The 144,179-nt window shown below is 44.3% G+C and overlaps 1 protein-coding gene across 1 annotated transcript; it reads left to right on the top strand.

The window, feature by feature from the left end:
- Positions 1-59,279: 59,279 nt before the first annotated feature.
- Positions 59,280-107,052, top strand: PTCHD1 (patched domain containing 1). The gene is made up of 3 exons (XM_075775047.1): positions 59,280-60,294; positions 73,421-74,081; positions 91,686-107,052. The coding sequence occupies exons 1-3, from the start codon at positions 59,866-59,868 to the stop codon at positions 93,338-93,340; spliced, it is 2,745 nt and encodes a 914-aa protein (XP_075631162.1). The 5' UTR covers positions 59,280-59,865; the 3' UTR covers positions 93,341-107,052.
- The last annotated feature ends 37,127 nt before the right edge of the window (positions 107,053-144,179 follow it).

Below are 144,179 nucleotides of genomic sequence, written 5' to 3'. Positions count from 1 at the left end.
CCATCCACACTCGCACCAAGACTGGGAATTAAGCTGGCCGTAGCACAAGGTTAATGACAGAGTTGCACCTGTTGACACACAAGCAAGGGCCAGCCATAATCTGGTCTGCATGGATAAGTAAGTGGTTTATAGGGAGAAAAAAAACCCCTCTAAACCACAGAAAACAAGAAATTGAAACCAAGTGTGGCGCAAAGTTGTTTTGTTTTAGATAAAATGACACATACACAGTTTTTGAACCATAGGATTTATGTGCTTTCTTAGTGATTAATATTTAAAAAGATTGTTTGGCACCGGACATTCAGTACATGTCTTGCAAGGACTTGGCACAGAGAAGAGGTAAGTAATCAGAAATGTGCCAAAGACTTGTCAAGGAAAAAAACTTATGCTCAATACTAATCAAGCTCAACTCTGTGCCAGTCCTCCCACTCATCCTTTCATAGGAGAGCTAAGTCTTTCAGCGTGAGTCTGCCCATGCTGCTTCAGAGAAAACCAACACCTTTCACAGTCAGTTGACAAAAATGAAAGTTTGGGGGGCTGAAAACAGCAAAAAAAATACAACTCACCTTCTGCTCTGCAGCAAGGATTGCTGCTGGGTACAGAGTCCTGTCTGTTCTGCTCAGACTAAAAGACTTAATTTGCAAGTCTGCAGCACTAAGAGATGAATTTCAGCATGCCCCCCACCCAGCATGTTTCGGTCCCCAGTGTCGGTACCGCTGCAGCTCAACAGCAGCCACCATCTTTTTCTGCTACGGACAAATTCATGCTAGAGGCTGTAGCACAGACACCAAACTCATTAGCGTTGTCCCTGTGCACATGAGAGATGCAGCTCCAGAGTCATCTCTTCCCTTGGCCCCTCTCGCGTGTGGCGTGCTAACGGGCTGCCCGGGCATACAGCCCATTCCCAGCAGCAGCGTGGGGCAGGGACTCACGGATAGGTTTTGCCTGACTTGCCGGGGTAAGGTGCTGTGCCCAAGTTGTGTTTTCCTACTCTTTTTTAGAGGAAAGCTTCGCACAGGACAGCCGCAGCCACCACCGCCTGGAGCCAAGGTCCTGCCTGCTTGCAGGGAGGCGAGCGCCGGCTGAGCTCACGCGCATCCCTCCTCCTGCCCATCGCTCACGAATTGCACTCGTCACCTCCCTTAACAGAGGAGAAATCAAGCCGCTGTCTGCTGTAAAAACATTTCCTCTTCTCCTCCGCCTTTCCTCCCAGGGGCTGAGGGTGCATCGGCAATATTAACGAGCACGACTCACGACAGCCCTGCAGACCCCGGCGCGCACGTCGCAGGATGGAGATAGGGAGGTTAATCAGCTTACTGGGGGGCATGGGAAGTCCTTGTCGGAGCCACCGGTGCTGTTAGTACCCCCATCATTTATTTACATGGCAACAACCATTTTCTGGATGACTTGCATCCAGGAATTAAAACAGGGAGGGCTATTCACACCACCTGATTTTTTGCACCTAAATTAGAAGACTAGTCTCCCAAAGGGCCTAAATTAAGTGCTTTGAATCATCTCTGGAGTAATATCTCTATCTCCAGTGACTACAGAGAGACCCTAGAGACACAAGTCTCTGAATGTAGGTGATAGTAGTTAGCTGGTGTGTACCCCTGTTTCCTGTACAGTTTATGTAGCCTGCTTTCGTTTAGGCTTAAAAATAGGATGCATCAAAAATCTTCTGAGGATCAAAACGAATTTGCCCAATTTGCAATTGCATGTACACAGAAAGTTTCACTGACTTCAGGAGCATGGTCTGAAAATATTTTTAAAGATATCAAAACATTTGCTAATGTCACATGCACTATACACACACAGGATACACATGTGTTTAAACATCTGCAAGGTCAGAAGCACATTTGTTTGGGAATCTGAACCAAATCCACTTTTAAAATTTTGCCATTTTAAAATACATATATATTGAACACTACACTGAGATAAGAGCTTTTAAAAAAAAAAAAAAAAAAAAAAACAAAGCAGCAGCCGGGTTCCCCCAGAAGTCATGTTCTCTCCTACCTGCTGCAGTTAAATGGTATTCCAGAGTTGCACTCATCACTCTTAATATTATCAAAGATGCTGCATGCACAGTGAACGTTAAGAAACTGGGCTACCTGGCTCCTGTGCCACTGAAACACAGGCAAAAAGACACGCACAATTAGTGTCACTCTGGCAAAAAGCATTATAAAAAGAAAATTAATCTCCCAGCTTCCAAAGCACATGGCAAAAATTACAAGAGAAAATAGATATATTTTGAGGGTAGTCATTTTCTTGCCTTTTTTTTTTTTTTTTTTTTTTTCTGTTGCGATACTTCTTCTTTCTCTCTCTAGCCCACATTTCAAAATGCTAAAAAAAATAACACTTCCACATCATTTCTACAGCGTTCATTTCCTGCCAGGGAAAGTCAATCAGCAAACATCGTCGTCACAGTGCCAATCATCAGCCCAAAGTCGACTGTTTTTCCAAACTGAGTAGAGCAGGTCCCTCATGCCGGCCGTGGGAGATAACACACAGCTTTACAGCCAGTAGGCACCTCAGGGAGGTGGGTAGGAAGGGGCCAGTGCAGCGGAGGTGCACGCCCTAACTATTTGCTTTAGAGCAGCATAGTTTAGAAACAATAGAAATCTTCTGGCTCTAATCCTCAGCTTGAAAAATATTAAGGTCAAAAAAAACCCTGAAGGAGCAGCTAACATTTAAATATTGCAATTGTTCAGGGACATTAGCAGGAAAAGGAAACGTAGCCACCGTTGCTGGCACATCTGATTTTATCTCTCTCTTCCCTCCTAGCAAGGGTTCCCACACGTACTCAGAAGTCCTGCACACCAGAGTGACCCTTGGTCCTTCTCTTGCTGAAGTCTGCAGTAGGGGCACACCAATGTACTTCAGAAGACACTTCAAGATCCCTCAGTCCCAGGACTGGCAGGGGTGAGATCAGATTGCTGAGCTCCAGTGACACTGTTTTGCTTTCTCCATCTACTTGATGGAGAAAGTGTGGTCAGGCTACTACAGAGAAAAGGAGAGCTGGACGCCAGCTTGCAGTGCTGTAGAACTTGGTGTGTCCTTCTGCTCCAGCAAGGAAATTCTGCAGGATGCAACGTCATATTCAGAATTGTTCCCTTCCCCATTGACAGATGAATAGGCCAGCAGATGGCCATGAGAAGAACAGTCCTCTCTTGGTGGTGGCTTCAGGTGTAAACCATAACCTTAGAAACAAACCTTTGTTCAAAGGCAAAGGTAGAACAGTACAGAATTAAAAACTTTTTATCACAACTTTAATTTCAATGTAACTTTCAGCCTTAAGATCTGAACAATAACTTTTATCACTTTTAGATTCTCCCTGCTTTTTCCCTCTAAAATAAAAATCTTTGTAAATTATTATTGTTGTTGTTATTAATCACACTTTCCACAGTGGGACCTACAGCACCAAGGATTAATGAGCATGTAGCCAAGCATTAATGTAGATAAATGGGACCTACCTACCTCTGTTTTGAGCACTTACCTCCTCATGGCCCATGCTGGAACAAAAAGGTCAAAGAATGTATATTTCTGTGTATCCCTACAGCACTAACCTAAAAGCCAACCCTACCAAATGCCTTCAGAGTAGCAGGACCCCAGGGAGTTTACAGTCTAGGTAGGTAAGAAAGACAGAAACAGGAGAAGGGAAGTGGTGGGGCATTGTGTGATACGTGGGGGAAGAAAAAGGCGTATCAGTCTGGAAAGTGGGACGATTTAAAGGAGAACAGGAAAACACTGGAGAGAGAGACAAAAAGGTGCTGGTGGGGACAGCACGAAGCGGAGGCAGTAAGAAGGGCCGGCAGAGAATGAAGATAGGTGACACAACTTCTCAGGCATGGAGGGAGCCAATGCATCCACACAGGATAAAAGAGCTGTCACAGCTGCACAAAATGCTTTGGCTCTTCCCTGGCCCAAGAGCCTCCAGTGCTGTCCTCAACAGCTGGGCACTGTCCCACCATGCACCAAGAGACGTCGGTGGCGCTGCCCCCTCAGTGCACTGCCAGGCGCTGGTGGCACTAGGCCAGCAAAGCGACGCTCCAGACATGGCACGAGATATACCTCCCTAGGGATCCTTCTCCTTAGCTCCTGGATCTCAGGGCCAGAAGAGGCACTTGGAGCAACTATGCTTGGCCCATTCATAACACAAGCCACAGTGTCACCCAGCTACCCCTGCACAGAGCCAACCAACACATCTTCGATTCTCATTCAGAAAGGCATTCGGACTGACTATGAAGATATCAAGGGATGGTGAATCCATCATTCCCTTCAGTCATTGATTCCTCTAGCTAATCCTCTTTACTGGGGAAAAAAAAAAATTGGGCTTCACATCTGAGTTCCTTATAATCTGTCACCTTCAGCAATATGAAATTGCACTCCTGAAAGCTAGGCATTCAGAATGGTTCTGTGACAAAAAGTCTTGCAAAAAAGATACATTCTCTTGGACAAGCAGCAAGCATTTTGACATCTGATCAGCTACCCACATCTAAAGAACATTAATTTGAATGATATGGGCATATTCTTTTGGGTCAACTTTTCTGCCAACATTGTGCAACTGTGTTATGTACCTCACATTCCAAAAGAGACAGTGCTGCTTCATCACAGAACTTCACAGAGGGAGCCAGGACTGCCCAGGCAGTCAAAGATGTGTCCTCACACACAAAAAGGCAAGAGGCTTGGTTCAAATCTTCTCTTTGTAGGAATTTCAAGAGAAAAAGAATGGGGTTTTTTCCGTGTAGAGCCAAGAATGCCATTTTCTGCCCAGTTGCCTTGTTTCATGGAACATCAAGTAAATCTGCCCATTTAGTAGACATACTCAGGCAATAACAACCAGTATGTGAACAGAAAAGGACTGCTTATTTTGCTTTAAAGGATCATAAATCAAATTCGTCCTTATGCATAAATGTTGTGCAACAAAGCTTATAAGAGTTCGGGCCAGCAGGAATTTCAAGGAAATTATTGTATTTTAAAAAGTCAACCACCATGCTTGAACACGGCAGCAATGAAAACTCATGCAAAAAAACCTACCCAAACACAGAAAAATGTTTTATTGTTAACTGTCTAGTAAAGATATCTTGGCGTATCAAACATCAATGGAGTTTTTAAAAACATTAATATTTCCATTTCAAATATTCTAAGAATAACCATATACCTAATGCTTTGCTAAGACTCCTTGGTCTATGCTTTTCAGTAGCCTTTCTGTACATCATTAAGAGTAATTAAAAAATTAAAATCATTCTATGGCAATAATCTAATGCTTTAAAAGAGTTTCCATCTGTTCTCACTACTGGAGGGAAGATCAACATTCAGCCATCAGCCTAACACCACAATTCCATATGGGAGATGAGAGACCAGACATGATCTGCAGACCAGAGCATGCAGGATTTGTGGCTAGGAGAAAGAAGTGCAACGTGTGTGTTTTTCAAATGTATTTCACTGGAGGGAGTTTATAAAAAGAATTAGTGATAGTCAGAACCTAAACTTTATCTCCCTAAAGGGCATCGACTCTTGTTCATAGAAGAAGAGATGCTTTCAGCTTAATCACAGAGTTAAGTAAATAACTATAATTTTGGCCAGGCAGAAAACCAAAGATTTGCAAGAATTTGAATTATATTTGAAATTGACTTTAAATGAAGATGTCTCTAGAAATAATGCTGGGTACTATCTTCCACCTGGAACTAAAAGTGAAATTGGCTTCTCTACACAGAAGGTGCCCTCCACATTACAATAAATTGTATTAATCCATTAGCAGAAATGTGAAGCTCAGCTGATAGTTATCAACTGGCTTTGCAAAAATACTGGCCATTCCTCATTAAATTTATGTAAGAGATCTAACTAGCGAAGTCCATTCCAAGATGTCTGATGATCTTTCACTTAATGTAACAATGTTCTTGCAGAACAAGACTGACTTTGCTGAAAATGGACCATGATTTCCAGGCTCCACAGTTTCATACCAGACAGAACGGGCTCATGGCATCTCATCAGTGCAGGCAAAACCGCAGTACACCACCCCAGGGAAGAAGGATGCACCACGAGCTTACTCCTACCATGGAAAGTCTAGGAGGAAAGAAGTGGCTGTAAGCCAGGTAGAGGGTCCTGAGAGCTGCAGCTGGTGGATCACGGGGGAGCAACACTGTTCAGTGTCAATACGGATGCTGCTGGGAGGTAAAATCTGCCCTCGCACTCCCACGGGCCCTGTCTGCAGCACCAGCAGCAATGGCAGCCAGGCTGGCCAACAGACAACCCGAAGCCATGGGCTTCCTGGCACGCAGAGTAGTCTACTGAAGTCGTCAACTTTCTAGACCTACATCTGGGCTTGGTAGTAAAGCTGGAACAGAGGAAGATGGGTCAGACTCTTCTTCATTTCTATCATGCCAGAATAGCTGCATCTGCAGAAGTCGGTTCAAAGCACTTGAGGCATGTTCCTGGCTCTGCTGAACACAGTGGTGGATTTCGCAATCGTTCCAGCAGTGCCGGTATTTAGAAAAACATCCAGCAAAGGGGTGTACAAAACATCATTGGCTTGTTGGTGAAAGAGGGATGAGCAAGGAAGATTGTTTTGGTTTTCTCCAACCCACTCTGCTTTATTTTTAATAGCTAAATTTATGCAAACAACCCAGAGAAATATGTATCAAACAACTCAGATGAAGGGATATTTTTAAAATGAAATAGCATTTAGATAAAATTTTGCCAGTTCTGCTGGGAAAAAACAAAAAAAAAAAGCAAGTCTGTTCTAATTCTGCATGATCCTCACACTGAATTTACCATAAGGGCTATACAGATATCCAGATTAATTCTGAGGGGTTTTACGTCGGGGTAATGCTATTTATGGAACACTCTCGGTGAACACAAGGAAGGAGAAACCTTAATCTGTTCCCCCTAGAAACCAGAGTGCTGCCCTGATGAGGCAGGACTAGACTGCCTGTTGTATAACAGTATGTATAATGGATGAGAGTTTCAGGGGGTGGATGTTCAGGTGCCAAAAACTGATGCACACAGAATCATTAGTCACTTCTGAAAAGTCTTTGGCAGGATCCCTAACTATATGGAACCAATCCATAGCTATACAGCTCGCAAGCGGGATGCTACAGACTTAATGGTCTGTTCTTGAGCAGATATATGGTTTGTTTTTGTTGAGTTATTGAGTTTGTTGATGGCTTCTTGGAGAAGAATGGGATTGAATGAAAAAGGGAAGGTGATTCACAGAAAAATGTCTTAGTGGACCAAAACACACCTCTTCTGCTCTATGTTGCTGGCTGCCACTATCAGCTCCCACTACAGACAGCTTGGAAAGGTATTTCCTTCCCTTCTTTTTTCCTCTCACCTTACAACTGCATGAGTGTGTGCCCTTCCTCATGATGACAGCTGAAAGCCTGAAAGCATTTTAGGAGTAATAGGATAAGAAGAGCGAATGAGGAGTAAGTCTGATCCTAGTTCTGTCAGAGCAGTTCAGGTTGAGAACTATTGCAGATACATCACACCAGAAGAGAAGAGGTGGCAGCACTGAGCCTTTAACTGATCTGTTCTCTGTTGGCACCAGACATTGGTCACTAGGACGAAATGGGTAGGAAATGAATGAAGAGTTTGAAATGGGCATGGCTAACATGTCCTCCTCAATCATTGGCAGTCTCTTCTCTCTCATCAACAACTTACTAGTTGCAGTCAATACCACCTCCCTTCTTTTACCTGTTTACTGGAAAAGATTAAAAAAAGGAAGTGCCTGTTTTTCTTTCCTGCCACTTACTTTTAGAGTCATCCATGAGGCTCAGCTCCAAAACAACAACAAAAAAAAAAAAATGCCCAAACATAATAGGCAGCAGAGAGCAAAGACGCATACAAGAACAGCTCCTTCAACCACTCAGCATTTTGGCTCCATTAAACAAGACACCCTCCTGGCATTCAGGCCAGAGGGACTGGGGCAATAATATTGTCTCAAAGCTGAGACACCACTATACGTCATGGCAGACACCTCGCTGAGCCAAGAGGAGACACTGGAGACACACTGACAGGAATACTTAAAGCAGAATGGCAAGCTCAGAGCCAACAGGGATTTACCCGCTGTGTGGAGCTAGCAAGAGGGTGCATCATAGACATAGACTGGTTTGGGTTGGAAGGGACCTCAAAGATCATCTAGTTCCAAACCCCCTGCCACAGGCAGGGACACCCTCCACTAGACCAGGATGCCCAAAGCCCCATCCAACCTGGCCTTGAACACTTCCAGGGAGGGGGCATCCACAACCTCTCTGGGCAACCTGTTCCAGTGCCTCACCACCCTCACAGTAAAAAATTTCTTCCTAATAGCTAATGTAAATCTCCCCTCTTTCAGCTTAAAGCCATTCCCCCTTGTTCTATCACTCCACGCCCTTGTAAACAGTCCCTCTCCAGCTTTCCTGTAGGCCCCTTCAGGTACTGAAAGGCTGCAATCAGGTCTCCCTGGAGCCTTCTGTTCTCCAGGCTGAACAACCCCAAATCTCTCAGCCTGTCTTCATCAGGTGAGCAGAAAGCTGCCTATGACAGGTGTCTCACCTGAGCTGACAGCAGTGCCTGCCTGCATGCTGCAGAGCAAGGCAGGGGAAGTGCTTTGAAGGACTCAAGCCATGCCTGATCCCCATAACATAACACCACTACTTTCACAGTCAGCCTTTTCAGCATAAGCACAGGTCCCCTTGAGATGACTCTGCAGTGCCTTCATCCAGCTCTGAGGTGTCCAGCAGCAAACTTAAGCAGCCCTAGTACCTACACTCTGCAGTTGGATCTCAACCCCATAAATGTCCTCTACCACATACTCAGACCTCTGATCTTTGAAGTGTTTGTCCCTGTGCTGTGCACTGGTGGATCTGAGCAACAAGAGAAGCTTGACATGCCATAGAGAGCAGGAGTGAAGAGGCAAGCTGTGGAAATATCCATAAGGAGGGATATTCTAAATCCTTGATCTTTGTTCATTGTGAACTTCTCAGTGCCATTTCAGAAGTCGTTTCTCTACGTACAAACATCATTTTCTAGATAAGTAGTCCAAAACTAAGTTTATCATCTCTCTACATTCATCTGTACATGTATAGATAAAGCCATTTCATCACAGCACACAAAATGTGCTGTGTTTGCATGGCCCAGTTTGCAGTCAACACAAAATCGATTCAGCCAAATTCCGACAAAAAGACCAGCCTCTTCGTTTGGTTCCCACTTACCACAGGTAAAGGAAATCCAAGGGGATTTGCAGAAAGCAGCCATGTGCACTGACACTAAGTCACAGCGTTAACAAACTACAGAAAGGCTCTGCCCAGATGTCCCTAGGGGTGCCTCCTCCCTCACTCCAGGGTGAATTTGGAGATGACATGATCAGCTCCAGGTCCTCTAACAGAGCAGACCTTGCAAGGCTGTCAGACTTCACATACCTTTCATGATTTGTGCATTTGACAGGCACGTCACCTCTCCGCAAGGCTCAGAAACAATCATCTCAGGCACTGACAAGGGAATGAAAACCATTTGGCTTAGGTACCAAATTGCCAGTCAGGAGAACACGACTTCAGTATTCACCTCTTTCCCAGGCAGCTCTTGGTATTTTGCAATTTGCAAGCATTACCAGAGGGCTTTTCACACCTGCCTGGGAACAGAAGTCAGGGTTTCATCATGGCCGGTCGAATCTAATGCCCTCTGTCACAATGACTTTCAGAGTGAAAGTATCCAGCCTGTGGTTCGCTCTGCTATATAAAATCAATGCTTCACCCACAGCCTGCTTGACAAATCAAGAGGAATTGGGCCAATATCTAATGCTGTTTTAAAAGTCCTCTGGAACTAGTAATAGGTCAATTGGTAGTGGTTGCTTCTGCCTACAGGTTACTTATTCCAGGACTGCAAAATAGAGCTGTGCTAATGATCCACTTTTAAATAGCACTTACTGAAAGGCTGGATACCTCAGCTTATTAAAAAAACCAAACAACCCCCCAGAAAAAAACCCACAACTCAAAACCGACTATTTACAAGCAGAGCTAAGCACCTCTTATACCAGAATACTGCCAGGAAGTCAACCAGCTTAACAATTACAAATCACTGATTTAAATCCCACATAGTGTATGTATGTTTAAAGCCCTAACATTAAACTAGTTTTATCAGCCTAAGTCTATGCATGTCTTCCCTATTTCCATCAGGACACTCAGCACTAACCAATAATCTAGAAGGGCCAAGACACGAGGGGGGAAGGGATGGATAAAGCATTACCTGGCTTACTTGAAGCACAGCAGCCATTGAGATTGGGGCATGCCAAGAAGCAGAACCTGGGAGCATCTCAGCTGTATAAAGACATTCAGTGAGGCTGACAGCTTTCTACCTGCACTAAAGCACACAGGCTTCTCACCTGAAGTTCATTGATCTGTGCAAATTACTTGCCAAATGTGAGCTAACTCAGGTGTAATTTGCATAATTCGTGACATGAAGCTGAGGGTAACATAGCAGCTATGTATTTACTACTCCCAGGGGTTGACAAAGTGCTAATATCAGTGCATACCCTGTCCACTATATGTATCTCACCCAGAAGACAGCTCCAAAATTACACAGCAGTGCCACTCAGCAGCGTGTTTTCTGCACGCGACGTGTGTGTGCTCACCGCAGGCAGGTGGGGAGCCTGCAGCCATGCCCCCTCGTATTGGAGGTACTGAGCTCAGGTCAAAACAGCATTAAAAGTGCAGCCTGACATGGCCATGCAAAGTCCAGCATAAGCATGTGATGGCTGAAGCCTGCCTAGCATCTTCCTGCATGGCCCTATACCATGGGCCAAACCCAAAATTGCCTACAAGATTCTAGTGTGTTTTAGTCAAAATGTAACAGATAAAATGATCATCTGGCTCTTTTCAACTAAAGCCACAGTCACCAAACCCCGGGGGAGGCTATCAGCCCACCTAAATGTCTATCAGATCAAAACAAACATAATTTGCATCTTTACACTGATGGTGTCTGCTTGAGGACATTCAATTACTTGATAAGCCCAAGTGTGAAAAGGATTGATGTTCCCATTTTCCCCAATTACTCATAAATCTATCTGTCTCTCCATATCATACACATTTTTGAAGAGCACATTAAGGACCTTATCAATACTTTTCCACTGTCCAGAAAACCTTTGAGAAGGTTTCTCCCACCTGTAAGCAAAGAACACAGTGGAGAAAATATATGCATGAATCCGTCAAAGCCAGCTCTGTGGCAAATGTTTTCTGTTCTGAAATGGAACAAAATTATTTTGTAAACTCTCCATGAAAAGCTATTCTGGGGGAAAAAAAAAGGAAACATTTTTCATTCCCACATGGCAACAGGAAAAACTGTCTCCATCTCTATGGGATTGCCCAGGTCTAAGCCATTCTTCTGAGGAGTCCCAGGCTCCGTGCTCTGGGGCTGGGCTCCTTGATCCCAAAGGGATCCTGCAGGCATCTGGCTCCCACCCCTTCAGGGAGGGATTCTGGAAACACCAAGGACCCAGGAATAGTGTGCAGAGCTACTGCAGACATCCAAGTCACCTTGCTGGAGATAATAATCCAGAAAAGAACCTCAGAAATGACTGGAGCTATGAAAAAATAAATATGAAAAACTTTTCTTGCAGTGAAAGGCATCTTTATATGTGTAGTTCATCTAAAAGAAGGTTAAAAGGTGACTTGATCACAGTTTACAAGGGGCTGCACTGAGACACAGATGCATCTCATGTCTCTTTTTTTTTTTTTTCCCAGCTATTAAAGAGCCAACACTGGGAAGCCGAAGCTAGACAGATTCAGATTAGAAATGAGGTGTGAATTTTTAACAGAGCAGGTAATTAATCATTGAAACAGCTTACTCAGGGATGTGGAGTATTCTTCATCACTTGCAATCTTTAAATAGACGCTGGGTTTCTTTTTAAAGTAAGACATGTCAGGTCCCAAACAAGAGTCAGGGTCTGCTGTAGGATTATTGGCCAAGCCTTTTTGCTCTGCCCCTACTGCATGGCACAGGCTTAGTAACCACAATGCACTATCCAGGCTTTAAAATCTCTGGAGGATATTCATACCGTCCAACCTTAGATATGCCTAGCCTCCCTCTACAGCCGAAGGAGGCAGTGAATCTTCTCCCGAGGGTAACATACAGCAGGGGCCAAACTTGCACGCTCTGGACCGCCACTTTGCACAGCTAAGGTCATTTGTAACCAAGTTTAAACTCCAGCAAACTGAACATAAGCTCATAATCAGAAAAATAGCAAGCCACTCATATGTCACAGCCTTCCCCTCCCTGCCCCACTCCCTCCTTGGAGGTGCAGAGAAGTGCCGGAGGAAGGCAGCGAGCCGGAGCAGCAGCAGCACCCCCCTACGCCCTCTCCCTCCAGCCTCAAGCTGTCTCACGTAGCACCAGAGAGCCACCAGGAAAGTCCTACTGAGCCTGCACTCTGCTCCTCACCCACCTGTGGGCCAGGATCCCCTCAGTGGTGGGGAAGCACATCCATTTTAGTGGCCTCAGCTGTAGAGTTAAACAAGACATTGCTGCTTTCCAGTTGCTTCTGCTATAGGAGAGAGGAGTTTATTTCACACAAAGGCAGAGTTTACCAGGAATATTTGATGGAATAGCAAGAACCAATTGAATCCCAAATAAGCTTAGAAGAAAGGACAGATGACCTCTTTCAGGTACCACTGTGGAAAGTAGCCTCACGTGGCTTCAGTGGTGAGACTTCCTACAAATCCTTCACGTCTTTAAAGAACAGTAATTCTTTACACATCTATACAAATATTTGCCTTTTTCTGTGCTGTTAACACTTGCTGTTGCCAACAGATAGTGCCAATTTCTGTTTGAAATGCAAGGAATGAACCACCATAATTTTGGACATATTTGCAAAAAAAACCCAAAACCAAACTCAAAAAATAAATCCCTCTCCAGAAGAAAAACAACAGACTTAAAAATTTTACTCAACCAGAAAACAATTCATAGTCAGATTCACGACCAGATCTCTGGGAAATCTGCTTTAGCAAATCACATCCTGAAGTAAGAGCCAATGTTTCTTAGCAGAAACACAAAACATTCTAGGTATCAAGTCTGTCATCCATAGTTCTATCACAAAGACCACCGTGACTGGTGTCAGACTAATCACCTTGCTTGTACACAAAGGTTACAGCAGACTAATTTTTATAATTACACACGAAGTGTTGAAAAATTAGCTGTCTGGCAATTACAAGATAGAAAGAACTGCAGCTTATTCTACAGGAACTAACTCCAAGAAGCACACATGTTCATTTGATGATATGATCCTTCACTGTTTCCTCTACATAGTTTTGGAAAATTGCATCACTGGGTTATAAGCTGTTTGCTTTATCAGGCTTTCCAAAATATTTTTGATTTCAGCTTGGTAGCTGCAACATCCACCCTTGTCATGAATGTTTAGGATTGATATATACCCAGGACATTAGTTTATCATAACAGAAAAAAAAAATATACACACACATATAAATGTGTGTGTGTGTGTATATACACACATATGTATTTTATACATAGGTATTTATTTCTAGATAAAATGTTTCCACTAATATTTTGACAGAGATGTGACCTTTCCCATTACTGAATAGCATTACATTTTGACTACTAATGAATAGCAGAACTTAGATGTTAACACACGGAATAGGCAGGCATTACTTATGTGCTGCTCATCTGAGATGCCTATTTATGAATCTTGACATTTCTCTGAAGTCAGCCGCTCAAGGAAGCAGCTATGGCCACTTGGACGGCTTAGAAAAATGCAGCCTAACCTAACAAAATCGAACAAATTTTTGATGACTCACTGTCTGACACATCAGTGGCAGCCATCGCAAGATCAGCTGGGAAGGAGGACTTGCCCATCTCTTCAATGACCACATATATGAACTGGAATCACAGTTATGTTCATTGATATATGGAGCTAGAGTGGCTTGAGAAGGATACCCAGGAAAATAATTATATACAATGCAACATTTGCTGACACTTTCCAATCCGCTTGGCAGCATGATGCTCAAGGAGCACAGAAACAGCCAACGTTCAACCATGCCCTTTAAGCAGTTTGCCTGTGGAGACGGTGCATGACTCACAAAGCAGGGTATTCTCAGCTGAGACAGCAGCTTCTGAGTCAGCAGCGAGCAGCCAAATGTCTGCTAGTAAAGGTGACAAAAAGGTCAGACTGATAACTTTGAGTGAAGGAGGAGCTGGTAACAAGTTGAGCTCACTACCTTGGGCAGCACACTTTGGGTAGAGATGCTGCAAGACGTCCTCCTGGTGCTGCAACTAATCAGTAAAGCAGTAGGTGCATTTTGGACTGATTTATTAGTCCTTGTGGATACATCTTTCCAAAAACAAGCTGTTCTCTGGAAGAAGAGGATGACACATGGGGCACTGCCACACAGAAACTATCCTGTGGGTTCTTCTTAAAGAACAAGAATTAAATAGCAAAGCCGTTCTTGCCATTTATGGACTTAAAGCAAAATATGTCCCTGCCAACACTCACCTGTCCCTTCTCAAAAAATTATACTTGCAAGTCAAAGTATATGCCAGTGTAAAAGGAAACTCATGAGTCAGATGTTGAATCAGCCCCTCAAATCCGGCAGGGAGGGGGCCAGAGCAAGCCCCAGTGCCGGCTGCTGTCACCACAGAAAGACGGGTACCTTGCAAAGACAGAGTCAGCGGGACACAGTGGTAGCTCTTAGACAAGGTCCTGGGGTTCCACATGTTTCTCTACAGCACTGCCAGTCAGAGAGGACAAAAGTTTCACAAGTAAACATGGTAGCTGGCCATTGAGAAAGGTCCCCCTTTTCTTGCATTGCCCTGTAAGCCAAGAATGATGAAAATAGGAAATGAAGACTGAAAAGATTAAAATAAATTTAAAGAAATCACACTCAAGAGGATACTTGCCTTTCTGAGTTCCCCTGTACTTGGTCAGGGGTTCAGAGCGTGACATGCACACCTTAGAAAGAAGCAGCTACAAAAACTCATCACCACTTTATGTGCTGTGATTACGTTCTACAACGGCATTTTACTTACCTGTTACCTGTAACCAGAAAGAAGACCCCAAGAAAATATTTAGTGTATGAGAAAAGTATTACATACACATAGTGCGAAGAAGTACTGCAAGGATGCCATGAATTGTACAATAGCTAAAGTTTCCTTTTCTTTGCCCAGGTTATAGATTCAGTCAGGGGTACTGTGCTTACTTGACACTGGTAGGGGAAAAAGTAAATGTTTAATTTGCTCTGGTAAAGGTGGAATGAAAGCTCTCTAGGATGAAAAGACTCACGTATGAGAGGACTACCATCCATCAGTTCAAAACTGATCCATTTTTTCCAGTCTCTAAATATAGGTCTGTAAGAGAGCAAATAACTGAATCAGACCATCACGACTCTGGAAACAGAAGAGATTCAGCTGTACTGTGCCCCTCCTATGCCCTGAAGCCAAAAGTACTCCCTGCATGCCTGGGGGGCAGTGCAAGGGCATAGCAGGGCGTCTGAAGGTGCAAAGCCCACTGGAATAGCAATGGAGAACTGCTTAAAGTGCAGAGAGACAACCTTGGTGCAATCACAACCCTGCTGCTTTTTGGGCATGGCCACTGCTACCAGCTGTCTCACAAACTGACTGGGCAGCTTCTCAGAGAGCACTAATGGGCACGGGCCAAACCAGCCAGGGAATGTGCTGGTATTTAGGCAGCATGGGCAATCAGAGAGCCAGCACTTAAAGATGCTGTGTGTTATTCTGCAGCATATTTTCAGCCAATGTAGCCAGGTTTGCACCATTCCTTGGCTGAGGGATCACATCCCGTCCCTGAACCACAGCCTGTCTAGGAAGGGAAACGAAAAGATCTCAGCTCCCCTCTCCTCCTAACTCTTCACATTTGGGTTGTACCTGTCATCACTATCCTAGCCCAGGACAGGTTGCTTCCTCTCCTCGAGGTCTGTTAGTCTCGTTCCATGCTTACTTGCAGAGATGAAGGGCGCTACAGAAAATCAGAGCAGATGCTACAGAGCTATCAGACAGCAGGAATCCCCATCTGACTGCAATACAACCCTTTTAGTTCCTTGAACCATTTTGCAGAGATTTAGGAAGAAGGGAGTTCCCTGCAGCATAGGATATTTTCATTATGCAGCACAATCAGTGCTGTGATGAGATGCTCTTTTCTCACCAAACAGGGTTCCCATGAATCCCTGAGAGGGCATGCAGGCTCACAGCCTTGCGCAAGACTAATGGGATTGGCAGATCTGGGCTTGGATTTCTCTTGGTCAGGTATCCCAAGCTTTGTGAATAAACATCACAGTGCAGATGACAAATGGACATTGTTCACCACCTCAGGCAGGTGTTCTCCTGGCCTGCAGGGAAGGGTCCTCTCTCAGGCAGTGAGGAGGTTCATGATTGACCCTCCCTGCCAGGGCGGTGGGCATGCAGAGCTTGAACACCCACAACCCACCCCGTTACACATCACACAACCAGAGTAAAAGAGGGAAAGGGGAGGAAGCATTTTGCTGCTCAGAGATCTGTTAGGCTTCTGAACATCACAGGGGGCAGGCGTGGTTGAAGGGAGAAACCTGACTGTAAGCCTGAACACCCTGGTTTCCATTGTTTTTTCTAATCTTTAACAGCATTTGATCATACAGAAAGCTATTTCACAGTTTCTCCATGCTATTACTGTGGTATGTGTAACCTGCAACCATCGGGAGTAATACATCCCACTTGCTCACGCAGCAGGACCACTCATGAAAGCAAAGTGAATTTGATTCTTGAGCTCATGGTCCAGATGCTGCAGCCAACGCTGGCTCTCGCTCCTCTTTCTGATACAGGCCACAGTAGAGGACTTCTTTCTGCAAAGCAACATCAGGATGTCAAGTAAAATCAATAAAAGCAAGGGGAAAAAATGCCTTTGGCTTTGTAGGGCTTTTTAAACATAGTGGCACTTCAGAGCTTGGAAAAAAGCGCAATGCTGGAGAAAGCCCCAGGAGAGCAGAGAGCAGAACCTAGGAGTCACCTAGGAGGTCTCAGTTCTCCCTCTCTCTTGCCATTTTTGCTGACTTTATCCAAGGTAGGTCAAGTTACACGTTTCGGTGGCTTTTCTGCAGCTTATCAGCTGTTTCAGTGGAATGAGGATCCAACAAGTACTAGTGCAAGCTGTAGCACTATTTATGCTTCAAATCTGTGCCAAACATGAGAGACATGCAGCAGAATGACAGCTATTGCACCAGAAATCATCATTTGTATTTTCGTATTCATGCACTTGTGTTTTTCCATGACCAAGCAGTAGAAAATGAAAGTTTTTGTGGCACTCAGGCTTTACAACGGCATCAGGCACTGAATGCCCTTCAGAAGCCGGTAACGTTGTATTTACAAGGACTACGCTCTAGAGAGGTTTCAAAATGTAAATACTATCCCACTGGGCCAAAGTCTTGTAGCTGCAATATCTTAGGATGACTAATTTTTGGCAAATCTAAGTCAGGGTTCCTGACGAAGGGCTTGAGACAAACCCCAGAGGTGGACAGGCCCACGAGAGATGTGTTCCTTTCCAGGCTGTCCTGCTCTGGAGTAATAAGCCAGATCAGCATTTCAGGCTTTTTGCTGTGGACTCAGGAGCCCCAGAGCCCAGGGAGGCAAGTGCTAACTAGAGTCGCAGGCAGCCTTTGGGTGACAGCAATAAATCTGGCCAGGATGTCACCTACTCTGAGCAGCTGACAGTACAACTGAATTTCACTCATTTTAGAAGCACTGGGTTTCTGAAACATTAATTTGTCAGAATTTCTGGTGCACAGGATATTTTGAAACTGTCCTAGTACTGCCCAGATCCTACTACAACTGTTCTTCAGAAACATGATCCAGAAATCACAGTCTTCCAGTTCCATACTCCTTGTCCAATTCAAACCGATTCCATACTCCTTGTCCAACAACTTCCTCCCAGAAAACCCCAAAAGAGTCTTTCTAGCCAATGCAGCCTTCAAACCCCAAGCCCAACCATGCTTCATGGACAGGTCTTTCAGGTGTAAATTAAGTTTAGAAAACTATTTGCCCCCAAACATTGTTTTTTTTTTTTTCCTTCTCCATATTCTCCCCCATATACTTTGTCTCCTGAACTCCATTCCATCTATGCTTGAGCTTGGCAAAATTTTGAAATATTATATGATTTAATGGGAAGTAAAGTCATTTAATGGGAAGTAAAGTCATTTAATGGTCCAACAAGCAAAACCCCTAAATCACAGATATTATGTGACGTTATGTAAACAAAACACTTCTATTCAAGACTATGCTTCTGTTTTACTACAGACTTTCAAAAATCTTAATAAGGAAATAGAGTATTTCATTTGATCTGAGGGATGTTAGGAGTTTGACCTTTTTTCGACCAAGTGCTTTGGTCACCCACACTGACAAAGTGATTACACTTAGCCACATATCGATTTCAAAGCACATATAAGCCCCTGCAAACTGCACAGAGGGCCACAGTCTTCATGCAGTTGACTGTTATCCTACTCTACTGCAGAACTCTGGTTATCATTTGCTGTTCCTTTTTCTCCAGATTATGCCCTTTGGGTTTGCTTTTCTCTGACTAGTTGAATCTCTTGTTCATCCCAAAAATTTACAGAATGTCTATTTCACATGGATAAGAGTGAAAAAAATCTGTTGTTCAATACATCGCACCAACAGAAAAAACAATTATTCCCACTCTTCTTCTCCAAATACCTTTCTCAACTCTTTCCCACAGTCAGGCAAACTTAAGACTCAAAGGGATCCTTCTGTCAATATCTCTATTGCGAGGAATCAGTACAAGAGGAGAATGCTCAAAGGCACTAATACAATAGGAAAGCTATCGTGCAAGCCCTGAGCCACAGAGACAGTGCACAGTATTTGCATTACCATTTCAAGAAGATTTTTCAAATCATAGACCTTGAAATTTACTATTTGCAAATGAAATTGTTTTTCACCATCCTGGGAATAGAGGTCAAGAAAAAAGCTAATGATGGCCTTACAAATTATACACACAAAATAGGCATCCCTCACACGCAAAGCTGCTCTCAAGAGATCATTTCATTAACAGCTGCACAGTCTGAATTTTTTGGTCCTGATATCCAGACAGGAACCCAAACAGCCACCGTGAGTCACGCAGATGCCTCAGGCTCACGTTATCCTCAGTGAATCCCAGCTGCCCTCCGGGGCTATTCAGAGGGCTCCTCACTGAGCTACTCCTCGTGTTGTCCCTGACATTTCCAATCCCATTTCACCGTGCTTCTCCTTCAAAGGCCAGATGAACTGGGAGGCTGTTCAGTCTTACGGAGCTGCGGCTTCAGATTCAGCCAGAGGAGGAGAAAAGGGGGGAGCTGAGAAGAACCCCCCGGTGTAATTCACTGGGAATTACGCTCAGCTTTGGGGTCCTGGTCTGAAATGGCCTTCACAACCACTTTGTATAAACTGTAACGCCGAAATGTGTCAGAGCCACTGCTTGGGCATGACATGGGTATTTGTGGCTCTATGCTGCCAGCACAGCCAAACAGGCACTAGTGCACCCAAAAGCTACGACTGGAGCACCAACCCCAGAGCCTCTGGAAAATGGCTGTGCCGTGGAAATGGATCACCAGAAGCACCCTAAGAAAATGTGTTCAGTGGAAGAGAAGCTTTCTCAATTTAAAGCAAAACCCACTTGCCCACTGAAATAACTCTTACGCCCCGAACATGCCTTGCTGCTTTACCACCAGCCTCACCCTGCATGGCCTCTCCAGCAGCCCTGCTGGCATTCTTTCCTTCAGTTAGAGTTAGATCTACTAGAGTTAGCTGGCTAACTCTGAAAAGAGTAAAACTAAAGTTATGCTATTGTAATGAGGGACTAGAAAAGACACAGTCATTTTATTGTGCCACAACTGCTAATAGCACATTTTGTAGAAAAAGGTGTACTGCTCTGTGGAGCAATAAGCTCTGTGGCTTTCTAATCATTATCAGAACTCAGCTCCTCAGCAAAACAGCAGTCATCCATACGCACATCCTCCTCACTGGCTCAAAAATTAGGCCAGGGACCCTTTTGTCCCCCTTTCTCACTCTTCAGTTCCCAGAAGCCAGACAAACAAAGCATGCGGGCACTCGATTCCTCCTTCAAGCAGCTTTACACCATTCACCTCGACCAAGGCAGGCCTACATTACCCCTCTGAGAGGGAAGGTATCCAGGCTACAATTTTCCTATCGTACAGCCTGGTTTGCTGACCTTCTCGGATTAGCTCCTCCACTGTTCATCTGAACAACAGGGGGAAGCAATTATTCCGGGCGAAGGCCTCTGATTCACAGCCGCCTGCCACCCATGCCGTGGCAAAGTCTGGGCTCGGCAGGTCAGGCTGAGAAGGAGGAACGCGGTGGGGACCATCCTGGGACGTATCGCCTTGCCATCCCCTCTGTCCATCCAGCCACCAGGTCTTCTGCCGCACACTCAAGGTGAGTGATGTTATGGACCAAAACACCACAACTGACAACTGAAATTTCCTTTTCCTCTCCTACCTGCTGTCAGAGGTGAGGAGAGAGTTTGATATTTGGGTGTTAAGTTTCCACCGGTCACTACTTAAACTTATCTCAGAAGGAGTCATCATCCAACAGATGACCAGGTGCTGTTTATGCTCGTGATGTTAAAGTATCAAATCTTGAAAAAACCCATGTGCAAGGACAAACCCTAGTGGAACATGTTTAACAACTCAACGAGGCACTACAAGGTCTCTCTTTTTGGCACCTAATGCTCAGGAAAGTGGCTCCTAATTTCACACCAGCTTTCCAGAGGCAAGCCAGCTCCTGCCACTCTTGACTTGTCATTGCAGGTGGTGCCAATAAATCAGAGTAAGGGGACAGAAAAGTAAGAACTGAAGGAGGAAAATGCAGAAAACACGGTAGGAAGGGACAGCATGTTTTCACACATGGGAACTGCATGGCTGTAAATCTTCCAGGTCAATGAATTAAGAGATGCCTGTTACCTTCTCCATTGGAGTTTACTCAACATGGTCCTGTAGCCTTTGCTGGTGAGGATTATCTCTGTGACTCCCCATCATTTCCTGGAAGACAGAATCAGACCCACAGGCTGCACCTATCAGTGCTCAAGCTTCATTACGCAGAATAAGATCCAAACAGGCATCTCAATTAATCACACTCATGTATTAGTAAGTAATTCATTAATTCAATAAATTGCTCCAGGCCATACCATAATCAGTCATGTCAGAGATTGTAAGAAAAATCACAAACCAAAGTGTTAAACATGGGCCCATCCTTGCTGATTCATCATCTGTAGTAATCACTCATGGCAGAACAGGTATACTTTACATACTTCAAGACAGGTGGCATGGAAAATTAATCATCTTAATTGTGCGGATTTCCTCTATCAGATCTGTTGATTCAGCAATATAAGATCTAAGCTGCAGAAAATTCAGAAGCAGGCCACCTCAGAAAAAAATAAACATTTTTGTAATCTCCTCACTGATAGCCAGTAAACACTCTGCTTGATAAATGGGGACTTACTTGTACATTAACATGTAATTCCTCATCCCCTAACCCTCTGGCACAGGGCTGAGAAGGTGCCGTAGAGACCAAGAGAAGCCACAGCCACAGCTGGAGCTGTGAGAGCACACACCGAGCAAACTCCTTCTGCAACGCCAGTGGGCTGCCCAGAATATCGCCATCATCCTGATTTCTATTGTCTGTTCCCAAAGAGGCCACTGTACCACAAAGGAAAGTCCAATCAATAGGTTTCACTCGTTTGACCCTATCCACCTAGTAATGATTTTATGGCAAGGAAGAAGCTCTACATCACAGAACCCAAAGAACCGAGCTGGAAGGGACCTCAGCCCCCAATGTCCAATTAACCACCCCCACCTCATCGTTAACAGGTGCTTATCCAATTTCTGCTTACAGATCTCCACTAATATCATCCTCAGACAACGTATCCCGGTCTTTCACTTTGTCTATGTTTCTCTTTGCTCCCTTGCTTTCTGCAGCAGCCTTTTGTGTCTCTGAAGTTCGCTGCCCTCTTCCCGGTCCAGTTTCACTTCTATACTCAATATGATTCAAATGGTGTGATGGTTTTGCTATATTTCCCTTACCTATGCAGGAAAAAAAAAATGCAGACTTAGATAGAACAAGACTGCCTGTAGATTAATACTGGTGTCATTAGGTTGGTTAAGATATAGGCAAAATTAAGTTAAAGCTAGAAGGGAAAGAGAGAGAGAGAGAGAGAGAGCGCTTTAAAAAAATTGCCCTAAATATGGCAGAAGAAAAAACTCATTCCTATTGACAGATCACTTCCATTTTTTTTAAGTCCAGAAGAGAGAGGTCAAGCTACAATGCAAGGAAGAAAATAAGCTGATTTCTCCTCTTTCTGCAAATGAATTAAGTTTTAAGCTTTACAGCATAGTTATGAAAGGCCAGAAGAAGTTACATTTGTGAGCAGAAATTGAAAGAGCTTGCTGAGAAACTGCTAACAACAGGCCTTGCTCTCAGAAGTGTGCCTACATGCTCTGCCTGCTCATACATCAATTCCAGACTTTTCTGGCCCTTCATTGCAAGAGATGCTTTCAGCTGTCAGAAGCAGCATGAGATCACCTAAGTCCTAATCCTGGAAAGAGCTGCAAACCCCTCGTCAGCTGCACAGAAGCCCCAACTGCTGCTGAAAGCATTCGGAAACTGGGGAGAGTTACATCTCTGCAAGAGTGAGTCCTCAAAAACAAAAAAGGTCATGGGGAAAAGTATTTTTATGTGTTAGGTTGTGGGTAAGTCCAGTAGATATCAGACATTTTCCTGCCCCTGCCTGTCATATGACCACTTTCTTCAAACTGAGAGCCATTACGCTAAGGGTGAGATTCAACACACAAAGCTGTCTAAGAGTCTAGTCTAAACTCAGCGGGTTTTGTCCCTGTGTAGTCAACCGAGATAGATGGACGCATTCCAGAGGGCAACGCATTTTGTCCTGAAACAGATGACGGAAATACATGAAATGGCTCCCCAAAGGCCTGGTTTAGATTATGCATCTAGCTTTGCAATGGTTTAGATTTAGCAATAACAATTATCTGAAAAAAAATATTTTAATTATTTTCCAAGCAAAGACCTGGCTTTATTTGAAGTTCGACACTCAGTGCTTTGAGCAGGGGTTAAAGTAACTGAGGAGCGCCATGTACCACACAGGTTAGGGTGATTCTAACGTCAGGGATGTAAGGTGGTCGCATACTGACGCAGCCCATGAGATGCCACTGCTTGACACCATGGATATATCCAGATCCTGGTTATGGCACACTGTTTCCCTGACGACCACGTAGACATGAGCTTCCTGACCTAGGAAAGAAGGTGCATTTGAGATTTTCTTTGCCAACATAACCGCAAGTCAGGACTTTTTCTTCACACTTCAAAAGCACCAATGCAGGCTTTCTCATTTGGGGAACAAAGTCCAACTGGCCTGTCACTGAGATGCAATATGCCAGATTTCTGTCTATCTTCTGACTTGCCAATCAGGTAGAAAAGGGACCTAACTCCCATCTCTTCCACCTGCAATGTGTCCATGCCATGAGTTTCCCTGACACCTATGCCAACATTTGTAGGTGCAAATTTACTGATAAACTGCTGCCTGCCTTTCACATCCTCTATCACTACCAAGCGCTAGGGCTGTCCCTATAGTAAAGGTGGAGATCCTCTTGCTGCTGCACAGCCCATGTCATCAACACAGTAAATTACAGGAATATTTCAAACATTCATTCTGAGGTTGGTAGAACAGAACTATCCTTTTGTGGGATCATTCTCTTGATAAAAAAAGCTGTCGACTCTGGAGTCACCTGAGGACTACACGCAGAAATCCCTCGTAAATCACTGCATTCAAGCTAGAAACCCTCATCTCCACTTGTGCACTGCCACAGAGGTTAGACTCATCAAGGAGGACAGACCAAGAACAGGGCTGATGAAAAGCTGCCCTGGGTACAGTGAGAAAAGCATGTCTGGCCTTCCTTTTCCCATCCCCGGTGTTTTCCACTGGTGTGGTTACTCAGTGACTGGGCAGCGGCTGTGGACGCAGACTGCCCTGCTGCAACCAGACCGATAGGCAGAGGCTGCTTGCATTTGCCGTCAAAGCCTTCTTTCTTCTTTTTCATTAATACTGCTTATTCAGCGCTCTGCCCAAATGACATCTGGCTGACACCTGCACACTGAAAAAGCACAGAATGAACTGCTTTTGGAAATTCCATTATCACCAAAATGGTGACAAATGACTCAGGACTTGCAGGAAATTCTACTGTCAGAAAAAAACATTCTACAAATAGGCTAATGACTTCTATTAGAAACCTGTGATTTTAAGACTCAGAACTTATAATAAATAGTATTCAAGACAAGTGTGTGCTAAATGGTCTCAGTATGATTATCTACAAGAAATTTTTTTGACAATATTTACAGCTATTAAGCATATTGAGACAAAATGGTCCCACAAGTGATTCTAGAGGATCAAATTTTTTTATAGATATTATATATGTATATTACAGCTGAAGAATCTAGTAATTTTAAATTCAGCTGGGTAAAAAGAGTTTGGAAGGAGCAGGTAAGTTGCAAACATCAACATTACAATGTAGTGTTTGAAAAAAATTCAGAATTGTTTTCAGTGTCTTCAGAATGAGCCTCCCTGGATCCAAAGCTATTTGATGTCAATGGGAAGGCTCCTCTAAGCAGTCTTTTGGAGGCTTAGAAACTCTTTACAGTCATCAGAATCAAAGGGAAAGTCTTGCCTTTGGACAGAAACAGCTTGGCAGAATACAAAAACCATGTAATAAAAATCAAAAGCGAGATGGTCTTTTCTGAACAGCAGGAATTTCCTTTTAACTTGTGTAGCCTTGGATTGGTGAGGAGAAGTGGAGCCTGTGGCCAGCAACGCAGTTCTGGGCTGGATGCAGATGAGCAAAAGCAAGAAGCTTCAGGTACGTGAAGCTGGGCCACAGGAATCGTTTGCTTTGTGGGTGTGTGTTTGTCTGCCTGTATTTGGTGTAAATACAGGTATTTTGTGATAACTCTAAATAAATTTAAAAAACAAACAAACAAACAAACAAAAAACCAGAGAAACATTGAGTTGCATGAAATGGTGGAAATTCTCACAAATGGTCCACTGAAACTAAACTGATGGGGTTTGCACAGCTCTAGGTAAAAGCTACAGTTGGGTTGCCAAAATACTGGGTTTACAAAATAGCAAATTTCTTAGCAATCCAGATAGCTTCCTCTCAAATAAACTGCTTCTAGGTAATTAAAAGGACAGAATAAAAAAAAACTTTCCTAGCGTAATTAGAGTTGTTCAAACTAATGGTCCAAGGAATTCCCAAATACTCAGATGCCCTCTTAATTGCAGCTGAGCAGCTATAATGGTAAAAAGCAGTTCCAGCTAACTAAGGGCTGGAGGGTAGACAAGCTGTAAGATTCATTTTTGCTGGAAAACCTGCCAAGGCCAAGCACTGAGGGGGACAGCTGCATTCAGCACCATTTCCCCATTCTGCAATAAGGTTGACAAATTAAATGACATTTAAAACAAGAAATCTTGCTTGAATATTTGTGCAAAAATATGCCACAATTTACTTCTGGAATGGAATATCCTGCTAAGACCAAGGAAATGGCTATATCAAGGGATAAAAAGCCCAAATATTTTAAAAGCAAAGGGCTGTATTCTCTGTTCACGTCCCTATTCTCATTAAATATGAAGGATGAAGACCAGGTCTTCCCAGAGTACAAACACATCGCATTCCTGACTTTAAGGAGATGGCTTCAGTAGGATACCGTCTACATTCGGTGTATGTTTAAACACATCAGTAAGCCCAAGGCTGCTTTTTCAAACAATTTTATTACCCAAGCAAACAGCAATAAAAGGGATTTGGGAAATAAACTTTCAAAGAAAGCCCTCATTAGTTTCTATATTTTGGGGCTAAAAACCAGACTGTCTACCAACGTAGGGTGTGAAAGAGGACTAGTTCTTCAAAAGGGCTTAGAAGCCAGCTCCTTGTTTCAACACTCAAAGCATTACCACAGGCAGTTCTGAAAAGGTGGCCCTGTGGATGCCAAACTGGTTTGAAAATACGGCACATCCGTGCACACTTTTTGACTATTACCTTTAGGTAATAAGACCAGATACTCTTTTCATAATATTCACATGTTCTTATGGTTAAACTATATTCACAAACATGATCTGTGACCATCTTTCAGCTGGTACATAAGTGCTAAAAATTGCACATGTCAAAGTAGACAGGTGAAACGTTTCAGGGCTTGCTACTGTAGATTAGTACTCAGTAAATTTGACATGAAACACCTACTTCAGCTTATCCTGAGGTTTTCATGCCCAGTGGCTTTGTAGGCGGGGTGGTGGGGAGGGGTGTAGTTTGAGGTGGAAGAACCAGCCTGACACACTGGATCAAGTCCAATGGAGGGCCACCACGATGGTCAAGGGGTCGCAGCACAGGACTTTTGAGGGAAGGCTGGGAGAGGTGGGGTTGTTCAGCCTGGGAAGGGAGGCTCAGAGAGGGTGTACTCATTGTCCACTGCTGGTGGCTACAGAGAAGACAGAGCCAGGCTTTTCTCAGGGGTGCACAGCAAAAGGACAAAAGGCAATGGGTACAAGTTACAGCAATTAGACATATGGGGAACACTTCTTCATGAGAGCGGTCAGACACTGGAACCAGTGCCCAGAAGGCTGATGGTATCTCCAGCCCTGGTGATATTCAAAACTCATCCGGACAAGGCCATGAGCAACCTAGTCTTAATTTTGAATTTGGCCCTTTTTGAGCAGGGGGAGGGGGGTGAGATCAGACAATCTCCAAAAGTCCCTTTCAGCCTACATAATTCTATGATTGTATGATTCCCTCTATATAAGGATTTAAATGCACATAAATTTTTGGCAGATTTTGTCAAGGCATTTTCTGGTGACATTTGCATATGGATGTTCTCATTTGCATATACAGAAATTCCTGGATCTTAAGCAGTATGCAGGTTCTAAAATATCTTTTTTCTATTTTAACTTTTCTCTATCATCAAAATGAGAAATAATAGCAGGCAAAAACCATTTCCTTTTATTGATACCAAGAAACGGAACGATATTTTTGCTCAAAATAAGAGTATCTTTTCCTCCAAAACCACTACATCTGAATATATGTTCATACATGACTATACCTCTAAAATTACAGAAGAGAAAAACATAAGCAAGCATTATGCTAGGCAATTCAAGAAAGTAATTAAAAATAAATCTTTTTGCTTCCCCAGATGGATTATAATAAACCAGTAACTCAGTTTCATGTATCTTGACCTCAGGATGCATTAACTTGTTCAGAACAGTGGTACTCTTCTAAGTATCTCAGGTTCGACATATCTCATTTCTCTTTTTCTCTAAACATACACAGAGAAAACCCATTAAATGTTCTGGATTTAGCAAACACATTTGGAGATTTTTTCTTCTGTTTCCTATGAACTCTTTGCCCAAACTGAGAAGTATTTCTCAGTGGCTCAGACAGCAAACACTATAGAGATTTTTGAAAGCCTAAGAAAGTAAGAAGACAGCAGTCCTGTCTCTGACCGACGGTCCAGCGATGCTGGAATCCTGCCTTCAGCAGCAGCCAGAAGCAGGCATCTAAATCGGAGTACTGGGGAGGCATATAAGCTGCTTTACTTACCCTGAATACTCCTCCAGCCTCCACCAATTTGCAGCTCAGGGACTTTCTGAGCCTGAGGGGCTTTCTGTGTAGTCAGTAACTTCCATAGATTGGTGAGTGCTAATGGCCAGCTCAGTCCATCATTCTTATGTTTGAAGTCAGGACTGTTGATTTCCGATATGCACCATTTTAGATTAAATTTCCTTTTTTCCTATTTTACTGCCCAGTTCCTCAGCGATGCAATATCTTTCTGCAGTTCTGCACAATCAGCTTTCATCTTTACTACTCTGAAGAATTTAGTATCATCAGTACAAGTTTGTCAATAGTCTATATTCATCCAATTTTAAGAGAGGATTATTCATAACTGAATTCATAACTTCAGAGGTTGAATTGCACAGGTCTCAGCCCAAAGCATTTTGGACCTTTATTAGTACCCTCTCTCCCCTGGGAGAACTGACTATTTTTTCCCTATTTTACCTATCTTTTAAACAAGTACCTACCCTTATGAGGGCCTTCCCTCTTATCCTTGGCTGCCTAGTTTCCTAAAAGGACCTTTTTGGGGGTACTCAACAAAAGGAGGTGCTGAGCTCCGCTCCCTGGTATCCAGTGAGGGGATGCATGGGAATGGCTCAAAGCTGCGTCAGGGCAGGTTCAGACTGGACATGAGGAAGCATTTCTTTTTACCAAGAGGGTGGTCAAACACTGGAACAGGCTTCCTAGAGAGATGGTCAATGCCCCAAGCCTGTCAGTGTTGGGCATTTGGACAAAGCCCTTGATAACACGCTTTAACTTTTGCTCAGCCCTAAAGCTATCTGGCAGTTGGACTAGAAGATCATTGTAGGCTCCTTCCAACTGAACTATTCTATTCTAAATTCTATTCCATTCTATTTTAAACTTTGTCAAGACTTGGAAATTTATGTGGATGGTATCAACCAGGTCTCCTGCAGCTACATGAAAAGACGACCAATAGGAGGCACACCTTCCCACTACAAAAGACATAGTGACTCTTTCTCCATACATGATATTCATCCTTCGTTCCACAGATTCTACTCCATTACTGTTTCAACAGATCTGCCCGGTATAGATGTCTGTCTCTCATTAGATTTTCCCTAGTCCTCTTAAAAATCAGCACCCTATTTACTTCCTTACAAACAGCAGAAAACAAGGAAAACCTGCAAGACTTTTACACCACAGCTAGTAGCTCAGCTGCGTTATCCCCACGTTCCTCTGGGATGCTGGGGTGAATACCATCTCATCTCAGTGACTCGCTGATGTTCACTTTGTCTCTTTGTTCCAAAGCAATCACCAATACTGATCTAAATTCCACTTGCACTGAAGTCAGTGTGGGTTTTAATACTGATGCCAAAAAGACTAGAGTTAGTTAGGTCAATATTTTTTCTGTACAGAATTTTGCATATTTTCCTCATTTTGTTCTAATCCATTTTGTCACAATCAGTCACACATTTTTGGTGACTCAAAAGTTCAAAGTTGAGCTAGGTGCACATTGTATTCTAAAGCTGTTTAAATGTCTCAGTCCTATTTGTAAGAAAGAGAACAGTTATGAATATGATGTCTTTAGATGAGCTACATCATTTTCATAGGCATAAATATTTTCTAAATTAAAGTATCCATTCAAGCAGACACTCCATACTTAAACAGTGATGAAGTCCCAGCTGCGTAGTCCTGCCCTTGTCTTAAGGCACTCGGTTACCTGCAGTCCTACATACATTTAGGATTGTTTGGTCAATCAATATAATAGAATGCCCCAACATCTCAGAAACGCTGGTGTGGGTGAACACCAGTGAATTACAGTTCATACAGTGCCGTCATCCTCTGTAAGTATTTAGCACAAAAGCACGTGAAAGAAAAAAAATTCTGAAATAATGTTTCATCCATTGGTGCAATCTTCTCTCCCAGTTAGCACATTTCAGCCGGCACAGAGTAACTTATAGTGTCATGGTAACACGTTCATGGATTCACTTCCCTTAGCAAGAGCTCAGCTGCAGACCATGGAACAGTTACCAATGGACCTGTAGAATCCTGATCTATATTTTTCCACAGCGGGAAAAAAATGGGTTCACTGTTCAAAGGCTGAAAGTTTTTGTACAGCAATATGAAAATTTAAGTAGATCCATTATATATCCCTATGGATTTAGAGAGGATGCACTTCCTTGCCTCTGGAATAATTCTTGGACTCAAAAAATGTCTCTTGATCTAATCCATCTTCCTGGCAACAAGGCCAGCCCTTTCTCATCGCCTTAATGTTGTCAATTACTTTCGGTTAATGCCAGATCCTTCTCATTAATGTCAAGAAAACATAAGCTCCTCTTTTTCCCTGAATTCCCCTCACAGAGGCAGGTTTTGCCTGTAGAGGGACACGTGCCCAATGCTGTCTGTGGGAACCGCTATGTGAGGCTGTATCCACACTGGCTGCCTAACGCTCATGCTGCTTAAGACCCGAGCGGATGAAGAAAAGAAGTTTCATCACTGTTTGCCCTTTTTCTAGCTCAAGGTAGGGATTAGGGATGGTGAACTTTTTTCCACTGTAAACTAACAGGCATTATAATCCTATCAGCATTTGTATTTTTGCACTGGTACCTGCCTTCATTGAGCACTACCTCAGACAATACACCAAAAGCCAGCATTCACCCAGCGCGGCGCATGTGTCTGTGCAGGGACCTGCCCGCGCCTCTGCCCAGCTGTGGCGTCCCTGCAGATCCATCCTGGCAGCCCGTCACTTCACCCAAACCCACTCCCTCGCCTCACACCGCCTCCGACATCTCTCCCAGCTGCAAATCCTTCCCACTACTCATCAGCAAGCCTCGTGCCAGCTTTGTCAGAAGCTTTTCTACACAGATGTGTGACAGAGAAGCCCCTGATGCTGGGAGGGTGGGGACAGCACATTTATTGCTTTTGCAGGGCGAAGGGAAAACTCACATTATTAAAGTTCGGTTTTCACTGTTGATCGGGAGGGGGAAAAAACAGGACTAAGAGAAATGGCTTTACAAAATGTTTAAGCTGCCCACCCACAGCATGTACTCAGCATGTGTATTCAGGTCAGCACACTATTTCCTATGAGTCACGTTCAGCTGTGCCTTAGCTGCGTATTTTAGTCAGAGTGATCTTAGCTGAAGCCAGTGCTGTGAGGAAGCTGGTGGTGCCCAAATTTGTTCTAGTATCCTGGAATTTGCTCCTTTGAGTGTTGTGACTCAGTGTAATCCTACAGAATTAAACTGTTTCTGTGTACTGCTCCCACTGGGCTAATGAAATAGTTAAGATCCCCATCCGTGCTACAGAATAGCAACACAATTGTTAAAGAATTAATAATACAATATCAAGGTGGGTGACATAGCTCAGATTCAGCTACACCAGCATTAACTAGCTGCATATTTTGCTGAGGGAAAAAGCCAAGGCTTCTTTTCCTAATGCAGTTCTCTTGCCTGCTTCAAGTTCCTTATTACGCTTATCTCAGCTAGCAGCATGACTACCATTTTTGACTATTTACAAACGTGGGACAGCTGCCTGACTGGAGAAACAGTCACAGAGCCACTCACAGGAGAGACTGCTCTGCCCACAAAGGTGTTACTGCTTGCCCACGCTTGCTCTGACGCCGCTAGCATCTCTCAACCTCCGGTGGTTCACTGAGGGCTGTGGCTTGGGTGCCACCCGTGATCTCCCCAGTCTCCCTTAGCAGGGTATCTAACACCTATGTTGTTTTATCTTCAAGAGAAACAGAGGCTCCAACTCCAAAACCACCCAGTGAAAACCCCATGTTCTCACCCCCCCTCTCTAGCCTACCTTGTCCTGGTCCCATGAGCACTATAGCGCATGATTTGCTGAAAATTAGCTGCTTACATGAGTTTTCTGGGTCTCTAAGGCTTGTCCAACCCTTTGAAAACCCATGCTAAAGGGCTTCAGTACTCCCAGTGTTGCAGCAGCATGTTGCATTAACCCTTGCTTGTCATAGTTAAGAGACGTCTTTTTTTATTCCAGTTCCTAAGTACAGTCTGTAAAGCGTGTCAGGGTGATGGATGCCACAGCCCCAGGGGACGAGGAAGCACCACAGTTTATCCCACAAGCAGTGGAGGAGGGGAAGCGCCAGGACCAGCAGAGCCGAGGAGAAGACCAGACAATATACAAAATGGGAGGCTTTGTTCTCCTTGTGCCCAGAGAGCTTACGCCAGCCGCCGCAGGACCGAGTCCCTTAGCCAGCCTTGACTGCACACGCAGGCAGGAGCGGCAGAACGACTCCCCGCACCCAGCAACCACTTCACCAGAGGCAGAACGCATTACTGAGTTTGTATTAAATGGGTAGGCTTATCGCTTGGGATTACAATTAACGTTGGAAGGAGATCCAAGAAGTTGTAAAAGTTTAAAGGGATGCCTGTCATGTAATATTCTCTTCAACTTAAATTATATCAAAAATCTGGAGCATATGCTTAATAAGTAAGAGCAGAATTAATCCCCTAGCTGTCAGCACAACTGCTCTGAAATGGTGACTTACATCTAATTACATTTCTTTTTAAAGCCCAGTTGCAATCAGTTAGCTTCTGCCCTGGCTCACACTGAGAGGAACCACGGCTGTGATGTGAGATCACATATACAGCACTATGGGGGTATTTACATCAACTCACTCAGCTACCTAAAATAGGAGGCCAGTCTCCTTATATTTTCCATGGAGAGATGTGAGCTCCCCCAGAGGGTAAATCAGAGTTTAATTTGGGCATGCTGGATTGCCCACTGAAGGAGCCTGTCCTCAGTAGGGAGCCTGATGCTCTCACTTGTGTTAAAATAGTTAAAGCTGGGTAGAGTCAATACCTCCAAACTCAGAGACAGTGGTGCAAAAGGGATAGCACACAACCGACATCCACCAGCCCTTTGTGCCTGAGAAAGGGCATAGGAAAGTTTCTGTCTCTAATGCAACCCTGTTCCCAATAGCATGGTTCAGATCCATTTCCATTTGATCCTCGCTCCCAGCATCCCAGCTGCCACCACTAACTGGCCAGGCCGTACCACGGCAATGAAAGCTGGGTAAGAGACTTCACAGGCTTGGTTTGGGGGTTTTCAGGGAACCCCTGATACCTCCTAATGGGGGAGGTTATGCTAGGAGGAGCCACAAGAGAACATAAGCTCATACCTTTCTAGGGTATTTTTCATAAAGTTGTGTTTCCTAAGACACTATAAGATTGAGGCAATTTAACTATCTAAGAAAAGCCTTTCTGATTTGGGGGGGCGGGGGGTTTGCCTTTTTCTTCTAGATGAAAGGAATTTATTTTTCTGGCTTCTTGTGTATTTCCATATCAAGGCCTGTGGGATATAAGTGCATGAGTTTTATTAGCTCTGTTTCCTCAAATGCAGGTCAGTAGCAAAAGACCATATCCCTTCATGCTATTTGCTAGACTTAATATTGCAGGAAAGTAAGAGAATTTTAACCCAGGAAATGCTTCCCACATCAAGCTAGTATCACATTTTAGGCCTACAATTTCAGACTCGTTAGTACCAATCCTCAAAATGGAACTTACGGGAAAAAAAAAACCAAAAACCCAGTGTCAGACCAAAAAGCAATTATTAGTCACAATCAGTCTTTGTATTAAGGTGCATCAATGATACCCTTACCAGCTCAGCTTTCTCTTCATTCCAAGTGTTGTAAAACCACCTCGTGACTGACTTGGCCATTCTGTTGTTCTGCACACTCAGATTACCCCAGTGAAATGCATTTTTTCCCAATAAAGGTTGCTGAGGTCCACAGCAACTTTTGCCAGTGCATGAAGTAAAACTGGTGGGACCAGCCCCTCTCCTCCCACCCCCAGCCACACCAGACCACATTAGATATAATGTCTACATGGGGGAGCAACTCAAGTGATTCACATTGAAAAATCTATCTTGTGATTTTTGTCAAATATGTTTTTTATTAAACCCCCTCTAGACGCAGCTGATTGGTACTTCTAATAATGTATTCAGGTTTTCTCCCATCAATCACCAACCAAATTACTGTTGGTTTTGGGTTTGGGGTTTTTTTTCATTATTATTAAAAGATCAGCTCTACCATGCAGCACTAATTAGGGAGGAGGATTGATTGAAAAGGCAGCATTTCATTGAACAATCAGGATTCCCAGTTTTTGCCAGTTAAGGCAGGCTCCTGCCATTATTTTTACATAACCTAGCCCTTAGAGATAGAAGCAACATCCTGCAGAGAACAGAAATGACTTGCTTAGGAATACATCTATAAACCTGACAAGAATCAGCACCCAGAGACTGCTCCAACTCCTGTCCGCAGTCTTTAAAGTTTTCAGCTGAACTATAGCGAAAATGAGTTTCTGCAGTGCTGGATCCTAACCAGAGAGAAGAGTGGGTACTGCGGGTTTTCAGTCAGGAATCTTCAACAAAAAGCAACAACAAAAAAACCTCCCTTGCTTTTATGTGATAAAAGAGCTTGTAGGAACTCTCTGTGCGAGGAGGGTAAGAAAAGTGCTATTTTTCCTGGCACTGGGAGTGTAAATGAAAGTTTCCAGTAGGCAGCTTTGCTAATAGGAACTGATTTCATGTTAGGAGTAATTTCTGTGCCATCCTGGGAACACTACCTGGGAAGGAGTCACCCACTGCAGCTGACCCTGCGCCTAACCCAATGAGTGCCAACAGGTTAAGCTGTGGGGCTCAGACCGGGCACCGATACCCAGCACCTTCGCTTTCCCTCAAAAGTGAGGAAGCCAAAGTTGAAATCCAAACATCTGGCCAGAAATCACACAGCAGCAGTATCTTTGTAGCAGATTGAAGTAACCCTAGAAGAGATGTGCTCACTCCTTGGTATGTGCCATTAGAAATGGGCCCAAGATACAAAATCTTGATATCAATTTGGCCTGCCCAGTGGGTCAGGACCTAGATGCACCACCAGCTTGAGAAGAAGAAGTTAGACAAAATACATTCCTGGGCAGGATTTGTGTTCCCTTCAAGGTGTCTGGACTGGGAGCCGCGTGGGAGGAGGGCTGAGGCGTGAAGGTGTGATTTCCCTATGAAATGTCTCCTGCCAAACACAGAGGTGGCCAGAGGAGCTCTGCGCCAGCTACAGGAGCATCCAGCAGCCTCTTCTGAAGTGGAGGTAGACTGAAGGAGCAAGAAAAAACCAGATCTTTCTGGGAAATAAGGTGAGTTCATCTTGCATTATTTCATAAGGACCAAGGAGCTGAAGAGGTAGCCAGAATAGACCCATAACAGTCCTAACAGCACTCTGAAAACCCACTCAAAGGTCTCCTCCCTTGAGTCAGTGGGTCTTCACAAAGCAAGGGAAAAGCCTGGATACTTCTAGCAGCCTTATTCCAGGGTTTAGCCCAGGCACGATTGCACTGTGGTTCATTATTTGTTCAACAGCGCTGGAGGAAATTCTCTCTCTCTCAGACAGAAAGCAGGTAGCTGGGATCCAGGAGAGGACCAGAGATATTCTAAATATATAGGAAAAGGCTAAATAGAAGGACCAGTAAGTTTTGGCTGATACTAGCAGTTAAAAGGAGCAAGTATGCTGTCCTCTGTGTGTGTTCACTGCTAAAAACAACAGAAGTCCAATTTCCAACAGAGTTTGCATAACACTACCACAATACTTCACTATTAATAGAAGCAATTTGTATCTGGATTGATGGGAAAATACCACAGCACAGATGATAACATTGATCTAGAGAAATAGTGTGAAAATTAATTTCATCAGGGTCAAGGAAGAGCAGCTTTTCAAGCCTCTCCTTGTTTCTCCACTTCCTAAAAGCAGGTCCCCTCCATTGACCCTACCTCCTGTACAAGTCTTCTTCCCATCTCAAATCAAACCAAACCACACTTGGCTCTTGCTGGCTCAGGTCACCAGAGGAGAGTAGAGGGATGGAGGCACAAGGGTCCCAGCGTTCACATGTCCCTTAGGATGAGCTCTGTCTGTAGGTGGTGAGGAGGACAAGAAAGATTTATTCAGTTTTCTACCTTCAGAAGAATGTAAAAACCTGCTGAGACCACAATTTGCCGTCAGTTGACATTGCTCCCACTGTCTTCAATGCACTCTGGTTCAGACCTCCGGTGATTAACAGATTCTGCGCCATTTCTCTCCAAACCTCAACATCTTTCCCCCAAGGCAGGTAGTGCTCCCCAGGGCTGCTTCTTTCTCTTTCTCAAGGAATCCTGTCCCATTAGCTCCACCTCTCTGCAAGGCTCCTGAAGAAAGTTCTTTTCCATAAAACATTGGCCCCGGTAACTGCAAACGAAAGACAAATTCAGCAGATAAATGAGCTGAATATTATTTTATTGTAATTTAAACAATCATTTTTGAAGTGTGTAAGATTATATAGAACCTGTAATCAGAGCCAAGAGATGTCACTGAATAATACATGACATGCTATAAATTAAGGAAAGAATGATTATACGTAATAAAAAGAATAAGAAATTTCTTCTTGCAGGAAGGATAGGAACCACATTATTACTGAGCAGAGAGCGATAAAAATCACCACCTTATGAATAAAGCAATGGAAAAAGGAAATGCCAGAGAGAGTGGAAACGACCAAGGAAAGCTTGGCCAGGACTTAGTAAGCAAAGCCAGGGACTTATAACTCTTCCACACAGAGCAGTGCAGCAATGCTCACAAATAATTTATTCAACAACCGACGTATAAACTATTGATGAAAAATTTTTGCTTTTCAAAGGATTTTGCTTCCTACAACTTCTTGACGGATAAAAAAACCCCAGCATAATGGTGAGCCTAGTCTTGAATAGAAAGTGGAGTGTTAGCCAGCAAGAGAGCAAGCTCCCCAGTGCTAGTGTTATTAACCCCACACAAGGGGCCCTGGAACGATGCGCAAGCCACGCAGCGAGAGCAGCATGACTCATCAGGCCTGACACCGCGCTCCCGGACACCACTGCTCTACTGGCAAAGTTGTCTCATTCTGAGTCTGCTAATAGAGGTAAAAGCACCTTCGTTCCGTGGAAATTCAGGCCTCCGCTATCTCCTATATTGAACGGCCATATAATAAAAGAAATTGGCTATGTTCAACCATACGAGATATGCCAATGACTCAAGATATGATAATCAGTCACCCAGGTATGATAATACCAGGCACTCTAAGAAGGTGAATGGAGCAGCCCATTAGCAATAACTCTCGGAAGCTCCTAACTTGTAAAGACAGTCAAATCACTTTATCAGCATCTGTTCCTAATAAGCTTGCACCCCAAACAAAGCATGAGAGACTTTAACTTGTGCCCCCTATGCCAGATTTAATGATGCTTGAACAGAAGTTCACATAGAGTTGAACCACTTTTTTACCCAGCTTAGAGGAAAAAGCTGAAAAACATAAAGATATGCCATAGTGAGGACAGAGCAGCAACGTAACTGTGACTCCTGTCCGCTGGTCTGACCCTCCTTTGCCTTGCAGAATGGAAAACAACATGGTGCCCGTACTCCAGAAGGAAATGCCGCCACAAACATGAACGGCGGGCTTGGATCTGGCAGCACAGAGGGGTGCTTTCCACAAACTTGAATGACTACTCAGAGCACAAGGTGGTGGAAAATCAGACCTGTTGTGTCACTTCATTGGCTGGGCTTGAAAACATTCACTTGGAATCAGAAAAAAATAAGCTCCTGCTAAAGTGCTAAAGACAAATAAAACACAGTGCTTCCAGAGTAGATGTAAAGACAAAGACATGCTTTCAACTTAAGAATGCACAAACCGCAAAAATTACTCTCACATCAATTTAATTATCTTCTGATATCTACGCACTGTTATGACTCTCCTATCCCATAATATGCCAGCCCTTCCCAAATATTTCAGCCGAGGCTTTCAATTGCTTGCTTGCTTTGCAGCCAGCAGGAGAAAAAGCCTTATTAGTTTGCAGCTCGGGATGGGAGTAGGAGGCAAAAGGGCTGCAGTGCTCATTGAAGAAAAGCTAAGTCAGCAGCCTGAGCCTGGCATCGAGCTGGGCTCCCGGCTATTCTCCCTAGGTGGAGAAGCAAGTTCTCCAAATCCTCGAATATACATTGAAATAAGCAAAACAAGGAATTGTTTTTTTTCTTCAGTGCTGTGCCTTCAGAAGAGGGGAAAATGCCCTGTTTATCAGGAAAGAAATTATGTTACCACAGCTATTTAGCATGCAGGATTGATTTCTAAGTGAAACAATATGCAGTCTTAACATCATGTCTTGAGTCATTTTATGTACAATACATACATCTCCAAACCCTTCATCATTATAAAATATTAGTTCTTTCAACTTCTTCGGCTACCTTCCCCAATGGTTGCATATTCCTTTCTCCTTCCTCATTTTCTGCTTACAATGTAACGTGTCCAACAGATTATCTGCAAAGCGCCCTGCTCTCTTCCTCCCCACTGATGCTGGGGTACCCTTCCTGTAAACTGAAAAATTGGCATTTACATCTGCACCTTGCTTCAAACATTTGTCATGGTTCTAGTTTCTGCTGTGCTTTTCCTTGGTACCTGCAAGTTTGGGGTTAGTTTTCCGGCTGCTCTCACTTCCTCTGGTGTAAACCTTGAAGCAGACATTGCGAAACCCTTCCAGTTTGCACTGGTGTAAGGAGAGCAAAGGATAGCGTCCGGTGGGTGGAACTTCGGACAGAGTTTATTATTTTTTACAGAGTAGTCTAGACAGGATTTTTTCTGACCAAAAACAATCACATTCATTAGAAAATGTGATTCTATAAAGGTGATTTCCTACATCCAAACAGAAATTTCTGGCAAAAAAAATAAAAGCTTTTCTGCCTACTTCAAGTGCAGACTTGCAATCGTAAACCTTACGGTCACAAAGATGCATGAGCTCAAACAAGTGCCTTGCAAATTCTGCCTCTCTCTGAGGTGACTGAAAGTTTCATTTCAAAGATAAGAAGAAAAACTAGAAAATGTCTTTTCTGATTAGCTTTATTTACAAATCCTTTTTTTTTTTTAATGTTCCTGCTTTTTCATGGTTGGCTTGCAAACTAAGAATGTTGAGAATACTTTGCTGAGTAATACGTATTAATGCAAATACTAATTTATTTAAGCTTGTTTGAAAGACTCAGTGTCATATCATGCCTAAAGAGACTCATTAACCACTTCTTGAAATTTTTCATCTTTTTAAATATCCATGATCTTGATAACCCTCTCCTGGTTTTTCCATCTGTACTTGCTAAATATTTTGGATCAAATTCTGTTGATAAAACCTAGTAAATTTAAGTCACTACAAACCAAGTTTAATAGATGAATTATCCTTCTAAATACTATTCTGCGCTTACCTGATCTCTCTCAGCAGAGATTTCAAAATATTTTATAAGATCATATTGAATGATTGATAAATTAAGCCTAATAACACCCTGGGAGGTAGTACAGTTAGATAAACAGAAACGCAGAAAGGTTAATTGTCCAAGGTCACATAGGAAGTGATTTGCAAAACCAGGGCAAGCACCTGAGGAGTCCTAACTACGGCTCCTGCAATTTGTTCTGTGAAATACATCAAGCCTGATTTGCAATTGTCTTTATCTTTGTGTAATTATTTACTGCAGTGCAAGACAAGTGTAAAATGGGAGTAAAATTGGTGCCAAATCAAAATAGCACAGGTATGAAAGGATGAACAAGGGAGAAGGCAATAAAGAATCCCCATATTTCTCGTCCATCATGACCAACTGGTCTCTGGTTCATTAACTCCCTTGTTTACCTACCAACTTAAATGATAAATTTGATAGTGCTCTGTTGACAAAAGGGTTGGCTAGTTACCATTTCGCTGATGGATGACTCCGCAGCAAATGAAATCATTATAGGTGTACTCTAGGTGTCATATCACTTTTTTCCTTCTGTTTTTTCAGCAACGACATGTAGGTAGAATCAGAATTCAGATTTTTTTAGTGTGTTGTATCATATCAGGTGGCTAAAATCTGAGTCTTAAATTTAACAGAATTCTCTTAAATATAGGAGTATATCACATACAGATGTATCTGAACTCTCACGTCTTGTTTTACAGGCCTAACTTGATGGTTGTATCATGCCAGATAACATTAAATCCAATTGAATTTGAGCCAATTATAGAAAGAGTAAGGTAACATATTAAAATACTTCTCACTGAAATACAAAGTTACTAATTTTGCAAAATGCTTCTCATAACATTATCCTTCCCTGTTATCAGACACCTAACATTTTAGAACATGCTTCATCTCAGCAGTGACTAACAAGTATGTTAAAGTATAGGAGGGGTTAAGAAACAGTCACTACCCCCACTGTTTTGTGGATTCATCCCATGTAGAATTGGACTAGAAACTTTATATTGGAAAAAATTTTCAGTAGATAGTGCCAATCCCACATAAAATAGTGGTGGGGAGGGGAATACCTGATGTTACTTTTTATTTTCACTATCCACAAAAACTTTTTAAAGTATCTTGTTTTAGGTAGTCCCATTCAGATGTAAATATTTTGACACAAAATGCTTATGTTTCAAAGCAGTTTGGCCAGATTTCACTGTAATGGGACATTTCCCTGCTGTGAGCTACAGGTCCATGCACCACCTTTGCTTGGGCCAGTTTTCCTGAGCAGACTCATCTCCCCTGTTACAAAACAGCCTTCTCCCACTACATGCAAGACCTATATTTGGCTCCAACCGGGGCAAAATAATAATGGTAACATTTTCAATAGCCCACAAAACTTAGAAAAACTGTAATTCAGAAACTGGTTTATATGTCCATTTCATTGTTTCCCTATCAGAATTTTTTTTTTTAAGTTTTGATAATTCAATGTTTTTTTTCTTGGCTGGATAAAAGTTAATGTTAGGAAAAAACCCTCCAGTTCTAATCTTACATCTCCCAGACACGAAATAAAAAAAAAAAAAAAGAAATACGAATTATTCCTTTTTTTAAAAAAGAAGCCAGCAAGCAAAACAAAGCAGACATTTTTAAATCACAAAACCAGAGAAGACATTGCAAGTCACTTTTAAATTAACAGCAACAGTAGCTCATTCTGCAGAACATGGTATTAAGAATATCTGTTTTAAAACATAAATGGTAAAGATACCAGGGTAAGTGTTTTTATGACGATCCTTTGACTAAAGTATTTTTCATGGTACTGTCTACCCAAAGACCTCACAGCAATTTTCCAGCACTGATGCGCTGACTCCCATGACATTGACAAATATACTGTTTTTCTGTTTAGCAGTTGTGGAAGCTGAGTCACAGAAAATAAAGTCTCTCACAGGAGGCCATACAAGAAGCCAAAGGCTTCTAGGTGTTGGTCCTGCAACTCAACAAGCAGGCAATTTCCTCCACCCTGCAGGTGCCAAGTTCAAGCTTATGTTCAGTTTTGGGCCCCTCACTACAAGAAGGACATTGAGGTGCTGGAGCGTGTCCAGAGAAGGGCAACAAACCTGGTGAAGGGTCTGGAGCAGAAGTCTTATGAGGAGTGGCTGAGGGAACTGGGGTTGTTTAGCCTGGAAAACAGGAGGCTGAGGGGAGACCTTATCGCTCTCTACAACTACCTGAAAGGAGGTTATAGCCAGGTGGGGGTTGGTCTCTTCTCCCAAGTAACAAGTGATAAGACAAGAGGAAATGGCCTCAAGTTGTGCCAGGGGAGGTTTAGATTGGATATTAGGAAAAATTTCTTCACTGAAAAGGGTTGTCAGGCATTGGAACAGGCTGCCCAGGGAAGTGGCTGAGTCACCATCCCCGGAGGTATTTAAAAGACACGTAGCTGTGGTGCTTAGGGACATGGTTCAGTGGTGGACTTGGCAGTGCTAGGTTAATGGTTGGACTCAATGATCTTAAAGGTCTTTTCCAACCCAAACGATTCTATGATTCCCCAGCTGTACCCTCCATAACACAGGTTCCACATAACACCTCCTTGCCAACTCTCTGATATGGACTTTTTCTGCAGCCTCCACCATCACTGCTTTGTCAACACTTCCAGCTTAAATATTCTTAATTTTTCTCAATAAAGTATGCCTGGACACAATTCTGGATTGAGGATTGTATGTGCTCTACTTGAAAGATGTCTACATGGCATCTGTCTGTTTTTATTGCTACACCTGGTGCCTCTTCCCAAACTTTTGTGTTTTGCTCCACATGCTTCTTTGTATTCAGTCCACTCCCTAAGCATCTCCCTTGCCTCACTCCAATTCCCACGCAAGTTGTCTGGAGAGGGGGCGGGATGGTAAAGACAGGGAGAATGAAAGGCTGCAATTAAATGGACCCCGAGATAAATTCATGCTACAGTGAGAAATGGTGTTATCCTTGATTTCCCCACCTCCCTTTCTCTCCTCCCTCACTTCTATTTGCCTGCTCATGATTTTTATTTCTCTCACAAAGATTAGATAACACTTTCTCAGGGCAACAAGAGGGACCATATTCAGCAGGCATGAGTGGTGCAGCGGCTCACAGTGCCCTCCCCAGCACCGGACCACGACTGCTCACCCTGCACCCTGCCCAGGGCTTTCCCCAGGCAGGGGCTGCACCTCTGCTTCTGTACATTGGGTCCCTGGTGTGTTTGGGAGCACACGGAAAAATGCAAAATAAAGAGGAGGCGAGCTCTTCAGCTTGGCCAAGACAGGACTGCTATGACAGAAGCTTGAAAACCTCAAATGCTGTTTTCAATGTTTAACCTTTTAAGCTGGCATCAGCATTGCACCACAATTAGTTTTTAATCTATCACTGCCTAAATCCGTGCATCTTTGTCCCAGGCATTATATTTGCTGTAGAAAATGTCTTACAATTGCCTGCTACTACAGCATTACACAACTGAAATACGTTCCAGGATGTACCCATCTAGCATCATAAAATATCAACATGTCAAGCAGTTTTCATCTTGCCATCAACTGTGCGCGTACACAAGCTGGGGAGTACATACACCTCGTCTGAGGTGACACCGGTTTGCATAAATCACAATTAGGCAATAATCACAGTGAATAATAACCAGAGTTCACAGCATAGCACATTAATCTCAGGGAAGATGAGAGTGACCAGGGTAAGGAAAAGACACTAAGGTCAAAAAAACTTTGCTTGTGCAAGCAGCAAAGGCTGGCAGACGAGGAATGCAATGAACTCAAAAGGTACAAACAACTAAACTTACAGTTGGTTCTTGTAAGCAATGTATGGACAGTAAAACCCCACTGGAGACATGTTTGGAGCATGCGGGGACATGGGGAGAGGGAGAGCCTCACATTAGGTGAATCTTCCTGTGCCGTGCCATGTTTTCCACAAAGGCAGCTAGAAGTTTTGGGAATGAGCTGTGGAAGGCCAGGTCTTCATACCAGAAAAACAATGTTTCTGACCTCTTTATTGAAAAAAAAAACAAAAACCCAACACCAAAAATCCCAAACCTTTAAAACAAAGCACAAACCAGGGCTCCTCCTCAAGGCTTCCCAGCAGGGCAGCAGGAGCTCCTCTTCTCCTCCTCAGTTTAGCAAAACCATGCAGGAAAGGGAGGTGATAATCCCCTGGCGACATTTCACTTAACACTTCTCTGGTAGGCAATAATTCCTGTGTGCCACAGGAAGCAACATAATGGAAGCAGGCTTTGTCTCACAGAAGCGTGTTAATGTATTTGCAGCACACAAAAGCCATTATTATGAGCTTAATCCAAGTTTCGATGAAAGCAATGTAAAGCTCTTGTAAGACCTTTGCAACACGAGGCACTTTTACTTCAGAGCTGGTGTTGTTTGGCAACATAAACACTGAGAGACTCCAAACAGAAGGAAACCCAGGCCTGACCCAGGGACCAGATACGCAGAAGGATTTCCACACATCGCAGGTAGCTGAGCCACGTCCCCCATCCCTTCCATGCAAGGTTGGGGCAACACCTGTGGCTTGAGCAAGTAAGGAAACATAAGCACATACACACAAACCCAAAACTAATAAATGCTCACACTGAAGCTTTTCTAAATGAGGGCTGTACAATGAGTTTCAGTTGCTAATTCACAACAGAAGGCTGGGAGCCTAAAAACTGGGGAACTGTCCCCCATCTCCTTTTTTGGGCAACTTATGCCCTCCTCAGACATCCCTCAGCAGTTTGCATACTCATTCACCTTGTAGGCACAGGTTCTCTTGAGCTTCTATGTACAGCTAACACCAAGTTTTCTTACAAGGTGGTTTCTCTTCACAGTCGGTAATAGTAGTGCTTTCTGCAGCCCACATGCTAACATATTCTTACACATTTTTAAGGACTGCTGTGGACTAAGACATGTTTTGTGAAGAGACAGAGAAAAGAAGAAAGAGCAGGGAAGTGGGGCTAACCAGGGCTGAAAGTGTCAGAATATCAATAGGAAACTGTATCTGTAAATGATGACCTTTGCTATTTTTAGCTATCATTATAGAAACAACAGCAATGATGGATACCACCTTTGTACCTCAACTCCTTACTGGCAGCTGCATCCCTTGTCCTTGTGGCTTTACCACTGCTGCACGAGTAGATGAGTCTCCCAAGCAGACAAGGAAAGCAGAGCAGCTCTGCATGGGACTGTGCCCAGTGAGTTAGCTGCAGAGCTGCCACTCATTTTGCCGTGCTGCTGTATAGAAGCTAATTAGCCCCATTAAGAGTCAGGCTTTATTATTCTGAGCGCATGTTTGTTAACCTTGTCTTACCGTCCAGGGACACTGCTTGGCCAGCATAGGACCAAGGGTCTCTGCCCATAGACATGCCGCACGTCCTGGGTCTGTCCCTGATGCAGTGTGTTGCCCCAGTTCCCCCAGTGCAGTGGCCAGCTGGGGGAAGCAGGGGGGGAGGCATGATTCACTCCGCTCCCCATTTCCTTCCCACTACTCTCACCTGCAGGCATGGGAGAATGCATGCACCAGCTCAGCAAAAACAACGTTCTGCCCTACAGCAGCTGCTCACCATAACAGCAACCATACACACTCCTTTACAACAGTGGTGCTACTTCAAGTTTGAGACAAAGCATAGGCTTACACCCAGTAAACACTGTCACGATGTATTTTGTAGCCACACTCCTGTTACTCCAGCTGCAGTTTAGACCCGAAGTGCCAACATTACCTACTACAAGCAGGAATTAGGATACCTGGTGATGGACACCTTGCCTGGAGCCTGCCTCTCCAAACGGAATGCAGGGGACTCCGTGCCCATGGCAAGGCACCAAGGGTGCTCAAGCTTGCTGAATTGCTCAGGGGCTGCACTGGGCCTGTTCTGGAGCAAATGTGCAAGCGACTGGACAGTCTGTATGTGCGAGGAGATTAGGTTGGATGACGGCCATAGGCTCCCACTTACCCTACAAAGGGGGAAAATAAAATAATACCCATATTCTGAAGAAAAGAAACTAAGACAGACAATCTGGTCAGGGCCACACAGAAACACTGGGCCAGAGGGGGAAATCAAGGCTGACTTGAGTCCTTGCTTAGCTCTTGTTATTACAAGCCCAGCCTTCCTGCTCTAGGCAGCATTTTGGTTATTACTGAGAATATGAAATAATGCCGTGCATCATCTTTAACAGAAATAGTGGTAGGCCACAGTTCAGATAATGCAGGGCATTGGGAATGAGCTCCTTAAGCCTTTTGGCTGCGCCCCATGAGCTCACTTCACCTGCTGAGGATTTCTGGAGCCTGTTGCCCTTCTGTACTGAAACAGCTATGCAGATCAGGACCTGGCCACAAAATCCTCTCCACGGCACCTTAAGCCTACAGGTCTGCTCATGGTCTGCCTTCTCCAGCCACCCCTGGGTTCGGGTGAGCACATCTCTGCAGTGTCGCTAATAGGCACACGCTGTCTCTATGGCAATGAGAGACAGGAAGCGCCTGAGAAAGATGCCGCAGAAAAGACTGTGTCTGGCACCAGGAGGAGACAGCAGAATGTGCAGAAGCCTGGAGGGAAATGCTCCCTGCAGGCTTCAGCAAGTGATGTGGTGATAGGATGACATAAGTGACCCGGAGGAGGATACCAATACGTGTCCGTTTTCTTCAAGTCAGGCTTTTCTTCCAGCTAATGTTTTCATTACCTTTTATTTATAATGGATTAAATTTTAACTATGCAGTACTATAAAAAGTGCTTACAGCACATCACCCAGCTCAATCTTCATCATGTTCCTGTAAACTATGAAATGCAACCTTTCCAGCTTTCCAGTGCAGAATTGCACAGCACGTTCTGTACTTTGTTGTAGAGCAGGAAGGGGTGTTACAAAATGACAAGTACTGCATAAGAGTACTTTCAGGTGCTCTCCGTATTTGTGTCAGGCTTTTCCCACTCTGGAAGAGCTGCAGTTAGAAGGCATCACATTAGCATAAAATACATATTTAACTAAAAATATACCTACTACTCTGTTTTATGACTGATGATTCAGAACAGAAAAGGAAAGAAGGTAAAACCTTCTAACTCACTCTTCCCTATTTATTGTTCCTTTCCTTTTCAACTCTTCATTCAGACAAGAACAATGAAATGGTCTTGTCAGGCTCAGCCTCTGTTTACGGCTACTTTTCAGTTCTCAGGTACTACTGCCAACTAGCCTCATATACAGGAACAAGGGAAGCATGTTTAAAAATGTACACATTTCACTTTTGTGGGGATTTAACGTGTCACTAGAGAAAGTGCAATAGAAGTCTCCAAGCTTCTGCTTCTGCTGATCGTGATCAAGACAACGACAGGGATTATTAGTCATATTAATTGTTACACTTCATATTCACAAATTAATTTTAGTCTTTCATGTATCTATTTGCTTTCAAAAAACTACCAAGAACACAAAGGCCACTTTTATATTGAAATCCTGAAAAAGAAGCTATCTACAAAAGTCACTGCAGTTCACCTACATAATTTCAGGGGGCAGATTAAGGAACAGCACAAATTTTTACTTACTCCAAATAAAGTAAGGAGCAATGCAGCATGTATTTGCAAGTTTATTCACCTGTGCTGTATTCCTACTGCATGCTCTTTCACAGCCACCTATTCTCTACAAATGGGGAGGAGTGAGGGGGAAAGTGGGAAGGATGAAATACTGGGATGAGGAACAAGTATATAATCCTAAAGTCTTTGGAGAAATCGATATATAGGTAATATATTCAACTTCCATATGTGTGTATAAACAAAAGATCAGGACTTAGATATAAATCTGCATATGGTGTATGGAACTTTTTCTGGAATGACTCCCTGACAACATATATTGCTGCCCTACTGCTGTGGTTTTCAAGCCCACATCTTTTCTAAAAGGGAAAATGTCTGCACCTAGCAGATTCTAACTTTGTGTGGGTGTGTAACCGACTTGGTTACCAAAGAAACTAGTTCATGTTCTACACCACTTAAAACTAATATTACTATTAGAATAAATAATTTGAAGGAGAGGAGAAGAAAGGAGGAAAAAAAAAAAAAAACCCACCATGACTGCACTGCAGATTTGTAACAACCAATTAATGACCAGAGAGAGAAATGCCACAGCCTCTGTCACAAAATTTTCAGTCTCCCTACGCTGCCCAAAACAAGCCTTTGCTCTCGATGCAAATATTTCAAAACCAAGTCTACGCTGCTGTGTTCACGCACCACTGCACTGCCTACATGACGTGTTTTCTGCATAAGTGAAGGAAAGTTGCAGACATCTTGTACTGTTGCCAAGACACTCTGACACTTGCTCAGAGACACGCTGCTGCTGCTGCTGCTGCTGCTCAGAAATGCTTTGACTTCCTACACTTCAGTGCCATGCCCAGGGCTGTCCCTGGCTGCTTACACCTTCGGTCTTGCTTTTCCATGGCAGTGGATTTGTCTGTCTTCTCTGCAGCAGTATCCACCTGTATCTGGAAGGTGAAGAAAGAAACCTAAGAATAGAGCCTGATCATATCTTTTGGGTAGAAATATCGTATTGCATCATATTTTATATGCCAGCTGGGTAACACCCACACACTTAATGCAGCCTCACACTAGCAACACCGGCTTCTTTTTCAGCTGAGGAGCTGAAGCATCCAGTTCACAGACTTTGTTTTCCCAAAATGACACAAGAAGTCCCACAGCCACGCTCAGCAGCCGGCCACTGAGGCCACGCTTGGTCCCCTGCAGATGTCCAGCGGCCGTCAGCAGGCAGGAAGGCATCGCCTGGCAGCCAGTGCTCCTCTGCATTGTCTGCATCGGGAATAACTTCAATGTCTGTGAATGCAGAGCGGGGGGCCGAGAGCCGGAGCCAGGCTGAAGAAGCTCATGGCTGGCCCGAGCTTGGCCCATGCCTCAAGCCGCCCAGCTTGGCCCACGCCGCGGCGCCGGGCCACCACAGGAGACGCCACCCGCCCCCGCGGCCACGAAATGGCGCCTCGGCCCCGTGAGGCCTCCAGGCGCCGTCACCTCCACGGTGTCATCCACCGGCGAGGCAAGGCGGGCAGGCAGGGCCCTCGGGCGCTGCCCCTGCGCCAAGACAACACCGGCCCGGGCCGCAGCCCTGGCGCCCACCCGGCCCCGCTAAGCCCGCGGGAGCGCTGCGCAACACCGCCGCCCCGTGGCCGCCGCCGCCCGGCCGCCCTCCGCGGCCTCCTCGGCGGGGCGGGTGTCGCTGGTGCTTTCCCTCCCCGCCACCCGTTTTTTTGCCTTTTTTATCCTCCCCCCGAAGGGAAACTCGCGGGAGTCCCCGCCGTCCGTGAGGAGGGCGGCCCCGGGCGGCGGCGGCGGCAGTGGGAGCTCACAGGGTGTCTGAGGGGAGGAGAGAGAAACCGAGGACAGGGTAAAAGAGAACAAGGAAGAGCAGAAAACTCAGGATCTGATATGGAAATAGGGTGCGAGAACGCCTTATGCAGCAGCCTGGCAGAAGCAGGGATGTTGCCTTGCCACAGGGCCGGGATTTGGCCAAGCGCATCACCAGGGCACCAGCGGCTCCTTTGTAGGCTCTTTCCAAGAACTGGAGGCGAGGGCATTCCACAACATCGCAGCCAGTGTAAATGGAAGGCACTATTGTCTTTACAAGAGCTAATCGACTTTTTTTTCCAGGTAATCCTCTGTGTTTACAGCCTGTGGTGGCTGATGCATCGGCAGGCTGGTGGCATTCCCGATGAGCACTAAAAGCAGCAGAGCCTCAGCAATGGCAGGTGGGAAGAAATGATGAAGCTTCACCAAGAGACAGTGAAGCTTAGTGATCTGTCTCGACCCTGAACTCCACCTTACTGAAGGTTTCCCTTTCTCATTACTTTTTTTCTCAAATCTCTGAGCTTGATTGTGCCAAAGCATGGCCATTCTTCATATCCTGCTCCCTGTCCTCCTCTCTCAAGCCGCAACCAGTTTCACCTCCGTCCAGGCCATTCCAAGCCACCTGGACCTCTGGCTACAGATCAGTGACCCAGGAATTAGTGTCACTTATCTTGATTTTCTCTTTCACTCAGAGGATCTCCCAGCCCTGACAAGAAGACAGATAACAAATTTCAGAAGCCAAGGCTGAGTTCACTCACCTTATTGCAGCTTTTCCCCACTCAAGCCCTTTCCTCCCATACTTTTACCCAGACAAAATCGTGCTTCTTAGCTCTCAAGTTTCAGAGTCCCCAGGCAGTCAGACATAGCAGTGAGAAGCAAGGACAAAATCTGATTTGCAAGAGGGTATACAGCTATGTAACTCATGAATCTTTCCTCTTCTTTTCCTCTTTCGTCTTCGTTCTAGTCACAGCTTCCTTCCAGCACCTACAGCAAATGATGCAGGGCCTGGCCTCCAGGGAACAGACTCATTCCATGTACAACTCGGGCTCCTTCCCTAATTGATCCTGAACACCTAAAAAGAAAGGCTTAATCTTAAAAAAAAAAAGGCTAATGTTTACCATGTAAAATGTGTGTGCATATTGAGGGCAAATTAAGGTTGTATTGGCATCTCAGATTAGGTGTTTCTGAACATTTCGGTGCTTGACTCTTCAGCCTGAATGCTCTTTAAATATAGACATGTATATAAATTCTGGAACGGGATGGGGGGAGGGGTGTGTGATTTTAAAGCCAATGGCTTCCCTTCCCCCACATGCATTCCTGCATGCGGTATTGTCTCAGAGGGCAGATCTGAACTCTTAATACACAGACTTTGACCTCACAACCCAAGAGGGAAACTTTCCAAGGGAGAATGAAACACACTCCTTTTACTGTGATTGTCTCTACTCTTCTCTGGCAACGGGAGGCACCCAGGAATACAAAGAGGGGGATGTATGGTGGTGGTTACAAACATCTCTCTGTTCAGTTCCCACTCCTGTAAGTAATGTGTTACCCAAACCTGGGATTCACTCTCTCACTGCTATATCCCACCTGCTGGTCCCAGTTCCCCTCTGCACCGTTATTCCCCATCATCTGCCTAAAATTTCTGTATCTCCATGCACCTCTGTTCCTCTCCATTTCAGTCAGACTAATTCACCTTCCGTGATATCAGAGGAGGATGCATTAAAAAGAAAAAAAAAAAACAGGAAAACAATCTCCCTGAACTTAGCAGAATTGCCAGGGACCAGAGCAGCCCCTGGCTTCCAAAAAAAGCAATTGCAAAGCCCCAAACTGAGCATGCTAAAACCAGTGTGGTTTAAGCAGCCATCTCTTAGGAACCATCTGCTAAGCATGTGCAAATAGTGACTTTTGAGATTATTATGATTTAGTGAATTTGGGAAGAATTTTACAGGAACAGCAAGAGGAGGCTCGAAGTACTACTGTGACATAAATATCACAGAATAATGAAATACTGTTTTTAGTCTTAGGAATAACATTAATCTCCCATGGACCAAAATGTAAGCTTGCAGCAGCCGTGAGGAAAAAAATACTTTTAATGATTTCCTCAAATATACAGTAAATTTCATTGAAATATAAACCAGTCTTTCCTCATATGATATTCCCATGCAGTCAAAATAAAGTGTGTGCTTTCAGGTGCAAAGCCAAACTCAATTAGTATTATACACAAACCAGAATACACCCTGAATTCTGATCAGAGGCAAGCTGATGATTCATACTGCCATGGTCTACACGTTCGTATTTGCTAGGAAAGCCAGTGTATGGCTTGATAAGGGGTTTTGATCCAAAAATAGGCACATATGCAATTTTAAACATTTGCCTTAGAAAATTAGGTTTTGACACTCTGCTTTAATTGTGTGTCATCTAATGCTGATGGGCACTTACCCGGATAGAACACTAGCTCCTCCATTAAAATGTAAAATAACATGTTACATTTACAGTAATAATATAATTCTATATTCATGAGCAGAAAGCATTGTTTGGAATGCAGCTTTCATAGAAAGCAAACCCAAAACCCCTATAAAGATCAAACGTACATCGTACAGTAGGATAATTCCCTCCTTCTGTTTTTGTCTCAGAACATCAGGAACAATCGGAAAATCAAGCCACTCCTATGAAAAGCATGTAAGAGAAAAAGGAATCTGATGTTTTCTTACTTTGAATACGCACCTGCTTAAATATCTAATGTGTCTGAACTGAAAATGTATGCCTTAAGAAGAAGAGCTCTCTGTCAAACGCTGTATGCATTTCACCTGCTCGTAAAATGTACACCTGTGACTTAACTGCAGTGGGTTTCTTCCAGCACTGTACATGCTTTGTCATGGAAGATTTTTAGTGCTTAAAAATAAAACCAGCCAGACTATTGTCTTACCCTAAACAGTCCTCAAAGAAATCTTCAGCTACTGTCCTGCATATTCTTTACAGGGCAACGTGGGGTAAGCAAGTAACGGGACATTTTTAAGGGCTATTCAAATATGACTGTGGTACGGTCTTAGCGATCACATGTAACGTAAGGGATGTATGAGTGGCCAATCCCCTGCTTTAAAATAATGTGGCTGTTTTGTTTGTTTGATTTGCAACTTAAAGTTCCTAATCGGTCCTCTTCTATTTTCTCCTGATTGTAGATAGTCCCTGACTTCATTCATGGGTACTTACAGCAATGCAGGGGAAAGACATGTTTGTGACAGACAGAAAGGACAGCAGCAGCTCAAGGCACAACAGAGAAACAGCACGGGGGTACATCCAAACTCTCGTCAAGTACGTACCTGGTGTAATTGCCTGGTATAGGTTAAGAAAGCACTGGGGCAGGGCTGTGACAATGGCCATATGGGATTCATATTTTTATGGGAAACTGAAAATGGGCTGGTTAAAGAGTAATTAAAACTCACTTCCCCTTTACTTTTCATTGTATTACTTGGCTCATTTTGACATTTAGTAACAATTGATAAAGCATAACAAAAGGAACATTAAGAATGATCTTATAAATAAGGGTTCTCTGGTCTGAATACAACTCGATTTTTGTATATCATACTGTATTTCCTACCTGCTGTTAAATTGCTGATTATGCTCATTCTACTCCCTGTGAGAGGCAGACAACCTTTCGCATCCCAGTTTTAAAGATGGGGAAACTGAGGCAAGAGGATATTAACAGTGAATTGACTGTAACCATACAGCAGTGATAGAACCTGATTCCTGCAGCTTTCAGGCCTTGGTCCATCGTCTGTGCTGCACCCTGTCAATGATGCAAAGCCTCTGTGATATTGTCTAAAATCTAGTCAATATGATACCAGTTCGTACACACATTCTGAAAGACTGGAGAAAAATTAAGATTTATTTTTTTTTAAATGTCCTTTACTGAAGGTCTCTTACTTTATAGCCAACTACACTGTCAATATGACTCAATATGCAATCTAGATGCAGGTGGAAGAACGTGACAGAGCAGTATGAAGACGATTCTGAGTCAGAGTGTGCTGTCCCAAAGCTGTACATCTGTAATTTATATTTAGATAATTGTCTTTACTAACAGCTTTAGCGACACAAAGCCTAGCCAAAGGCTATAAAGGGGACATAAGTCAGAATGCGAAGCAGTAAGGCGGGGGAGAAATAGGCTGATCACCTTGTCTATACAGCTTGGCTGCTGTGCCAGGGGCTACCACCAAGCCCATGTTTTCTGTTCTTGTAGGTGAGCTAGGGAGGAGTTGTCCTCTGTGCTCAGTAGTAAGTGTCTCTACATCTGCAAATCACAGCTTATTTTTCTTCCTCAGATGTGGATGTGTAACACCTAACCTACCCTTTGGCTATATCCTAGACTCACAGGAAATAGTGCTGGCTGGCAGAGACCTCAAGGGGACACCTAGTCCATTCTTCTACCCCAAAGTGGGATTAGCAATACTTAGGTCACACCTTTCACATTTATCCAGCTTGCTTTTAAAATCCTCCAATACTGGAAAACCTACACCCTTCCCGGGTGATCCTAATGTTCCACATTACTATAGAAAGATGCTACTGTTAGACAGTTTTGCTAGTATCTGATTTAAATGTCCCTTGCCTTCATTTAAGCCTCTCTATGTAAATATATATGTAAATAAGCATTTACATATATGCCATATATATATGATGTACCTATGTGTGCATTCACATATATATGTGCATATATGTGTGCATATGTATGTATTTATTCCTAAATCTGAAATCAGATGCTAACCTATTTCAATAGCTCCATGTGTTTTCTTCTGCTTTCACTTGCAACCTACTTGTTTTGCCCAGTTTTGTATGAAGGCACATAAACAGAAAAGAAACATTCACACTCTTCTAGGCATTACACTCTGCCAAAATCCCAGTGTCTCCAGACATATTTACTAAACTCCCAGTTAATTTTTTTAATACTAAAACTTGTTTGTCTCTTAAAGCCGTGCTCTACTCTTAAAGCAAAGAAGCCATCCATTTTATACATTGAATTATGATAGTTAAATTATAAATTCCTGTTTTCCTAAAATAATTCATCCATAAATGATACCTCTTTTTTTCTTTTGGTCTCTTGAATGCTGAATAATATAATTGTTTTTCTACTATCATCAGAGTTATTGTAATAAGAACTTTATATACATACACAGCTATGCTTCTTCGTTGGCTCACAGACTTTTTTCCCAAGGAATATATTGTTTAACTCTGTCCTCTCCTTCTTTGGACAAATTCATGATCTGGACAAAATTTGTGCATTTCCTATTTTTTTAGGAAGCTGCATCATCCACTTATCTGATACAATTGTGTTCAATTAACATTAACCAGTCTGGGACACCAGGCAGATTTATTGTGCTGTCTTGTCTCCTTGTTTTGTTTCTTAAAATGTAGTATGAAAGCTGTAAATTGACTCGTCTGCTTATATTAGCTGTAACATTTCAGTACACCAGAACCATTTAGACTGCATTTCAGAATAAGAACTTAATCCATCTTTCTGCAAGGAAGGACTTTTTTTCAGGCCATTATTGTTTACAGCAAAGGAAAGACCCTACCCTAAGGCTGACAGAAGTGTCAGCAGTCACTGTTTTAAACAGGTGAGAAGCCATGATTAATAATCTTGTCAATCACAAATATCAGACGGCCTAGCCAAAAATATAGCAGAGAGCAATGGTTCAAAGGCTTCAGCTTAAGAAGTAGATCTAGATCTAATATAATATGGGAGAACCCTAATAAAAGCAGAGCTGTGTTTTTGTGCAGCCTCTGCCAATATGTGAGGGAACAGAACCATCCTTCCCCTCTACTGAGTTTTCATACAAGCAGAGAAAAAAAAAAGCACAGGCTCCCTGTTACATTCTAGTTTGTTTTTTCAATCTGTTCATGTTAATGGCACAATCGGGGATCTCCAATTTTTGTGTGATCACTGCCAGCAGCAGGCTAATGGAGCATCTCAGAGACAGACCACAGAACTGCAGTTCCAGCCACACAGGGCACTTCCCTCTTTTTATTACACTCTATAAAAGATAAGTCACACACGCTTTCTCGTAGCAGTCCTCATGAATCAGCAAAGCACTGCCGAAGAGTGACCATCAGGGCACTCAGGAAAGAGTCAGGTGCCAGCTGTCAAAGTATTTCTTGGTGATTTACATTCTTTTTCTATATCTCTGTATCCAGTAGGAGGAACAGGCCAGCAAGGAGCATTTATGTATTTGCATTCTACAGGACAGGCTGCAAAAAGGAGATGTTGTCATGCAGGAGCAGGAGGGAGGATTTCTTGCCTTTTAGCTAATGCAAAAAGATAATCCAGTTCCCTTCTCCCAAGATCTGCATTAGCAAGTCCAATTAGGGTATGTGTGTGTCCTGTCACGAGTAGCAAAACATCAAGGCACTGGGGACCGCAACACCAAAGTGCGTGCACAGCCATGGCTTTTCTTCCTCTTCACCTCTCTCTTCCATTCCGTTTGGTGAACACTAGGGGCTTACACATGCTGAAGCAAAAAAAATTTCAACACAATTGATTTTGTCAGTAGCCTGCTTCAGGAGGTAAGAAATCAGCCATCTTGAATTCTGGCAATGAAATCTGTGGCTGCAGATTGCAAAACGTGTGGCCATCCCGTGGCAGGGTATTGCTTTGTGGTTTGTACGTTGGGTTAAGGAGGCAGCCATTGTTCAGGTAGCCCCATCCTTCGTGCCCCAAAGGACTACTTGTTCTGAGAGAGATCACACATGCTAAAAATTCTGCTCTGATCCTCTATTTCATTTCTGCTTTCTCTGGTTGCAGAATTTAAAAAGTCACCTTAGTTTTAGGTTTCTCAAACTGTGATCATGCTGTTCGTGCCCATAATGCCCCACACTTTGGTACCAGCCGAGAGGAGGTGGGACTGAAGAGATGAAAAAAGAAAAGTGAACAGATCCATCGATTAACTAGAAACTATTAACTGCACTGAGATCGGCTTACAATTTCCCATGGTTGCTTCTAGAAAGCCCTTTTCAGTATAAGCAAATTGCCATCATTGTGGGAGAAGTTCTGCACATATCAGTGAAAAGCGTGATGCTTTTGGGTAATCTTCCTACTGTGATGGGACCCAAGCTGGAAATAAGGAGGAGGCTTCCTTCTGCTTCGCTTTTCTGTCAACTGCAAATGGACAAAAGCTACAAGTTGTGAGGTTCCCTCACCAATCAGCAATGGGAGATTAACTTTATCGTTAACCTTGTCTGTGCCCTCACCAATTTAATTGGCATTGGCCCAGGTCCCAGACCTAAGGCCAAGAAATACAGAGCAGAGCTCCGTCGGGTGATGCAATGAGAGCTACTGCTCTCCCCAGCCATCCTGGCTGGCTGGCTACGTGTCGTTTTGATCCCTTGGCACAAAGCACAATGTCTTTGCACGTCACCAGCCAGACTTTCAGCAGGTATAAATGAGCGTAACACAGAAAACTTCTGTGAAAAAGGTTTTGCTTCCCTTAAGAATCTTGCCATAATTATTAAACTCTCCTTGAAAATTTTCATTTTAGTTCCCTTTAAAAAAAAAAAGGTTTTTGTTACCCTCCTCACTGTGGGTAACCTCATTCTCTCCAAGCTCCAGCTGGAACCTGCATCACACATTGCTCAGTGCTCTGTTGCAAAAATCATTCCCGGTTTGCAGCACTAAATCCCCTGCACACACTCCTAAAATATCTTCTCTGGTTCCTCATGCCGAACTAAACAATGCAAAATCCTGATTCTCTGCATACCTCCCACAGCCATCCCAGCTGCTCCTGCCACCTTTCCTTTCCCCTAGGCCCTCTTCACTCATCTGAAGTTACTCATCAGGAATCCCCTCCTCCAACACTTCTCTCAGCTTTTTCTTTTGTTGGACCCCTTTTGGGGAGGTAGGAGGAAGAGGTTATTGCAAATAAAACCTTGTCCACTTGTCCCTCTCACATTAGTTTTAAAACTTGCCATTGTAACAAGATTTGAGCAGACACAGAGAGAGATGCTCGTTTCTGGATGTTCAAAGCATCCTGCTTGTGCTTGCAAAGAGCTAAAGCCCTGCGGCCTGGGCTGTGGGGTGCCTGACCCGTCCAGACCCTGCAGACCCTGGGAATGACAGCATGGCCTCACAGTGAGCCACTGGACCTGTTTGGCCTTGAGAGTTCCGAAGCGTGGGTCAAGGCAGTCTCTTTGCACAGGTCTGAGAGTCAACACATGTTTTACAGCGGACAGGTCTGCTCTTGAGAGCAGACTTGAACCCTGTGCAGATGCTGTCTTTATGAGTCACGTCTTCCCCATCTCCCTTGTACACTCTGGCCCCAAAAGTAGCTGCCCTGAGGCGTTTGCTTTGAAAGGACATAATCATATTGTCCTCCCCGTCATTATCCCTCTTCCCAGCATCTGCACCTCATTGTATGGTCATCTCTTCCCATCGTTCTCTTAATATGGTTTGGAAACTCTCTAGAGCAATGAGACATCATCATGTATTTTGTAAAGCGCCATTCAGAACTGCAGCAGAGTAGCACGTATATGTGATAGAAATCCTACCCTTCCATTTCCTCCAAAAGACGGGCGGAGCAGGTTAATGCTTAGCAGGTTAACGCGCGCTGCCTGGCATGTGCTACCGGCAAGAGCTCTGGATGCTGGAGCTTTCCCTTACAACTGAGGCGAGAGCTCAACCATGCTTTGCTCCTCGCAGAGGGCTGTGGGGGGCCGCCAGCTGCTCCGCTCCCGACAGCCGTATTACCACAGAACATATTTTGATGGCAATTTTTGGAGCACCAGAGCAGTGACAGTCGGTAACAAGGTGATTTCACTGCCTGCAGAGTCAGGAACACACAGGTTTCTCCTCTGGTTTGGTAACACCGACAGGATGCTCGCAGCATCGTAACGTTCTCACTCAGCACAGTTAGAGCACACGCAGCTGAGCTGCATTTCCAGCAGCACATGTCACGCTGCCTCACATCCCACTCCTGGATGTCCCTCCCCTGTGAGCAAACCCACAGTCAAAGGCAGGGCGATTCCCTGGGCCAAGGGGAGGCTGAAGTTTGTGGGGTGAAAACCCATGACTACCTTTGGAAAGACATTGTTTCCCACAGCGCAGTCTGGTGCTGGTTACAATAGGCGATAAAAGAGACACTGGTCTTGGAAGACAGAGGAACATCCAGCATCAGAACTGCTGATACATCGTTTTTTCTCTGCCCCCGCAAAATGGATATATTCTTCCTGGGGTCACCTATAGCTTACCCAATGTTAATGTGCTGAGAACTGGGCAGAATGTCAGGTCCTCAAACTAGTTTACCTGAGGTACTCTGGAGGACTGTGAATCAGCCACTGGAAATAATTAATAATCCCCTTCATTTTTAATAATGATAAAACATTTTTAATGGAGACAAAAAAAAATGCATCAGCACAGATGATACTGTCAGCAGCAACAACAAAAGCTCTTTGCTTGTTGCTAATGACACATAGCACCAGGCACATCCTGATGTTTCCCCCTAATATACAGTAATGTGACTAAGCCTATGCTATCATCTGTGTACAGCTGGAAACAGCGAGGGGAGAGCGCTGGACTGGGAGACAAGAGACTTGGGCTCTGAGGCCTGCCCTGATACCAAACTTCACCCAAACTTGGGCCTGATCCTTTCCCATGTCTGGGGAACATCTTTGATGTTTTCTTCAAGTTATATTCAAATTAAATTTTTTGCTTAAACTGATGTAGGACTGATACAAGCAGGAGGGACCCACCTCTGTGGGAGCGGAACCGAGCAGGGGCACGATTACAGATGCCAGCATCCCTGGAGCGGGCACTCCAGACGCAGCCTCATGGGCCCTGCAAGCAGAGCTCTGCCTGGAGCATTTCCTGCACTCGGGCACAAACCCCAGAGGAACCAGGGGACAAGAGGACCTCACTGGCCGTAACTCAGCACTGCTCAGTCAAGCCATTAACTCTCTCGCCACATTAAAAGTGGTGAAACGTGGAAAGAGTTTAGCATTCAAGCTGTGTGACCTAGCTGTGAGTGAGGAGACGGGAATGATGTCAAGGAGGTTTTGTGCATGAAGCGTCCATGACAAAACATTAGCTTAGGTCAGACACTACTGAAATGTAAAAGGAAGGATGACTGTCAGTCCATCAATACCAAAACAGGGAGCTGCTGCCGGTTCATGCAGCAACAGGTGTAACAGCTGTCAAACAGAAACTTCCTTTTCACCGATTTTTAAAACCACGGGCCTGGCTAGGAGCGGGACTCCTAGTATCGACACCTTTGGTTTGAGAAACACCGGCTAGGGCCAGCTGACAGCGGTAGGAATCCGTGTGCCCGAATATGCCAACAGCCAGAGCTGACAGGACCAACCCGAGCGTTCCCGCTCCTTTCGGGCAGTTGATTGCCATTTGTGTGCAAAGACGAGGCCGTGCCCCCCCGATCGCACCCCGCGGGGACGGGGTGTACCCACGCACGGGTGGGCAGCGCGCTCAGCCGCTCGCTGCCGGGGAGGCACCGCCGGGGTTGCCGGCTTGCGCTTAGGGGAGCGGCAGCGCGCTCTCCCCGGCCCGGTCCCGGCAGCAGCGGCGGGGCCGGCGGGCGGCCGGGGCTCCCCGCGCGGGGCGCTGCCGGGGCGGCCGGGGCGGCTCCGGGGACGATGCCGGGCGGCCGGGGACCGCGAGGCTGGCAGGGGCAGCCTCGCCGCCGGCGCCCGGTTTCCCTAACGGGCATGTGCGGCGCTGCTCGCACATGCCCACTCGGGCGGCGCGGGGCCGGCGGGCTGTGCCGCGCTGTCGGCGCCGCCGCGGTAGGCTGCGCGGCGGGAGCGCGGGGCGCGCCGTCGGGCACCCCGGGACGCGGACCGCCCTCGGCGCCGGGGGAAGCGCGCAGACGTTTCTGGCAGCGGGTCCCCGAGCCAAAGGCGCCCCTGCGAAACACACCCAACTAACTCCCCCTCGGCGAGGGGCAGCCGGCCGTCCCGCGCCCCCGCCGCCCGCCCGTCGGGGTCGCGGACAGCCTGCGCTACCCGGCCGCCCCGGGGGCGGCGGCCCGGGCGGGGCGGGGATGTGGCGGCGCGGCGGTGCCAGCGGCAGCGGCAGGCGGAGCCGGCCGGCAGCCGGGCGGGGCGGGGCGCGCCGCGGCGTCCCGAGCGCGGCCCGCGGGGCGGCCCCGGCGGGAGGCGCCGCGCTGCGCCCCGCCGCCCCGTGTTAGGCGCCGCCCGGCGTGGCCCCGCGCCCCTGGGCGGAGGGCGGCGGGGGCGCGGCGGAGGGCTTTCCGCGCCCGCCCCGCCTGCCGCGGCCGGGGGATTAGTCAGCAGTCTGCGGGCAGCCCCGCTCCCGCGCAAACTCCGCGGCGGGGGCGGGGAGCGGCGAGCCGACGCCTGCCCCTTCCCCTTCCCGCGGCGAGGGGCGGCGGGGCCGCGGCGGCGGCGGCGGGGCTGCCCCCCCCCCCCCCCCCCGGCGGTCCGCGCCGCCGCTCCGCGGCCGCGGCGAGGGGCGGCGGGTTGGCAAGTCGGGCAGCGAGGCGCCGGGAAACTCCTCTCGGGCACGGCGGCGTTGCAGGAGGACGAGCGCCCGAGCCGCCCCGCGCACGCACACAGGCGAGCAGGCGCGCACACACACACCGCACACACACGCACACACACACGCGTGGCGGCGGCGGCGGCCCCCGGCCCCCCGCAGCCGCGGCCGGCGGGGAGGCGGCGCCCGGCAGGGCTGCCCCATGGTCTTGCGGGGGCCGTGGGGGAGCTGCGGGGGCCCCGGCGCGGCGCTCGCCCTCCTGCGCGCCCTCCGCACTAGGATGTTGCGGCAGGTCTTGCACAGGGGGCTGGGGACGTCCTTCTCCCGGCTCGGCCACTTCGTCGCCAGCCACCCGGTGTTCTTCGCCTCGGCTCCCGTGCTCATCTCCATCCTGCTGGGCGCCAGCTTCAGCCGCTACCAGGTGGAGGAGAGCGTGGAGCACCTCCTCGCCCCCACGCACAGCTTGGCCAAGATCGAGAGGAACCTGGTGGACAGCCTCTTCCCGGTGAACCGCTCCAAGCACCGGCTCTACTCCGACCTGCAGACGCCGGGGAGGTACGGCAGGGTGATCATCACCTCCTTCCGCAAGGCCAACATGCTGGACCAGCACCACACCGATCTCATCCTCAAGGTAACCGCGGCGGGTCCCCGGCCCCGGGCATCGGCCACCCCGCCTGGCCCGGCGCCCCGCATCCCGCTCCGCTCCCCGCCAGCCCCGAGCCCCGGTCCCCGCACCTGGCCGCACGCACGGACCCGCCCGCGCGTACCGGCCTCTGCCCGCCCGCCACCGGCGCTGCCGCCGCAGCTGCCCGGTCACCTCCCTGCAACAGTTGGGATGCCAGCCCGCCGCGGGGAGCCGGCACCGCGCTCCCTGCCAGCGCCGGCGGGCTCCGCTGGCTTGGCCCGCCGCCCCCCCCCCCCCCCCCCGCTTTTTTTTTTCCCCTTCTTCTTTTTTCCCTGTTCTGCTTTTATTTGCTTTGGGTGAGCGAGAAGGGCAGGCTACTTGCTTAAATATTTTTTTCGGTGCCTCTGTACTCGCCTTGCAGTCGTGCTTCCGAGTTAAGGCGACTCGGGGTTTGATAAACTCAAACTTCAAAAACAGTTCGGTACCGAGCTGCCGAGAATGCTTTTGGGGGCTGCTGCTGTGTCTAGACTCACTTCTGCCCGGAGAGGGGTAGCACAAAACCTCCTTCTCACTGCTTATGAAGGCAAATGACATAAACTCAGCCGATTATTTTTAGCGGGTAGTATTTTTTATTCCTCCACTCCCAACCCACCATCACAGAAAATGCTGGTTTCGTAGATGAAGAGAAATCCAGCTCAGCTGTAGATTGCAGGCATGGTGCAGCCTGTGCTGCCGGCTCAAGTTAGAGCGGACAGCATCTTCCCCTGTCACTTGAGCGGCACGGAGCGTGCGAGTCACAATCTTCACAGGACATCTCACCGTGCTATATGTCATAACATGTCGGAAATCTGCGTTTGTTGCAGCCGGTACTCTAGTTTACACACCAGTAGTTTTGAGCAATCTTGGAAGGAAAAACGGAGGACAGATGCAAAAACTGTGTGTGAAGAGGGTCAGGTTCACCCAAGAAAAAGGAAAGGAACGTTTACAAATAACAGAGGTGTGGCAAGCTCAGCCCTGCACGTTTTCACTGTTGCCTTATGGAAACCCCAGAGACTCAGCAGTGCTGCTTTTTTTTTTTTCCCCCTTGAATGTCAAACTGTCAGCCCATACAAAAGCCAATGTTAATTCTTTTTAATAGCTTCAGGGAGTGTCTCTTCTAAAACAGAAGATAGATGGAAATACCTATTGTATTTGGGGAGACCTCACTCTTAACAAAGAAATAACTGTTACGGTGGATTTATTTTATTTCCACTGTAGCCACATACAGAACTATAGTACAGAGCCACTCAGTATTTTAGGTTTTCCTTTTTTTTTTTGCTTTTGACAACAGTAATGAGCAAACAGATTTAACGAGCGTCGACTCACTAAGTACAGTAACAGGAATGTTACTGGCGAATGAGAAAACTCCAGAGAGACGATTTTCATTCCTTCATTTTCTTGTACCATGAATTGCATTCGCATCCAGTATGTGCACGTTTACTCAGTCATAGGATAATAATGATAATGAATTTTTTCTCTGTACTGCTTTTTCTAGAGATCTGTAGTTTTATCAATAGTATCGTGACACACAAATAAATGGTACTCGGAATCTTTCCGCAAGCAAACTTCTGCATAAGATTTATCACATCAGCGAAAGAGCTATAACTTAGAAAGTTCTGTCAGTATTTAACACTGCCTCATTTTTAACAGACAGAATTTGCCAACAAAATGATTATTTTTCATTTACTGAGATAATGAACACCATTGCCATTTGACTGTTTACTCTTACTGTTAATCTGACATCATCAGGCCTATTTGATGCATTATTTCCAACTCTTTACTTATCTAATTAATTCCAGTATGTCTGGTGCAGAATAGATTATGTCCTTTGTTCTAATTATTCTTCTGTTTGTGGGCAGAGCCAGGCTCAGGCAGCTGCCTATCCAACCCTGTGGATGGACCCGTGGGTCAAAGCACAGCAAAACAGGAGGGAGGGCTCCCAGATCCCAATATTATTATATCCGTCGTTATGCAGGGCTACATCATTTTGTGTCAACTGGAGTCACCAAGGGAAGGGGAAAGGGAAAGGTGGCCATGAAGATTTTCCTACATGTAGCTGGTGGCATGGAGGGGAGAAGAGAGGAAAGGCATCTGAAGCTACACCCCCCGCCCCAGTCCAGAGACACCCAACTCAAAGAGCTGCGCTTGTAAATAAGGGCCCTGGGTGAAACCGTGGAGTAATCTCACCTGCATTCCTGAAAATGCTGCCGTGTAGGCACAGTTGGGACAGAGAACCTATATGGCAGCATTTGCTTATCTTTCCTGTTCTGGAGAAGGATGACCTCCCTGAGGGAGAGGTTTTGCTTTAGGAGAGGCGTCAGGTTGGACTCTGTCTCCTCCTGCGTGGTTGTCGCTGCATCTCCACCTGCTAGCAGGAGGGTGGGAGACCCAGGGGGATGGTTGCCCCAGGCAGGCGCCGGCTGCTCTTGCAGCATCTCTTCGTGGTTTCCTTACCTGCCGTATCCCACCTCATCAGCCACGGAGGGAAGGGAATGAGCCTTGAACCGCTGCAGCTGCCCTAGTCACGTGGCAAGGGAAGGAGAAGATTTCCTCTAGTTTGGGCAGAGGAAGAAGTCAGCTTCCATTATTGTCCCCCTAGTAAAGGGATACAAAGTTTTGGGGTCTGAGCAGTTGAAAGATAGCTGGTACTGTCAAAAGTTAATCACCCTAACATCCTCATCAATTAATTAGTTACTGAAATAGCTTCTTCAGTGGCATCTCTAAAATACTCTGGTTAGCTTAGTGCAGTTCCTCCTGGGCACATTATAAACGTGAGGAACTCACCGTTACCACTGCTGCATGACACCCTGTTGGCTGCCTGGGAAAAGATTTAGGGAAGGGCTCGGTCTCATGCCTGTGTCTGCCCCAGACCTCAAGCGGCACTCCCGGAGCAGGAGCTGCCCTAGGACTCCCCGCTGACAGCGTGCACCTGCCAGCGCGACGCTGGCTGCTCACGTGGCAGTGGCAGGTCTTGCTGAATGTACAAGCTGCTCCGCACAAGGTCTCTCCTGCTCATTAGCAGGAAGGTGTGTGGCTGCCTTATATAATAGTTTTGACTTGGAGATGATGCCAAGTACCCTTTTTTTTATTATTTTTGTATAAATCTCTATCCGTAGTTCTCAGAACTCCCTATAAATGCTTAAACCATTCTGGGCCTGCCACCCCAATGTTGTGTTTCCAGCTAGCATAGTCATTTGCAGAAGAAAGGCAGAAATCTGAACATACCCTGAATCTCTGGCCTTGAATAGATGATCCAACAAAAAAACCTCGGTAGAGTTTCAGATATGCAAGAGATGCATCCTCAAACTGAGATACCGTGGGAGGGCAATAATGAAATTTTACTCACTGCTGTACCTGCTCTATAGCTGAGCACAGGGCACTGGCATCCTGTGCTGTCGGTGTGCAGGACCTTTCTTCCTCCAGATTTCACTCTCTCAAGTGAGAGATAGGAAGTAACAACAACTGAAGAAAGTGTGGTTTCTACCCCTGTATTTCCAAGAAGTGCTTGGAGAAACAAAAATAATTGGGATATTTGGTGTGGACCATCATGCAGAAGTTCAGATGATTATGTAAAGTCTGTACAAATTGTTTCAGCCTAGCTTCCCATCCTGTGTTAGAGCAGCCCCCTACCATTTCATAGTGGTATTTCCACTTGCAGCTAGAAAGTTGGTAGATTGAAGGCACACAGACTCACTGGAAATACAAACCTAGCCAGATTGCTGAACCCCAGAAAATATATTCTGATTTAGCCAGAATTTGAGACACCCATCCTTTTGAGCCTGTTCATTCCTCTATACTTACAGTAAGTTAACTGCGATATAGCACAAAAGACTTTTTTTTAGTATTATTAAAAGGTTTCCTTTTTTTGCAGAATGATATCCTCTCTTCCACTTAGGTTATTACTGTGTTTGTAACAATAACACGGTACTAATACTTTTTTGGCAGAAACTCTACTTAAGGTGACAAGATGCAAAGATGAAAAGGGAATTAAATGTAACATGCCTTACTGAAGGGGATTGCGTTTGCAGTTTGTCTCTATGAAAATCTGTAGATGAGGGTTTATTTTTTTTAAAGAAACCTCTCCTGACTACATGTTTTCAGAGAGTGCTTATACATTGCCTCTCTCATATAAACTGGCCATCAACTGCTCTCGATAACTGATTAGATATCTATTTGAACATGCAAGCAAATAGTAAAATTAGGTATTCCTGTTTAAGGACACATTTAAGAACTGCATAACTTCTGATTACTGCAGAACGAAACAATTTAACTTCAAAATTTTGCAGACCTCATACTTGTTGGGGTTTTATTTCTTCTCTCTGCTCCTTAATTATTATGTCTCAGTTAACGTGTGTGCCTGCATGCTCTGTCTACAGTCTTCCTGGATTTTCTCACTTATTTTCTACCTGTGAGGAAACTTGTGGAGGAAATAACCATATTGATGTTCCCATGTCTGTGGTTCCAACTGCTTTGCTGTACAAACACGGCACGCTTAAGCCATTGTTTTCAAAGTTGGTGGAAGTGGGTCCTGGTTGTTCAGGAGAGCCGAAAGCTGGGTCTGTCGCAATCCTGGCTAATGCAAGGTACCCTTTATTTTATAACTTCGGCTACTTCCAAATGCCTGGACACAGGCAGTCAACTGTGGATCTAGCAATGGATATAGTAGGTCTCCACCTTTTCTAGGTAGCCCTGGCACTAAAAACACATCTAGGGAAACAGTCAACAGAACAAATAGTGAATTATGCTTTAAAAAAAAAATAAAAGATGAAGTCCTGTCTTTAGAGCAAGGCTGTAAGATGAGGGAAAGAGTCCTAATGCAAGAAAAACAAGGGTGTGAGAGCAGCAGAAGTGCAAGCCTGTTGTCATAGCAGCACAATGCTGCAGGGCTAAAATGTATCTTATGCGAAAACAGATGAGAATTAAGATACGCAGGTAAGATCTGGGCACAGCCAGGGAAGAGGGAAGATAAATAGCACGCTGCAAGGATAGCGTGGAAGCGCGTGCAGAAACCCCCTTGAGCTCCCGGTGTCAGCAGCAGCTCCTCCTCGGCATGGTTCCTGCAGGCGAGAGGGTTTGATCTCTCCCGCAGCACCGACCAGGGGCTGGAGCAGAAGTCCTGAAGTTGCCCGTGCCTGGGAGGACGACTACATCGCGCTGGTCCCTGCTGCCCCCCTGTCCTGCTCCAGCCACCCCAGCAGGGATGGGATCCCTCTGCTCTCCCTCTTGCCTCGCACCGTGGTGCGATGCTCCCCTGCGGTGCTGCGCCCCGAGCTGCTGCCAGCCGGGCAGCCCGTGCAGGGGACGCCCAGCGCTCCGTGTTGCATCGCCTTTCCTGCCTTTGAAGGTCAGATCTTGCCTCCCATCTAACACAGCACACGGGGGACAGATTTTCTCAGTACATGGCTGGAAGCATGTGATGGGGGATGTCACCCCTCCGGGAAAGCGGAGCAAGCAGGCAGGGCAGGCGTTGGACCTCGGTGCCGCTGGTGCCCCAGGCAGTGCCGCATGGCTTGAGCAGAGCTGCCAAGGCTCCCTAGAGACCACATTTGGGCTTCCCAAAAGTTGTGACTGGATCCTGTCTTTAGGTTGGGGTCTTGAGCAACAGAACCCCCTCTCTTCTGTTGGAAGGGAGAAGGAGGAGTCGAGTTGTTAATTAACACAATGGGCTGTGAAGTTCCAGCTATTGAGGTTTTCTGCAGCGAGGAAGGGACCGCTGGTCACACTTCTGCAGGAGGAGCCTTTCCTAACAGCCTGCACTGTGTCTCCAGCTCACTGACAAGGAGAAGGGAAGGACAGAAGGTGTTTATGGAGAGGTGTTTATGGAGAGGTCTGGGGTATGTGGAGAAAGCCACCATAGAGCTGATGCGAGATCAGCCGCAGGAGCAAAGTTTTCATCCTTTTTTTTCCCCATCGTGAAAAATCCATCTCAGAGCCGTGTGCCAGGCTGCACAGAGGGGTCCTGTCTTCCAGCAGCAATCAGCCTGACAACTGGAGTGGGTTTCTCTCAGTGGGACAAATTCAGGCAGAACTGCCAGGGCAACGGTCAGAACTAAGACCTTATTGATTAGAAAAGCTTCTCCACTTTAGATTAGAAAAGAGAAATCATATCTAGCAATTTTCTGTAGCCACCAAGAAGGCAGATGGAGATGTAAATGCACAAAGTGGCGCATCTGCCACTTCGAGCACTAATGGTTGCCCCTCAGTTGATGACTTGTAGTTTGAACAATTTTTAGATTTTATTTACATGAAAATTGGAGAAAATATAATTTACCACTTTTTGAACAGCTGAAAAAATTAGTTGCAAAAATACATAGTTTGCATAATTAGTATTTTAGTGTCTCTTCAAGAAACCTGACTGTAGGACTGCTAGAAGAAGAGCTCAGCTACCCATGGCGTTCCTCGCTGCGCGCTCTCCAGCTGCAACTTCTGATGTTTTTCCTGAGCCGTTAGGATCTGTTGGCTTCTTCCAGGTGGTCTCCATCGGCCGGAATGGCTTGGTCAGGAGGCTGCTGCCCACCAGCCACCTCTGCCCTGGACCCAGCCTGACAGCAGGGCAGAGCCCCATTCAGGGGCTGCCTTGCCTTCCCTCTCTGCACCTTCTTCTGATGAAAATACACTCTTAATAGTTTAATTCTGCCCATGTCTGCAGAGCCCACAGTGTTTTCTGTCGTGAATTAAGCTGGGAGATGTGCAAGTATTTTCTTTCTTATAACCTTTTTACATTTTGATTGAGGCCGTCTCTTGAAGTGAATAAAAAAGCACTCTGCAAAGATAGGAAATGCCAGAGATTACTGAGATCATAGGAAAAGTGAAGAAATTTATAGCAATCTATTAAAGGCTTTTTTTCTCTTCATTTTCCTTGGCACAAATTACCTGTAAAAATTACCAAAAGAGTAAACCAGCTTCACATGAAAATGAAGCCTGTGTTTAAAATCATTGTCTTCATCCTGCTTTCCAGTTTTTCAATCTTGAGCCCAAAACAGTGATGAGATTTTAAGCAGTAATAGATAATGAGTTCATTCTTCACTTTAGTTTTGAGCCTTCTCAGGCTTTCCTCCATAACTATGAGATCAGACATTTCTTTTTTTTAAATGAAAGCTGAGGGTTTTTTTTAAAAAATCACAATACTTCACGCTCCAGGGCTCAGAGAAAAAAACAGACTTGGTGAAAACAGCAGTAAAAAAATTGTAAGAATTGGCAACACTGACTAGAGTGAAACTCATTTTTAATTTGAACCATCGGATGGAGACTGAAAGACAAAATAGAGTCAAATAATAGCAACAGCAACAAAAAAGTAATAGGGCATTGCAAAGATCTTACTCCTGTTAGTAAAACATGTCTCTCTATGTCCTAGATCATTCATAGTACAGGAGGGCATCTGTATATCTAGCTGGTTTTGTCTAGCTGGCCGTTCATCGGCTATATGTCAAGTAACAAAGCATAGTTGAGTCCTTACGATGAGTAATGTCCCCTATAAAACACCGCACATCACCGCTCAGCAGCAAAACCAAACACGTTTTTGCAGTCTGTGTGATAAGCAGAAGGTGGTTGTACACATCCTTGATATTAAAAACGGTGTCTATGACTGCGATGCAGCTCCCGTGGGAGTCGGGATGCCTTTCCGTCAGCTGGGAATGGGGGCTTGGCAAGACTCGGGTGTCCCGTTGCACGTTGCTGTCACTGTGGCCGCAGAGTTTCCCATGGAGCAAAGCTATGCTGCCAGCAAGGTGAGACCAGCGCGGGACATCAGTGGCCATCGCTGGGTCCTCAGGCCTCGTCCCCTTTGCCCATAGCTTTGATCGGGGTGGCAGATTGTATAACTTGGGCTTAAAGGATTTCTGGGACTGGACCGTTTTGTAAATGAATCAGCAGTTTCTAACCCCTCCCTGCTGGGATGGGATCTGTTTGCTTCGCAGGGAGGCTGCAGACTTTTTTGTTACCTGATTAAATTGGCAAAATTCTGGTAATACCTGCTCACTTTTGAATTAAAAAAAAGACTTTTCAGCAGAGCAAAGGGGCCAAGACCTTTTCCTCACCCCTTCTTATGGCTCCCTGCATTTTTTGCATGGAAGTAAGGATACAGTCAAGCTTTCCTTTCTGTCCTGAATATACATCTCTAAGTACAACCCCTTTGCCTTCAGGTTCAGCTTTGCTGCCACTGCTGAAAGTTGTGCCAAGCTCTGTACGGGGAAGAGCTGTTGCGTAGAGCCTGATGTGGGGCTTGGCCATCCCAGGGCAGCCAAACTGGGGGTGCTCTGGTTCCTGGCCCATGCCCTCCTGTGCCGATGGCAGAGGTAGGAGGACCGGCAGCCAAAAACAGCTTGACAAAATCTTTGCAGCCACGGTACTCCGAGGCCCAGGAGCAAATGGTTTAGCCCAGGGTAAGTGAAGGGATTTTAGGTTTTGCCTCCTGGCATCCCCTCCTGGGCCTGTGGGCAAAACCAGCTGGCAGGGCAGCGCGATTTCGCCACCTCTCCTCTGTCAGCTGTGCCACAGGCTGAAACGTGCCTTGGTGTGGAAGCGTGAGACCAGTACGGCCCTCACCTGCAGGTATTTGCAGAAAGGGATTTGTCTCCCAGTTGAAGCTGTCTTTCCTCTCTGTCTAAAAGAAGTAACTGAGTGAGCATGGGACTGAGAGTAAACAAAGACCAAGACCAAGGTGTTACCACATGCAAATGGCCAAAGGCTGAAAGAAGGGAAAACACCGTTCTAGAAATGTCTGGCATGGTACGGGATGCACATACACACCATTTTTGGAAGGGAGAAGGGAACTGTAAGTGATGGTCACTATTTAAACAAGGATGAAAGGGGGAGGTGGAAGTTACTGTTTCGTGCCTGAGCACTTTCATGGACAGTGTGCCACCGTGGCCAGGGAGCCTAGGGGATGCTGTGCAGCTCTCCTGCTGCAGTGCTCTGGCATCTCAGCAGTAAACTGCTTTTTGGTTCCTTGCACTGTTAGCTAGCTGAAAAATCTGTGAGCAATGAGCAAGCAGTGCGTGTCTCCCTTCAAGAAGAAACATTCATTCAGCTTTTGTTATTCCTTTAAATCTCCCTTTCTCCTAATAGGATCGGTAAGGATAAGAAAGCAGCTGGATAAATGAGAATCTGGTGGGCAATCGTTTGTCCCAGTACTAGGTGCCAGGTTTATTCAGAATGTGGTTACTTCCTATTAAAATCTGCTGCACTGAGGAGTGCAATATGCATTCAGAGGAGTGCAATATGCATTATGCATTAGCATATTGCAAATGTTGTCCCCATCACATGACAGTTTTTACCGTCTACTGTTAACAGACTGAAGTTTCCTATGGGGACCTCCTGCTGTACCACAGGCAAGCCAAATTGCAGACTGTGTTATCCCTTGAACTCATAGGAAGTGCCCATGTAACCTCTTGGACCTTCTGTTTTCTGCGGAAGCCAGTCACCCAGAACCGCAGGTGTGGGCTGTGGATATGAGTGGAAAAACCTGCGTGGCCGCAGTTGAGTCCCCAGCAGTGCAGCAGAGCGGAGAGTGCCGTGGGACTGCAGCTCTCGGCGGGGAAGAGGCAGCAGCCCTGCGGCGCAGGGGCTGCCACGGACAAGTGAAGGGAGAGACAGCCTGCAGCCATGCTGCAGCACACCCCTGCCTGGCACTGAGGCAACAGAGGTTTGTTTTCTAAGATCTGGTCTGAAAAAGCAAAGTGCAGGTCAAGCAATGTGTTAGTCCCGAGGATGAAAGTCTGAGTCAGGCTTCCCGGAGCTGAATCCTTGGGCGTGCTGGGGCAGCGCTCGGCATGCTTCGAAGGGATGTAGGGAATGGCAGGTTTTCCTCCTCTTTGGCTGTTTGCCTCCACTCTGAGACCAAATGGTGTTGCCACTGGCAAAGCTCAGAGTATATCTCAGAGCCGCTCTGTGCTGCAGGAGCTTGCAGCAGGCTCTGGGGGCTGCTCGGCTGCCGGGATGTGCCAGGACGCAGAGCTGGCTACTGCTCCCCTCTCCTCCCTGAAGCCCCACCACTGCGGGGTGCGGTGGGCAGGTCCCCGCAACGGGGCGCCCGGTCCAGCCCGAGATGGCCTTGGAGGAAGCACCGGGTCACGGCCACAGAACGGGCTCCCGAGTCACAGATGATCGTTTTCAAGAAGAAATGACAATTTTAGGTATGACATTTAGCTTCTAGCCTTTCACTAAAGATGAAGTAACAGCTGTGACAGATGAGGTTATTTTATAACCTAAATATTAAAGTGTTTCAGATGTAGGAGGAAGCAATTGCAGCAGTAAGGGAGGGTAGGTAAATAGCAACACACACTGTTTGATAAAAGTTTCATGATGGTTTAGTTTCTTCTGCATTGTCTCGCTCAGTGGATCCTCTCTGAAAGAGTTGTATTGCGAATCTAATACACGCAGGAAATTCCTTCTATTCCTCCTAGTTGTCTTCAGCTGTGCTTCTTTAGATGACATCTGATTTTACGACCATTGTCAATGAAAACCATACAGTAACTACCACTGTAAAAAATTTAAAATCAGGTATTTGTCTTTGATTCAGTAAACCAGGGCATTTTCCCCAAACTGTACTGACATACACCTAAATTGGTACCCCAACACAGCTCTTGCAAAGCCAAGTTTTTCAGAAACAAACTAGAAAGATGGGAAGAATTCCCCATACAGGCTCATTTTGTTGGCATGTTCTTGCAAATCTTTTAATTTATTTTGTTTTAGAAGAAAGTTGTGCAAAAGCCCCTAATCTGTTGCACAGACAGCTATTGGTTCTCCCAACACGGAGAATTTTGCTTCTCACCATGGCCAGGTATTGTGTTCTCCTAGTACTGTGAAAAGATTTTTTAGTTCAGTTTATTTCTCAAACCTATCTTTCTAATGTCCATATTGAACTGTTCTGCAGAAGATAAAAACTATTCAAATTTGGAAAAATATACTCCCAAGCTGCTAGAGAAACAAGTTGAGGATACGGGAATTTTGTAGGGTTTGCCTATATGATGTCATGTCATCCTCAGGAACAGAGGCAGCTTCACTATTTTTATACCCATCACAGATGACAGAATGTATTCACAAAACAATATCAGATTCATAGTGTCATATAATTATTTTTTTCTGCAAATGGGTCTGAAATACCACACAAAAGTCACTATGACTATTTAACTTCAGCAAACCCAGGATTTTAGACGTGATTATTAAACATTTTGTCCACTGCCACTAGACGAGTGTATAAGCTCTACTGCTCTCATGTACCCTGTGTTCTTTTTTTTTTAATCAGTGTTTGTCCTCAGAAGGAGCCAGTCCCATTAAATATCACCTAATCCCAGCCTCTTTACGGGCATAAGAGCCTCCTGCCCTCTTTGGATTGCAGTGGAAAACAGCATATGCAAGTAGGAAAAAAGAAAAAGAAATTGTCTCCCCCCGTAGCTAGTTTTCGTTGTCTTGCTCAAAATCTGAAGGCAGAAAATAACTATTCCCCCTTTAAGGAAAAGAAATTATAGTCTTTCTTAATGTGGTTCTTCTGCTCCTTGGAAGAGCTGTGGTCTCCCCACTTTGCAGGTGAAGGGAGGGCTCCTCTTGCATCAGCCCTGGTTGTGTCGCCACACCTTTGCAGTGCTCCTACTGCCATTGCCCTCGGTGTAAAAGGAACCAAAGGATAAATCCGTGCAGTTCCTCTGTGCAGCCCATCCGTGATTTTCTCCCCCCATGGCAGCACGACCAGGCTGTGCGGACTGACACCTCAAGGAACCAAATATCTCCCCGAGCCATGCACAAAGCACGTACGCAGTAGCGTGCAGGGGGCCCCGGTATCTGGGATGTCAGGTATCCACTGTGCCAGCTGGAAAAGAGCAGAGGGAGCCCCGTTCTGAGCTGCATGGCTGCCCACGGTGAAGGACATCACAGCCACAGGGAAAGTCTGCGCAGGCTGCTGGTGGTGGGTGGCATCGCCGTGGCCTCCGCAGCATCCTTACGGAAGGTCTTGGTACTCTCTGCACACAACTAGAGCAGCACGGAAGGAGTTAAATGGTGATGGTGGTGGGTGAGGCCTGCGCGTTTTGCAAGGCAAGTGTGCAAAAAAACCAGCTTGCACTTTGCTAAGACTCTCAACATTAGCAAACTCAATATGCTACTTTTGAAAAATACTGTAACCTCAGCCTATTGGGGCTATTCCCTTGCCGTCTTTTAGATTTCTTGCTTCTGCTGTGTTGACTAAAACAGATTCATAAAAGGTTGCAAGAGTTTTCTATATTTTTTCAAGAAGAGAGGTTAATTTTTCTGCCCTTCCGATGCTCAAAAATCACTGAAGGCACTTTGGGTCAGAGCTCAGGCATGGCAAATTTCAGAATGATGCAGAAGGACTTACAAAGGAGTCTGCCCTGAAAGCTGCTAGACCAAACAATAAGAGGTAATAACCTGCAGGCCCTAAAATTAGGGCCTTCCCTGATGAACAGAACCTCTTGGAGAGAGAAGGAGAAAACCCGTGTGAGTCTCTGCCACTGCTTCCTGCTCTGGCGCTTGCTGAGGATTTGATGGGGAAAAGAGGGCAAATTAATTCATGCCAGCTATCTTATTCCCTGTTCCTGCTATGCCGACAGTCTCTGCACTTGGGACATGCAGCCATGACCTGTCCTCTACCCCGAGAGAGTGCTGGTCCCCTGCTGCTGCCAGCCCGGCCCCCACGGGGGGCACCCCCGGTCACACTGCTCTTCTGTACCCGAAGTTTGTCTGGTGAGAGAGGGTAACTTGGCAATCCCGAGCACGACAGTGTCCCCAGACACGGTTGGGCTGTAGTTCTCCCTTTTGTGTTTGCCCAGATCACTTGAAAGTGGAAGTCCGGGCCTTTTCAATTGGCTTATTTGGAGAGGCCGAACGGCAGATGCACGGGTGCAAGTCGCAGCACACCCGAGTTATCGGCAAAAGGCATCGGGGAATAATACTACTATTTTAATGCATGATTCCTTTTTTTGCAATGAGCGTGCTATTAATACCGCAGTCACCAGAACTTTTGTTGTTGCTGCTTAGATCGAATAGGAAAGGGACGGAGGCGAGGAGCCGCTGTTGTTCTGGCTGCTACTGTGCGAGATGAACTGATGAATAACGTGTGTGATTTCTCTTTCCCTTGTAGTTGCACTCTGCTGTGACCAGGATCCAAGTTCAAAGACCTGGTTTCAATTACACATTTGCCCATATATGTATCCTGAACAATGACAAGACATGCATAGTGGACGACATAGTGCATGTACTGGAGGAATTAAAGGCTGCTCGTTCTTCTAATCGAACTAATTTTGCAATCACTTATCCGATTACTCACTTAAAGGATGGCAGGGAAGTGTATAACGGGCATCAGCTTGGTGGGGTTACTGTGCACAGCAAGGACCGGGTGAAGTCTGCAGAAGCCATTCAGCTCACCTACTACTTGCAGGCAATCAACTCCTTGAATGACATGGTGGCAGAGAAGTGGGAATCCATTTTTTGTGACACTGTTGAACTTTTCCAGAAATCCAACAGGAAAGTCAAAATGTATCCTTTCACTTCTTCTTCGCTGAAGGAGGATTTCCAGAAGACGAGCAGGGTGTCAGAACGCTACCTGATCACGAGCTTGGTCCTTGTGGTCACCTTGGCCATTCTCTGCTGCTCCATGCAGGATTGTGTCCGCAGCAAACCCTGGCTTGGCCTGCTGGGATTGCTGACCGTGACCCTTGCCACCCTGACTGCAGCTGGGATCATCAATCTCACTGGTGGGAAATACAATTCCACCTTCCTGGGAATCCCCTTCGTCATGTTAGGTAACTATCTCCTATCTCCTCTCTCTTTTGTGTGTTTGTGCCTCCCTGACGCATTTCCCAGCAGAGAAGCATCACTGCATGGCTCCCAGTGCCTGCTCCCTGCGATGCCGCCCCGTGCCAAATCCACACGGCCTCTTTGCCTAAACTATACCGCGCCGGGACGTTAAAATCACGCCTGGGGCGCCGGTGTGGCGTTAGCACCCTGCCGTAGGATGCGGTGCCCACGCGGTCGCGAGGAGCAAGGATGTGCGGATGCCGTGCCTCGTGCAAGGGGGGGAGCCCGGCTGCTGCTTTTCTGTGGACGTTTGATTCTGGTTTTGGTGGCCAGCGCTGGAGGGAAACCTTTGCAGAGGTGCCTGTGCCACAATGACAGCGTCAGCTGTGCCGGCAAATCAAAGGGGCCGCGCACGCTGGGCATTTAGAGAGCGCTGGCTCTTCCGGAGAGCAGAGCGGTGCTGGCCTGGCTTGGCAGGCGCCTGTTCATGGGGTAAGGGCGGTGGTCGGTTCTGGGTTGCGTTTCTCCTGAAGCCCCTTGTGTTGGCTGAGTGAGTGTAGGGGGTTTCACAGCTCTGCGGTGGAGAGCTTTGCCTCCCCCCGTCAGGGACGGACCCGTCCGGTTAGTGCCAGCACGTCCCACAGCGGAGGGCCACGGAGAAAGCGGCATTGGCCGCTCCCTGGCTCTGGTGCCGGCAGAGGCGTCTTCATCTCCTTGGTTTTCATACCGCCTTCACTCACCGTGGGGTACAGGGTGGTTTCATTTTGTTTTGTTTTCCTCAAGAGCGGGAAAGAGGAGGAGAGAAGGGCGCTCAGCTTGTTCCCGACCCAAAATCAGTGCCCTCTCCTGATGGCACCAGGGTGTTTGTGGGGATGCCGCGCGTTGTATCCGAACGGGCAGGAGGACTTCACAGGAGACAAAACGAGAGCTCTGGAGAGCTCACAGCCTCTTTGTTTGTGTTTGGTTCATAACCAGTGTGAAAAGCTTTGTGCGCTGTAGGTGTTTAATATGTCCTTGTTCGCACCGTTATTCATTTGTGGAGAATAATACATGCATTGATTTGATCACAGCTTCCCCAGCTGAAAATCGGTGCTCAGTAATACTTCAGGTTTCAAGTGTAAGAGTGTCTCCACTGACTTAGTCACACTGTGTGGTGGTATGACACGTTTCAGCACAGCTATTTTTATATCCAGCACCAGGTTCCTATGCCATGCCCGTACTGTAGCTGTGGTATTGTTGCACTTTAATTAAAGACTATGCTTCAGTGCATCGCACTACCAGTTAACGTACAGAATATCTTTGGTGACAAAGAGAATTCAGCTACATTACATCGGCTCTCATTTTCAGATGACATCCATGAAAATTAAACTGTATCATAATCTAGAGGAAATGCAGCACGAGAAAGAGTCAAAAGAAGGCTAGCTTTCTGACCTGAGTCTTTCATTTCTTTTGTGGGTTTTTATGCCTGTGCATGTATTATAAAATTCAGTTCCTCAAACTAAATAGTGTATATTGCATATGATAGTACATAGGAGAGGATTTCTGGATGTGTCACAAGAGTAGTAGCAAAGCGGTCTGAAGTCCAGTCATATGAAATCAAAGTACCCGGGGAAAGTGACTCAAAAATGTGAAATATTAGCTCTGTTCGGGCATCAGATCAAAGCATCTGCTCGCTGGGACAACCTTTTAGATCTTTAATTCGCTAATAGTGACTACGCTGAGACTTGAAATCCTTGAAGACTTACAGATAACTATGAAAAGTTGCACACTTCTATTTTAGTTCTCCTTTAACTGCCGAGCTGTATAGCCAGCTCCGCTTTTCTTTTCCCTTTTTTTTTTTTTTCCTGGGGCTTTTGTTTTTATGGTCTTGCTTAGTTGAAGTATTCTACTCTTAAAAGGAGTAAGTTTCAAATACATAGCTCAGCTCTCTCTCTGAACAAGTCAAGACAGAGCAGCCAAGTTCGTGTGAACCTTGCCTGCTTCCCCAGCTCCATAAAATCTCCCGAGGGACAGGAACATCAACAGGTGAATGGAAGGCACTAAAGACGGTCTCAGGTTTTTAATGAGAACTGTTTTAAACCAGCAGATAGCTAGAAAGGCAGGGTTTCCTTTTTTTTCCTGCAGTACAACAGAAAGATTCAGCATGCGTTTCAAAATCTATTTCATGCCTATATGTTGTTTTGCTTGTAAAGGATGGTTTAACTCGAGGTAACTGAGGGCTAGAGACACAAACCACCCTCCCTTATAGCCCGCTGAACTACTTCCACTTAATTTCAGCGACCATCAGATTAGATCATAGATTAACTGACCTTTGGAAAGCTAAAGGATTTCTGGCTAACAGTGTAGCCTCATAGCTATTACTCATAATCTCATGGCTAAAAGCAAAAATTAGATAGAAAAAATTGTTACACCGGACACATTTCAGGCAAAGCCCCTTCACTAGTATAAATCATTAATGAAGTTTCCCCAGTTTTTAGCAGCTGAGGATTTTTAACTTTTTGTCAGCATCGCTGAGCTGGGCGGAGGACACTCTCCAGACATCATCTGCCCTCTGCCACAGGACAAGATTACGTCTTTCCTAACAGATACTTCTCGCCCTGCACTTTGTCTCCTCCTTGGGCCGCTTCCCCCAGAGTTTTGCTGCACTACCGCTACGGCATTTGCGTCATGTCTAGCCTCAATTCCGCTTTTGTAACTCAGCTGTCCTCCTTATTTATCCACTGCATCTGGAAAACAATTTCTTTTCCTTTGCATGTTTAGGACCACTCTCACTTGCCCAGTCCTCTTCCCTTTCATTCCAGGTTTCCTCAGACTGTGCTTACCAGACTTCGAGCAATCTTCTTGCTTTTGGCCACTCCACATCTTCCTTGGAGTGCGGTGCCTAAATCTGGGCGCAGGATTCAGGCTGAGGCTTTCAGCAGCAAGTAGAGTAGGAGGATGACTTCACACATCTTGCATATGGCACTCCTGTTCATACATCCCCGTATGACACTCATTTTTTTCTCAGCAGTATGAAATGGTTGGCATGTGGTTGGTGGCACATGGTAACTCACAGATCCTTCGTGTCACTTTCTACCCTGTTTGCACAATCAGTTATTCCAACCAACACGTAGAAGGTTACCCTTGTCCTTGCTGAGTTATAGCTCGTTTATCTCACACCATTTCTCCTGTTCGTTAAGTTCACCTTGATACCATCACTGCCCTTCCAAGATGCATTAACTAAAGTTGCTCAGCAGTTTTTCATATTTCTTGTCTGCTTTTTCATATTTTCCAGAATTAGTTTCTGAGTAGTTTAAATACTTTGTCCAGTCACAAGCCTGTTCTAATAATTCAGGCAATATGTCTGCAAAATACTCCGTTCAATGTGTTCTTTAATACTAGATTTCATTCATCCTTTTTTCTGTAACATCCCTTCAGCATCAGCCATTTCCACGAACAAACAAGCTATAGTGAAGGGTACCAGCGACTGTAGGTGTTGAATCCTTAGCTTTTGCATCAATAGGACAACATTAAGTTATTAAATTACCATGGCTTACCAAGTTGCAGTCTTAAGCTCAGACTGTGTAAGCATGACCTGGGGCTGGTCCGAGCCCCTGCGGGGGGCTGCGCTGGGGGCCAACTGGCTGCAGCCGCTCTCTTCTCTAGGGATGCCTTGTCAAGTCCAACTGGGAACTTTTCTTCTTCAGCTCTGGATTTATACAGGTACTTCTAATGTGAAAGTGAAGCCTAAAACCTGTGAAACTTGGCAGGCTCCCACCATTCGTCTGGGCATGTTTTGAATTAGCATATGCCTCCGTAGTTTTTTAAAACTATCATCATCTGCATTTATCAGTGTGTAAACAAGTAATTTAAGGACAAGATTACTCACATGCCTGGTTCATGTGAAATACTGTGCTGAATCGAGGCTATTCATTTTTGACCCTAAGAACCAAAAATTTAAATTCTTCAGTTTGGCTGAATTTAAAATAGCTGATTTATAGTGTCAGCTGGAAAGCAGAATTAAAATTCTGATTTCCTGTTGCCTGCTCCACTAAAAACTACAGATGTTTGGTCTGGCACAGATGCTAATGTATTCATCATAAGTTTCCCTTGCGCATTAAATGCTGTTTAATAACTGCCAATCCTTTAAAAATACCAGTTTCCTCAAAAAAACCCCACAGTGTTACCAAACAAACCATTGGACAACAAGCGGGCTGACCAAGTTTTTGGCATGACTTTTTTTTACCTGCCAGAGGTGGAGCGCAGCATTTAACTTAGAGACTCAAAAGAAAATTGCAATATTGCCCTTTGCACTGAAGAGAAAACTAGCAATCTGTTTCCTATTCCTCTAGAAACTCCTACAGCTTATTCGGGGAGAGGCGGCTCTCCTCAGCTGCCAAGTTCGTGAAAATCTCTGTGAAATCGCGGTGGAATGCCAGGCTCTGCCAGATACGGGCAGGGACGCAGGGACGGCTCCGCGGGCTTATATTTAGCCTCCGATGCTGGCAGGGGAAAACCAGTTAGCAGTTATGAGACTTGAGCTTGCAGTTTGCTGTGAACGGAAACAATAGCCCGCCTTGTGTGAAACTCAGCAAAACAGGGACAAATGCAAATACCTTTTCTTACTGCCTCCCTCCATCCTCCCATCATGTCCCGCCCTGTCAGCGTGCCCTTTCTGGGAAGAAAGAAGGGGAAAATGATCAACGGAGCAGGTCCAGGGAGGGACAACTGGGAAGGAACAGGTAGGGTCCTCCTGAGGTTCGGTCATGGTGGGGGAAGTCAGGGCGAGAGACTGCACAGGACAGCGTCTGGCAGGAGAGGTGCAAAACTCTGGGAAGTACCCGGAGGTACCAGGGCTTGTAGGAGCACCTCTCAGATGCAGAGAAGTGCCGATCGCCTCTCAGACACACAAGTTTGTTGGATGCACACCTTCCACGTGGCTTACCTGGGGGAGAGCCGTGCTGCTGGAGGAGTGAGCGGAGATGTTGGCACAGGGGCTTTATGGATACAAAAAGTTGGGAGTGACAAAGGTGGGATCTGAGGTCAGAGACAGTTGGGAAAGAAGGTCAGAAGGAAAACATTAGGGAAAAGAAGAGAGGGGGTCACTGGTTTTGATGATGGGAGTGAAAAGCACAGGAGGGCAATGAGAAGATTGCTGAAGGTTAGGGACCATGAAGGGAACAGGTAGCTAAACCCAGCAGGGCAGCTAACAACCAGCGTGAAACCCTGAGAGGACGAGGGTGCTCAGGCCAGCGTGCATTCGCACGTGGGGCTCGCTGCAGCTGCGCCTCGGTGCCAGCAAGGTGCCCGGCCCGGCTCCTCCTTCAGATTTCTGGAAGAACACACTGGTGGGGAATTGCAACATATGCCAAATTTGTACACCCTAAAAGGATTCATTATCCTCCCCATCAAGCACCCAAGTGTTTGCTATATTCAATAAACCTGAAGTGTCAACACTGGTTATAGAGAGAGAGTTTCAAAGAGAGAGAACCAGCCCCTGCACAGGTCTCCCCGGTGTCCTTCAGTCCACACATAAAGGTAACACACACACGAATGTTTGACTTTGTGTAGTACTTTTCCACCAGTTTTCCTGTTGTCAGTTAATAACAAAGCGAAGCTTACCGAGTCTCTCTTGTTTTTATTCCCCGAGCTAAGCTTTCTCGCTCTCTGTGTCAGGCTGCCCCCCTGCCGTCTCATTGTGCGGGGAAGAAGCGTGTGCTCCCTCAGCCGGCTGCCTCGGCTTGCTGCCCCGCTGTCCCTTTCTCCCATCTCGTCCATCTCGTTTGCAACCTCCGGCAGGCTCCTTCAGCAGGTCTCACCCGTCTCCCTGCTCCAGGCCACAGCGTCTCCTTCCTGATGCCTGCACGGCTCTCAGCATCTTCTGGTCTCCCTGAGCTTTCTTCATCTTTTCTCCTGTTTTCCCCACTCCTGCCACATGTCCCCTCTGACATTTTGTTGGGTTTTTTTAATTTCACTTCTCTCCCATCCTCCCCTCTCCTCAGCCACAGCTGGGCCCATTGCTGCTATCCTTTTCCCTATATTCTTGAGTAACTTCCTTGGCTCTAAAGCAGGTCCCCACCATACCGTGCAGTCGTATCTCAGCTGCTTCACATTTCCCAGTGATTTCCACCATTCATCCTTTGCTTTTTTCACACTGCCAAAGGACTCCAAGAGTGCCCTGGAAGTACACTTGGTTTTTTGTCACTCCATCTGCTCAGCTTTCCCAGTTCAACCCTGCGCAGCTCAGTTATACTCCTAAAACATTTTGTGTTTTGTTCCTTTCATTCCCCTTCTAAGAAATAAATAAAATTATCTGGTATTATCTACCCTGAGCAGAATCCCAGGCATGCTGTTTTCCTAGTCATTGCTTTTTCCTCTCCTTTTTCTTTCCTCAGTCCCTCAGTCTCTTCCTGAGCTATTTAAGCAGCCATGCACCTTCTGCAGTCCCTCAGGCATCACCCAGCATTTCTGTTCCTCGAAGGGAAGAGCAGAAGTAGACCCTCAGGCCAGCCCTCCTCTCTCAATGTACCAATGAGTCCTCTCACCAAAGTCAGTGTTTTCCACCCAAAGGCGAGGTGCTTAACCACCTCCTTCACCAGCTGGTCTCCCTCTCTCCAGTTCTCCTCGTGAAGGATGATGCCCCAAGCCCTTTGAAGAACCTGGACACCAAGAAGCCACTAATGCATGGGAAGGAGGTGAACTTGAAATACAAATGGTGGGAGAGTATTTTAGACACTTGTACCAGCCCTTTCCCATGCAGTGCGAAAGTGGCAAGTAGAGCGTGCAGGTGGCCACGTGTGGTGCTGACCCAGCCAACAAGTGTCCGTGTTCCCCCCTCACCACCACAAACGCCAGTGAAATCCTTGCATGCATACATGCTTCTCAGCTTCAGCAGTCAATGACTCAGTAACTATAATGCTTTTTGGAAAAGGAGCTGTAGCTGTAGGAAGTCAGTCCAGAGAACAGTTTAATATTGAAAGCAAGTACTGTACAATCATTGAGTAAGATCAGACATTGCCTCTTGACTGGTGGTTCTCCAATATGCACTTATTTCATATGAAAAGTGTGTTACAAGTGATGCAGTGCATTTAATGAGCATTCATTTATGCAAACAGTAGCAGAAAGATTTTATACTTTTACTGTCTGCATTCTTTTAAGTGCAGAGAAGTCAGTGCATGCGATGGGTTAATGGAAGGGCTGGTCAAGAGAAGTCCCAAACAGTCAAAGTACTGAGAGTTTGGCTCTGACATCCTGATTTTCTTCAAGTAGTGAAGTCCTTCAAGAGAAACTTCCACATATATGAAAATATGTTGGAATTTCACAGGTTAGAGAAAAGAAACCTTTTACTATCTCTGTATATACATGTAGGAAATACATGTTTGTGGTATACTTTGCATACTGGACTCAGATGGTCAGTGAAGACCTGGGGAAGGTCAGCAGGAACTGATGTGACTTTTCATTTTAGGTCTTTCTGTGAGAGAGATGGTGCACATTTTGTGCATCTAATAAAAGACATCCCCCAAATAGACAATAGCCAAGAGGCCTGTGTGGCAGGCAGGGGGCCTGCCATTTTCAGGTCATGAGACCTCTGTGTTCTGGCAGAGAACGCTGGCAGAGATGGATCAAATTAAATTGGAATAAGTTAAGTCTGGGTGCTTGATGGGAAGCCCAAGCTGAGTTCGAAACTTGCAATGATTTTTTGTTGGGTTTTTGTTTTGGTTTTTTTTTTTTGGTGCCTTAACCAAAGTTTTGCAACTTTTTGCACATTGTGTTTCACATATGGTTGATTTATATATCAGTAAGAGGAATGACAAACATCGCTTAAACAGGAGAATTTAAGGGTATGCTTGAGATGTTTTAGTTGCAGCTTTCTCACCAGAAAAGGGGAACTTGAAGTTTGGTAAACCAATCCATATTCCTCTGGCCCATATTCCACTAGGAAAACACTCCTAGAAGCAATTGATATTTTGGCTTGTGGGCTTAGAAATTTAAAACAGATTTAAAACATGGTTTTGCCCCAGATATACTGTGTTTTACTCTGTCTTCAGGAACTGTCACAGACTGTCACTTGGCTGTTCTGTAACATGGTAAACATTAACCTTGCACAGGTGAATGCAGGTACCTTTCATTTACCTTTAAGTATATTTTTTTTACACAGCATGCATAAAATCTGTTGAAAACTCACTTTGTGGGGAAAATCAGTTTGCAATTTTGCCTGCTGATATGAATCTAAGCATGTCACGTGCGAGACGAGCCCAGTAGTACTTAACGTAAAACTCTGCATCTAAGTACCTCCTTGGTTAGTGAGGCTCGAGGTACATGCATCGTGGGTGAAATCTGTCTTGCCGGCCACATCTGTCATTCCTTTACTATCCTGGCATCAGACTCTCCCATCCTGTGCGGCTTAGGCAGGGCGCTGCGCTTCCTGGGGGATTTTCTGATGTTTCCAAGGTAAAGACGGCAAAGAAGCATTACGGGGAGGAGTGGGGGACTCCCGGGCAGGGGGACCCTTTGGAAGGGCAGCAGGAGTTAGACGCTCCCCAGAACTGCAGGCTTGCATGTACGGCGCGGGCTTGGCTCAAACGCTTTCGGTTTGGATCTGCACAAGGTCTGGGTAGTCGGGAGATGAGCGCGCTGTGCAGACATAAATATTCCAGCAGCTAAAACCGGATTTCACTCACGCTCAGCTCCTTCTGTTGCGCTGAACAAAATATGACTTTTAACTTTTGCCAGGTCTTTCACGAAAACAGAGGAAAGCAAGTCACACCTTTAAACAGAGCTGACAGCCTGCTATTTAAATGCCAAAACAAGCCTTTACTGATTCTTAAGTGGAATTAAATATTCACTTTATATATAAAAGTAGATTTTGAACCATAACTGGCTTTACTTAGCTGCCCTTCTCAAAATAAAAGAGCCACTCAAGTTTTCTCTCAAATGTATTTCTGTTTTTAAAATGTGCTTAGTTGACATTCTTGCTATCACTGTAACAACAAAACCTCAAATATTACATTGGTTCAGTACTAAAAAAGGGTGATCCGAGCAAAAACCAGCATTTTGCCAAAGCCTAAATCAGTAATTTTTACTCTATTGAAATCAATGGGACTATTCAAGGTTAACCACGTACTTGCTGAATTACTGATATAATCATTATAATAAGAGGCTATTGATTTGAATTGAATTTGGTATGATTTAAAAAAATAATTTCAAAATGCAATATTGACTGAGATGGCTTTTTTATAATGAATAGCTTTAAAATACACATACTACAAAAATAAAAAGTGGCGAACCATGTTACTGCCATTGCTGATTAGGGTTTGTGGTGAAGACTAGGACTGTGAATACTGAGGCATTGTTTAATTCTACTTATTTAAAATACTACTACTTTTTGTTTATTTTCCCCTTATATAGGTAGAAAAATGACAGGAATATCTACACGTGTCTTGTGTATGTATTTCTTCAGAGCTAGAGATTTATATGTAGAATGATTTTCGTTTCAATAGTAATACGTAGATCATGCTCTTAAAATGAGCTTGTGATTTGTACCGTTTTCTAAAACATTGGCTCGTTGTTGCTTGTTTGCCACAAAAAAAGATAGTGCTGGGGAGTATATCATTGGGATGCATCGTGTACCCGAAGTATCACTGACTGCGTCCCCACCATTTAGAGTTAGACCAAGAGCGTGAGGGTGTTTTTGTCAATGCATTCTTTGTGCAAATGTGTACTTTTTAGTGTAACTCAGAAAGGGCTACACCTAACCAAAGCAGACTGTTTCATAGAAGAACAGAGAGCTAATCCTATGCTGCATTTCCAAAAGTTGAGTTTAGAAATGTAGAAAAGGTAGGATATTATGGCAGACGTTCATTGCCAGCGGAGTGGCATCAGAATGCCTCCGGTGCAGCAGATTCGTGTGGGTCTGCCGAGGAACCCAGCCCCCTTTGAACCTGTGCTTGCCGGTGCTACACCAGACCCAAATGAGGCACAAGCCTTGTACTGGATTTCCAGATGCACCCTGTTTTCCTGCCTGTGCATTGACGGAGCAATTTGAGCACAGGCTTAACGGCCCAGAGAGCCTTTTCTGTGGGATCTACGACTAAAAATAACGTCGTGGTCTGATAGCGTGAAGCGCCCAGCACCAGTTGAAGGTTTCTTCTCTGCGTGCTCCAGCCGATACGGTGTGTTGTATGGGGACACTTTCTCTTCAGCGGTGCGCTTCTGTGGGCACAACCACCCCTCAGCTGTGAAACGCAGCAGATACTTGGAGCATATTATTAAACATTTTGGTCTTCTCTTTATTTTGTTGCCAAGTAGATACAGCACAAAACACAACTCTCTCTCCAGAGACCGAGGTGGATTTTTATCTGGTGTGAATGCACCAAGATGCTCATGTTTTTGATCCCAGTAGTAAGTTGAGGAATACCTGGGCATGCCTGGGGCTTTCCGACTGGGATGGCCGGGGCTGTTGTAAGCACAGCTGGAGAGATCAGCCTGACAATTGAGGGCAAATGTCTAATATGCGAATGTACAGATTGGTCTGCTGGTATCATGCCTAGATGCCTAATAGACTGACATATCTAATTTCAGTATGTTTCTCTTTTGGGAAGATCCCAAGTCAGATGTTAACATCTGCAAGGCATAGTACACCTTACTGATATGCATGTAAAACTTAGTAGTCCTTAAAGTTGTAATTGCATATACTGAACCCAACAGCATTGTCATCATATTTTTGAGGTATGTTTTCATACCTGTAATGCAATTACAATATAGACGTGTAGGGTCTGTGTGACAGAAGGTGTTGCAGTATGTGCAACCTACGCTTATACCAGTGCATCCCATCCTGTATCGCTCTTCGTGTGTTCTCCTTAATCGAGCTACCGTGCCTGTGCATAGCCTTCATGCTTAGTTGCCTTTTGAGCCTGTGCTTGGAGGTATGAAATGAAGCCAGGCTGTGCTCGGGTGCCTGGAGCTTCACTCACGTTGCAAATGAGGACCCATTTAAGACTACTCAACTGTCTGCAGCCCTCAGTGCCCTTGCCACAGTTGTCCTGAGATGAACGCTGCTTGATCAGATGATTACCTTATAGGATGTTAGTATCCTATAGGATTTTACTCTACACTGTGAACTGGGCCCCCGAAAATACTCAAGCAAGCATAGGAAAAGCGAGTAGGATTTGCAGTGCATTTTCCTCGCTCAGCAGAAATGTCTGGGATGGACAAGTCTGCACACGGAGGGGTGTCGGACGATACACGCCCTCTTTGAGGTCTGACATTCACATCCCGGAACTGTAGCATTGCAGCGCCATTTATAGACCACAAAGGTAGACATCGGTTAGAGTAACCCACAGTTTGTTAGCTAACAAGCTAACAGCTAACAGCATGCTAACGATGATTCAACTGTTTGGCTCAATCCATAAATTGTGATAAACTCAGTGAAAACTGTCGTATAAGTTAGGCTTGAGTGCTAATTTTGTCTGCATACTGAAGGATCTCAGTTAGCTGCAGTATTTTATTATTTTAGTGAGAACAGAGTATGAAGCCAGATGTTTACTTCAGCTGGATGCAAATTCTCATGCTCTGCCTGCATATTCAGCAGCACTTTGAACCTGCTATATGTTCCGAGTTAAAATTGTGCCTGCTGGGAGAGGCCGCATGAGGCAGGTCGTGTATTTAGTCAACAACTGGTTGATTGCAACTCCTGTGACAAAGGGAGTCTGGATTAGCAGTTTCACTTGGCTTTTCAGAAGATGGGAGCCGATGAGCTCACTGATCTAGCTGGAAAAAATAAGTCAGCAGGGGGAAATTATCTCAGCCTCTTTGTTGACATTACTGTGGAAAGCAATCCCAGAGTTGAGCAGTGTACATTGTTATTTTTAATACTGTCAGCTAGGAAAATTCATTGCACCTTCATTATATCATATGTTATTACAGGTATCATTTTGGAAAGGGCAATTCCTGCGGTATGATTCCTATCTCCCATATACTAATTTTGCACAAGTGCAGTTCTTGAGACCTTGCCTGCATTGGCAGCAAGCTGGGATATGAATTTATAGCATCCTAGCTATTTCATGTTAGTTCATCCGGTGTTTGTCTCTGCAGATGATATTTCACTCCACTTTGAATGTGAATCAAAGTGTCCTTCACAGACTTCCACAAAGAAAGCTGGTGCAACATAGCTAGTCCTCTGTAAATTCACACACTTTTTTCACAGCACACTAAATTCCTCTTGCAGACAAGTGCTCCTATGCAGTGGGGTGATTTCAGGCTTAAATCAACCTAAGTGAGACAGCATTTGTCCAGCTGAACGGATAGTGTTACAAGGATGCAGCCATTACAATACAAGCAAAAACCTTAAATCAAAATCCCGACTTAACCTCAGTAACTCCGTCGGAGCATGCTTCCACTACCCAGTTCACAAGGCTCCCATTCCTCCTGCCGTGACTCATTCCCAATTTCAGCCAGTCTTCTGTGCCATCAGTGTCAGGAAAAGATTTCAGATTAAAAAGTAACCCTCAAAAAGATAGCTTGCTGATGTTTCTAATCCCAACCGTTCCTTTAGTCCAATTTAGACTGGAAACAGGTGAATTAGTAGCAATGAGGGAGCAGCAAACTTTGGTAGGGAAAGAGAAGCAGTGCCTGAGAAGGGGGAAACACCTCTTAACTCAGCTTTGCTGCTAGAGGTGTCTGCCCCCTTAGGAAGACAGTTTGGTGCTTTGTTAGTCCTAATTCTGGCAGTTAATGGGCAACATACGTACTGGTGCATCATTCAGCCTCACCGATGTGGAGATCAATCATTCTTAGTGCTTTCTGTGCCACTGCATTAAAATGGGATGAATAAAATTAATTTCTCCTGAAACGCGACCTTCCACACAGAAGGCTGGAACTTCACAACCTGTAAGTGAGACTTAATTCAGAGGGATTGTACTCAAGTATCAAACTCACATGCACACACGCAACCTTCAAAACAATAAGAACAAAAAACCGAGAACCACATGCACTGCTAATTCTCTTCTTTCATAGATGAGTAAAACTGCAAGAGGAAGCAAACCCTTGTTCTCAGTCATTCCCCTTGCTTTCTCTTACAGAAGTCATCTATTTGAATACCCAAACCTCATCTTATCACGATAAGATCGAAACCTCACATGATTTTAGCGCAAAATTGAACATCTCCCTTAATCTTTAAACAATAAAAGCAGGCAGCAGCCTTTGTCATAGGGAAGCAATTAAGCCAAATGAATAGAGAGCTGGTCTGTGACTTCGGTGACCGGGAGGTCACTTCACTGCCCTCCCACAGGCTCTGGGGCTGTATTAAATCCCTTCACCCCTCTCTGCTTCAGTCCTGCCATTTGCCATGCGGGAGCGGAGCCAACTTTAAGCCCAGGCTGCTGATGCCTGTTTGTAAAGGCCTCTTACTTGAACAGCCACTTAGCAGGAGAAAACTCTTTTTTGAGATTTTAAAATGGTACTAAAATGAACAACCTGAGTGCCTGAATATAAGTAGTGTTTAAAATGAGGTAAATAATTCGATAATTTTAAGCAGCAGAAAATTTTGCATTAGTTCTCACAACATCCTACGAGTGCTTTTTTTCTCTCATGCATGCTCTGCATTGATTTTGCAGAGCGTGTGTAAGTGCAAGACTTGATCCTGAAAGAGGCAAATGAAACTTTTTATAGCATTTTCAGGCTAGTCATAAAAGTACTGTATTTAAGCTAGGTATAATTTATTGTTTTTATTGCTGGTATTGTTATTAACTTCTAAAATTAAAGATAGCCCACCTCAGCCCATAAAAAATTTAAGCTCCTCAGAAATAGCAGTGACTATCTTCTTCATTTGCTTTGGCTACAAAAGCCAGAATTTCTGTCCTTAGTCATCCAAGACATGTGGTAGGAGTATCTCCTATAATGCAAAGTAGTAGAAAAAGAGAATAAGGAAAAAAATATTTTGGTCCCTGTTTTCTCCAATACCTTTCTGCTATTCCCCTAAGATTTTCTTTGCCCATTCAGAACCTCTTTTCCTTAAAAAAATCCCGTTGTTCTGCGTACTCCTTCTTAGTTCATGGTTATACAGCCTGACTGCAGGGCACAACCAGTGAATCATAACAGCAAATGTCAACAGGAAAAGATCTCCAGTAGCCCATTAGCTGTTTAAGTTCATATTTATTATTTGCTGAATGACTGTGAATAATGAACAAATTGCTCTAAATCATGACAGATTTATGGCTAAATCTCTAGTAAAAAGGGAAAATCAGTTAAAGCAATTACAGAATTTATTTGCAAGGAAAAATTTGCCACCTTCTCATTAATATTATGTGGGGAAGACATAGCACCAGCAAGAGAAATAGAGGTAATCGGTGCAAATCAGTTAGAGATGCAAAAAATGGAAATTCTGACGTGACAGAATAGTGAAAGAAATTCTCACAAAATGCTTCTGTGGAGCTCTCTGCCCTTTTTTCTGTTGGTTAGACTTACACAAGCATCAGCAAGTTAGGCAACGTTGGAGATTGTCACCCCAAGTTGCAGTCAGGATTTAGAGGAGTAAATTATGTTAGGTACATCCCATTCTAGCTAAATAAGGCAAATCTTGGGACCGCCATGCCTAATTTGTGCACGAGTTTGGGCTTAATCTTCTTCTCAGAGGTGCTGGATCAGGTCAGTAGTGCCACTGATGCAAAAAGTGTGCAAGTTTGTCATTTAGGCTTGTAGCTGTTATACAGATGGACAGAGGAATCACAAATTGCGCAATTGAAGGAAAATACCAATTCTTAGCATGCAGATTGTTTAGCAAACAACAAAAGGAACCTATCCTAAAATAGAAGAGTATCTATCTAAATGGTTTTTTTATTGCCTTTGTGGACCACATGCGGTGACGCCTCTTCATGAGTTTACTTGAGCAGTTCTCTAAATCAGATTCCATTTCAGGGTAGTCACAAAGATTATGTAAGAGCAAATTGTGCTTTTATGTTTCCTACTTAAAGAAAATATGTGGTATCAGGAGTCATGTTATCAGACATTATCCAAAATCTTATACCTGTTAAAAAGTCATGCTCGGCATCATATTTAATTAGCTCTAAATTCTTGTATTCATTGCAAAGTCAAAGGCTTTCCAAATTAATGCAGCTATTTGAGTAGTTTCAGGCAAGAGCCTATTAACGCTGAAATGTTTTTTTACAAAAACATGCTATAGCTAAAGCTCACGATGGAAGTAATTTGTAATATTCAATGACCTCATTTTATACTGTTTTGCTCACTCGAAGCTAATGCATATGATGCCATGTGAAATTCTCACATGAGCCTGTCTGCAGGACTTATGGGAGCCATAAATGGATTAAACCTCTCACTCCCTGCTTTGGCAAGTGATCAGTTACATTTAAATAAAGGTCAGTCTGTCTTTACAAAGAGCACACTGAAAGCAAGCTTGATAGCTTTCCCTACTGAGCCTAGAACATAACTATTTGAAACATAATTAGCAACGGGGTGCCAGTCACTGATTGTGCTTTTTGCTTCTTTTTATGTCTGGGGAGTTCCAGTATTCCCCATTAGCTTTAAGAGGGGGCACGGTGCTAGTTATCAAATTGACAGTCTTGACCTGGCCTCTGAAAGCAGCTGTAAAACATTGTTTGGGAAAATTAAGATGAATGCCAAATGCCATACCAAAACCAGGAGTGTGATATTGCTACAAATTGGACAGTCGCGGTCCATGCCATGACTCCAAATAACAATGTAGGTAAGATACCTGATATACAGACTTTGTTACTCTAAATACCAGGTGGCCGTGATAAGGAGATACACCAGCTGTCCTATTATCTTATGAGCTCTGTATTTTGAATTCTTCATAAAATACCCCATACCTATTCTTTCCAGCATTAACAGAGTGATCAGCTCTGCCATCTGTTAAAATGTAGGTAGGCTATTCCTTGCAGGAACCGTGGAGTGAATCAACTACAGCTGCCCCTACAGTAAAAGGTACTGACTGCAAAAGGGTTATTTTGTCAAGTTAATGAAGCATTTAGCCTACATGAGGCGTTTAAGAATAAACATTGTCATAAAATCATAGAATGTTTTGGGTTGGATGGGACCTTAAAGATCATCTCATTCCAACCTCCCTAACATATTTTCTGGTTTTCTGGTTCTTCAGAATACCTCATTTGTTTGGGGGTTTCTTGACCGATATTCATAGCCCTTGTGGCAAAAGTGATAATCATCTACAGGTGGAGAGAGCAGAGCCAATACAGCAATTTTGATACTCTGCAGACAGCCTGAAATTCTAACAGAGATCTGTGAATTACCTTGACCTGCCTGACTGGAGCGTCAGCTTGAAAAGTCCAGTGATTGCACTTCAGTGTCATCAGCAGCTAATTCAGCACTGATCTTTTTATCTAATGTTATCAGGGAGTAGGTAAGAGCACCGTGGTCTGGCTTCTGGGAATTTCTGGAGATAATGCAAGAGCAGACCAGCGAGGTAGACAGGGGACAGCAAAAAACAGAAAAGAATAAGGAGAAGGAGTAATTAAAAGGCAGCAAAGAGGGTGCGATTAGATGGAAAGGATCTATTAAGTAAAGATGAACATGATGTGAATTATGAGAAAATATTACAGTCTTACATTTTAGGTGTGATACAAAGACTATATTTTTCCATTCATCTCTGTGTAAAACATCAACCTACTTTTATCTCAGCCACTCTCACCTGATAGCTGGTTGATGGCTGCGTTCCCAGTTCAGGTCCACTGTGAGAGAGCAGAGGTCTGTGTTCTTCAAATGCACCTTGCTTATCAATCACAAAATAGAAATTGTAAGAGGAAGATGACCAACCAGGGATTAAGATAAAACCATGTACTTTTCCTGATTTACCTGCACTTGGGGGTTAAACACAGGATTTTAGGTCTGCAGGTCTTCATCTCTTTTCATGAATGCTATATCCATTTTAAGAGTTAATTAAATACATTACAAAATGTAGGAACTGCCAACAAAAATAGAGCTGAATTTGGTTTTACAAGCCCTTAGATATATTAAAGAGGACCGATACCTTAAGCAGTTCCCTATCAGTTCTGCCGTTCTGCATCTCTAAAATTTATTTGTCCTTTTTTTGTTTGTTCCCTTTCTAGGATTTCTCTTTCCTGACAGAAAATTTGTATAGGAAGTGGAGAAATCAGTGACTGATTTAACTGACAATTTTCAGCTTATATGAAAGTTTCATTTTTTACAGATTTTCTACAAAGCAGCCAACTAATGCTCTGCTTCCAGCATAGGCACTTCAAGGTCATATTTCTTTTTTTTCACCACAGGTCAGATCCCATCACCAGGAAAAACTAATTTCAAAGCATCTTCCATCACAGGCATTCCGAAATAATGAAATGAAACAACCAACCAGAAAAAAAATCCTTTTTCTTTAACCCATCAAGCCTGCGCCAGCGATGCAGAACTCTCCTCAAGCTCTGGCAATAAGGTTTGCTAGTCAGGTAGCAAATGTGCTCCCGTGGCTTAGACCACCATAATAATTTCTCTCTTCTGCAGGACGTTTACTTCAAGCATTGGCAACGGCCAGCTGCGTCTCCTTTGAGTCTTTTAGCATGTCCACATTACGTTTTTCCGCATGTTGATTCGAGTACTTTAAACACTCGCTTTGTTCTCTATTGTAGGTCATGGGTTGTATGGGACTTTTGAAATGTTATCCTCCTGGAGGAAAACTAGAGAAGACCAACACGTTAAGGAGAGGACTGCAGCTGTATTTGCAGACTCCATGCTCTCGTTTTCTCTCACCACTGCCATGTACTTGGTCACTTTCGGAATAGGTGCCAGTCCCTTCACTAACATTGAAGCAGCCAGGATTTTCTGCTGCAATTCCTGTATTGCAATTTTCTTCAACTACCTCTATGTACTCTCCTTTTATGGTTCCAGCCTGGTGTTTACTGGCTACATAGAAAACAACTACCAGCATAGTATCTTCTGCAGAAAGGTACCAAAGCCAGAGGTATTGCAAGAGAAGCCTGCATGGTATAGGTTTCTTCTGACAGCCAAATTCAGCGAGGACACAGCGGATTCAGAGGAAACGAACACTTACGAGAGTCATCTTTTGGTGTGGTTCCTGAAACGCTATTATTGTGACTGGATAACAAACACTTACGTCAAGCCTTTTGTAGTTCTCTTTTACCTTGTTTATATTTCCTTTGCCTTAATGGGCTACCTGCAGGTCAGTGAAGGGTCAGACCTGAGCAACATCGTAGCGACCGCAACACGGACCATTGAGTATACAACTGCCCAGCAGAAGTATTTCAGTAACTACAGCCCAGTGATTGGGTTCTACATCTACGAGTCGATTGAGTACTGGAACACCAGTGTCCAGGAGGATGTGCTGGAGTATACCAAGGGCTTTGTGAGAATATCTTGGTTTGAAAGCTACTTAAATTACCTTAGGAAACTCAACATATCTACCGGATTGCCCAAGAAGAACTTCACCGATATGTTGAGGAACTCCTTCCTGAAGGCCCCTCAGTTTGCCCATTTTTCAGAGGATATCATCTTTTCCAAGAAATACAACAACGAAGTCGATGTCGTGGCCTCCAGGATGTTCTTGGTGGCCAAGACAATGGAAACCAAGAGGGAAGAACTTTATGACCTCCTGGAGACGCTGAGGAAGCTCTCTCTCACCTCTAAGGTGAAATTCATCGTTTTCAATCCATCGTTTGTGTACATGGATCGTTATGCCTCTTCGGTGGGAGCCCCCTTACAAAACTCCTGCATTAGTGCTTTATTTCTGCTCTTCTTCTCTGCATTCCTGGTGGCAGACTCTCTGATCAATGTCTGGCTCACTCTAACTGTTGCCTCAGTTGAGTTTGGAGTAATAGGTTTTATGACCTTGTGGAAAGTGGAACTAGATTGTATTTCTGTGTTGTGCTTAATTTACGGAATTAATTATACAATTGACAACTGTGCTCCACTGTTATCAACCTTTGTCCTGGGCAAAGAGTTCACAAGAACTAAATGGGTGAAAAATGCCCTGGAAGTGCATGGGGTAGCTATTTTGCAGAGCTACCTCTGCTATATTGTTGGTCTGATTCCTCTTGCAGCTGTGCCTTCAAATCTGACCCGTACACTGTTCAGGTGCTTGTTTTTAATAGCATTAGTCACCTTCTTTCACTGCTTTGCCATTTTACCTGTGATACTGACTTTCCTGCCACCGTCCAAGAAGAAGAGGAAAGAGAAGAAGAATCCTGAAAACCGTGAGGAAATAGAGTGTGTTGAAATGGTGGATATGGATAGCACCCGAGTGGTTGACCAAATTACAACAGTCTAACTTGTTTGTTTGTTGCTTTTTTACACTAGGTCTTACTGAGAAAAAAAAAAACAACCCAGTACTGACTAAATATCTGGGAAAAGGAAGGGGTTTGGAGGTTTCCCCTCCCCCCTCTAATCTAAATCCAGGAATATTCAAAATGGTGGGAGAAATTAAAAATAAATTTTAAAAAAGAGCTGGGTGATTGTACCTTGCTCAGCTCCTATAACAGCTATTATGAGAGAATTTGCACACACATGCAGAGAGGGGTTGAATTTTAGGCGCATGAAGTAAGATCTAATGAGAGAAGTTGGGTTCCTAAGCAGCCGTCTGCTTCCCCTGTACTGCAGATGCTGCAATTATTGTGGCTAAACCCAATCACATTGAAAGGTCAACTGTCAAGGCTGAAGTAGCACTAAATGTTCGCTGGATGTAAAGGCTTTACAAACTTTCTGCACAGCAATAACTCAAGTCAGTGAGTCAGCTCTTACAGGTCTTAGCCATCACATTTAATTTTTCTTTTCTCCCCTAATCTAAACATTTATGCAAGACTGTATAACAGATAGCAAACTGTACTGGGAAAGAAGGCAGTACACAGCAACCAAACGCTTTCCAAACACTTTTATGTTATAAATCACTTCTTTTTTTTCTAAAAATATCATTATTTTAAAATGTAAATCATCCCTTGTTACATTTTTAATCATGGTTTTATAGCTGTTTCTTTTTCTTATAAAAACAAAAAAAAAAAGAAAAAAAAATCCCAGTGACTCTGTCACTCTAGAAAATATATAATTCTATTTTCTACATGTCTCGCTACTAGTTAAACACGTAATCTGCTTTACCAACTGTAAATTTGTTAGCATTCTACTAACACGTGCAAGTGGATCTAGCAGCAGACAGAAGATGGTGTACTGAATATTTCAGCACCAAAATCCATGACACAAACCTCAAATACTAAACTGTCATCAAGAAAGTGAATGTTAGGGCTCTTTTACTGAGAGCCTATTTCAGGCCATTCACTGGTAATGCACACTAAGAGGATTAGTGGGTAGTTTTACGTAATGTGTAACTTAATCCCTCAATCTTCCTAGAGTACCTGTAAAGCAATAGACCTTGCAGCTATGGGCTCTTCCAAGAGACAGCAGACCATGAGAGTTGAACGGAACAAACGGAAGGTTGGGACTGCAGTTTAGCAGTAGCAAGTTTAACAACGTCCCCAAAGAGCCCATGTCTAAGGGGCCTATTGAAAACATCACATCTGAGGGAAGGGAAAAAAAAAAACCTTAAAAAGATTACATTACTGAGTCTTTTTGGAGCTGAGAGTTCTAAATCAATAATTCTGTCAGCATCTGTGATGTGGAGAAATACAGATAAAGCAGCATCTCTTTTCCTCCTCCACCCCCTCCACCCTTAAGAGCAACAGGCTCATTACTGTAAGGTTTTATCATGCTGTTGAACCCCAGTGGGGATACGTAAGCCAATTCTGTAGGTTTTCCTGAGCGTGTTCCAACTGTACATTGCCTGCAAAAACCAAGGTGCAGGATGCTGGCTGGTGTGTCAGGTGGTCTAATGAATATATGGACCATTGCTTTGTGGTGCAAGATGAATGTATTGCAACCGGACTCCTTTCTACAGCTCGTCCAGAAAGTAAGAGTACTTGAAAAGTTTTGGCACAGTGTTTGCTTCAATGACTGCATCTGGAGGGCAAAGAGAGATTGCAGGAGCCGTGGGGCTTGGGCCACTGGGAGGGCTGTGGCTGGGGAGGCTTCCTGTGTTACCCATACGGCGGGTGATAGCACATCCGTGGTCACAAGCCCAGGGTATGCTTCACTGCATGAACCTTCTCTTCAGCATCCAGTCCCAGTGCCCCCTCCAAACGGCCTGTGCGAAACCCGCAAATGCCGCTTAGTGAGTATTGATTTTCAAGCAAAGAAATACTTCTGAAGCTTCCTCCCTAGTGGAAAATAAGATAACCAGATATTTTGCCCCAAAGGAAAATGTTACGTACTGACTAGCAAAAAAAGCCAGCAGTGCAGCTGGCAACATTTACTTTCCCCTGGATAAGTCCCTTCTCTGACCAGAAGGAAAGGAAGCTGTGTCCAGGAATGCACAGGCTCTTTGCTTGAACAAACAACATTTGCTGCAGGAGCAGCTGGGAAGCTGTAACAACAACTTCAGCCTGGCAGAGATCAGGCGGACACCTTGAAGACAGCCAGATGAATGTGAGGTGAGGGGAAAGATCTGTTTCCCCTGTTTTCTTTAGACTCAGACTTGGGGTTTTCCAGCCAAAATTTGTTCCTTATGTATACCTTCACTGTAGCTTTTCTGTGATGGTCATTACATCATTTAAGTAACAATCGCCCTATCTCCTGGCCATTCAACAGGCAGCTGCAGTGGCTTTTAAACTTCTGAGGACATTAGCAAATCAGTTGAGAGTTGCAGAGGAATTGCAAACCACTTTTGGCAGCAGCAGTCTACTGGCTTGTGGGACACCTGGAAATGAGAGATGTGTGAAAGAGGTTGTTTGTACACTGTGGAGAGGAATACCGATTTTACACCTCTGCTATCCCTGATGCTATCACTTGCAAACACCAGCCACAGGATTGGCTACCATAAACATCTTCACATCTAATTGAAATGCATAGATAGGAGCATCTTTAAAGAGATGTCCAAAGGCAAGCTTGTAGTTTCACAGATCTCTCATTAAATCTCAGCATGCGTGGCCTTCAGAGATCTTCAAGGAAGGTGATAAAACCAGTGACAAAATTGCTCCTCTATCTCCAAACCTGTCAGAAAAAGGATGTGGAGGCACTCCTATGGCAAAGTGCCACAGGATGTGCTTGGGTGTCCACACAAGACAGGGTGAGAAGTCCTGCAGCCCACCCCCTTGCCCCAAGGCAGAGCCAACAACATTTAAATCGTTTCTGAAGGATGTTTGTCCAGCCCATTCTTAAAAATCTTTTTAAGGGCAGATTCCTTCCCTAGCAGTTCCCCCCAGTGCCATGTTACCCTACCAGTACCTCCTGGTGGCTGCCTGGGACTGGGAGGGGGAAGAGGAGCCGTGTTCCTCTCTGCGCAGGGAAGGACAGCACAGGCAGGAGGCAGTCTCCAAAGCCTTCCTGTCCCCTCAGAAATCCGAAACAAAGCCAAAAATAACTTACATGCGTTTCTCACAGTGTTTCACCTCAAGGCGCTGCTGCTCTCCCCACTTCCAGGCTTGACGAGTTAAAGCCATGAAAATGTCCGAGGTGTACTCAGCCCAGGTCTGTGCGATTTCTGCCTGAATCCTGATGTGTCCAAGAGATGCACCAAATACTCCTTCTCTACAGGTAGCTTGAATACCTCAACATGAACCAGAAGCAGCATGTTCTCAAGGTCTCAGACTATGCTAACCCACTTTGGCCTTCCTCCCCTTTGACTTTCTCCTCTGGAGCAATTATCTTCACCGAAGTCAATTGGTCCTCACTGTGCCAATTGATTAATGGGTGTGGATGCTGTGCTCTGTTCTCAGTCCAAAGCTCTCCCAGCAGCTAACTGTGTGTAAGATTTTACCCTTACTGGTGAACCTCCATTTTGGATGACTACCTAGGCTTAAGCAGTTTTTTGTCATACTCTTAAGTGGCTTTTTAGCCCAGGTATCACTGTGGTTTTGTTTGCAATATAGATGACCCAATTTTTTGTATAAATTCAGTGAGTAACAGAATATTATACGCTGTCAGGCACTGACTAAAATTTAACAGCAAAAATTTTAACTAAGGCCAACGAGAATATATAGGACTGTGGCTCACTGAGCACATCTTCTACAAACATTAAAATTTCCATACAGTAAGGGATGGTGTACAGTATATTTTTACTATGAGGTAAAGCATGGGGAAAAAGAACCAACGTAAGCGCGTATGCCCATCAGGAACAGTCCAGTTTTCTTGTAACATAATTCCTAATGTTGGCTTAGCACAAGTTCATTTTCAATTTGCAAATACTCTAATTGGAAGAAAAAGAGATAAAATTTGGTATAGCTGGAATAACTTAATTTTTACAAATTAATTGACAAAGCCAGAATTTTCTGCCCAAAGCTTTAAGTGAAAATGTTCTAGTTAGATTAAAATTAGACCTGTGAAAGGCAGGTCTGGCCTGGCAGAGAGAAAGAGCTTCTTTTCCAAAGACAAACACACTTTATCATGGTCAACTGCATGAACCTGGAGGGAAAACAGTACCAAAGTGGCCTGAGGTTATGTTGTGCTACATGAGGATTCACATCTGCTCTAGAAGCTTTCTGAGCCAGCACTGAATTCAGGTAAAATGCATACTGTAAATTGAAAGGTGTACTTTTAAATGCTTTTCTCTAGGCTGACTGTCCTCCTGTGAGCCACCAAATCCCACCTCAACCAACACCTTGTTTATTTGTATTCAAAGAGAAAACAGAGTGGTGGCATGGCTGGGCAGAGTTCAGGAGAGAGTGAAGACCGTGACTTCTCTTAAAAACAGTCAGAAAGCCAGAAACAACTCTAGCAAGTGGGGGTTTTTTGGGGGAGAAGACCTGGTCATTTCAAAACTTAGCGAACTGGTGTTTCTCCTGTTTGGTAACTTTGGGAGCAGATGGCGTGTTCAAGGAGATGTGGGGAGGGGAAGCAGAGTGAACAGGAGTCAGCCTTGGGTTCGCTGTGGACCCCCAATTACTGTAGCTACTGTGGCGTGGCCGGACGGAAGCACAGGGCGGGGGGTTGGGGGAGGCAGGGGCAGCTCTGCTGCATGGGCGTTGGGGGGGCCTGACCAGGCCCTGCAGAGGGGTTGTTGCCCATGGTCCCATCCCACAGCCTGGCCTGGCAGCTGCCGGGGCCATGCGCAGCCCGCAGCCTGCACAGCCAGCTCTGTGCATGTCCCACATTACGGCGGTGCTGCAGTGGTGCGCTGGGCCAGAGCTCACGTCATGAGGCAGGAGGCCCGGAGAAGCCGCTTTTTGGAAGGCCCGGGTCAGAAAGAATTACCCAGAGCCTTTTCCTCCCCTGCCTTCACAGGTGTTAAAACCCCAGTCCATGCAAATCAAATTGTACAATTAGCTGCGTAGGGACTAAGTATTTCTTCCATGTCTTTATCCCTACCTTTATCACTAAAGCTACTTGTCATTTATTTTCTTATAAATATTTTGAAATAAGTAAGCCTTCCTGGGGTACAAACAGCTCTGATGAGAAGCAGGCGTGGAGGGGAGAGAGCACCTTCCCCTCCCGAAAAGGTGGGCAGTGGGTCCCCCATCCACAGCCGGGCACCACACCGTCACCACAGGGCACCCCAGGGACCCCAGCCCTGGGCAGGGACAGGGAAAACCTTATCCCCCCCCTCACCCCCTCCCCAATCTCGTTAGAGGACAGAGGGAAGCTTGAGCTCCAAATTGTGGCAGGGTAGGCCCCCAGGGAGCCTTTGTGAAATCCATCTGCTGCCAGGAAAGTGCAAGGGAAAACTTTCTGGGGTGTTTTTTTTTTGAGAAAGACATGTCAAAGGCATGGGCCCTGGGGGGGGGGTTCAGAGACATATTCCTGCCCGTGATGCACAGGTTGGGGCAGAGCGATGTGCCCCAGCATGCCACCGCTCGCCCCGTTGTGGTCCTGGCACAGCTTCCTGCCTGGAGAGAGGGCACCTCAGCATCACCTGCGGCTGCCTGGGGCAGCTGCTTCTCAGGCGTGAATTGGTCTGGTGGCATTGGCGTTCTGCAAGTCATCACCTTTTTTTAATTTGGGAAAAGGAAAAAAGAAAAATTCAGCATAAATAATTCTAGGTTATTTAAGCTCCAAGAAATCTTAATCTGTGCGTCAAACAAATGGCTTGCAAGATGTCAGGGGTTTTCGTTTGGGCTTTTTTTAACCTATTTTTACTATTTTTGTATTAATTTAGGGAAAAAAAATTGTATAATGAATCTCAATGTACAGCATAAGCCTAAAATAAAATGGCTGTCTCTCTCTTTGCTTCCTGTGCTCCCAAACTGCTACAGAAATCCCATGCCATCACCAGCCTAACAAACCAGTTTTTACCTGGCCTAACCCAAATAATCAGGCTGTGCGTCCTGTCCGACTCCCATCAGAGAGGAGTGGTGGAACAGTTCAGGGGCACCTGCTGCAGCACAGAGCTGGTAACATCCAAAGACGAAGGGCGCTCCGCTTCCCCAGTAGCCTTTCTTGTCCTGGGCTGCACACTGCTCTGCAGCAAGCACAGGGAAAATACATTCACTTCACGTCTATTCATTTCCATGTTGTTGACATCCAAGTCCTTTTTTGGGGGGATTCTTAGCTAATCCAGCAGCAGAACCCCACCTTGAGCAGGCAAAGCAACAGCTGAGGTAAAAATCTCAAATTGATTTGACCAAAAGCTAGTGTTACCTGCTCAGACAAGAACTAGATCTATGGAGATCTGGTAGGTAGAGCTGAAGTAGTGCTATTGAGCAGAACTATTACTACTAAAAAATTTATTACCAACACCTTAGCATCCACAAAGTTAGGAAGCCCCATCATCACCGAGAGACCCACCTCTCCTGCTCCCCAGCAGAACCACAGCTGCTGTCCCAGGATCTTCCGATGACTGTGGTCCATCATCCTCTTTCCACACCCAGCTAGATCACCCATTTACACCTTTTCCCAATGTTTTGAGCAAAGGGAGCAGCACCCCTATAGGCCCACCTGGACCATCCGCTTCAATGGAGAAGCCAACCACCTCACCGAGTGACAAGGGTGATGGTTATGGCTGCTCTGTCACACCTGCAGCAATGAGATAAAAAAATCAATTTACTGTAAAAAAGCAGGTGAACCAGACCCAAGCCTGAGTCACTGCAAACAGAAGTAGGCCTGAGAGCTGGTGGGCTTTTGGCTGCCGAGGGCTTTTGGCCACTTTAGTTTAATGGGAAGTTTGGGTCTGCAATTCAAAGGTGACTTCTGTCACCTGTACAGCTCCTGGCCTTGTCCCTTCCAGTTGTTCTTTCTTGCATTGTCTTAAATTCAGTATCCACAAGCATTGTTGGGAGAAATTCTGGCTGAAACAGAAAATCAAATTATATCCATTTTCTAATTGCTAATCTAATGTAAGAGAGGCTACATCTTAGCATTGCACAGGAACTCAAAGAGCAAAACTCCCATACGAGGCTGGTGTGCCTCATTTGTCTACGTTAGCAAGAGCTGTTCATTCAATTCTCCCTAGACCTAATTTACAAAAATCAGGCTTTACAAATGTGTAATCAGTACGTTTTATTCTGAAAATTCATCTGTATGTATACCTTCAGAATAGAGACATGTTAGGTCTGATTTTTCGGTTATCAAGGAATACAGTTGAGCCCAACAAATGTTCACGAACAGCACATCAATTCCACGTGCAATTCTCACACTGCTGCATACAAATCAGAATATTGTCATTCCAAAATGCCACATTTCCTTATTTGTACAACTAATTTGCACACAGAACTAGGCAGGATTATGGCCTGAAAACAGTGAAGTGTGCTCACATTTACATTCAACCTGTAAACATCACTTAAACATGTAAAGGTTAATGGCAATATAGAACTTGTTGAGAGAACTGGATTTGTTTTGCTGATTTCAGTTTACTGTCAGAGAATAACTGAAATATATGCCAAGCACCTAGCTGGAAAGAAGCAGGGAATAAGACATCTAACAGTCCATCAGCAGAAATGAAAGTCCACTTGAAAATTTATAGATATGGGAAATGTAAGAATCATGTTAAAGACCCTAGTAGCTGGGTATCCAGGCTATATACAATAGAATATGTTATAAATGAGTGCAGAATATTCTGTTCTGATTTTCTTTGGCCACATTCAATCCCCTTAAATATGATCTATTCTGTGAACAGACATAATTTTGAGCAAGACTGACACTTCTGAGAAATTACTGAGTTGCACAGGTGAAGTTTGCTGGAAACAAAATTTTAAATGTATGCAAACAAATTGATGCCAGAAAATACAATTTGCAAAAAAATATGCCTTCACATTCTGATTATATTTAATAATAAGCAATCTGTTCACTGATGCTACAAGTAAAAATGATTTTATATTTGTTAGCTATATTCAGAAAAATGAGATGCCCCATTATAGTGCATACACCCCCATAACAATTATGTATTATTTTTTATACACCCAACTCAAGCTGGCTTCATATAAAGAGGAGAAAAAGCCAATCCAGAAACGTAGTTGAAAGCTGGTAGGAAGAATGGTTTAGCTGTCCTGAAATTGTAATGAATCAGCAGAGCGGGGAGCAACAGAGAAGTTGGTAAGGAGTTTAGGAACAAAGAAGCTAGCTGCAGAAATGCAGAGCTGTTGAGAAAGGAAAATACTCAGGTTTTATTGTGTCAGGCGGATGGGAGAGAATTGATATAAAAACTACTGAGTTGCAAAGGGAAGGAAGGTCTAAGGTAGAATGAGCAGTGAGCAAAATTATATAAGCGTATGCAAGACTTGCAGATATATATTAAGGATGTCTAATAAAAGACAGGGTCTGTTCATGTATGGAAAAAATAATAATAATAATTCACAGCTGCTTTATTATATCAATTTAAATATAGATTCAGTATCTCATTGCTTTGGAATAGAAGACAGAATGATAGAATCACAGAATGGCTTGGGTTGGAAGGGACCTTAAAGATCACCCCATGAGCAGGGACACCCTCCACTAGACCAGGTTGCCCAAAGCCCCATCCAGCCTGGCCTTGAACACTTCCAGGGAGGGGGCATCCACAACCTCTCTGGGCAACCTGTTCCAGTGCCTCACCACCCTCACAAGAAACAATTTCTTCCTGATATCTAATTAAAATCTCCCGTCCTTCAGCTTAAGGCCATACCCCTCGTCCTGTCACTCCATGCCCTTGTAAACAGTCCCTCTCCAGCTTTCCTGTAGGCCCCTTCAGGTACTGGAAGGCTGCTATAAAGTATCTCCAGAGCCTTCTCTTCTCCAGGGTGAACAACCCCAACCCTCTCAGCCTGTCCTCATAGGAGAGCTGCTCTAGCCCTCTGGTCATCTTCGTGACCCTCCTCTGGACTCACTCCAACAGCTCCATGTCCTTCTTATGTTGGGGGCCCCAGAGCTGGATGCAGTACTCCAGGTGGGGTCTCACAAGAGCAGAATAGGGGGGCAGAATCACCTCCCTTGACCTGCTGGTCATGCTGCTTTTGATGCAGCCCAGGACACGGTTGGCTTTCTGGGCTGCAAGCGTGAATTGCTGGCTCATGTTGAGCTCTTCATCAACCAACACCCCCAAGTCCTTCTCCTCAGGGCTGCTTTCAATCCATTATCCACCCAGCCTATATTTGTGCTTGGGATTGCCCCGACCCATGTGCAGGACCTTGCACTTGGCCTTGTTGACCTTCATGATGTTCTCATAGGCCCACCTTTCAAGCCTGTCAAGGTCCCTCTGGATGGCATCCCTTCCCTCCAGCGTGTTGGCCACACCACACAGCTTGGTGGTGTCAGCAAACTTGCCGAGGGTGCACTCAATCCCACTGTCCATGTCACCAACAAAAATGTTATCAGTGCCGGTCCCAGTACCGACCCCTGAGGAACACCACTCATCATTGTTCTCCACTTGGACATTGAGCCATTGACCACAACTCTTTGAGTGCAACCATCCAGCCAATTCCTTATCCACCAAGTGGTCCCTCCATCAGATCCATATATCTCCAATTTAGAGACAAGGATGTCGTGCGGGACCATGTCAAAAATCATTCATAATCTAATCTGGAGCCCAGAGCTGGAGACTTTAGCATTATAAATATATATATACACACACACACACACATATATAATATACAGAAAAAGAGATCAGTAAGATGGATTCTGGCTCATAACTTACTGAAAAATAACAAATGGACGCTCGCTCTTTTTACAACAACTTTTACTTAGAGAAGAGCAGCTGACTTTTAATGTTTACGAAATAGTCATACCTTCCTGAAAAAATACTCATGTTGGAGGGATTATTTTTTTCCTTTTCTTTTGAAGATGTGATCGATTTTCTTTCTGGACAAAGTGAGCCCTCAGGCGCATTACCTACAGTGAGAAGAGGGAAATGCCGTCTCTCTTAAGGTGATTCCTGAGTCAAGAACACCTGCAATTGAATTTCTCTCTTTTCTTCCCTCTCAGCATGCTATTGCAACTGTTCCAGACTTGCCTATTGACAGTTTTACCAACCAGTATACCAGCTGCAAGAGAGGTGGGATTCTGCTGAGCTTCTGCTCGTGTTGGCTCCAGAGGCAGTGGCCACATTATAATTTCACAATTATTCCTGCTCATTAGTCCTTCTGATGGGAGCCATTTCTGACAATAGCTTGGATCTTACTGGAAGGGTGGCTACAGCAGCTATGACACGAAAGCCAGCAACATTTTGCTGCTCTGACATACCTCTGATATATACGAGTGACATGACATATATTATTAGATATAGAAAGAAACATTCAAAGCTCAGTGTCAGAACATCATATTTAATATCACCATCTGTGTGGATGTTATACAGCAGATTTATAATATGGAAGTTGCAGAAATGGGAGAGTAAAGAGAGAGAGAGATAAAAAATATCATTTAAACTCCTCATCTGGCACTCTCTGTACCTCTCCATCAAAGGAAGAGTTATTGCCTTGCAATCAGTGGTGACACCAACCCTGAAGAATCTAATTTACAGGAAAAGGTTAAAGAATTGGGCTTAGAAAGGGGAAATCTAGTCCTGAGCTATGTGACTTCAGAATTATGGAAAGGACTGCTAACAGCAGTGACTTCCCTTTTTTGCCCAGCGAGCGCTTCAAAAGCCAAGATTTCAGAATACAAAATGTTTGAAGTGAGAAGCAAATAATAAATTTATGGAGAATGTTTCACAGGTAGAAGTGACAAATACATATTAGAGACAGGGAAGTCAAGGGAGACAAAAAGTCGACTCATCTGAGAAATGCCTAAATTTATTGTAGAGAACTCCATAAAGACCTGCACAGAAAAACTCCCAAATGTACTCACAGCCCTGGAGAGCTCTTCAGGTGGTCTGTTCCAGCACCAGACTGAAAATAAGGTAAGAGTTTTAAATTATTGACAACTGCAACCACCAGAGCTTTAAACCATAGAGCTTGGGTAAGGGAGAAATGGAAAAAATGATGGGAAAAATACTTTAATGATGTACCCTTTGTGTACATCAGCATCTCTCCACAGACTTCACAGGAGTGATAGCTAATAACAATTGTTCAAATTGTGGCCCATCATTTTCCAGATGACTGTTTTCCTCTTCCCCCTGAAGCCAAAGGCTGAGTTTCATTTGTTCAGTCTGCTTTCTAAGGCAGATGGTCGCTCCGACACTGCCCGAGTGACCAAAGACCCGAGACAGAGGCGAACGCAGACCTGCATGGGTGTAATGGGAAACAACCCATACCCGAGCCACCGCAGGGCAAAGCTTTATTAATCCTTCATCAGAGAGCCGTGCAAAAGAGGACATTCACATTTTGTATGTTCTTTAAAAGCCTATAAGAAAAATTGGCCTCTGCGGATGCACTAAGATGTAGATGTGCTATGGATGCCATCCAGACATACTTATGCTTGCGCTTTTCCAGTGCTTGGTAGCCCTCAGCCTTTGGCTTCATGCCACACAGCCCATCTGAGGTTCATACTGCAGGTTTTATTGAGATAACTGTTTGGTGAAAGAGACTTTGTTTAGATCAAACAAATCTTTTTAAATATGAACTGTTTTATTCACCCCAGAAGGTTTTCCGCACCTGCCATCTCTATCTTCTGTTAGTGCATTTGGAAACGAAGGTGGCCACAGTGGGAAGAAGAGAATTGGAAAGCAAGTAAAAGTCCCATTGTTTTTGCTAAGTGGCAGCTGATTTTATGAGGCTCAATTACCAGTGATTTTGTGAGGCTCAATTTCAAATTTTCAAAAGGTGCTTAATATTCCACTCCTAAGCCAGGAAGAACTATGGGGTTTCAGTATACTCCAAGCAGAGTATAACAGCTGGCTTCAAAACATGTTGCCCAGTGGAAATAAAACATTGGAAAGGGGAGGAGAGGAGGATAGAGATGCTAGATTTGAGATTTTCAGCAGAAAATATTGTTTTTTCTTTTTTTTAAAAAAAGTTCACATTTTTGCCTTTGTTCTGATAGGAGTGTCTTACTGACTCTGATAAATTCGAAGCTTATAGAGTCATTTACAAAAACTTCTGTGCAGGAGGGGAGAGGCAGAAGGCGAGCTGAGAAAAGATGTACCTTTTCTGACTTACTTCTATAATGTCTCAGCCTTGTCAGGGACCCAGGAAACAGCAGTATGTCCACTGTCAAAGCAGTGGGGTACCTGTGTTTGGATACAATCATTTCATGGAACAATAAAGTGGTAAATAGTTCCCCAGTAAGGTGGACACCCATCGAGCTTATTTCAAAATGCTGCCAAAGGGAAGGAAGGTATTGAGCTCTAACTCTACCGTCCAGGGAAGATGGGGCCGCAAGTGAGCAGCACTTATCAGGAAGGCAATAGCAAATGCAAACAAGAGCAAACCCAGTATGCATGTAGAAACACAGATTTGAATGCAGAATCTGCTCAATATTACCCAAAAATTCCCTCATCCAGGAAAAATAAAGTCGGGGAAAAGATCGTCAAAGCCCAAAATGTCTTTACAGTTCTTAACTTCTTGTTAGGTCTTATGTGTAGTGTTACCAGTTCCCTGGTGCGCACACACCGTTCAAATCCATAATTGTTTCTTTAGACACAGTTCCTAATAATATACATTGTCAGCCATAAAGCAAATATAAGCCATGCTTAGGTCACCAATCATAGATCTCAAGTAATCAAGGGTCATCCTTTACAGCTACCACCATTCCTAAAATACATATGAAATTTATGTATTTCACAGAATAGTGGGGAAAAATCTGTATGAAATTCAAATCTACCTGAAAACAAAAATTTGCTTTAAATAGGCCAAGCAGAATGCAAAAACTGTTTCCAGCAAATACTTTCATAAGCTCTAAATGTGAAGGTAAAGTATCTCTGTTCAAGTCTTCTGAAGAAAATTAGAGAGAATGAATGTGAAAAAGCACATGGAGTGCAATTTAAAGAAGCAAGCAAGCAAACCATGACCAGAGTATGTCTATAAAACCTTGGCAGTTGACCTTCACTGGGTGAGGATAGTAAGTGGTTTGGAGAATCAACATTTAATCAAGTGGTTGAGTATTTTTTTACCCTTATCAAAATATGAACCAGCTATTCAGGTAAAAACTGATCATGCGAGGTTTGTCCATTTGCCTGCTCTCAGTGAGCATGAAAAAAAATCATATTCCAAAATGAACCGGTGATCTCTGCTGACTTTGATTACTTCAGATATATTTATTTCTGTTAACTGCTAAGGGGAAGAAAATCAGAAATAAAAATGCTCCAAAGCTTTAATATTTTTTCTTTTCTCAAGAATCTATCCCACCCCTCCCATTAGCTTCTTCTTTTGCTATGCCAGACCTCTCTTACAAAATTCCCCAATTTTGGCCAATTGGCTCAAGCGCTCCCCTAATACACTCTTGCAATTGTAAGCACTCAGGGGTTCCACTAAAAGGGTGGCTGGATGCAGCTTCAGGACTAATTGTATCCTATGAGTTATAGAATTATGCACCAACAGCTAAAAGGACACAATTACAAGGTGAACTATTGTGACACACACTGTGTAATGTCATACAATCAAATGCAATGTTTAGTAAACATGAACCTCTTTGTCATTTTGTATTTATTTCTACAGGTTTAAAAAAAAAATAAAGCACACATTTAAAAATATCCCTTTCTCCATTGTGTCTCTGCAGCATTATGCAACTTCCCGGTGAGGATGATGGGCAGGCAATGACTCGGTCAGTGCCTGAGGGACTAGGCGATGACTAGCGAGGAATATGGAGCTGCCTAGGTGGGAAAACCAAACTTCTGCAGACGTAGGAGCCTTAACTAGGTCACCGCTTAAAGGACTGCATTTTTCCAGCAATTTGTTTACAGCCCATTGTGCCAGTAATGAAACACCGAAGGGTTTCTAATGCCTGAGCTCCCTCCTTGGCCACAAAGCCCGTGGGAAAAGGAAAGGGGAAAAAAGCCTTCCATGTGTGGTTGGAGAACAGGTAAATCTCTGGCATGCCCTAAAACCAGCGAGGTGATGCACATCTCTGCAGAAAGCCAGGCTGCCGCCAGTTTGCCCAAGGATCCACAGGTTGTCCCACCAAGTCTCCATGGCACGCGAAGGCATTGCTTTGCAGACCTCTAGCAGGACTCTCCCCGGGAGTGACAACGCACATTTCCAGACAGCTCTGTCTTTCTCTAGAGAAAGATTTTCCTGGCACCTTGCCCTCCTGCACTGCCATCCTCCTTCTCTCTCCTGTTCTCATTTATTCTCATCCTCATTTATCTCACACGCACGCACATAAGATATTACAATGCAAAAGGGTGATCTCAGCCCATTCTCCTCCAGCATAAGCCAACAAAACTTCCATTGGCAAAGGAAAGCAATCTGTGATTCTGGCAAAATGAGCAACTTTCTGCTTTTCTCACCAAACCACAGAAACAGAGAAAGGTGATCTAACGACTGATATCCAAAATACTGCTGAGGGAGTGAGGGGCAAACATGCAACTAATTTTTACGAACAATGTACTGTGAGTCTAGTGTAAGTACAATGAGTGCTAGAAATAAATCATATGTGGAGAGGCCATATCATTGGGTTTTTCACTAGTTACGGAATCATAGCATTTTTTGTGATAGCAGTTTTGATCTGTGCTTTCAATACAAAGCAATTACAGCGTCAAATGGCATTATTTGGAAAAAAAAAAAAGACTATGAAATTTAATTGTATTCAAATCCCAGAGCTGTTGTGGCACACTGGGAATTATCACATCAAATTTCAACACCATCTTTGTACTCTATCGCTACACATTTGCACTGTATGGGTGTGTATGCATATATTTTGCGCATTCAATGTTACCCTTAGCAGACACGTGAAAGGGAGATCTTACATGGGCTGTCCAGGGCCAGCTCTATTCAATGTTTTCACTACTCCCAGCGGGGATAGTGGAAGGGAGAGTATATTAATAAAATAGAGCCTGTCTAAGTCAGGAAGGACTGCAGAATTTCAAAGGTTGAGAACAGAAGTCAAAATGCACTCAACCCACTGAAGAATGATGTGAAATGAACAAATAAGAAATTCAGAAAAGGAAAATCCACAGGGGAAAGAGAAATCAGTGGTGCAAACACAAGATGTGGAAAAACTGGATAAACAGCAGTTCTGCAGAAGAGCATCTGAGGGTGCACTTGGTCACAGTTTCACCACGAGTAAAAACTACGACAATGCTACAAAGCCACCATGTCTAATCCTTAGCCAATTTATTAAAAGAATAACATGCAGAAGACATGGAAGCCATCTTTTTTTTTTTTTTTTTTTTCTGTTCTCCTTGGAGCTGATGAGTCTTCAGCTGAACACTGTGGGCATGACACTTGGAAAGAGTACAGAACTGAATGACAGCGAGGAGTCAGGAAAATATACCTTCCGCAGGAAAGCCTGCTTAGCCTAGCAGAGATGAATTTGAGGAGAACCACAGTAACACTTTCCTTTATGAAAAGGATATATAAGAAGGACAGGTATCAAATGTTTCCTGCATCCCCTGAGGGTGGGACAAGACAAAATCAGCTTAATTTGCAGCAAATATAATTCAAGTTGCATATCCTAATTCCAAGAATAGGCATGCACTGGGAATATGCTGCCTAGGCTGGCTGTGGAACCATCTTTAGCCGAGTTTAAAGAACAGGTTACGCAAAAAAATGCTTGAAACAACCTAGATACTGATTCAGCCCTTTTTCTACAAGAATCCAGTATTTTCCAACTCGAGTATCGTATAGCGATTTAGGTTGCCCCAAGCTATGTCCCTTTAAATTGGCTCAGATTGGGTATTCAGAAACAGAGGCACCTAGAATTGCTTGTCATATTACTTAATGTAAAAGCTGGATTCTTGGCCTGTAGAGGCTGGGATGTGTTTTTTAAAAAAATGGGAGATTTATGTATCTGTAGCTAATACTTTTAAGTATGGCAATTTAAAAATTTGTAGCAATTCAGCCACAAGTAAGTGGAGAAAATGTGATGTCTTCTACTGTTTTCTGATGCACTTTAATATGTACCTGTGAAATCCAAGCTTCTTGGCTCTTAGAAAAACTCTGCCATAAAACATTCAGTACGGACAGTCCAGGAAGTACAGAACAACAGCAGAAGAAAGAAACAAATTCATTTGCTGGAGAGACATTTATTGGAAGTTTAGGAGAAGAGAAATACCAGACTAAAGACTTTCTCCATTTCCTTCTTGCAAATCAGCCTTTGGGTGTTTACTGAGTTCCTGTCAGCCTATGCAAATAATTCACAATGAATAATTTATCTGATGATCTTTTCTGTTTGTGGGATATCTAAAACCAAATTGGTTTCCTCTCACAAATTCATTATTCAAAATTATATTAGCACAGCTTTAGGTGAGTGCATTTTTGCTGCAGCTGCTTTGCTCCACAACTGAGTATTCATACAACCTACCTGAGGCAAGCATCCCAGCAGATTCCCTTTATCCTCAACACAAAGATTCCTTCAAGCTGAATCAAGGTCCTGCCTTCGCAGGCTCTGCAGGGTATCTCTCTCTCTCTCTCTCTCTCTCTCTCTCTCTCTCTCTTTCTCTCCACTGATGCAGTGGAGGGGGCTAACCCCCTAACGAGCATCTGAATTAGATGTGGATGTCTGGATTAAGTTGGCCAGTGGGAATTGCTGCCGGTGCCAAACTAGGGACCCTCTTGGGCTCCCACTGTCCAAATGAGTTGGCTGAAGAGAAGCAAGATTTACCACAGAAACAGAAGAAGCACTCCTCCAGGCGTCCCCTTTTGCCACTTATGCCTCCCTTATGTTCCATCCCTTTGGCTGAGCTGTTCTCATTCACCATTGTGTCCGTGCTTACACTTGGTTTGGACACAAGTGGTAGGAAAAGGATTATGATCTCTAGTCTCAAATCTCATTTTAATAGCTCCTACCGGAAGGAAATTATCACCGTACTGGAAGTCTCCCCCATTTTGGGTCAAAGAGGATGGTAGGGTACAGTACATGGACTATAGAGGGAACTCTCCTGCTACTTGGAACAAAGAATTAAATGCTTGTGTGGAGAACTTTGAATTCGCCTCTGCAATAAAATTTAGGGATGCCAGACAGACCACCGAACACAGCAGGCTTTGTTTGCATCACGTAATACACTGAGGATGCCAAATGATAGCAGAGAACTAGCAAGGTCCTTCAGCAAACAAATTTTGAAGAGGAAGAAAAGCTTAAGCAGGACTACAGTCATTTTTCCAGATGTACTCAGATCTTTTGATGATCACATTACATGGAGGTAGTTCTATAAATTTCCCTGTGACTTCAGTGGAGACAATTAAGGGGTTCAGTAACTGAACACTATGAAACATTTGTGTTGCAAGCAGCACTTGATAGACAGACCCACTGGGTCTGATGCATTCAGCTCCATCAAATGCCTTCTTTAAGCATGTCTTTAACTTTTTCAGAACAGAGAATGTCATCATGCCTTTGCAGAATCGTCTTCCTCACAAGCACACTTCAGACTTCCTCTTTCACCATTTCAAACTGCTAGAAAAAGTCATTCAAAGTTATCAAGAACATATTTATTTACAAATGGAAAGGCTCCTTTTCTTTGCTGCAAAAGATAGGCCATCTAAAACTGCTGTTTGTTGCTGACCTATTACTGCCAAAGTGGGAGAGCTTGCATGGTGGAGATAAAAAGGGGCAAATGAAAGAACAGAGAGCGTGCAAGGACATAAAGGAAATTAACAGAAAGAGGAAAAAGAGAGGCAAAGAAATAAGTGGAACGGGAAAAATAGCAGAAAAAGAAGGCAAAATATACCTTAGTGATGCCCTCAGTAGAAAGAAAAAAAAAGTGAAGAAAAAAACCAGGATTTGGGGGAAATGCAGGGATGATACCAGATCTTAAAATAATTCTGAGAAAATAGAAAGTGATGTCAAAATCCCAGTAATTGAATTTTTGCCTTGAAAAGCAGATGACAGCTTTGCTTAAACGTTTAGCCACATAAAATCAAACTCCACATCTCTGACCACGTATATTTCTCAATGAAGTCAAGGAGAATCAATAGCAACAGCAGCATTCAAATCTATGTTGTTTTCATTGCAGAAGATGTAAACACAATACTCTTTCCTTACCTGCACCATTCTTCCATCTCTTTGTAGCCTCTAATGCACTCCTAATATACCTGTATCCCAAAACCATGGTTGTTAGCCTTCCTCTATTGATGGCATCTAGCTGAAAAGAAGCCAGAAAGGGAGAGCTCACATATTGGCTCTTCTTAATAAATAATCATTAAAAGATAGATCGGCAGCACCACAGCATTCTCCAACATTTAGTCTATTTGCCTTGAGTCAGCTGCTCTGTACTTTCTCCCTATTCTTGCATAATTGAATACTACATCTTACCTTTTCTTTTTTTTTCTGCGCAAGGACTGCTCTTATCTGAAAAATACTGTAAACTCATTCAAATTTCATGAATCCACACTGGGCCTAATGCAAACTGGCCAGGAAACGGTACGGGAAAATCAAATAAATGAGCAGACTGACACCTCTCTGCTACCCATCAATAGTTCTTCTGTTGTTGTTCCTTTTAACTGCTACCCCGGCCTGCCTAGCCTTCCCCATCCCCTTTGCAAAGGACACTGAAAAAATTTATGAGTAGGCAAAACTTACTCAATCGTTTCATCCTCTTCATATTTACAGCATATGGCATAAAGCGGGTGTTCAAACAGCCAAATCGTCACACTGAGACCATGTTTCTTGGACTGTTGAAGTTTCCATCCATCCACCTGATGGGTCTGATAAGACAACCTGCAAACAGGGGCCAGACAAGCTAGCAATAGTGTCACACCGGTGGCACCAGTTCAAAGATTTCTTGGCAGTTTAGACAAAAACTGAACGTTGCCATCCTAAGGGCGAATGAGCTAGCAGGTCTCCTTTCAGGCAGTGGTGAAACTCAGGTGCTGGTGGTGGAGGGCTGTGGGTAACGGCGCGGCACAGGGTCACGGGGCTGTGGGCAGGGAGGCGATGAGCTCCGTGATGATCTGGAGGGGCTGGCAGGTGGCAGAAGGTTACTGGAGTTGGTAGAGATGCCCATTCCCCACCTTCCCATGGACTGTGCAGGCACAGGCACACAATTTCCAGCGTATTCTATCTCTCTGGTGGGTCTCAGGTCTATAATATGGGCACAGCACGGCACCAGCCCCCCAGCCCTGCTCTCTCAGGGACCCCAACCCATGCCCTCCAGTGGAGGGGACCAGGCTGCCTTTGCGCTGCCCCCTCCCAGTGGTGCAGCTGCTGGGGGTGCTGGAGGAGAGCCCCGCTTTCTCCCAGACTTATAGTTTCCACCAGATCAGCTCAGGTGCTCCATGCCGAGAAACGTACGGGCAGGGGCACTGCGAGCACCGCTACGGGCAGGCTGCCCAATCACCCTGCCTGTCTGCTGGCGCACGAGGAGACCAGCACATTACGCCCTGCGCGTCTGCATGAGTGAGAAACATGTCTGAAAGCACACCCTAAATTGTAATGGGCTTGGGTCTTTAAGACCATCTTGTCAGTGCAAAAGCCTAATGATTTTTCATTTTAATGTTAGTCTAGATACCAGAGCCACGACAATCCGTAGGGAGCCATCAGGCTTGTAGGATTCTCTGTCTGTCTCATTTGGGACAGGAAGACAGATAATATACAATGATGTTAATGAGCCAGAGGGAGTGACTTACAGTTTCGTGTACAGTGTGCTTCGAATTCTGACCACAGCTAAGCAAGGGAACAAATTCAGATATGTTCCTGAGTGGCCTATACAATCAAATATATCTATATCTAGGCCCTAAAACAGGAGGAGGATTTGTCTCCCTTTTAAAAATCAAGATCTCCAAGCACATAATATTGAAGGAAAGAAAACTTAATATTTCCCTTTAGAAGTCTTTTAGCAAAAGAATGTCACAATGATGTACAGCAGGTAGGGCAAGAAAACAAATTTGATAGAATAAAAATACTGAATAAAGATTATTTTTAAGGACACTGTCTCATAATATTTTTGGTTATGATGCAAAATCATATCTTTGATTTGCACAATATGAGCCTTTCCAGAAATACTGCATTGGTTGTAAAATGCTGGGCTGTAAAGCAGAATCATCCATCAAAAAGCAGAACAACCAGGTTTCTTATTTAGAGAGGTCAGGTGAAATGAATAAGCAAAACTCTCTGGATTTTTCAGTCACTGGGGTTGTGAGAACCCTTTCTGAATTCTTCCTGTTTATGTGTCCGTTATGTACCTGCGCAGCTCGAGGTTTCTTGTACACAGAAAGCGGGATGCATTAATCATGAGGAACAGAGGGTCTGGAGCTGCAGTGTGGCACCTCTAAAATATGCTAGTGCCAGATCTGCTTGGGCTGAAAATTATGGAATGTCCATAATGTTGCAACTTAAAAGAGTAAAATTAATTGCACGCTCTCAGAAAATTTGCTGCATATCTACTCCCAATTTCTTTCCATTTCTGCCCTACCAAAGCATTGTAATCTCAATCTCTGTCTCAAGTGTGCTCCTCCAGTATTTTTCACCAGACCTACATGGGTCCCACCTGCCTTTCTCATGCAAGTTCACCTCAGTGAAGCAAGATTTTTCCCGTTACCTCATGGGGAATTCACCAGCTGAGGCTTCATCCTCTGAAACGTAGGGCTTCAGTCGCTGGCCTCCTCCACGTGGTTACGCACACAGGCACAATGATAATCTGACTTTTCGATGTGCTGCTTTCTCTTCGTCTGCACCTACCAGATGGTGGTGAGTATTAGCTCTGAAGTCGAGCACTAAGCAATAAAGCCTGCTTGTTGTCATACTGGAGCAGGAACAGCCTCGGCCACGTTCCCAAGCATTTACTCTTTGTCTGGAGTTCCTCAGATATTTCGGTGCCAGCCATACATCACAACTTTAAGAGCTGAGGTGACAATTCAAAATATGAAAATCATTGCAGAGTAAATGAAGCAAATGATCATTTTTGACAAATACACATGAGTGTAGCACTCAAATCTGGCTTGAATGTCTCTAAATAATTAAATTTATCTACCTCAGTAACTACATTTGAATTGCAAATTAATTCTCCAACTCCTGAGGTAAAGCTGCCTTTGCAAACCTAGCTTAGCTTCATCACACGTGTTGTGGTACTCTTTAACTGCCTGGTCATACACTATCCTCTCCACAACACTCCTGGCCTTCCTCTCTGCACACAAAATAGATGGGGCATAGCTCCTCAGTTGATATTCCTCACTGAGGGAGTGGCAGAAGACCATAAAATGCTGTTAGAGTTAATTCCCTGTATTGTTTCCATCTTTGTTCAGTGCTTCACGAATGCCTCCTTTGTTACAAGTTACTGAAATTCTGTTGTAGAGACCAAATTATCCACCTCCCTACGTACTCCTGAGAATATCAGCATTTTCCCCAAAATGATGACTTTGTTCTCCCAAATGTCCTGTGAGATGAGGAGACTTCCGTACGTCCATTTTACAAATAGAGGCTTGAGGCATAGAGATATTAATGTCAACAGGGCTAACTCATTTGAAACATTTACAGCTTGACTTTTTTAGGGAACCTGGTATTTTATTGTACTATATTTCTCCAGAGCAAAGCAGAGCTCTCCTGGTCTCCATTGGAAACTCCAAGTGTTCTTCATTTCATTTCAACAAGTCAGACTGAAGTGCTCAGATAAGAAATCCAGAAATTGAAGAACACACAGGCATCACCTGTGAAAAATGTCAGTGAAGTGATGTGATTTAAATCCCTGTGGAATTCAGGCAGCATCAGGAAGAAAATTAAGTTCTCCAGGGCAGGTTTTAACAGCCCATCCCAGGGGACTTCCCCTTGCTCCATCTTTTTCACTGCGCACTTTGCCAGTTCCTGCAGCAACTAATGCAGAGGTCCTGGAGGCAACAGCATCTTTCTCCCTATAGCCATGACACATCCCCTGGCCCGTGTACATCTCCTGAACCATTTGCGAGTCTGTGGAAAATGCTGTGTGTAAGCAGGTAACCCCAGGCTGCATTTGCTACCATTTAGGAGAATAAAGTCAGGTTTGCACAAGCAACTTGAAAAATGATTTATTTTTTTTTCCTGTCCCACGTCCCTCTCTGGTGCTGTGAGCAACCCCTTACGACAAGTGAGGAAGGGGCTAGGAAGTTCCCAGGTTGCATGCTTGCAGCCCCAAACTGCCCGATGAGACAGGAATAATCCTCTGCTCAGCTGTCCCAAAGATGCCAATGGGGCATGGCCACTCTGTTTTCTTAGCAGAGGGGGCTGCACTCTGCGATGGCAGTAAGTGGATTTTTACCCTTGCACCCCTTACCCCGACCCCTTTTATCCCTCGGGCCAGGTTCAACCCTCCTGGCAGCTTGTGAGTCCTGATGCCCCCAGCTCAGTCCCACCCGAGCCCCCCGTCCCCAGCCCGCGGGGCTCAGTCCTGCCTCCTGCTCCCGCTTCCTCATTCCCACCCATCCCTCACCCGCTCCCACGTCCCTCTCCGCCACGGACACGTACGTGGTGAGCGCGCACAGCCCCCTGCACGCAGAATGAAATAAGACAGCAGAAACCGCAGTCTTTCAGGAGTATTTTCACAGGGAGAGTGAGGGACAAACCCTGACACCAGCCCAACTCCTCACCCAGCTTTCCAGCCCTGCTCTAGAGCTCTACCTGCGCTAAAATATTTGGAGCTTTTTCACTCGAGCAAGGCAGTCGTCTTTTTCTAGGGAACAGCTAAATTGTTTCAGAGAATAGAAATTGTGCACTTATTTTGACAGTGAAAGTTTTAAATAGAAACTCTTAAATTTCGGCAAAGTTATAAAACATAGAAAAACAATTATATGAAGATTGCTCTATCTTAGATTGAGGCTTGATTACCTGGCTATATTATTTAAGGAAAGCTTTTACAAACAGAAAGAATATGCATGTGGACTCTGGATAACCAGATAACTTCATCTGACAAAACGGTAACTGAACAACCCCACTATTTAGTGTAATTTTCTCTGTCAGGTGGCCAATGCTCTGCTAGTCAGAGACTGTGGGGTAAATTCTCTCTGTAGTGTCATTTCTCTGTTTCCAAAAGTGAAACCCAAAGCTTTTTAGCAGCACTTCAAATTTATCCTTTCCACTAAGAGGCAGCACCCTCTCCAAAATCTTTTCATCTCTCTCCACAAGACTAAATTACCCAGACCTGATCCCAACTGAATCAGATGAATGTGCCTGTGCGCACTGTAGAGAGACTTACAGACAGCTTCACTCAGCATAAGCAGTACCTGGTCTGCAAACATCATACCTGCTATCCGCACCTAAAACCAGTTATGACTGACTGACACTTTTATAATGCTAGCCCAACTGTATACTATGTACTTACGTAATCTGGTATTTATTTATAATTAATAAATTATGATATTATTTGAATAATATAATTTTTATACATAATCAATTTATAATCTGTTAGCCTAACTACAGATTTAGGTGTATATAGAAGTATGGGATACCCATAGGCTACCTGGTACCATCTGTCATAGCTACTGATAGCGTGGGTGCTACAGAGATCACAGGTAGCCTTGGGGGGGAAGGAGGTCCACATGGATGTGCTCCATGTATTTTTAGAAGGAGTTTTGTCAAATCTGTCGAACAATAAAAGGATGTTATACCTATTCCAAGTGACTCCATCAGTGCAGCTGCGTACCAAGTGTCGGGTAGCCCCGTTGGCTCATCACAGCTCACAGTCCTACACCAACCAGGTTGCAGCATCATCTTTCAAATGCGGACAGACCAGGCTTTCTGCAGCACATCTAGACTGCCATTTAGTCCCAGGCCTGAGGTCTGAGACCAAAAGCCAGCCTGGTGAGGCTCCCGACCTGCCCCACTGCTGTGACAGCCAAACTAATGCCTGGGGACCGCTGCATCAGCACCCACCCGGATTAAGACGAGCCAGTGCTCCAGCTGGACCCCATGTGCCTGCACTTCAGGTAGGGTCCAGCAGCACAAGGGAAGCTTTGGAAAATGGTTCGGGCTGGGCAGATACTAATTCACAAAATAACACGTAAGAAGTTGAAGGAGCCGCTGTCTCTACAGGGAGCTCCCTCTCACTCAGCTGGGGTGCTGCGGCCATCGCTGAAACAGCTCAAACTTCTTAAACAGCTTCAAGCTCTTTCAGGTGCCAGTGCCCGTGCCCCAGGTGTGTTCACGGCTGGTGTTGAGCACCCCAGCACCGCACACACTGTGTTTAAGGAGACATTTCAAACTCCCCGTGTGTCACCACAGCAGGAGCTGGAAGGCTTCACCCACCCAGCGAAGACCTGCAGGCTTGGGCTGGCAGTCTCAAACAGATGTGGGGTCTGGAGCCTGCTCCCAAATTCAGGGCAAAATTGCGGTGCTTATTGCCCTGAATGATTAATGTAGTGGCCCCAGTGCTAACTACTAGTAGAAATAACACCACCTCGCCTGTGCTTATCGTATGTAACAAATATGCGTCCCTTCAGGCTGGCCAGCCTTCCCCGCTTCAGAGAGGGGAGCCTCAAGGAAAACACCAAAAGCTGCGGCTCCCGCAGTGAAGCTCCCAGGGCTGGCCACACCGGGAAGGCATCGCAGGCGGACGCTCAGCACGCTGGTCACCGAGGGCCACCCGCGTCTCTGGTCGTCAGGCCCTGCGCTTTTCTTCCATTTCCATTCCGCCATCTCTCATCAAAGTGACAGGTGTGAGACCATGGATCTCAATTAATGTCTGTTAACTGCTTGGGTGGAAGTTAACAGAATATGAAATGCTATTATTAAATGCATCAGAATAACTAAAGGGAGGCTGAAGTGCATGTACATATATATAATTACACTTTTTTTTTTTCTCAAGAAACCAGTGAAAAATTATTTGCTTTTATCCCCTTCCAGGATAGTTACTTTCTTATTAGGTACAATATTGACAATTACTTCACTGCTTGTTATATGAAACACTAGAGTGTTTCATATCTAAGTGATGCCTTTCTGGAAATAATTACCTTTTTGACATAATGTTATACATATGCTTCTTTGTTTAGGCATCCTGCAGGTTAATAAAATCAAGAGACAGATGCCTTGAGACAAATTAGCTATTTTCTGTCAATAAAATGTAAGGCTGCACGCTTAATTTATAGGAAACACTGCTGCCATTAAATGCTTTGGGCTGTCTATGCTACTCATCCCCATGGAAGCAGTGATATTACTGCAGCCCTACTACCACACGGCATGAGTCCATAAGTGCGGAAGAGTTTATCTAAATAAGAGCTGTGAGCAATATAAGATGGTTCTGCACAAAACAGATCCATCTGACTTTCAATTTGCTTAGTCAGTCTCCAATTCATTCTTTGTCTACAGGATTCACTTTGTTCACTCATAAACCCAGGACATTTTTACAAACATTTGAATAATGGCAGTGCTCTGCAGCTGTTTGGTACTGCTTGCAGACTGGCATTCGTGTTGATGAAGATCCCTCTGATGAGACTAAATGCTCATCTAAGCAGCCACATGGTTGTTAACAGACAACTTGAGAGAAGAAAAAATCTGAAAAAGTAAAAAAAAAAAAATTAAAAAGCCTTCTATCATCCTTCTATTTCTTGCATATTTATAATTCATACAAGGGTCGTTCTGTTCTCTGGGCTTTAGTTAAGAAACATTCATGCTCCAGCCTAGTTTGAAATAAATCAGTGAGATTCATTTGCAACTAGCACAGTTAATTTTGGAAGACCTGTTGCCATGCCATAGTTAAGCTGCATTATGTTTTATCATGTTGTTTAACATGCAAAACACGTGGTAACACCCTCAAATGTTTACCGCATACTGTCTTTTTAAAATTTGACATTTATGAGGTGTTTCAAGCAAAACAGTAATTTAGGCTCTAAGTGCTAAGTAATTAAAAATTAGTCCAGAAAAGCCCATGTTTTGAGTTTTGTGATTTTTTTTAAGCCATTCTACATTGACAAGGACAAAACAGAAAAAGAGAAAACATGCAAATACTGAACGTTTGGTGGCTTCTCGTGGCTCTGGGCTTATTTTACTCACTAACAGCAGCCTACAAAATTCAGACTTTCAGCAGTCAACCAACAGAAAACAAAATTTCTGACAGTTTCTCCCATTCTTCAACATGAGAAACCATTTTAACCAGATCAAGAGAGAAGTATGATGGGACCCACTCACACAGGACCCTCAGTAAAAGCTCCCTGCCTCCAAAGCCAAGGAGGTGAAAATAACTTCTGCTGGCCTTTTTTCTCTTAATATCAAAAAATATTTGCTGGGGGGCATTCACCAGTGGTTTATTGAAGACAGCATGGAAGACCTGAACTGGCTAGCAAATGAATTTAATGGAAACCAAGAAATATGTTCATTCACCAAAGATTACGACTCCCATGGAGCACCCAGCCCACCCCCCCCAAATCCCTTTGATTTATAGCACCTCGACTCACGCCTTGAAACAGCTGGGTTCTTTGCAGTCCCCTCCTGAAATAACTGAACAATAAAACCAGCCAATAAAAACAAACAAACAAACAAACAAAAAATGTCCTTTTTTAAACAATAGTGACCTTTTCTCAAGAAAACAACAATTTTTATTAAAGTTTATTGTTTTTCCCCAACTCCTAGTGACCAGGGAAGAAAAGGTCAAGTTCCCACTAAAGCATTTTTCATCTGAGCAGGACGGAGAGCTCAGCTCGCTGAAGGTGAAGTCCCAGAGGTGACCACGTCAGCCTGAGCTGCCACCGGCGGTCCAGCTCTCTCTCCCTCCGGCCCCGGTGCCCACCACCGCCGTCCCCCCAGGCTGCCTACCCTCCTGCCACAACGCAAAGCAAACCTACCAAAATGCAGCCTCCCCTCTTCCCCCTGCCAGAAAGCTCAATGAGCAGGAGAGGTTCTAACAAAGCGAAAGACCGTTTTCTGCACAAAACAGAAAGGACTGCTATGAAATATGTGGCTCTATGAGGAAAGCTGGACGTTGGACAAAAAAAAATCCCAAATCTTTTCCATCGCTCTGAGTAAGTGACAGTTACAATTAGATGCACCCATTTGGGAAATTACAGTATGTGGCAAGGACGTTGTACCATAATCCTTTCAAAAATACTGGTGGTCCCAGCAGGGATCCCTCAGAAGCCCCAGCTGACCCCCTCCTCCTCCCAGTTCTGCTGTGCCCCCTTTACCCCTCCCCACCTTGGGACACCCCCGTCCACTTCCCCGCTCCCACACAGAGCGCTCCCGTGCCTTGCGCTGGAAACAGCAACAGCAGGAGGTTTCACAGCTCACCGACCTGAGCCCTTAGAAAAGAAGGAAGAAAAGCAAGGGTGAAGAATACAGCAACTTTGATGGAGCAGGAGAAGGAGGATATTAAATTGCAGCAGAACACGGATTAAAAGCGATTGAACCCGGTTTGGCACAGAAACTCATCCACAGCTATTGCCTCTGCAAAATTATCTTTGGCCAACCTGATTGTAGCTTCCAGTAAAGTTTATTTATAGGCTATCTTGGGTTTTTGTTGGTTTTTTTTATCTATATACACAGTTATGAAGTGCCGAGGGCTAAATTAGTTGCAGTGAATGGAATTCGAATTGAAAGGGAATATGCCTCCCATAGAAAATGAGTTCCTAGTGTCTACAGCAGGAAATCTGTTCAGCGCCTCTGGATTATGCATGAGTTGCAGACCGATGTGCTTTGGCTAATAGGGGAGCCCTTTCTACTGTTATATGTCCACATTTAGGGTTATTAGGGGAAGGAAAAAGCTTACCAATACATTTTAGAAAATAACTGGGATTTGTGCATGTGAATGTCCTCGCTAGAGAAACTACTGGCATCAGTCAAATCTCAGATAAAGAATACGTACGCAACCCAACAGGTTGATTTCAAAAGCCCAGAACTATACAAGATATGAATGGAAAAAATATGCATATTTGCTGCATGTTGTCACAGTGTTCGACTTGCTTCCAATTAAGCTTTCTGTTTTAGGGAAAATGAGAATAGGGTTTTAATTCAACAGCATCTCCAGAAAAAGATTTATACTTCATAACTTCGTATTTATTATGTCAATGGGTTAAAACAAATGAGCATTGTAGCATTCTGTCACTGAATAAAATGTCATGAAAGTCAAATGACACATTTAGAATTTACAAAATTTTATTCCACGAGAGAGAGAAACTGTTAAACACAGTTAAGAAAAAAGTAAAGAAATCAAAACAATTAAATAGATGATTTTTTTTTTTTTTTACTTTATTACATCTAGAATTCCCACCTCTTCTGTCAGGGAAACAAAGACTTGTCATTCAGTATCTTCAAAAATTACAGTCAGACCTGTAAATACAAACTAAGCACTTGATATGACGTTGAGGTGTTTCTGTTTTCTATTTAATACTGTTTCATGCATTCATGTGCTAATAAAGGTCAAACTAGATGACCCTTCAAGCTACCCTCTACACTTTATCTGCCAGAGCTATAAAAGCCAAAGAAAATTGCTGCATTTATATTGTCAAAAGAGAAAGACCGCAAACATTGTAATGAAGTAGGGTATTTCTTCTCATGTATCATTTCAACAGCAGTTGTTTACAACAAAAACATTTAGCCAGAACTGGATTTTTATGAGAAATCCTCATGTGTTACTAATCTGCTGCTGACATCAGACTGATTCCCCTGGATCTTTCATTTGCTCCCGGTGAATCACCCTGCTCATAAAGCAAATTGCCTTCTCCTGACTTTGATTTCCACGTTGATTTTTAGTGTGGCTTCAAGTATATGCGGCAGTTTACCCTTGAGAAAATTCACCATAGTCACGCTAGCACAATCTTCATCCTAAATTAACACACACAACCATTGCACAATGAACAAAATAAAATAAAAAGTGGGAGGAATTCATTCTTAAAGACTTCCACTCTAGAACAGCATTTTTATCTCAGACTCAAAAACCAGAACTAGATGCGAAATTAGGTACAAGATAGACCACAAAACCACGGATGAGAAGCAGACAGAAGTTTCTATTAAACTGCCTATCCCCCTTGACGTCCCAGCCTTCTGTTCAGCCTCCCTAAAAGATCAATTAGTCCTCCTTCGTACTGCAAATACACCAGACTCTTTTTAACCTTCTCAGTAGTCTGAAATACATACCAGACAAAGCCTCTGTAGAGTCCCACAAAGAACCTGTAGGCAAAAAAGCGGCTGACTAAAGCCACTTCTTCAGATCTCCACATCCTCCAAAAGACAAGAGCAAGGTCATGAACATAAATGGTTGGTTTGGCCGGGAAGTGACGGATGTGGATTAGAAGTGCTATAGGGAAAAGATTTAATGAAAACCTTTACAATATATAGAAAAAAAAATCTCAGATTGCCCTATGGAAAGAAAGTCAATGAAAAATATGGCTAGAGAGGCTGGGTTTGGGAAAAATGTTTTCACTATTCACTGAATAATCTTTAGCTGAGATATAAGCACAAACTAGTAAATCTTGATGTGATCACTGATCAGGCTAGAGAAAGAGTTATCATTATAGAATAAATGGTATACTCCTTTGGGCAGAGTTGGTAAACAGCAGTCTAGAGGGAAGCAAAAAAAAAAAACCAAACCACCAAACGCAAGTGTGTCCATTGCAAAGGAATTACAATAAAACCCCATGTGTTGCTGTAACGTTTCATGATCACACAGGATGAGCCAACACCAATTAAAGGCCAAATTCTGCTTTGAAAGTACAAGCTAGCCTGCCATTTACAGCAGCAATGATGGAAGAGGCAAATTTTGGCCATGACCTCATCTTTTATTAATGTCCTAGGCACCAGAAGCCAGATTTACAAAGGTATTTTCTGTGCTAAAATTGCAGATGGGCCCATTGACTCAAACACGGGGATTTGCAGAAAATCCTCGCAGGATGCCTGAAGTGGCTTTTTTAAATTTTTAATCACAAACAAATGAATCATGTTAGAAAGAGTACACAAAAAGAGAACTCCTGCCATCACCACCAGCACTGATAGTTTTAAGAAACTTAAATTAAGCTCCTCAATTCTAGGCACTGGAAGTTCCTTCTCTCTGTCATTTGTATGCACGCACACATAGTCCAACAAAGCACCCCCAAAATTAAAACATACATTTAAAAAGAAAAAGAAAAAAAAAAACAACAACAACCAAAACACATTGTAAACTTTTAGAAAAATCCACCATAGTACAGTAAAATTCTTTCATTATTTTCTCATCTTTTCAATTTAATCTGAAAAAATGCACATCACATTAAGCCCTTCTCTCAATAAGTTTTCTATACGTTCAACATACAGTAGGAACTACTCCTGTTTAGACATTTCAAGATCTATAATCAAGCCAAATCTGAGTTTTTCCAATGTAATTATTCTGAAATACTTCCTTCCTTTTTCATATGCGTATATGGACTTAAGTTGCTTCTTGCATTTGAATTGGAGCAACTGAAATTTAAATTGAGCAAAACATTTAATTTTCTTAAATCAACACATTCTTTATACTTTCAAAATATGCTTCTGTTATTTTGGGGAAACAATGTGAGTATCCTTACTAACTCAGACTGGGTTTGGTAATTTCCCTGTACAGCAGGCTAATCAGTGCTTCTTCAGTCTAGAAAACAGCTCATCTTTTAAAATGTTATTTCTTTGAATGATGTCTTTTGTCACATCACACTGGGTTGGGTTTTGGGTTGTTTTTTTTTTTTTTCTGAAATGTCTCCCTTGAATGCTTTTTAACCTAAGTTGGTAAAATTTAGATTATCTAAGTGTCTACAGTTGTCTGCATCATCCTTCTCTTTATTTGCTGTAGTCTACAGACCTTAAGATCTTCATTTGACAGCAGTGTCATCGTCCAAGCCACTTACTTACAGAAAAAATAAACACCGCAGCTGCAGTTAAGATCTTGAACTCACGCACTAGAGGGTTTTTGCATTTCATAAGTATTGTTCTTGGTTTTGAGGTGGTGCCTACAGTTCCCAACATCAAACTGATCCCTCCTAGGTATCAGGTGATGTGTAATGAAAACTGAAAGGGAAGCTGAAAATAATAACTTGTTGACTGGTATCTTTTCCCCAGCTGTCATTCATGCCCACATCCATGCTTTCTTTTCTGTTTCCAAGTTAAATGTTTTAATTTTGACCAAGCTCGTGCTGAAATTCAACACAAAGCTATTTAAAATATTTAGGGTCTGCTCTAACTCCCATTCAAGTAGATGGAAAGAAAGATTGATTTCATTTCTCTAAGAGCTGGGTTCAGAATAGAAAATGTTCCTGTATTTCTGCTAAGACAAAGGCCAGAGCAATAAGTCAAACCACTACACTCAGTCATGTCAGAAGCGTTCCCCATGCGTGTCTTAATAATGCAACATACTGATGAACCCAAAAGCCCTTTTCCCAATCCCATCCCAAGCTCCTCCTCACTCCTTCCTGACCCAAATCAATTGCTCAAAGCCTTGTCCACATTTTTTTCTAGCTACTTTCCTCATATTTACTGCCCAATTTATACCAGTTCTGCAGTGAGGCTGGCCAAGTCATTCCCTTCTGTCTGGAGAAGAACAAGATGGGGCTTCTTTTTGTAAATAATTTTTACATGCACATTTTTGACAGCCCTAGGGATGAACAGAAAAATCTACCGTAAGGACTGAGCCGCAGTTCTTAAACAAACTTGCTTGGTTTTATCGCTGGTGCTTTCTTTTTCCTTTCTCTTTCCTCTCTCTCTCTGTCACCAGCACCAACCATTTTCACTCCTGACATCACACTGTAATTTAAGACAGCTCTTGTTCTACAGTTTAAAAGACTATTTTTATGACCGCTGCTATTCAGATATATCTTCTTCGAGTTTTTGTGCTATAGCTATTGAGGCAAGCAGGAGTCTCAAAATGTCTGTGAAAAGTGCTTATTAAAATTGTTATATCTAAAAAAGACTTGCTAAGAAGTCTTTTCACAGGCTTTGATTCCATGAAGCAGCCATGATCTTCCTCCAAAATGTGCTGATCAGACAGACAAAAAAATACTTTGAGACAAATCAACAAACACAAAAAAAAAAGAGGAGAAAACATGATACAGAAAACACTACCCTGAAGCAGAGTTCACATCCCAGCAAAGAAGAAACTCAAGGACTGCATAAAATTTACTAGGATGTTTCTTGTTGGTATTGATGTAAAAATCCACATCTTTGGTGAGATGAAGGATGGTAGTGCAGATCCTTGAGAGAGAAACAGGGCAGCACTTGAGTCCTTTATTTTAAGCACAGACCTAAGGATTGGCCTGGACCTGTCCCCAGGCAGCAGGGCCGCACAGCTCTTGGTCAGGAGCCGAGAGACCTTTCTCAGCACCCCGCAGCAGGGGCTCCTGTCCACAGCACGGGAGAGGTCTCCTTTGAGATGCAACACCAGGGAAGCTGATTGTGTCCTCTTGCACGAAAAATGTTAAGTTCTTTAGCAACCACCCTGTCACACGTTACCAGTTTGCAAATCACATATGTGTCAAGAATAAGATGGAGCCAGACTCCTGAGAAGTAGGAGCAAGAAGCCAACGGCACAAGCGTTCCTCAGCTGTGGTCTTCCCGCATCGGCAGAGCAGCTTCTTTTGGTTCCCAACCCAAAAGATAGGACCCCAGAAAGGGAACAAAGAGGTGGGAGGCAGGACCTTCAAAAAGCTTCTGCTCCCAAAGCAAACCAAAGCATCGGGGGAGATCAGGGACAGGAAACCTGGCAGGTCTGAGTCCCTACCTGCTCTGTTACTCCTGTGTACGTGCCGACGGAAATCCAGCGCTCACGTCTGCCTGTGGCACAGTACTCCCTGCGCTCCCACTGCAACGGAGCAGCTCTGCTCTGTCCTTGCACAGGTCTGCAAAGCCTCATCCGAAACAGTTAAGGACAATGAAGTATAATGTTAAGTTCTATCAGTAACTCACACTGAGCTATTACTAATTACTTATTAAAGGGGGGAACATTATCCATATTATAAATCTTACGTGAGTAAACAAGGAATATGAATGAATGAGATCTATTCATGCCAGTGAGCACATCTCTCCCGGAGAGTGTTACAAAGCCACAGGATATCCCCAAGTTTCAGAATTTGCATTCCCACCTCTGAGTTAGATGAAAGACTTGCAAAAGCATATGTATCTAGATAGCTCCTTAATGACTCTGCCTCTCAGGGGAATTTTGTGCATTGCTTATTCAGGAGAAAGACGGCAATAGGTTGTGCCATGCACACTTACCAATAATAATTGCTATTTAAACAGCTGTTTTCTTCTGGAGAAAAAAACCCAAACAAACAAAACAACAACAAAAAAACCCACTTACTGTCAATCCTCAGAATGAGGGAAAGCTACACATCTTCCAAAGATGCAGACAGGGAGCTGTAGGGTGGCAACTGGAACCATTTCTGTAGCCTAAGGCTGCATCCACATTGCAATGAGAAAATACATGTGGAGATAAACAGTTGGTGCTGAGGACCTAATGCCCACATTATTAAAAAAACGAGGGGGGTGGGGGCGATTTAGTTCAGACAAGCTCTGGTCTGGTCTGATGGACTGAATGGCCATTAGCCGTGGGAGCGCTTGTCTCAGCTTCATCCAAGAGGAGCTGACTGACTTCATGAGCTCCGAGACCACCCTGTAATGCAAACCAAATGATGTTAACGCAGACAACTGGAAGAGCTGCTTCAAAATGCATTCCTGATCTGAACAAAACCACTAATGCAAATGCACACCTCTTCATCCTGTTCCTCAATACCTTTGAAAACACTGAAAAAAGTCATGCACAAAGGCACAACTCAAGGAGAAGAGAGGTTGCACAGTCATTTCTCTTTTGCCCGAGCTCTTACACCTTTCATGTTGCTTTGATAATAAAGGGAACGAAAGTCTGAGGCAGAGCTATTCAACTAAGCTACACTCCATTGCCTGGTTCTGAAGAAGGACATTTCAAGCTTTTCTACCTTACCTATTGAGTATTCTAAGACAGAAAATTGTCTATAATTTGAAAGTGTGGGGTTTTTTAAAAATTTTTCTCTGCATTAATGCAACACTTTTCATTTTATTTCTCTCTGACAATTCAGCAGTTTTCTCAAGCTAACCATTCCACCTCCAGTTTCTTTAACGTGCCTATTTCTGCACGGCAGACAAGAATAAGCTGTTTTGTTAGGCAGTGTCATTCCAGTAGATGCTGCTGTGGCAGTGCTGGGCACCTCTCACAGCGACACCGAACTGTTCTTCACAGACCTTCAGTGCCAAATTTGCACATTGATTTTGCTGCGCCAGAATTAATGCTCCCAAAGCATCCTCCCTGCAGCACTAACAGGGGGAGCGCTGTTCTGGGGCAGGAACTATAACAAGGGTGGGCAGAATTGCAGCCCCTCTCCCAAGTACTTTCAATTCTTCATTTTGCACCTTTCTTAAACTGGGAATTATTTATTAAAAAAAAAACAAACAAACAAACAAAAAAAAAAAAAAACAAAAAAAAAAACCCAAAAAAACCCAACTACGACTATTTCTCTTTTCCCAGGAGGGGAACGAGTAGAGCGAAAGCTGGTTACAAACCATGCCCAGGTTGCAGGCAGCCACCCCCACTCCCCCCCGAGGCTGCCCACTTGTGTAGGCAGCAAGCAGCTCCCCGACAGCTCTTTCCTTGGGAATTGCAGTTTGCTTCCAAAGATGTTGTGGCCCCAACCTCAACCCCCCTTTGGCAGGGCACCGGCTCTTTCCCCCAGGGCTGCGAAATGGCTCAATTCTGGTTTTAACATTAAGCTGCTTGTATAACAGGTCTCCAAGGGGCTGGGCATCATCACAAAATGCCCTGGCTAATTCACCAACATTTTTACACCTAGCTAGATTAGAAAGTTAGGTGGAGAGCAGAGTGGCGTTTTCATCTAGGAGTGAAAGGAAGGGACACGTTTGGCCCCGCCACGAAAGAGGCAAAGGATTCGGCTGCCCCGTGACCGTGTCTTTCCATGATGCCGACCCGAGGTTCGCAAAGGAGTGGGGAACATCTCCACTGGCTTCACACGATCCCACCTCAGGATCTCAGATCCAGCTTTACTATGCTTTAAAAAAAAAATCTGTTGTATGGAATTAGACTGTTTCTGTTCCTTCGTGATATGCATGATAGCAACATGGCAGAAATATAGTACATGCCCTTAATTTAGACTCTGTAAAGCTCTCGTGTTACTGCTTAATGTAATCAATTACTGAGTAATCTAAACTGTGCCCACAAAATGAGCATAAATTGGCATCGAAGCTAGGACAATGCAAGTGGTGGTGTTAATTCCCAACCATCTATTGTAATCCTGTATTCATTGGAGAGATTTCTCTCCTGATGAAATTTAAAAGCTCTTTACACAAATGACTGCTTTCCTTTGATGCAGAACAACAGGAAACATTTTTTTAGCACTAAAATTGTACAAAACATACTATGCATATATGTACACAAACAGAAGAGAACAAGCAGTAGTTATATAGATTCTGGACTCATGTGCTTTAGTGGATAAATACCAGGTTTTAGGTAAAGTCCATATACAAAAGTACAGGACATGTCCATATACATATATATACACATTCCTTCAGTACAGAAAACCCCCTTAAGAATTATTTAGAACTTCACTTTGCATTAATGACAAAATAAGCCACTCTTGCGGAAGGCAAACAGCAAATGAGGAATGAGTTGCATTATTGCAGAGCAAGGTGAGGGGAGCAGCCTGGGAGCCCTGCCCTCCTCTCAGCTCCATTTTCTCTGGGGAAAGGAGGGAGCCGGCGACGTTGGGAAGACCACACCACCACGCTCACGCGCTCCCTCGCTCCCTCTTCCTCTCACTCTCTCCAGTCTTTTCCTTCTCTCGCTGCCGCAGAGCTTTCCAAATGAAGAAGCTGTTTCCATGACACCAAACCCTTAATTTGAAGCATACATATAAACAGCCTAGGATTCTGATCACAATGCACCATTTCATATTTATTTTATTCTTTTTTGGTTCTGCTTCGGACAGAGACAGGCAATCCTTATGAAACTCAACATAACAATTACTGATTATCACCAGCAAGCAGTTTCACCTTTACTGTTTTACACATACCTAGCTTTTGTTCTCTATTCAATTTCTTGTCATGTTTAATAAACCTAAGAAGCAGGCTAGTTGATTAATCAGATTCCATTGTGTTTGTGCTTTGTACTTGTTCCCAGATCCATCTCCCTGGTGCTTTTTTTCTTTTGGTGAGGTCTTATCACATCCTTTTTCCTCGCTGTTTACTTTTCCTCAAAAGCTATTTTTCAGTCGTTCTATTCTCCAGAAAGCTGTTTTATAGTCTTCTATCATGGCAAACATACAGCAAGAAACTACAAACGTAAATATTCTCTTGTTTTATTTACCTAAATATTTATCTATTTATCTAAAACATCAATAAAATAACATTCTTCTTGCATATAGAAGCTGTAAGAAAATACATGCCACATTAAGAAAGACATCGTCTTGAACTGAGTAATGAATGGCACTACCATCAATGGAACATACCCAAAAAAGCCATTTTATTTTTTAATTCCTTAATTGCGTCTACTTAATTACACAGATTTACTTCGCTTCTTAAAGAAAGCCTTTAGTCAAAATATCCTCCGATTGAAACACTGTAATTGTTTGACTCCCAGCGGAATGGAAGTAGAAAGCGAAGATGGCAGGAGGATGAAGGGTTTGTGCATCCGTAGCAACCTCTCTCTCACCCAACTACTGCTGCAACTGAACTGCAGCGGCAGAAGCATCGTGCAATAGCAGTTAAGTATTATTCATATCCTTAGCTTCGTTAACAAGCCCGAGACACCTACAGCATATACACCCACGCGCACGCGAAGGCAACAGCCAGGGAAAGCGTGCATCTGCTGAACGCGTTCTGCCCCATTGCTCGGCGCCCGCCCGCGGGATGCAGTGCCCTCGGCTCGCTTCTCAAGCACAGCAGCTCGAGTCCCACTGCTACCCGGTATGAATTACGCCGTGGCTGCAATTCACATGGCGTTCCTAAGTATGCGGGGCGGGGGGGGGGGGGGGGGGACACGCAGGGAAAATGAGAAGTTGGCACACTTCTTTTTCGCCTTCATTGGTATGCTCGCTGTGGAGTAGCAGCTTGTACCTTTGGGCCAGATGTTTCACTGTCCTGAAAGACACGAAGCAACAAAGAACAAAAACATTGGGAGCAGCATTTTAATACGGAGGCCTGAAGACTGCTCCCGAAATGGGCACACAAAAGACAGCGCTAAATAAATCAAGCAACTCGATGTAAGGGCAAAATCAGCACTGTTCCTTTTCTTCTCCACAGAGTATCATAGAATCACGGAATCATTTAGGCTGGAAAAGACCTTTAAGATCATCGAGTCCAACCATTAACCCAACATCCAGAAATTCCTGGGGGCAAAGGAAAGGAGCAAACTCCATGGCTTTATGGGACAAGATAACCACTGACACACTTGCAAGCAGAGTGATATATTAGGATACAGGATGCTGGGGGGTTTCAGAATTGGAGCAATAAATTATTTTACTGATATCTTTTCCCTGTCCAGGGGGGGATTCTGTATAATATTGACTCTTCCCCCAAAATCAGCCTGTTCCAAAGGCCAAGGAAGGCAGCAAGACTCCCTGCACTGATGACACGGGCCATCCCACCAGGTAAAAAGTGCTGCGCGCGGTGTGGGCAGGTGGCTGTATCACCACTGAGGGCACATCCACAGAGCCTCACAGGAAGCAATAAGATGAGTAAAGCCTGAAATCCCCTAAATAGCAGAAAACACTCAGGATATAGAAATGCAAAACACAAGAGCACCCAGCAAAGCCTAAGGGATGACACCCAGAGCTGAAGGGGACAAGACCGCTAGGTGACCACTGGAGTACCTTCATACCTGTGCTACTCCCTTCTTCCACATGGCTACTTCAGCCAGACACGATCTCCCCTCCAGCCCAGTCACCAAGAGGAGACAACAGCGGACAATGTCCTCCAGTCCCAGCACTGCCATGGTGAGCACGGCACTTGCCACCGAGGACCATCTCTAATTTTCTAGCCGCTTTCCAAAAACAGCACCTGCTTCCCTCTCCAAGTGGGGTCCCTTCAATGCCAGGAAAAAAAAACTTCACCAGGGTAGAGATGGTCTTGGGATGGCAGCAATGGACCCCCAGCCCCATCTCACCATTCCCTCACACAAGGGCTGCATGGTCCCCAGAGGTTGTTGTGGAAGAGAGTCGCTTACGTACAATCATCTGGTGAGTCTTCATCAGCAGCGTTATCCTCTCCAGGCGATTCATGCCAAGCTAAAGGCTGGTGGAGTCACTGACCCAGTAAACATCACTTTCTAAACCTGGCCAGCCCTGGGACACAAGCACAAGGATTTCTGGGCATTGCTACCCTATGTATATATTGACAACTGCTGGATTATTTAGCCACCCCTTTGTGGGAAGGCTAGAAGGAGAGGAAGTAGCTTGTGGTATTTCGGGCACTCACATGAGACCACAGAAGAGCCAGGCTCCAGCCTGCTCCACTACAGGTTTGGAAACCTCAAGCAAGTTTTTTGGTCATCTGTCAGAGAGGGACAACAGCGGGGCCACACATCACAGAGATGAGGTGAAGACAAATATGTGGGAGCACACATGAGCCTGCAGCAGCAGGTACTAAGTGATGTCAAAACCTTGAGAAAAGCAGAGGGTTTGGGGTTTGCAGCATCCTTATCCCTGCCTTACAAAAGGGCTACCTTAATATCGGGAAACCTCAAGGAACAAGAGCATCAAGCCTGGAGGGCGAAGCGCGACCCAAGCCCCACTGAGGGGTCTGGACGTCGTGGTGTGTGCTCGGGGCTTCTTCATCGCTTGCGGAGGGCAGGACAGTTTCGAAAGATAATTTGGGATGTGACAAGGAAATGAGACAATGACATATTTGAAAGTCAGCTGTAGAAATGAGACGGGGTGACCAAGGAAGGACAGAGTTACTTGCTGGATCACACAGACAGGACGACACCGGAGAGAAGTGATTTGAACTGCAGAAAGGCCTTTTGAGTTGTGGGGTAGGGTTTATTAGGATGCTGCCATTCTGTGTGTTATTCTGAGGGCTATTCACGCATCTCTGGCTTTTAGTTGAATGATATTTTTTCCCTTTAATAAACTTGCTTATTAAGTCTCACTATTACACCAAAGGAGTAATTTGGTTTTAATTTATATCTCTCTGTGTGCCTTCCATAACCATTGCCTCTTTAACTTTTTCTTCCCTGTCTGCCAGTCTTTTTAAATCTCTGTCTTCTGTGTGAGTCTTGCAGGGCAAGGATCATACCTACTTCTATTTTTGGAAACCACCTACAGGGAATAAATTATGATAATTAAGTCCAGCAGAATTAGATTGTAGTGACTGCCAGACATGGAATACTCACTGTCAGATATCCTCAGAACAAGATAATCTGTTTTTTGCCCTCAAGGAAGAAAGAAACAAGGAAGATGCACCAAGCCAGTATTATGAAAGTGCCTCTGTCTCTAATCTCTGGAAAAGTACATGGTGAATGCTGCCTACAGCCAGGGAATCATAGAGAGAGCACCAGGCATTTCAGCTTTACCATAGAAAGTATATAATAATGTTAGTGACTGCTGAATTTAAAATTGAATTCTACTAAAGTTCCCATCTGAAACGACACATATTCCCTTCCTCCAGGCTTTTGGAGGAAGAGAGGGGGTATAAAGGTAGAAAAAAGCTTTGAATGCAATTTTCATTTTACACATTTCTGATATTTGAAATGTTTCAAAATGATTAATGCTCTGCATTTGGCCTCAGACCAAGTGGTGGCTTATCTAATATTATGTTTATGAAAAATTTGAAAAGGTGAAAATACCATTTCCCATATATTCCAACTAAAATCTGTCCATTTATGTAATGGAAAAAATGGTGAAGTGTCCCACCATCAAAGTAAGTGTGTGGCATAGGCCTCCCAGAGGAAGAAAAATAGATTCCCATGTGAAGGCTCTCAATTCAGTAATTTTAAGGTGAAGGATGCTGCAGCTGAAGTAGCCACACATCTGACTCAGACACTTCAGGCTGCATCGGCGTGATGCTCTAGAGGTAAGGCAGTTTAAGAAGACAAGGTGCAGACTGAATTACCCTAGCTTGCTCTTGACTGCTTTATGCATTTTTTCCTCTACTGGTGCCTCTAAATGTTTAAAGATGAGCTGTGAGGAGGGGAAAAAAAAAAAGTGTTCTTGTGGCCTTTTCCCTGCTTCTTCTTGGTGTATTAGAGACAACTTCAAGAGCTGGGAGTCCGGCTTGTATGTTTTCTGCTGTTTTTTTTGTATCGAGAATGCCAGTTTTGTTTCTTGTGCGAGTGGCAGTCATTTGTAACCGGGGCCATAAGAGTCCCACCGACTCTCCCGGAGCCTGGCTTTCACAGCTGCGGAGCAGGTCTGGGTGTCTGCACATATGAAAATTAAATTATTCTGAATATTTTTTTGTCTTTTTGTCTAACTGATGCAACCACAACAATGTGGATTAGCATATCCATATTTGTCTTCCTGTAAAAAGTATCAGTATAAATTGCAGAGCTTCACAGACTTTTACCGTAGTGGGTCTGTTTCTGTGGCCTCTCTTCCCAGGTGGATGCTGCTGAGTTAAGGAACTAGTATCCCTGGAAGGGCTTTTCTTTCCAGTAACGAACCACTCTGACAGTGTAAGAGAAAACTGGAATACTCCAGATATTTTTCTCCATGCTGAGAATCATGATACACAGGTGACATGATTGATGAAGCATCAGGAGAGCAGAAGGGAACAGACATTTCGGGTACGTGCCAGATCTTCCTTTAGGCTGTTGCATTGTGAGCCTGCCTAGGGCGGTTTTCCTCCTTCCCCAGCAGCAGCAAACCATCCCAGAGCAGCAGAGCTCCTCCCCAGTGCGGGCCTCTGAACGGACCCAGGGCAGAGCGGAAACCACCTGGAGTCCTCCCAGCTGAAAGAAGCTGCCAATATCTGCCTAAAACCTGAACGTTTCTAAATAAACATCAGAACGGATAGGGAGATGCATCCCTTTTTAGTCAGGATTTACATTCTCTCACACTCATATTGCAAATGTTTTGTTGAAATCAATCCCTTTGAGGTTTCTGTGATGGCTGAAATAAAAAGAGAGGATTTTGGGCAACAGCTGACCGTTAAAATCAGGGGCCTAAGCCCCATAGCGTCCAGAAGGTCAGCACCTTCCCCGCTGAACCTGTGACTGATTGCAGATATTAACATTTCCTCAACCACACATTATAGCCTTGAGTAAGGAAGCATTTCAGGACATTAACCTCAGTAATTAGTCTCCTGTATCACCTCCTTTAAAGGACATATACTGAGAAGGAGGCAATGAAGAAGTTCAAAGAAATCAGCCCTTTTTGCGGTACCTTCTCTTGTTTCCTCAGGCTAGCCCTAAGGAAGAGAGAAATTTCACATTGGTGGCTGACAGCCCTCTGATGGTTGAGCCTTTGGTCATCTCCTCTTTTCCCTCTCTTAAGGAGGAGCTAGTTTTTTGGCACTTGTGTAAGATATTGTAGATGTTTCTTTCAAGATCTCTTGGCTAGAGATCTAGCCCCCTGATGTTTTCTTTCCTTATTCCAACATGCTTTCAGAATAGCTTTGTGTACACGCCTGGCGAAGCAATGCGTACAGCCAAGCAGTTTGGATACCTCTGCCCAGCAGCCCGCTCTTCATCACTGCTTAGTGATGGGAAAGTCCCCATGATATCTAGAAGACATTTATCATAAAGATTTTTACCTTATTTGTTACTGTCAGGATCGGTGAGTAGTTTGGTGAGAGAAAAGCAGCCAAAGATGCAGAGTCCAATAAAAACTCCCCCATTTAATGACAACCCTTTACTGATCACAGATTTCTGAATCACTCGGTTTGTTCTGTCTTAATCTGTCTTCTGGCTCCATACCACCCCAGCTGAGAAAAGCCCATATTGGATATGAGCAACGTATATACGCAACCCACACATCTTACTATAACATCATAGTTTGCATGTGTTTAGGGATAAGGAGCTGCAGGAAACATGACATACAAATGATAAGAAAGCAGCACCGTCCCCGCACCATAGACACGAACGCGCTCCCTTCAGAAACAGGAATCCCTGAGATGCCACCACGCGAGGAACCTACAGCTCAGGCTCTGCAACAAAACAGTGGGAAAATCTGTTTTCTCCAAGAAGCTGATACAGTGTCACTCCCGTATGGAGCTATTGAGTGGCAGCTACCTATCTGGTGAGCAGCACTAACTGCATTTTTACATTATGAAACCATATGTCTTTTTAATTAAAAAATGGTTGCCTGCTTGAGGCTATTTATATCCACATTTCCTATGCAAATTTTAATAGCCAAACAACAAACCACTAGATGATAAAGAGATTTATAATAGAAACGCTGACAGACCTCTGACTATAACATCCTAAACTGTGGCATTATAGCAACTTGCGTAGAAGCTTCTACGCCCACAGAATTTCAGTCCAAGCCCAGCTCTTGGGACTGCTGTATTCCACTTTTCAAAGCAAACATAACAATTATCTGGATACTGAAGGATAAACCTGGGCAAGTTACATGAACATTTTAATTAAAGCACATCTTGACAAAAGATCAAGAAGAGAATGGTGAGGTAACATCCATTAAAAAAGTGTGGAGACAGCTCTGATATATTTTCCAGTCATAGAAAAGGTAATTGGATGAAGTGAAGGGGAAACAAATTCAATGTGATAAATGTAATAGATATTTATTGCTACAAAGGATTAGCTGAAATTACCTTCAAGCATGAGCTTGATGCTAGATATGATAATTTGATAAGTAGAAACTGCCTTTCCCTTTCATATTATATCAACTTCTTTTATTACGATGTACCATAAAGGGAAAAAAAAATCACATTATGGATTTGCTGGCCTGTGGGATAACCTTGAAATTGTGCTATGAATTTCTACATCTTTTTTTAGATCTTCAGGATGGGACCAAAATAGTGTTGAAAGTACGTGGAAGATTAAAGCGAGGAAGAATGCGGGTAAATACAGAGCGTGACCTTTTCTTTGCGCAGCGAAAGCCCCTGTGACCTCTGCTCATCGGGAGTCAAGGCACAAATGAAAGTGCCTAAAGGGAGGAGAAAAAAACATACCCAGAAAGATAGCAAAACTTTCTCAGCCGGGAGCATTCCCTATCGAATGAGAAAGTGTTACTTTAAACCATCTCCCTATACATATTACATGTATGTAAATACGGGTGACATGTTCATTTCACATCTATACTAGCTCCTTGCCACAGGTTGTAATGAAGCACATTGCATTTGCCATTGTAAATAATGACTCGTGTACTATCTATAGTAAACTGAGCAGAGAGGGATGGCACAATAACTACAAATACAAAACAAATGTGTGGTTTTTATAACTTCTGTCTTCTTGTAACTATCCTCTTCTGCTCTCCTTCAAGCAAAAAGCCGTAAGTAGCAGTGTTGCCTGAACAAGGAGTGTTATAAACAAGTGTTATAAACAAGGCGTGTTATAAAGAGTTGAGAACCTATATTTTATCTGCAAAACAGACTTACTGACATCTCTAGCATTACAAAGTGATTGCATTCTTTCTAGACTGTAAGTTACGCAGAGATGGGACCTGTGTCTGTAAGACTGTTCCTAGCACAGTGGGGCTGCTACTACAATATTAATAACAAATTACATACGTAGCCCAAAGGGTGGGACCTTTTGCTTAAACTGAAAAACCCACTGAACAAGTGTGTGACACCATCAGACACACTCACTCCAATTTGTTCTAACTCAGTATTGACATTTTTCTCCATTATCCATCACATCCGTGAGATTTTAATATAATTATTTCGGAACATTGCTAAGCTGTTGTCTGCTCTTGGAAATTTACCAAAATAGCTACAATTATTCTGAGATGGTTTATTTCAATATAAATCCCAAAGCGGGCACTCTTATTCCAAAATAAGAGTTCCTATTTCCAATTTAATTTAATCTAGTTCTAAAACATCCTCCTGGGAGCTTATTCTGGAATAGTTATTTTGGTGCATTTCCAAATGTAGGGAAGCCCACAGTCAGGGATTGGAGACTGGAGTTTGTTGAAGAGAGAACTCTGTTTCCGCTTAAAAAAACATTCAAACCAAATAAGTTTAAGAAATCCATCCATTTCAGAAATACAAGCCCTTACACAAAAAGGAGATAGATCCTATTTCAATAATAGCAATTACTTAACTCTGCATGTGTTGATATCAATTACTGTTTCACTTCACAAATCCTCATCAGAGGAGCCACTCACAAACCTCCACCACCCCTGTTTTTTTCATCTAAACATCTACTGTCTAAGCAAAAACAGAAGAGCAAAAAATAAGAGGCAAAAACTAAACCAAGAAAATAATCTAGCTTAGGCAGCCTTCTGCTCCTGAGAAAAGAGAAATGCCAAAATCTGCACTAGCTGAGCCAAAGGCTTCACATCAGCTGTTAATTTTAAACAAAAGGGATTCAAATGCTGACCTGCTGGGCGGTATACAAAACCTACAGCAGACAAACTCTAAGAGAAGTAGAATAAAGCTAGTACACCTACGTGGAAAAAAAAAGGTATTTGTTGCTTTTGAAAACCAACTATACCTTTTACTACACCGAAGCCTAAACTTTCTAAAATTTCTAGAATACAAAAAGGAACTTGGAGAAGATCTCCATTTTCTATATTAGCAGAAAACTTTTGCGCTAACTTAATTTCTCATGCAACCCTCCTAGAGTCTGTGGAAAGTCATAAAGTATTAAGGAAATATGTGGTACTATTCCTCTAGGATTTCCACTAAGCATTAAAGATTTCCATTAAAGCATTTAAACAAGCAAGCAAAACAAAAACAAAACAAATTAAAAAACCCAAAAAAACCCAAACCAAACTAAAACAAACAAAAAAAAAAACAACCAGAGCTTCCTAATTCACCAAATATAGATATTTGATTCAACCGAGTTATTTCTATTACATCTGTCCCACAGATGTTACTAAGAGCCATGGTCTATCCTTTATGGATTTTGAAGACTAGCAAAAACACACCTTTTTTACTCTTTTTCTGCTCATCGGCCTAACAAGAGAATTCAAGGCTTTCTTATTTTCCATACAGCCCTTTTTGCAGCCTGACTACGCACAAAACATGCACAACAGCATTAACCAACACCACCACCAGCATCCCACGGAGCCAGAAAGCGTCAGATCTGTCTTGCATCGCATGGTCACCTTTGAAATCTATCCTGGGTACCACAGATGCATGGATCCCCTGTGCTCGTGCCTGCGCTCTCCTCTGGGATTTCCCAAAAGCCCACCCTAACCCAGCAGCTCCACAAAGGCCTGCAAAGGCAGCAGTGCTGTCCTTGCGAGCCAGCCGTCTCGCAGCGTGGCGTCACCCTGGGTCACGTGTCACGGGCAGCCAAGACCTTGGAGTCAGGGAAGGGGTCTCCTGCTTTGAATGACATCCCCCTGGCAAGCCAAACATGTGGAAAGGAAAGGAGTGCAAAGGGCAGCTTCATGTCCCTTCCCCACCCCCAAAAATACATCAATGACACTTGCAGCAGTAGTGCTTCAGATCCGCAAAGGGAACATGCCATGATCTTGGCTCTTCCTCTTCCTCAGGCAAGATTTGTTCCTTCTTCCTCCAACTGCAGAGGAAAAGCAATGGTCATCCTCTCCCCCATGATGCTGAGCTGTGTTTCACAGCCAAAAGAGAGACCTCAGCATGTCCTGAGCTGTACAGGCCAGCTCTGTCCGAGTTGGAGACCAAAGAGCAAGAAATGACAACAAAAACTGTAGGTTGCCCCACGAGTCCCGTGCAACTCTGTCTGATCAATCCCTCCCCTGAGATGTCACCGTCCCTCTTTGGGATAACTTCCACCCAGAGTTACCTTCACCTCGTGGTACGCTCCTCACCTCAATGTCTCAGTAACACCATCGAGTGCCGAACCTGTATGGGGTGCAAAGAGCTGCAAAGTGAGCGAATATCCCCATCTAGCGTCCCTGAGTACTAAAGAGCATATTCTGCTCTTTCCCATCTCTTTTATCCCTTTCCAGCCATCCTGATTCTGAGTGAGAAGGAAGTTGGTGGATTTTTCTTCTCACCAAATGAGAGACTAAAAATTACCGCTGCCTAGCAGATGGGCATTGTGCAAGCTCTGGGCACGCAAACAGCTTGGCCAGCGCGTTGCTAATTACGTTTCTGCAAGTCTAGTCCGAGCTTTCTCTTGAGCAACAGCTGCTTATTATTCCATCGCGCATGGTCGATCTCTGTGAGGTTTCTTTCTTGGCTCCGTTCTGCTAATCTGACCACAAGGAATTGGCAAATTAGTTCTAGAGGATAAATCAAAGGGGTTTTCGTGTGGCCCTTGCCCCCTGTTTTGCATACAGTGCTTCCAGCTCACGACCGTCTCCTCAGTTCTTCTAGAAAAGCTCTCTGGCTGCAGTAGCATGTTATTTGAGGGTGAAATGCATTAGCCTCTGTTTGCTCCAAATTTAATTCATCTATTTAAATAATTTAATACCGCATCCATCAGTATGAAAGCCGGGCAAATTGAATCCAAAGGATTTGAAGACACATAGATTAAATAAACTACCTTCAAATCCTGACTCTCAAATTATCACTGTCCCTGGATTAATTCTACCTTAATTAGACCAAATAATCTCCTCAAACTGATTAAATTAGTGAAATAAAGATGAAATAAACATAAAGCAAAAGCAAATGGAATATAAACAGCCAGAAAGCATAAGCCATAATACAGAGCCTTAAATCATACACTAAAACTCATTCAGTTTAGGTTCTCATTAGAGTTCAATAAAATCATGAGTGGCATGAAGGAGATGAATAAGAAATTTTGTTTTTCAAAATACAAGAACTAGGGGGGCATCACACGAAATCTTCAGTCAGGGCTTTAAAACAAACAAAAGCAAGGACTTTCTGACAGAGCGAATCATTAAATTGCCAAAGTCATTGCCTCAAAACGCTGCAGATGCTGAGAGCATAAGTAGGATTTGACAAATTAACAGAAGAAAAGTCCACAAAGAGTTATTAAATACAAAGATCAGAAAAATCTTTAAGCCATAAACTGCTAAGGGGTGGGAGAGCATATTGGGGAAATATCACTCAATACTTTCCCTGCTGTTACACCCTTTCCTTAATTATCAGCTACTGTCAGAAACAGGATACTGACCTCGATGGTACTTTGGTCTAGCATAATGGGGCTATTCTTATAATCTGACAAGTCATGAATTGGATATACTTTAAAATGTTGACACTGGCTTCAGAGTATTACACCAGAAGGTGACTAAAGAGCATCCAAGCTAAACTCAGCTAATGGAGTTTAGGATAACAATTAGTCTCTCAGGCTTATCTAACTTGCGAGAGTTGTTCATGTTGCAACTCCAGTTAATTGTCAAATCATTAAGGATCACTATTGTAAATGCTAAGGCAGACATTTTTCTACAGCAATGGCTTATGATGACAGTTAGTCATCAGGTTACAACAAAAAAGACAACACTACTCTAGAAAAGGTCCCAGGCTAACAGCTTCATCAGCAACAAGGAATTTTAGGACCAAAAAAAAAAAAAAAAGTAACATCTTCAAAAAAGACCCCATAATTTGGGGACAGGATCCAAATGTTTTGCAACAACTGTCCCACCTAGGTAGCTAGAAACCACATGTCCTTGAAGTTTCTGGATAGTCCTTTGGAAGAAAGCATAGACGAGCACATTGTCCTTGCCCCATCTGGATTGTAATGAACAGCAACACTCAGAGATCAGGGTCAGAAAGATGTTTGCCCAAGCCAGCCCTCAGAGATGAGAGGCAGACCAGGTCACCACTCCAGAAGACAGTGTAGCCCCAGTAATAAATTCAAAGAGAAGTAAGGAATTGAACCATTTTTATATCCTTTCAGTAAGCCATGCAGACCCCTGCCCCATCACTTAACAGGCACCAGCACCTGGCAGGCTGATTTCCCCTCTTTGACTCCAACAGCAAAATTTCAGAGGAGTAAAACATCAAGTCAGCTCAGTTTTAAGCCAGCTAGCCTAGGTAATACTAGCTGGAGAGTTGCTGGGATTCTGAGAGCTTGCACAAATACCAGCCCTGCTTTTTGCAGTCTGTGCTGAGTTCCTTCTTACCACAGTACCTTGCCAGCTGTACGTGAGCTTGCTGAAGCATGGACTTACAACCAGCTCCAGTGCGGACACATCTGATGACTGAGTTGCAACCGGTTAACCTATTTCAACCAAGGAGAAGATGTTCAGTCCAGAGATGCCTCTGAGGGGAAGCAATCCATGCAGTGCTCCCTCAAACCAGAAAATGACCTGAGAACAAACGCAGCAGTTAATAATCAATATTGCTATACCCCAGGTCTCCTGCCAGAGCTGGATCATCACATCAGCTGTATTTTTCAGAAAAGCCAACTCTTCAATTTTAGCTGCTAGAAAAATTTGCATATAATAGGAAAAAAACCTAGATCGATGCAGCCTGCAGGCCTGATTCAGCTCTCATTGTCTTCAACAGAAAGACCCCCGACGCCATCCCAGGACTGGAGTGCAGCCTTCAGAGTCACCTGGGAACATAAAACCCAATGGGACCGTTCGGATACCGAAGCTGCTCTCAGAGGCCAGGTGAGGACAGCCCAGGCCTCCATAAAACACATAGAGGAAAGAAAGGACAACTACCGGGAGCACCAGAGTGAGCTCACTGCCTTTCCTACCCACATCAAGAGCCCTCAAAAGCCAGGCAGGCAGGTGCTCCCAAAGGTGGCATCAGGGCATGCAGGCTGATGGCCAGTATGGGGTAAGCACCTCAATGCTCTGCTGCATTTCACAACAGCAGCAAAACAAGCTCTTTTTCCTAGCCTTCCCCTGTTCTTCCTCTCTTGGCTCCCTATGCAAGGTCTGTCTCCATCTTCTACCATCGTCTTGCCATAGCAGGAACAGCCAAATACCTTAGCCCGGAGTCAGCAGAATATAATGCCTACCCTGCTGACTGTCCTGCGCCAGCTCTCTCTTTGCATCTCCCTTTGGGTAACAATTCTCAGCCATACTCACACATTTCCTCCACCAGACCAAGCACCACTCTTACTGGTACTGACCTCTACTCTTGAAACAGCCTTCAAAATCCTTATGGAAGGCTTCCACCAGTCACCATCCTGGCCCGTATTCAAACAGCCTTAGAATGACAAAGCCTGGATCCCTGCCAGCTCCAATAATGCAGATCCAAATGACTTTAAATCTCTTTTTCCTCCCTGCATTTTCCATCCAGGGTGTTAAGACCCACAGAAGAAAACTCTGTCTCCCTGCATTTTTCTGTAATTTGCAATGCCACCCATCAAGTGGTACAGTAGAAATAGTTAATCATATAGGCTTGGGATATGCATAAGCTGTGCTCTAAAGGTGCTAATAGATATATTTGAATTCAAAAGATATCTGAGAGGCAGAAAATAATACCTTATTAGTATGCTACATGTGTGTGCAAAGCAGCAGCCTGTTCTCTAAAATATGTGAACAAATAGTAGAATCAAAGCCTTCAGCCTCTCCTCCAAGAACTCATTAAAGTCAGTAATCTTTATCACTTTTCTCATTAGAATTATTAAATCCATTGATTACCATATCGCATCATTTTGGACCATTGCAAAAATATTACACATAGGAAATCTGCATTTCTATATGTTCACAACCACTCATATCTATTTCTGGGTCCAGCCTCAGGTATCAGCATCCCACTGTTCCCACACCACTTGCTATTTTCCTAGCATTTAGAGAAATGTGTTGAACCTGGATCAGGATAGGAATCAAGCCCTCAAAATGAGCTGTTAGTTCATCTTCTGAATAGGGATTGAAAGAACGTGGCACAGGTTCGTCTTCAACTTGGTTACCTTTATTTCTGAGAACAGGCATTTTCCTCAAATAAGCTTAATTTATATTAACTCCTGTTTCTGTCTTTGACATGCTTCTGGTTTGCAGGTTGTTTTCTCCTATTCTCTTTGCACATTGTACAAGTGACAGTCTTCACAGGACACACCCAACTGCACGCACGACTGAGCGCCCATTTTAAGGGGTCAGGGACCGAAGTTCTCCATAGAGGTATAGGAGAATAAGAACAGTGGAGCACATGAATTATGGTAAGGCAGCATCCTAAGTAAAAACTTAGACAAAACAAGTATACTCAAGCAACTAGTCCAAGTTTTATTGTGGCTACTCAATGAGCTCTTGTTGGTCAACTCGGCACATCCATCACATCCATCACATTTACACCACAGCTTCAGGATACGGAAATGATTCTGCAAGATACAATTTGAAAGAAAGTGGTAATTTCTTTTTAAATTTTGGTGCCTGAGGGGGAGAATAAATACTAGGCTATTTGAACTTAATGAGAGTGTTTTCACTGACACAGGGAGGCACAGGATTTCAACCTGTTCTCTTTTTAAGCTGAATTTCACCATGAAAAATGGCTAAATGGGTTGTGCCACCCACTGTCACAGCACTCTGTGGGGACCAGGGGCACGATTGTATTAAAAAAAGCATTAGGCAGGCACTGCCTCTAGATATTCTCCACCCCCATTCAGTTCTCTAATGTACAAACTGGCACAGTGAAGCGTGTCAGTAGAGATCATGTTTTCACGAGCAAGAGGTTACTCTTGCAGTAACTCTTCGTGGTTAATCAGGTCTTGACCGGCAAACCCAGGCGAGACAAAAGTTGCGCCCACGGGCTTCTACAACATTTGTTGTACTTTCATTTGTAGCTAAATAAGTAAAACAAAACAAAGCAAATCCCCTCGGGCATATTCCACCCTCTTGGCCAAATCCAGCTCCATT

The sequence above is a fragment of the Balearica regulorum genome, chromosome 1, assembly GCF_011004875.1.
Source record: "Balearica regulorum gibbericeps isolate bBalReg1 chromosome 1, bBalReg1.pri, whole genome shotgun sequence".
In the NCBI taxonomy this organism is placed as follows: domain Eukaryota; kingdom Metazoa; phylum Chordata; class Aves; order Gruiformes; family Gruidae; genus Balearica; species Balearica regulorum.
This window is presented reverse-complemented; position numbering and strand designations above follow the sequence as displayed.

What these genes read in the sequence shown, in the direction of transcription:
- PTCHD1 (XM_075775047.1), top strand. Translation starts at nt 59,866, where the DNA reads ATGGTCTTGCGGGGGCCGTGGGGGAGCTGCGGGGGCCCCGGCGCGGCG. An exon ending in ACACCGATCTCATCCTCAAG is followed by an intron (nt 60,295 to 73,420) that starts GTAACCGCGGCG and finishes TTTCCCTTGTAG; the next exon opens with TTGCACTCTGCTGTGACCAG. An exon ending in AATCCCCTTCGTCATGTTAG is followed by an intron (nt 74,082 to 91,685) that starts GTAACTATCTCC and finishes TCTCTATTGTAG; the next exon opens with GTCATGGGTTGTATGGGACT.